Source organism: Microcebus murinus, chromosome 22 (genome assembly GCF_040939455.1).
Source record: "Microcebus murinus isolate Inina chromosome 22, M.murinus_Inina_mat1.0, whole genome shotgun sequence".
Lineage (NCBI taxonomy): Eukaryota > Metazoa > Chordata > Mammalia > Primates > Cheirogaleidae > Microcebus > Microcebus murinus.
In genome coordinates this window covers 8476468-8620646 of record NC_134125.1, presented here as the reverse complement: position 1 = coordinate 8620646, position 144179 = coordinate 8476468, and the positions used below count along the sequence as shown (strand labels likewise).

At 45.0% G+C, this 144179-nt stretch overlaps 1 protein-coding gene and 1 non-coding gene across 4 annotated transcripts; both read right to left on the bottom strand.

Moving 5' to 3' along the window:
* Positions 1-57201: 57201 nt before the first annotated feature.
* Positions 57202-143281, bottom strand: PTPN11 (protein tyrosine phosphatase non-receptor type 11). 3 transcript variants are annotated; one of them, XM_012778360.3, is made up of 16 exons: positions 143043-143281; positions 116767-116889; positions 113829-114023; positions 111885-112077; positions 110792-110908; positions 110075-110188; positions 90675-90771; positions 87691-87770; positions 87409-87567; positions 82464-82595; positions 77987-78141; positions 76963-77030; positions 75847-75998; positions 64327-64439; positions 61881-61982; positions 57820-61199 (listed from the first exon to the last, which is right to left on the bottom strand). In XM_012778360.3, exons 1-15 carry the CDS (start codon positions 143054-143056, stop codon positions 61913-61915), a joined length of 1782 nt encoding a protein of 593 aa, XP_012633814.1. In that variant the 5' UTR covers positions 143057-143281; the 3' UTR covers positions 57820-61199; positions 61881-61912. The 3 variants fall into 3 exon arrangements, with proteins under 3 accessions (XP_075852700.1, XP_012633814.1, XP_075852699.1); XM_075996584.1 differs by having other exon boundaries at positions 113829-114020; XM_075996585.1 differs by lacking the exons at positions 61881-61982; positions 64327-64439 and having other exon boundaries at positions 57202-58654; positions 75934-75998.
* On the bottom strand, positions 126934-127062 carry LOC142863808 (small nucleolar RNA SNORA11). Its single transcript, XR_012914446.1, has one exon. It is a non-coding gene; the product is annotated as a small nucleolar RNA SNORA11 (small nucleolar RNA).
* Positions 143282-144179: the final 898 nt, after the last annotated feature.

The window sequence follows — 144179 nt, the reverse complement described above, 5'->3', positions numbered from 1 at the left end:
TCTGCCAGGAAGCTGCAGCCCCCCCCAAATCTCAGCTATTGGATCGGCATTTGATCATTGGTTTTAGGGGATCTGACAGGTGATCACTCTGATCCCTCACTCTGGGTGGGTAATTAAGAGACTAGGTGAGAAAGGAAAGGAGAATGTTACATGAGGTCAATTCAAAAGCAGACCTGGGTTCAAATCCCAGCTTCACCACTTACCTGCTGTGTGGCCCTGAGCACACTGCTTAACTTCTCTGAGCTTCAGTGACCCCTCTGTTATTTTCAAATCCTCCCACTGTCTGGTGTCTGAAAACTTTTTCACTCCCAAGATTTTTGTCTTGGAATGAATGTGTTTTTGCTCCTGGGAATCCTCTTCTAAGATGCAAATACCTCTTGAAAAATCTCTAACTCAGCCTTGAACATTCAAGAATTGGGTCCATTTATCAGAGATAAACAAGCAGGGCCAGATGTTGCAAGATGTCATACGTTTTGATTGGGGGAAAGGAGTAGGAAGCCCAGGAAAGAAGTTGCTCCCATAGGAATAGCGAGTAGGGTTGATGCCACGGAGGGTGCCGAGGACAGGATCTGGGCCTCAGTTTCCCCATCTCAAACAACAGATAATATAGAGGAACGTGTATTGAGCACTTACTAGGTGCCAGGCATCATTATAAGGACTTCACAGAGTCTCCCTTCATATTTTCAAAACAAAAACAAAACACCCATTTTATAGATGATGAAAGCAAGGCGAGGAAGGTTAAGTAACTTATTCCGCAGGTCAAACCACCGGTACGTGAGAGAGCCAGCTTGAAATTCCAGAACCTTCCGTTGACAACAGTGGGCGGCTTATGGTTCTTGGGGGGCTCTGGGATCCTTGCACGGGGCTGTGGAGTGGAGGATGTGGCAAAAGCAGGAGGCCAGCTACAGACAGAAGTCCCCGGAAGACGAGCCCCAGCCCCTCTCCCATGGCCCCCGGACCCGCCACTCTCTGCAGCCACCATCTCTGTCAGAGACACAGGACCGGCAGCCTGGCTTGCGTGGGGGCCTGGCAGGGGCTGGCTGGCACGACGCCCTTCCTCCGCTTCACTCCAGCTCAATGTCCCCAACCTGTTGCCATGGAGACCACCTCTCTAGTGGTCAGAGCCGGGAGCTGGGGCCAAGTGCCAGGAGGCTGAGAGAAAGGGCTGGCACCCAGTGTGCGGCTGGGGCGCAGGGAGGTGGGGCCGGGCTGGCAGATGGCTGGGGGCAGGAGGCCAGCCCGTCGCCCCGGGACACGGTCTCCGCACGCCCCGGTCTGCAAGCCTCCCCTCAGAGCAACAAAGCCTCCACCAGAAAAGAAAAAGATGCACAGAAATGCAAACTTGCCGTCTTCAATCATGTCACACCTTAGGTACTTTTGCAGTCCCTACTATGTGCCGGATCCTATGCAGGGCGCTGGGATATAATTATGGAGAATGCACACATCAATATACAAGTCGCCCAATATAAAATAGGGTAAGGGGCAGGCACGGTGGCTCACGCCTGTAATCCTAGCACTCTGGGAGGATGAGGCAGGAAGATCGCTTGAGGTCAGGAGTTTGAGACCAGGCTGAGCAAGAGTGAGATCCCATCTCTACTAAAAAATAGAAAAAATTAGCCAGGCATGGTGGCTCATGCCTACAGTCCCAGCTACTGGGGAGGCTGAGGCAGGAGGATCACTTGAGCCCAGGAGTTTGAGGCTGCTGTGAACTAAGCTGACCCCGCCCACACTCCAGCCAGGGTGACAGAGTGAGACCCTATCTCAAAAAAAAAAAAAAAAATTAAATTAAATTAAAGGCCAACAGTGGTGGCTCATGCCTGTAATCCTAGCACCCTGAGAGGCCAAGGTGAGAGGATCACTCAAGGTCAGGAGTTCGAGACAAGCCTGAGCAAGACCGAGACCCCATCTCTACTAAAAAGTAGAAAGTAATTATCTGGACAACTAAAAATATATATATATATATATATATAGAAAAAATTAGCCGGGCATGGTGGCGCATGCCTGTAGTCCCAGCTTCTTGGGAGGCTGAGGCAGGATTGCTTGAGCCCAGAAGTTTGAGGTTGCTGTGAGGTAGGCTGATGCCACGGCACTCTAGCCCAGGCAACAGAGTGAGACTTTGGCTCAAAAAATAAAATAAAATAAAATTCTTTCCTAGGGCCCAGATACTCCTCAGGGCCCCCCAGGATGGACAAAAGAACCCCGATCACAGGTGAAAAGTTTAAGAGAACTAGTGTAAGGTGCTAACAGCTCCCTGGGAGGGAAAACAATGCCGAGCTTCCCGCCTGGCTTTCCTGGGCCTGCTGAAGGGGCGTGCGTTCTGGGGACCGGGACAACAGTAACCGTAGCTTCAACTACACCAACGGAGCCTTTCAAAAACCAGAGACGCGATGTGCAAAATCAAGCAAGCAGCACGAGGGTTTGTTTCAGCACGGAAAATGCACCAAAGCCTGTAATTAAAGGCCTCGTGGAGTATTTCCAAATGAATAGCCCACCGCCCTCCAAAAAAAAAATATTTTGACAGGCGGGGCGGAATTATTCAATAGACGTGGCTCCTTGTTCCAAGCAGAGCGTGGGTTGGCAAGAGGCTGTTTTGCTTCCACTCTACTTCTTCGCTGGAGTCTTGATAGTGTGAATGGCATTACGGTTCCAAGAACGCCACCGTGCAGGGCAGGGGAGGCGCGGGCGTGCCCTCCTCGGCTCTCTGGCGGATGCACCTGTATTTGACAAACGCTTCGGCCACCAGCCGTGAGCACATCCATTTAAATTAAGGAGTGGGAGGGACAGTTATCCCACCGCAGGCTGCTGCTTTCATTGAGGGGACTGCAATTATTTTCCCCTTCTGTTTTCCTTGCTGGAACAACGCTAGTTACACAAGAGTATTTCTATTGCCAGAACTAAGGAGTGAAGTCAAAAACAACAACGACCCAAGACACTCTGGGTAGGACGATAAGAGCGCGGGCAGGGCTGACACATTCCGTGATGGGTGAGTGACAGGGACGACTTTCCCAGGGCGGAATTCTTGCACCTCTCCTAGGGAGGAGACACGAACGCTCAGCTGTCTGCATCCGACCGTGGTGGTAGTTACATGACCGCATTCGTTTGTCTAAATTCCTAAAACTACAGGGCCACGAACCAGCTCTCTGCTATAAAAATGAAAAGATATAATTGCAATGGATCGAGAAAACTGGTTAACAAACCAAAAAGTAGGACAGAAAAAAATGCTTGAAGTCCGCCTGAAACTGGTTCGAGTCTTTTGCTTGCTATAAAGTTTAATTCTCCAACAGCTCATTCACTGAACAAGTATTTTACTGGGCATCTACCATGTGCAAGGTGCTGTTTTAGGCACCAGGGAAACAGCAAAGAATGAGAAGACAAAACCCTTGTCCTCAAAGAACTGGCATTCAAGTGGGAGAAATAAACTGCAACCAAGAAAGTGAATATGTAAAATAACTTCAGGTGAGTTACGAAGGTAATAAAATAAGATAAGGAATAGCAGAGGGACTCGGCGAGCCACTACTTTAGAAAGATCACAGGCGGATTCTCAAAGGAAGGGCCATTTGAACTGAGAACGGGGAGGAGGAGAGGGAAGGGCGAGAAGGAGCAGCAAGTGCAAAGGCCCTGAGGTAGAAACAGAGAGGTCAGTGTGGAGCGCTGGAGCCAGGCGAGCCGGAGGCTGGGACTGACGGAGAGGCTGAGAGAAAGGTGGGATGGGAGAGGTGGGCGGGCTGAGGTCATCCGGTTCTTTGGGAGCCGTCAGGAGAACCTGAGCTTTATTCCAAACGCCATGGGAAGCCACTGGTGGAATTCAAACAAGGGTGCAAACATGGAGCAATTATCCCAGTAGCTCAAGGGACACTTTGGGAGAGGTGTTAGCTGTTCTGTCACCACAGACCATTGGCCACTATGTGTCAGACCTGTTCTGGGCTTGACTTTGCAGAAAGTGGGCTGGGGTATGCTTCTGAACAACAGGACTCAGGTGGCGGGCGGGGGAGGGGGGGCCCGGGTCTTTAACTGAGTCAGTGTATCGAACCAGGCACTGGCTCTGAGCACTGGGGACAGCAGTGAACAAACAGTCCAGGTCGATCCTCGTACCAAGCTCTGTCACCACAGCCAGAAGGGGACAGGGGAGGGAAAGCGTGGAGACGTGGGAGCCCCAGGGAGGAGCCCCTAGGGCTTCTTGGTGGAGGCCAACTGCAGGCTCAGGAGGAGGTGGAGGGGAGAAGGAAACGGGATTCCAGAAAGACAGAATAGCATGTGCAAAGGCCCTGGGAGCACAGGGGAAATTCAAGGAACAGCAGCAAGACGCCACTGGAACAGAGAAGAGAGCGTGAGGTAGAGCAGTCGGCAAGGCCTGGGAGTCACATCGAGGAGCTTAGACTTTATCCCGGGGAGCCATGGGAAGGATTTCAGCCACAGGAGGAGGGGACGATCAGATCTGCATGCTGGAAAGAGCAGTCTGTGTGCAGGCGGGGAAGGGGGTTGGTTGGCCAGGAAGGCAGCACTGCAGAGGGAGAGAGGAGGGTAGACACGTGAGCCGTGGATTCCCATGGGATGTTGGGATGGGGAGAGGTCGGGTCAAGGATGACCCTTGAACTTGTAACTTACAGATCGATTGCACAGGGGGCCACGGGGCAAGAAACAGTCCACGAGGGTTTGGGGAAGATGGTGTTTATGAAACATTCGGATCTGGCATGGTCTGACGAGATAGCTACAAACCACACGTGGCCACTTATTAAGTGCTTGAAGTGTGGTTGGCGTAACTAAAGAAAGGAATTTTTTATTTTATGTAATTTTAATTTTTAACTCAAATATTTTTTCTAACAACTGAATCAAATCTAAATATGCTTAGGACTTGGTTATGTGAATCTACTTCGCCAGTTGTAAATATTATAAGATCCAAAACCAGATCACGAGACTTCATTAACGGATGTTGCATGGAGAAAATAAAGAAGTAAAAATTAATTAGAATTTTATAAAAATGCAATTTTTAAAATTAAAAAAAAAAGCCAGATCAAATGTTTCTGATGAAAATTTAGCTTCCGAATTGAAATGTGCTATACGTGTAAAAAAAATACACTCCAGAGTTCAAAGACTTAGCGCCCCCCCCCAAAAAAAATAAAAAGAATTGTGTTTCTTTCTGTGGAACCAGGCCACAAAAAAAAAAAAAAAAAAAAAAGAATTGTGTTTCTGATTCATCACCTTTTTTCAAAGCTTGCTGTGTGTGTAATATAGAGGCTCCAGCCCTCGGGATTTGACAACCGCTTGTTTTTCACAAGAAGGTTTGCATTTCCTAGATCTTAAGTCCCAGCATCCGAGAAGCCAGTTGCCCCAAATACCCTAATGTAGGGGTCGTCAAACTTTTTAAACAGGGGGCCAGTTCACTGTCCCTCAGACCGTTGGAGGGCCGTTGGAGAGTGGGGCGCACATTCCACACATGCGCACTGTGGGCCCGGGATGCGTCGGCTGCTAAGCAGGACAGGCAGCAGCGGCAAAAACACCCAGCGGGCCGGATAAACGTCCTCGGTGGGCCGCATGTGGCCCGCGGGCCGCAGTTTGAGGACGCCTGCCCTAATGAGTTAACATCTTGATTCAAAGCAGAAGTCCTTAATTAATGAAACAAATAATTATCCTTGAGAACAGAAGTGTTCCCCAAAGCACAATGCATGAATTTGCTAATTTAATTCAATAAATATTTACTGAGAATCGACCATGGGCTGGACACTACTTAACAACATTTGTTCAGTATCTATGGCTATGTAGCAAGCCATCCCAAATCTCAGTAGGGTCAGCCAAGGGTCATTCCACTTGTGCATGGGGAGATCAGCGATCAAAGTTAGGCTCGCTGAGCACCAATTCTCCACAAATCCCTCGTCCTCTTTCAACGGGTAGAATCATCACTTCTTCCCACTCTTTGTGCCAAAGCAAGACATACGGCTGAACCAAAGACAAAGGGTAGGGAAGTGCAGGGTGTCCCAAAAGTTTTAGTGCAGCTTCAAGCTTCCATAATCTTGGAAGTATAAGTGCTACAAACGCACAGCACACATCGTTTGAAAGTATACGTATTTAACTTTCTTTTATTCATACTGAGTGTTATAAATTTTGAATACGATACTTATCATTTGGGGCTTAAATCTGTCTCATTGAAGATGGAACATGTTGACCAAAACAAGTCACCGCAAAGTCACATGACCAAGCAAGCAAGGGCTCGGAAAGAACAAAGAATTCAGGTCAATGGTGAAATTTACCACAGGGTGATGCGCACAGAGTTAGAGCCCTGAACTGAAGGGGGCCATTTATGGTACAAAGAAACGCAAACAAACAGATACAAAACACATTATCATGGCATCCATTTCTGGAAATACACATGACCTGGGCAGTGTGTGCTGTTTTCTATGCATTGTTTCATTTACGCCCCACAACAATGCAATGAAGTGTAACAGACTATCATTATCCCCATTTTGCAGATGTTAAAAATGAAGCTCAATAGGGTATTGGGCAGGGGGGAGGGGGAGGGGGCGGGTATATACATATATAATGAGTGAGATGTGCACCATGTGGGGGATGGTCATGCTGGAGACTCAGACTTGTGGGGGGGGGAAGGGCATTTATTGAAACCTTAAAATCTGTACCCCCATAATATGCCGAAATAAAAAAAAAATGAAGCTCAGAAAGGGAAGAGGCCTCATTAATCTTAAGATCACACAGCAAGTGTTGGAGCTCAGATTCGGTCCGAGGTAGGTCTGTCTAAGGGTGCAGCCTGTGCTCTTAACCTGGTGGCTAGATGCAGAGTCCCTGAGATTAAATATACCAGGGATTCAGAGGCAAGAGGGGGAATGCAAAGTCTGCACAATAGAGAAAGGCTTTGTCTGAGGGTCTCGGAAGTTTGGGTTTGATGCTGATAGAAAAAGAGGAGGAGGCCGGGCGCGGTGGCTCATGCCTGTAATCCTAGCACTCTGGGAGGCCAAGGCGGGCGGATTGCTCGAGGTTGGGAGTTCGAAACCACCCTGAGCGAGATCCCGTTTCTACTAAAAATAGAAATAAATTAATTGACCAACTAAAAATATATATACAAAAAAAAAAAAAAATTAGCCGGGCATGGTGGTGGATGCCTGTAGTCCCAGCTACTCGGGAGGCTGAGGCAGGAGGATCACTTGAGCCCAGGAGTTTGAGGTTGCTGTGAGCTAGGCTGATGCCACGGCACTCATTCTAGCCAGGGCAACAAAAGTGAGACTCTGTCTCAAAAAAAAAAAAAAAGAAAGAAAGAAAGAAAAAGAGGCGGCGGCAGGAAAGGGATGAAAGACGGAGGAAACTGAATGAATGAGGCAAGTTTTAAGGTCTCGGGGCATATGTGGGGGTCAGCACATCACCCACTCTGGCGTCCCAAGAGGTAAGACCAGGCTGAGAAGTCTGTATTCGATGCCACGGGCAACAGGGAACCACTAACGGTTTTAGAGCAGGAGAGTGACTTCAAAGCAAACTGTCTTTCTGGTTATCTATAAAATCAACTACCTACTGAGCAAGGAACAGTGTGTTTAATAGACGAGAGACTAGGCTAAAATCTCAGCGAGGCATTTGGGGGAGACGAGAAATTGGAGAGAGAAGCTATGAAAAATCTGGTTCATTGGTGTCGGAGAATTTCACCAAGAGCCACACTCAGGAAATCCTTCATATTTATCAACTCTGTAGTGGAGACAGAACAAGTATTCCCTCCGGGGCTGCAGAACTTGCCACCAACCCTTCAGACACTCAAATTCAGGTTGGTGATTAAAAAGCACTTTTTACAACCGAGTGCTTCTCTTTCTTTTCAGCTATGCTATTTAGCGTGCCTTCAAATTAACATAAAACTGCATTAGCCAGTTCTCTAAGCCAACGGGAGGAGAAAGAACTCTCACTGCTCAATTTTTAATATGCCCTCTTAGATTGCAAGGGGGAAAAAAAGGGTAATTATGTACATAAGTATATTGCTCAATCCCTGCATTTAAAAAAAATTCTGAACAATTCCTCTGGCTTCTATTAATTCTGCACTGTTATCTAAAATTATTACAGCAGGCAAAAAGCAAGGAGGATGTAATGAATAGCTTTTTTTTAAATAAATAATATTTATTTAATATTATTGCTTATGTGCTGCATAAGCAATCCAAGGGTGGCGGATTGTCAGAGCTGGAAGGAACCTCAGAGATTAAGCAAGTGAACTCACCTGTTTTACAAATGAAAGTAGCCCCGAGAGGCCAAGCAACTTCCCCGAGTCACACAGCATCTTGGTACACAGGGAAGTGGCAGCTGTGTTTAGAAGCGTAAGGTGCCTTTGAGCATTGACTATCTGCCTCCTGCTGCACCATGCACGTTTTATGTGTTGTGTTGTCTTATCTGATCCTCTTCTAATGGTCCTATGAAGTAGGTACTGTTTGTATCCCCATTTTACAGATGAGGAAACCAAGGCCCAAAGGAGTGAAGTTGCTTGCCCTAATTGTAACCCTAAACTACAGCTAGTAAATGGCCAAGCTAGAATCTGAACCCAAGGCTAACACAAACCTATGCCCTTTTCACAAGAGTATATGCCAGTTAAAATAGTAACTGCAAAAGCACAAGCTCACGTGGGGCTGCCCGCTGTGGGACAGAGCGGGAAACAGGGAGCTTGCGGGACAGAAGGGGCCAGCACCAAGCAGGTACTAAGAGAAGGAAGATGGGCAGATAGGTGGCTGCTCAACACCTCCCTTATCTAGAACATTACGTCACTTGCCCCCACTTTTTTAACGGGGTTTTTATAAGACTCAAGTGATACGCCGCATATAAATGGCCTTGGAAAGTTACAAAGAGTTATGCAAAGGATAAATTAAACCAGCCTTTATCATTATTTCATCCAGAAGTTACTCGACAACCTCAGTGATCTGAGAGATCAGGAAGCATCAAAAAGAGAGGAAGGAAATTCTCAGGGCCTTCCAAACTGCTATAGAACCCACCTGCCAAAGCGGAACCCCCCAAATATTCGCTCAGAGCCTAATGACTCTTGGTTTACACACAATTTACACTAGGAGTTACCAGGTTTCCCGATTCTATAAGAGATTCAAAACTCCAACTTAGAGGAAGAAGAATGCTGCTTAGATCTCACGCATGAGAACTGGGCAGATATAGAAAAAGAGAGGGAAACTCTAAAAGCAAATAAAAAGGCTTGTAGCCTGGAGCTGTTTGGTACAAGGGCAAACAGCTCTCGGCTACATTTTGGGTTAATTTGTTACACAGTAACAGAAAACCAATACACTGAGGCAGTTTCTCCATCTGTAAAATGGGAATAACAACTGAGAGCAGGGAACATAAATAGGATATGTAAGCTGTCTAGCAAATGCCTGGCATGTGGTGGTTGGCGAGTACAAGTTAGTTTCCTTCCCTACCTTCCTCTCAGACACACCTGAGCTTATCTACTGTAACTGACTTTAAATTGTTTCTGTATCCTCTTTTAGAAAGCAAAACAATTTTTAAAAGGGGGAGTGGTTCTTGGAATGATTAATATCATAGCATGTCTTAGCATTTCATAGCGTGTCTTGGGTTAGCATTAATGTCACCCCCGGTAAAACAGAAACGTTTTCTCCACACACTAGCAAATCGTTACGAACACAAGTCCTCGACTTCACACAGCTCTAGGCTGCAAGCATCAGCTCTGGCTTGTGGCCGCTGTGTGCTCCTGTGAAAACCACCTCACCTCTCTGCACCTCACATTCTGCACATACATATCGATGGCCTCAGTGGGGTGTGTCTCGGTCGCCCGGAAAATGTCCTTATTTAGAACTTCACCTACCTTGGGGTTTGAGATGAAAGGGCCAGCTGTCGCAGGAAGAAAAGCAGCGCTGATTGCTGGATAAATGTGTCCCCTCCTGTCTTCTGCAACCAACACACACACTCAACCCAGGCAGCATGCTGGGGGGGGTGTTATATTATTAATACAACCCCTTTTCACTTCAAGAGTGCCCTGCTTCTGTTGGGCTCAGGACTCACTACTGCAAAAGACGGCACCTTGGCACTTGAGAAAACAGCAGAAAGGTCACTTTCCCTTCCCTGGTCCTTGTCCCCTGGAGCAATCATAAGGCCCTCGTTCAAGAGGTCCCGTCCTTATACCTAGAGGAAAGGGACATCCATCTCTCTGAAGACGCAGGGACCTGAGCAAACGGGCCTTGTTAAGTTCCCCCCGGTTCATTACCGTTTGGACCACACCACCTGTGTTCCCATCGCACCTGTCCGTGACTCTCCACGTCCTCATCGAAGCTAGCATGAAAAATACACCGAGCTCCCTGTTTCTGTGAGTCTTCATTTCCCAAAGGCTCCCATGTGACATAAAACTTAAATTGATTTATGTACATTTCTCTCCTGAATCTGGCTTTCATTACAGGGGCCTCAGACGTGAACCTAAGATGGAAAGAAAAGATACTACTTTTCTCCTGCACCACTCACTTTTAATGAAAGTGCGCGTTTATAAATATGCGGAGATTGGGGTAAGAGAGCCCCAATACACAGCCTGACTTGTGTCGGCCCCGCCCCTACTAAGGTTGGCCCCAAGTCTCTGGGGCCTCTTACCTGCTCCCCCAAAAAAGAATCATCGAGTGTCTGGGAGAGTTTGGAGGCTAGCCAGGGAGGTGACCCGCTGTGGAAACCCAGGTAGATAAACCAAGGGCTCCTCTAACATGCAAATTGAGAACGTGGCAGCCAGCAAGTTCCATTAGAGCCAGGTGGGCCGAGGGCTTTGCTAATGGGTACTGGGAAGGAATGGAGAGAAAGTGTGGGAAGATTCTGGAAGGTTAAAGGGCTTCATTAAAGAAGCCAACAAAACCCTCTCTCCAAGGCTGAGATGCAATTTTGAAAATGACTATTACTTACTTGAGACATATGTTGAAAGGCATAAAGGATCATAAATGCCCCCCAGGAGCAGATAAAGAAATAAACATCCCCCATATAGCTGAGATCATATCTTGTGGGCGCCTGAACCAGACCCCATCTGTTCTGAATTAGGGCTTATTCCAGTCTCATGCATGTCTTTCTACTTTTACTAATTTGTATAATGGCTATCCCTAGCTTTATATGTAATTGCTCTGCATATTTTTTAACCTCATAAACAATATTCTCTGTGCATTTTTGTGCAACTTGCTTTTATTTTCTTGGCGTGTTTTTGGAGGGATTCCGCCACGTCGATGCATAGAAGCCCAGCCCACTCATGTCCAGTGGCACGGATATAATGTACGTGTCTACTTTCCTGTTGACAGGGGCAATTTTACATCCCCACTCCCAAATGCACTGTGAAAAAAAAATTACAAAGGGAAGTAGAATTAAATATAGAAGGTTCCTGTCTTTCAGAGGTATGTCCTACAAAACGAGCCAAGCATTTTTCATATCTACCCCAAAGGGCTGCTGAAAGTATTAAAGAACATGAAGAAAGGCCGGGCGCGGTGGCTCACACCTGTAATCCTAGCACTCTGGGAGGCCGAGGCAGGAGGATTGCTCGAGGTCAGGAGTTCGAAACCACCCTGAGCGAGGCCCTGTCTCTACTAAAAATAGAAAGAAATTAATTGGCCAACTAAAAAAAATATATATATACAAAAAATGAACCGGGCATGGTGGTGCGTGCCTGTAGTCCCAGCTACTCGGGAGGCTGAGGCAGGAGGATTGCTTGAGCCCAGGAGTGTGAGGTTGCTGTGAGCTAGGTTGACGCCACGGCACTCACTCTAGCCTGGGCAACAAAGCGAGACTCTGTCTCAAAAAAAAAAAAAAAAAAGTCAACATTTATCAAGTGTTCGTAGTCTGCCAACTTCAGGCTAAGAGTTTTGCATTAATTGTGCATTTCAGCCCAACCTAACCTTAGTGAGGGCGCAGCTAATAGCATCCCATTTTACAGATGAGTAAACAGTAGCTCAGAGAGATGGGAAGTGACTTACCTGAAGACGCTGTTTGGAGGAGGCAAGAGCAGGACTGGAACTCAGATCTCTGTCTCAATATCCGGACTGCTTAACTCTAGACTCTGTGGTGGCCAAGGACTTGGGGCAGGGTCTGGCCCACAGGCAGTAAATGGCAGTGGCTGTTATCAGTAATAACGAACCACTCTTTAAGCCAGGCAGGATTATCAGAGCTGGCATTAATTATTCAACTCACCTGGGGAGACGACTTGTATACCATGGATTTAAATTAAGGAGAGGCAAACAGATGACTGAGTGGATCAACTTTATCCAAAATCTGATTCTAATTATACCCCCGGGGAGTGCCCTAAATCAGCAAACACTGGGAAATTGCACCACCGCGGTTCAGAAATACGCGTTATGCAATCTCTTGTCGCCAGGTTGACGGGTCAGAGATGACAGAGTGCCCTGATCGAGCACAGACGCTACGCCAAGCACGAGGCTGAGTCGTCGGTGCGTATTCACTCAGTTCTCGTCGCAACCCGGGAGGGGACACTGTTGCCATCTCATGGTGCACACCACCAGGCTGAGGCTCCAGGGTTGGAGCCGTTTATCTAAAGTCACTGGGATAGTTAGTGGCAGACAAAATGTGCCCGTTAACCACTACGCAGGGGGCAGGAGCGGGACAGCCATGTGCCAACTCTCCCCAACCCTTAGGAAAGGTTAGGAAACACTGCATTTAAATTTTTTAAAAAAGACCAGAAGGAGGGGGGGAGGGTGACGGGATGCCGCTAATATTAATATTTGTTTCATACACGGTTGCGTTTATTCTGTTCCAACAAGCATACATTTACTTTTGCAATTAAAATGTTTAAGTTCCAAAGACCATCCAAAAAAATCAGGTGAGCGAGTTAAAATGTAACCACATCAACTATATAGAGAACCCTAAGTGGAGCTGAGAGGCCATTGACCAGCTGATGCAATGTTACATTGTATAGGCATGAAATGAAACACGTGTTAATTTCGATTTTATGGGTTTTTTTTTTTTTTGCATATTTCAGAGCTTACAGCTTCTCTTTAGGGTACAAACATCCCCACAGGCCCACATAAGACTCCTGCATACCCAGCACTGGGCTTCCTGGTCCCCGATGGATAAACCAGCTGCCACCGTGGTCACCTGAGTAGACACTCAACTTGGTCTTGCCACGCAAACACTGTGACCCACTCTCATGTTCCCCCACGTTGGACCCGATCGTACGGCAGAGCCAATGCAGCAGGCTGCGTGGAAAGATGCCACCAGCGGCATGCCAAGAAGACGAATGATTAATGGCTGCACTCCGGAACAGAGAGGCTAATTACTGGCATCTAGACTATCTGAAGGGGAAGATGTTACACACCCATATTGCTAATTAACCTCACACCCAAAGAACCACAGTTGCTGCAATTAATAGAAAATGACTGTCGTCCTAATTACAAAGTCTATACAAGAGGCCAGCATTAGGCAAGCAGACTCTTTTTTTTTTTAACCTTTTCTTGGTCAGTTTCCTAATTTCAATGTTACACTGGGATTCTGTGCCCTCCTCAAAAATGTCCCCAGAAATAGTTGCTACTGCTTGCTGCTGCTGCTGCGTTATAGGTAACTCATATTGGGCGCTTATAATATGCCAGGTACTGTGCTGTGTCCTTCGTGTATATTGTCCCCTCCTCCTTCCCCCACTTCACTTACTCATGGCCTCTGCCTGGTGCAATTTTTCCCTTTTAAGTTTCCAAACTTGGTTCAGGCTTTTATAGTCTAAGAAATTCAATTTTGCCAAGTACTTCCCAAAAGGGGGCAGTCTCTTAGACTCACACTAGCCAAACTCATAAGAGTGCAATGTGTAAACCAGAGCACTGATTTATGGATTCCATTGAGAACCAGAAGCACTCAGGGTACAAAAACCTCCCTTCTTCACTAAACACATTTTCTCCCTGTTCTAAATCTATATAGGAAGTCAAAGCCCACAGAACTGATTCTCTCACCACTCCTTGCATGCTGAATTGACAACTTCTGTTTTCTGGCTACCAGAGCATGCAAAGCCCATGTGTAGAGCAGGCCAGAAGCGTCCATGAGATGGCACCCTTAGGAGCAGCCCTCGGCTGCTGACTGGTGTGAGCACAGAATAAATACTTCCTCATCCACGCACCACGCATGATGTCACAGTATGTTCGGCACAGCCTCCCCGGAGTCCCCGGCAGGGTTGAGTCCAGGTGCCCTCAGCGGAACCTGCTCCTTACTGCACCCCGTGTGGGCCCACAGCCTATCCCCCCCCCCCCCCGCCTCACTTCACTCCCCTGAGAGTGCTCCGTGGAATCACCTGCCAGACAAACCCGTGCGCTCAAACCCTCGCTGTGGGGTCTGCTTCCGGGAGAACCCGGCCTAAGTCAGACGTTATTGGTAGTCCTGGAGTTCCGGTCACTTATGCAATCCTAATACTGCCCCCTCCACTCTCGGGGACCTGCCTGGTGCACGGGCCGTCTCCTCTCGCGCGTAGGTCTAGGGGTTCTCTTTTCTGGAAAGTTCCGGACACACACGCCGACCAATCTGTCCTCCCTTGACTCGCTTCTATAGCATCTCAGCTAACACGGTCTCTCTTCAGAGGACAAGCCGATCGATCAGATTGTCATGGTTTTAATTACAGACCTGTTCCACGCGCCTTCCTGACGCAAGTGGGAATCTCTGAGTTCCCCAAACTCATCAATCACACACCTACTCCCAGTCGGGCTTTGGCATGGGTCAATCACGTTTTCTTTTCTCTTCATAGATTTTTAATTACACAAACAATACATTAAAATATTCCCCTTTGTATAAGAATTAACCCTTTGCACTCGCTTGCTTTTTTCTCATTATCCACTCAACATTATCCACATTTGACATCCGAGTGCAAAGGGTTAAAACATGACAGGTAAGGCTTAGGTCCCCCCTGAGAACCCCAGTTCCTCCCTTTGCCCCCTAAAAGTAACCACTGTGGTCAGTTTGGTGTGTACAGTTCTACACTTTTCCCTATGAAGTTACACAGATATATGAAATCATGGGAAAAGCTTGAGTTCCCATGAGTGTTCATCTTTCTGTTCATATGCTGCACTAGCAACAAACAATAGAGAAAGGAAATTTAAAATGCAATGTCATTTACCATAGAATCGAAAAATGTTTTAAACTTGGGAACAAATCTAACAAAAGTTGAGCAAGACTTCTTCACTGATAATGACAAACCTTGCAAAGAGAAGTTAAGAAATATTTACATAAATGGAGAAATGTCCCGTGACCGTGGATTAGAAGACTTAAGATTTTAATTCTCCCCCAAATGGTTTATGGATTCACTAGAATCCCAATCAAAATCTAGTGTCTAATTTTTCATTGAAATATATAAGCTGATTCTAAAATTTATATGGAAATGCAAACAACCTAACAAAAATCAGGCAATATAGAAGAAGGAGGAGGAGGTTGGAAAGCTTATACTACCAGATTTCAAGTCTTACTCAAAGCTATAGTTATTAAGACAGTGTGGTACTGACACAATGGTAGACAAAAAGACCAGTGGAACAAAATTAAGTCCTGAAGCAAAGCCACACATATACAGTCACCTGACTTACAACAAAGGCGTGACTACAGTTTGGTAACAGGGCAGGTGGGAAAGAATGAATGTTTGAATAAATGGTGCTGGATCCATTGGGTATCCATGTAGATAATAATACAAAACAAAACTTTGACTCCCTACCTCACACCATACACAAAACTTAATTCCAAAGAGATCATAAACATATCGGACACATTATCTATCTTGCTTTTCTCACTCAATGACATGTTTCAAAAACCTGCCCTCGTCCACACATACCAACCGACATCATTGTCCTACTGGTAGCTGCGTAGCGCACGCCAGGATGCCTCACGGTGTTTCCAGCCCTTCCTGTCGCACGCGTGTCCGTGTTCTCCCCAGGAGTGTCAGAGAAGTGGGATTGCTACGTTACAAGAGGCGGGGTCATTTTTTTTTTTCAGACCAATTAGTACCTCCATTTTTCCTCCAAATTTCACGCTCAGCGAACAGTGGTGTTGTGTGCTTGCCCCCACGAAGGGTGGAATCGACACCCCACCCCAAAGTGGTTTGGATGTTGAGAATGGCGGCACCACACGTGCACCGGGAGGGTGTGGAGAGACCCATCACGCACTCGACGCAGCGTTCCGGGAAGAGCAGGGCAGGCGCCCCAGCCGGGCTGGGATGGCTAGAGCAAAGAGAACAGCAATGGCTTTGGTTTCCCCTGCGGTTAGGGGATGTGTCTCTGTGCCAGTCCAGCGTGGGTGGCTGAGCTGCCCCACAAATGCCAGAGGAGGCGGCGTACAGGATTTCTTATTGGCTTGGGGCAAACGGAGAAGGGGGAGGGAGAGGGCTTGGGAGTTGTCGATGGTCAGACGTTAAAAAATGGAGTCAAACTCTTTATTATAATTGGCTATGTCAGTCACATGGCTGGGTGACCCCATGCCCTCCAGATCCGCAAATGGTCACTAACTGATCTGTCATAGACTTTGGCTTTAGCTCATCACGTCAGGTTAGGCTAGGTTATGCTCCTGAGTCAGTTTCCCCCTCTGAAAAACTGTTGAAGCTACCAGGGGAGAGATACAGCTAAGCTGATCGCTAATCTTTTTATTGAGCACTTACTATGTGCTGGGCACACTGTTCAGAGAGCTTTTGCATGAATTATTAACTCATTGCCATATGACAACTCTATGAATTCACAGTTATTACGATCCTTGTTTCACAAGGGAGAAAGGCCGAAGCACAGAGAGGCGAAGTGATCTGAGAGCATCACACAGCCAGTAAGCAGTGAACAAGGGACCCAGTACCCGCCCAGATCCATAGCCCAAGCCCATCATGACCTCCCTAGGCGCTGGACTCCTTCAGAACGAGGAATACCTGTTCCCACTGGGCTGGGCAAAACAGAACACAATGTGGGCGATGCCCTCTACAGGCGGGGAAAAAGTTGGCCCTTGCATGCATCTAACACAGTGCCTGGAATATAGTAAGTGCTCAATAAACACTGGTGAATGAATTAATCAATACGTTCACATATAGTAATAATAACAAAATGGCATCATATGATCCACGAGGATACAAAAACCAATAAAAATCGAATCAACCGAGGTGTTCCAGCTCACCCACTGGGCACTATTTCAACATCCCACATGTGTAGCAGCTAAAAAGGAGTTCCGCTCACAGCCCCTGGGCCGGGACTAGTCACAGAGCCCTGCTTAACTACAAGGGGGCTGGGCCGAGGTGCACAGGGCCCGTTTGATGAGCGTCACCGTCTCTGCCCCCAGGAGAGACGCACACGTGGGTCAGCACACCAGTAAGGACGTATTTTGTGTGTCTGTGTCAACGGCTTCCTTCCGTGTCCGTGGACTCAACCAACCGCAGATGGAAAATGTTCCTCCCCAAAAGCCAGACAAAACTAATACAAATTTTAAAACAATGCAACAACTGTTTACATAGCATTCATGTTGTATCAGGTATTATAAGTATCCAGAGGTGATTTAAAGTATAAGGGAGTTGGCCAGCACGGTGGCTCACGCCTGTAATCCTAGCACTCTGGGAGGCCCAGGCGGGAGGATTGCTCGAGGTCAGGAGTTCGAAACCAGCCTGAGCAAGAGCAAGACCCCGTCTCTACTATAAATAGAAAGAAATTAATTGGCCAACTAATATATACAGAAAAAATTAGCGGGGCATGGTGGCGCATGTCTGTAGTCCCAGCTACTAGGGAGGCTGAGGCAGGAGGATCGCTTGAGCCCAGGAGTTTGAGGTTGCTGTGAGCTAGGCTGACGCCACGGCACTCACTCTAGCCTGGGCAACAGAGTGAGACTCTGTCTCGTAAAATAAAATAAAGTAAAATAAAATAAAATAAAAATATAGGGGAGTATGTGCATAGTTGTATGCAAATATTATACCATTTCATATCAGGGACTTGAGAACACTCACATTCTGGCACCCGAGGGGTCCTAGAACCAACCCTTCCAAACCAGGTGAGCTACCTGCTCCGGCAGTCTGGCAGGATCCAAGCAATGATTTCATTTCTGAGCACAAATCACCGGGAACAATGCGAAGCACAGAAATCCAGCCACGCGATTCCCACGGCATCTGTAGAAAGAGCCCGGCGTGGCACAATGCCCAGGCTGTATTTACAGGGTGCCGTTCCGAGAGTGAAAAGTTCAGCCCATCACAGCCTGGGCCTAACTGCTACTGAGGCTCAGCTCAAATCCAATAAAACTCACCGGAGGTCTCAAACTGCAATGCCCACAGGAGCCACTAAATGGGAGAAGCGGCCTCATGGGACCAGGACGAGCAAGGAGGCACGTGCCCCTTTTAAGGGACTCCTCAACGCCACCTAAGTGGCTACCTGGGATTATTTTTATATTTCTAAGAGAAGTTGGATTTGGGGGTGAGACCTCTTGATTTTTAGATATGGGCATGAAAGAAAATTATTTAAAACACACTTTAGGTTGAACGAAACATATCTGCCGTCCGAATTCATGCATTCCTGCGGCCCACTCTGCAAGCTCTGAAACAAGGCGGCCCTGAGCCTGAGCCAGATCGGAGTTAACGACACCGAGCTCTGGTGTCCACCCGCCTGGGGGACACATGGAATGACGAGACGCTGCCCTAGCCTGGTGGGTTACAGAGACAAAATGGGCTTTTCGGTATCCTACAGCTTTATGGGACTCTCACACGCATTCGGGTCTTGGCTCAACAACCTGCAAGCCTCTTCTTCGCTGATTAGTTAACTTTGTTTATTGCCTGTCTCCCCCGCAGGCATAAAAGCCCCACAGGGGCTGGGGGGAATTGGGTTTATCTCGTTCATTACTTTGTCCCTAATGCCCTCCGCAGCTAATAAATAAACAGTAGCTGTTACGGCAGGCTCGGAGGACAGAGCCCTGAGTTCTCAGCTGATGATGTCGCCCAAAGCAGCTCAACTTTCATATAACACACCAGGTTTCACTGCGGAAGAATTTCATGGATTTTTTTTCTTTTTTTTTTTTTTTTTTTTTTTTGACATTTGAAAAGCAATACTATGGATCCGATTGCATCTTGGAGCACTTGTTAAAAATGCCAGTTCCCTGCTCCTCCAGCCCCCTGCCTTGGACCCACCGAATCTTTAGGGGCACCTAAGAATCTGCATATCAACAAACACCCTGGGCACAGCTGAAGTTTGAGTTCCACTTAACCCAGAGGATTACTGGGCTTTGTTGAATCCAAAGTCAGGATTCAAGGTGTGCTGATTCTGTAGAGCTATGGTCCCCAACCAGCAGGGCCAGGGATGGGTGGCCTGTTAGGAACCAAGCTGCACAGCAGGAGGAGGGCTTCATCTGCATTTGCAGCCGTGCCCAGTCGCTTGCATCACCGCCCGAGCCCCGCCTCCCCGCAGATCAGCACCGGCATCAGAGTCTCATAGGCCCAGGAACCCTGCTGCAAACTGCGCATGCAGTTGATTTTGACATATATTTCTAGTTATTTCATTCACTCTCTCTCTCACTCACTAATTCATTAGTCAAAACACATAGGTAAAAAGTCCCTGGGCCAGGGCTCTGCTGGCCTGCTTCAGTTGCTGACATTTCATAACTGGACCCTGTGAGCAGTTGAGTTTGCAACTCCCGGCTGGCAGAAAGTTGCTAGTTCAGACTAAAATGTGAGTGGCTGCTATGCTTGCATTTTTTGCAATAGGAGTTTATTGAACCCTTTAATCCCCAATGATGAAATTCATAGGAGAAGTAGTTCTGAGTCCCTCTCAGGGCATGTTTTCCTTACCCTCTTTCCCATTCAGGTTGAACTAGAAGGACAGAAATTTAGTTCCAGCCATTGTACTTCCCAAAGATGTCTAACCCTCTGTAGACCTTTCCAGATTTCTCTGCATTCTATTTTTTGTTTTGTCTTAGATTGGTTTTGAGAGGCTTTTTGGTTTTGTTTTGCTGCTTCTTTAAGACTCATTATTAGTTGCTGGAATTATACTTTTGCCTCTCTAAAGATTCTTGCCCCCTAACAAAATGGGAAGTCTACAGCACCCTTTGATGGTCTCCTACTCTTTGAAAGCTTCTGTTTTCCAACCTGCCTCTGAGCCAGCAATCTTAGACAGCCACTGTTGCTGGGGTCCTGCCGAGAGAAACTCTGTTACCTTTGCATAATAAAAAGCTCCACAGTTGGAACTTGTCTCATGCTGGGCCCACTTTCCTAGCTGCTTGGCACCTGCAAAGGGACAAAATGACTTTGAATGGAGGGGGGAGAGGCCAGTGAGGGAAACAAAGGTGTCCAACGTCAGAGTCTATGGTGTTCTTCATACTACAAGCTGGGCACAGCGACCTCCATTATAACTCAGAGGAGGAAAGACATTTCTTGCCCAAGGCAGTGTCTGAGAGACTGAATCTCTACTTTATTTGAGTTAATTACATTTGATTCAGTACTTCCTTGAGCATCATCGTGTGAAATGCAGCATCCTGGGATGCAAAACTGGGGAAGAACAGAGCCACAGCTCTCAACAAACCTAAAGTCTAGTGTAACAATCAGACAAAAATAAAAAAATAATAATAATATCCAACTACTTTAAGGGCCATCTTATCTTTCCTGCCAAGCACTTATTCCCACTTTTTTTTTTGTAAACACTGCCTTTCTCCCAATCTCAAGATACTTACTCCAGGTGAGCCAGTTTCTCCTGCCTCCTGATAGAGAAACCAAGTCCCAACAACACTGAGTCCCTGGATCCAGCCATGCCTGAACTCCTCCTCCTTAGTCTTTTCCAAGTCCCTTTTTTGCCTATGCTGGTGTAAGTTATCTCTTTTAACTGAAAGAGTCCTGACTAATAAAAATACATCATTCTGTGTGAATATCTTAATGAAAAAAAAAATAAATAAAAAAAAATACAAATACATCAAAAATGTTCTTAATTATATTGCCTCATGTTTATCTTCAAAGCAATCCTGTGAGATTTACAAGACAGACTAGCTCAGGGCCCTGCCAAAGGTAAGACCAGTGTGAACACTGTCAGTTTTATTGTGTAGGCATGCCTTCTTCAAGAAAATTCTGGGCTGGTTGTGGTGGCTCACAAAATCCCAGCACTCTGAGAGGCCAAAGTGAGGAGGATCACCTGAGCCCAGGAATTTGAGACCAGCCTGAGCAGCACAGCAAGACCCTGTCTCCACAAAAAAAATTTAAAAATTAGCCAGGCATGGTGGCTTGTGCCTGTAGTCCCAGCTACTCGGGAGGCTGAAGCAGGAGGATCGCTTAAACCCAGGAGTTGGAGGTTGCAGCCAGCTATGATGAAACACAGCAAAGCAAGACCCTGTCTCCAAAAGAAGATTTTTATTATACTAGTTTCTCTACTTTTCTGTCTGTTTGAAACTTTTCATTATAATAAGCGTTTTTAAGTTTCAATTAATTGTCAAAATCTAAAGGTGATGTCACTTAAAAGCCCCAACTGTGGCTTCTGAAGAAATGGAACATTCTGGCCGCACTGGGCCTACGGTTCTGCCCGTCTCCCTGGTGGGCCCCCAGGTGACCCCACCGCTTAGGAGCCGGGACTGGGGCCACCTGCCCCGGGTCCCATCCTGCCTGGGCATTCCTCCCCAGTGATTCCGAGCCGGTGGCTTTCACCTCGCCCGCCTCTTCCCCGCGCGTGGAGCGGAGCCGCGACAGGCCGCAGGCGCGGGTGGGGCGGGAGGGGAGGACTCGGTCACGAGCGTGTGCGAAGCCCTGCAGACGGCCTGGTGCACAGCGGGGCGGGGCGGGTTATTCCGCGACCGTCCCTGTGCGCACCCGCGTTTGCAGGCTCCGGGCGCGGGGGAGCGAAGAGGCTGCGGCCCGGAGCGCGAGCCGGGGAGGGCGCGCGGGGCGCGGTGACCACGTGGGCAGCGGCGCGCTGTCCTCTAGTGTCCGGATCTCGGCTCTTTCTGGCCTCCGCTCTGCCCGCCCCTCCAGAGACCCCTGAACAAAGCCCGGCGGGGGTCCGGCCGCTCGGGCCTCCCGGGCGCTGGAGAAGGCGCACGTGCGCCCGGGTCCCGTGTCAGCGCGGCCACCTGTTCCCTCTCCCGGAGCGGCGGGTCTGCGCGGCCCCCAAACCCGAGCGGCCCGCCGGGCTTGCGCCTCCCCGCCGCGGACTCCCCCGCCGCCCTGCCCGGCTTCTAGTGTGTCCTCCGGGAGGCGGCGCCCCGCGACACCCCCGCCCCGTGTGACCCCCGCGACGCCCCCCGCCCCCTATGACCCCCGCTACTCCCCACCGCGCCCGCAGACGCCCCCCCCCCCGCCCCATGTGAGCCCCGCCCCGTGTGACCCCCGCTACACCCCCCGCCCCACCCCCGCCCGCAGACGCGTCCCCGCACCTTACCCGCCCGGGCGCCCCGCGCAGCCCGTCCCTCCGCCGCCTCCCCTTGCGGCCTCTGCGACCGCCGCCGCGGCGAAGCCACCCGCGCGTGACCCGCCATCCCCCGGCCGGCTCTGCCCCCAGAGGTGGGAACAACGTCGGCCTCGCCGCCCCACCAGGGAAGCTCGTCCCCGGCTAAGGAGCCAGGACCGGGGGTTAGGAACACCCTCCCCTCCCCCGCCCACGCCCCCGCCCCGCCCCCACCTCCCCACTCCCCACCCCCCGCCGCGGGGGGCAAAGCTGTGAGCGCACCCCCTCCCCTGTGAGTGCGCCCCGCTCCCCTGTGAGTGCGCCCCCTCCCCTGTGAGTGCGCCCTCCTCCCCTGTGAGTGCGCCCCCTCCCCTGTGAGTGCGCCCTCCTCCCCTGTGAGTGCGCCCCCTCCCCTGTGAGCGCGCCCCCTCCCCTGTGAGCGCGCCCCCTCCCCTGTGAGCGCGCCCCCCTCCCCTGTGAGCGCGCCCCCCTCCCCTGTGAGCGCGCCCCCCTCCCCTGTGAGCGCGCCCCCCTCCCCTGTGAGCGCGCCCCCCTCCCCTGTGAGCGCGCCCCCTCCCCTGTGAGTGCGCCCCCCTCCCCTGTGAGTGCGCCCCCCTCCCCTGTGAGTGCGCCCCCCTCCCCTGTGAGTGCGCCCCCCTCCCCTGTGAGCGCGCCCCCCTCCCCTGTGAGCGCGCCCCCCTCCCCTGTGAGCGCGCCCCCCTCCCCTGTGAGCGCGCCCCCCTCCCCTGTGAGTGCCCCCCCTCCCCTGTGAGTGCCCCCGCTCCCCTGTGAGTGCGCCCCGCTCCCCTGTGAGTGCGCCCCCTCCCCTGTGAGTGCCCCCGCTCCCCTGTGAGTGCGCCCCCTCCCCTGTGAGTGCGCCCCGCTCCCCGGCTGGGGGCCCCTCGCTCTCCCCTCCGGCCTCCCGCGCCGCGTCCCTCCGCTCTCCCGTTCCCCAAATACAAGGGGGTGTTTGCCCCTGGGGCGTTTGCATTTGCCGTCCCTATACTTCGGGGCACGGTGTCTCCCTCCTAAGGGTGCCGGGGGAATGGAGGGTGGGGCTGGCCTCCGGAGCCCCCGACTGAGTCTCTCCCGCCCGTCGCTGGGGGAAAGGCTGGCCCCGTGCGGGGTCTGCGGTGAGCGGCGCGGACGGCGCCCGACCGGACGTTGGCTAGTTGGCGTATCCATCCCTTTGGTACCCAAACGACAAGCAGCCGCCGTCGGGAGTCGGCGGGTCCGTATGCGAGTGCGGCTGACGCTGGCCAGGGTCCTCGGCGTGCACCGCCAGGGTCGCCCCAGGGCTGCCATGGACAGAGCCCCTTGCAGAGCCCAGTCTGCTCCTTCTCTTCCTCTTTAAGGCAAGTGCTGTACACCGGAGGATTGTGGCCAAGTGCGGCCTGCGGAATATATTCTGTGCGGTTTGTTCAGTGTTTTAGGAAAATGTGAATTAATTGCCAAGCCTCAAAACCCCAGAGATCACATAAATATGGAGATTTTCAGCAACTCCAGTAAAAACAGAAAGTCTGGGCCAGGCTGAGCCCACCTTCCCGGAGGCGGAAATGAACAAACCACAGGCCCTAGAAAGAGGGCTTCCTCTAATTGGAGGGTTTCTGCCCAGTGTCACATTATCTTCCTGGCCCCGACCCCCCCACACACCCAGGCCTTTGAGGTTGGCCTAAGGCCTAACTAAGGCTGAGTGTTCTCCAGTTTCCAGAAGGAGCTATTATCCCCATTTTACAGGTAAGGAAACTGGGGCTCAGAAAAGTCTAGCAAACTGCCCGAGGTCACACAGCTAAAAACAGCAGAACTAAAATTTGAGCCCAGCCTTTATTCCCCAAGGGCCTTAGCATGGCAAAAGAAAGTATAAACGGGGGGGAAAGCGATTTATACCAAAGCATCTTTTTGAGAGGAACATTTTTATTAATAGCCCGCTTCGAATGCCAGTTTGTTGGGATTGCTTAACAAGAATTTAAATTTTTAGCCTCATCTAAATTGGCAGTGCCCTCTCCCACACTCACGCCACCTCCTTATTTTTTCTCATTTAAGCATTTTTGAAAAATTCTAAAGGTTTGACTGAAACTGAAAATGTTTCTTATTTCATCTGTCCCTAGTTACTGGCAACCGTAGGTGTTCCTTCCTTTCAGTTTCCTTTTTTTTTAAGCTCCTTTATTTATATTTTACTCTTTGTAGTTTGTAAATTCCCTCTTACCAGCTGCTTGCAAAAGCAAAATGCCTTTACTGCTAAATTTCCAATTTGGGTTTAATTGTCTTTTGGCTCCATAAACACACACATAAGAAGGTGTGTGCGTGCACGTACACACACCTCTGTACACACACTCCTAATAGGTTCTTGGTGTCTCTCCGGGTCTCGTTTCCCAAAATGTATTTATAGATCAAACACCAAAGTCACTGGCCATATTTAAGGAGCATAATTTAATGAGCATAGGTATATGGATGCCATGGAGTTCTACTCAGCCACAAAAACAGCAGTGATCTGGCACCTCTTGTATTTATCCTGGATAGATCTAGAGCCCATTCTACTAAGTGAAGTATCCACAAAAATGGAAAAACAAGCACCACATGTACTCACCATCAAGTTGGTGCTAATTGATCAACACTTAGGTGCACATATAGTAATGACATTCATCGGGTGTCGGGCAGGGGGAGGGGGAGGAGGGGATGGGTATAGTCACACCTAATGGGTTCAGGGCACACCACCTGGGGGATGGACACGCTTGAAGCTCTGACTCGGTGGTGCGAAGGCAACATATGTAACCTAAACATTTGTACCCCTGTACTATTCTGAAATAAAAAAATTATAATACTTTAATAAGCATAATTGCACCTTTCATAGGAAATTCTTAGAAAAGTTTGTTTGCAACTGCTAGCCATAACAATAATCCTATGTTAATTGTCAACTTTTACTTTTAATGTTATTCTGGTTATATTTTTTTAAATCATTCTTGCCTTATAAAGATATGAAATATTTACAGATGAAATAATATTATGTCTGAGATTTGACAATAATATGGCCTGATCATATCATAAGGATCTTATGGCAAATGCTTTACCTAAGAAGGCTTTGATCTGCTGTGTCGGTTAAGATCCTGTCAACTGAACGTGAACTAAACACAATAAACTTGAAACTGGGAAGAAAAAAAAAAAAGAATTTATTGGATCATATAATCAAAGAGTGCAGAGGTTGATCTGCGTTCAGGCACAGTGTGATCCAGGGCACAAATGACACTGTCAGGACCTGATTTCTCTTCATCTCCAGCTCAGCTCTGCCGTCTGGCACACTGTCACCTCATGGGGGCAAAATGGCTGCCAGCTCCCCTAGACCATATCCTCTCAGACCCAAGCCCAGCTTCAGAAGAGGAAGATCTCTTTCCTGGTAACTCCAACAACATTCCTGAGATTCGCTCCAATTGGCCAATTTTAATCTAATTCCCATTCCTGAACCAATCAGTGGGACTAGTGGGATTGGGAAGCACTGATTGGCTTAGCCTGGGACACATGGAGAAGAAGGGAAACTGATCCCATGGAAGGTGACCGCACGTGTCCCTGACATGTATCTCTGCCCCAAGACACCTGGGATTGGCAGCAAGCAAAAACTCATACGGCCTGAATCTGACATAGGGATTCTGCAGAAAGTTCCACTGCAAGGTTCATACGGGTGTCTGACGTAAAACAGGATAGACTGGATACACAGGCGATAATCTGTTAGGCACCTACAGGGTGGGGAGCTCAGATCAAGCTCTGGAGTCTAACCTGGGTTCAGATCCTACCTCTCCCGCTTGACCCTGGGAAAGCAGCTCTCTCGGAACCTCAGTTCAATACCAGCACCTGCTGCCCCATCTGGACAGTGGGGTTAGGAACAGCAGCCACCTGCTAGAGTTGTGCGGTTTCAGTAAGGTAATTCTTGGGAAGCACCTGGTATACAGTAAGCCCTCAATAAACAGCAGATATTGTTATATTATCAGGTTGTATTCGGGTATTATCACTATGACCCGAAACAGGGCCATCGTGTTAACAGAGTTGATCCTTGTGACAACGGTGATCATGAACAGCGAAGAACTTCACATGATTCTGGTTCTGAAAGCAAAAAATAAAAGTAAAAAAATAGGTTTGAGGCCGGGCGAGGTGGCTCACGCCTGTAATCCTAGCACTCTGGGAGGCTGAGGTGGGGGGATCGTTCAAGGTCAGGAGTTCAAGACCAGCCTGAGCAAGAGCGAGACCCCGTCTCTACTATAAATAGAAACAAATTAATTGGCCAACTAAAAATATATAGAAAAAAAAATTAGCCGGGCATGGTGGCGCATGCCTGTAGTCCCAGCTACTCGGGAGGCTGAGGCAGGAGGATCGCTTGAGCCCAGGAGTTTGAGGTTGCTGTGAGCTAGGCTGACGCCACGGCACTCGCTCTAGCCTGGGCAACAAAGCGAGATTCTGTCTCAAAAAAAAAAAGTTCAAGTTCAAGACAAGACCCAAGAGACAGGAAAACATATGCCTGTACAAAGACTTACACGCACCAACTTTATTCATAGTAGCCCAAAACCGTAAGTGACCCAAATGTCTACCAATAGGTGCATAGATAATCAAATTGTGGTCTATCCATACAACGGAATACTATTTAGCAATTAAAAAGGAATGAACTGCTAAAACACAAAAATATCATGAGTGAATCTCAGAAACACTGCGCTGAGCAAAAGGAGCCAGACACAAAAGATTGTATATTATATGAATCCATATATGAAACTCTAGGAATCTACAGTGGTAGCAGTTTCATGGTTGTCCGGGATTGAATGAGAGGTGGTAGGGTGACAGGGGAATGAGGAAAGTTTCTGGGGTGATGGAATGTTCTATATCAGGGGTCCTTAAATGGGGGGCCAGTTCACTGTCCCTCAGACCATTGGAGGGCCGGACTATGGTTTAAAAAACTGAACAAATTCCTATGCACACTGCACATACCTTATTTTGAAGTAAAAAAACAAACGGGCAAAAACACCCGCATGTGGCCAGCGGGCCGTAGTTTGAGGACGCCTGTTCTGTATCTTCATTGCAGTGGCAGTTACTTGGGTGTATAGGTCTGTCCAAACTCACCAAATCGTCAACTTAAAATGGGTGCATTGTTGCATATAAGTTACACCTCCATAAAGTTGATGATTTTCAGCACATGAATGACCCTCCAATAAGGGTGATTATTTTTAAGTGTCCATACTGGCCCAGCTGTGCCCAGGCCAGGGGAAAATCACTCAAACCAAAAGGAATGGAGGAACCTCCGGGTGGGCATCTCTCCCTCTCTCTGTCTCTGTCTCTCTGTCTCTGTCTCTCTGTCTCTCTCTCTGCCTCTGTCTGTCTCTCTGTCTCTCTCTGTCTCTCTATATATATCTCTGTCTCTGTCTGTCTGTCTCTCTGTCTGTCTCTGTCTCTGTCTCTCTGTCTCTTTATCTGTCTCTCTCTCTCCATCTCTGTCTCTCTCTGTCTTTCTCTCTGTCTTTCTCTCTGTCTCTCTGTGTCTCTGTCTCTCTGTATCTCTCTGTCTCTCTGTCTCTCTCTGTCTCTGTCTCTCTCTCTGTATCTCTGTCTCTCTCTCCATCTCTGTCTCTCTCTGTCTCTCTGTCTCTCTGTCTCTCTTTCTCTGTCTCTCTGTCTCTCTCTCTTTCTCTGTCTGTCTCTCTGTCTCTGTCTGTCTCTGTCTCTGTCTCTCTCTCTCTGTCTCTCTGTCTCTCTCTCTCCCCCTCGCCCTGAGCCTGCTCTCTCACAGTTGTTCTGGCTCGATGCGGAGGCAGTTCTGCAGCCCGGAGTTTCTCCCAGGTCAAGTAACTTGCAGCGCTCAGTATCGGGGAAGCGGTCCCGGCTCACTCTGGCCCTTGAACCGGCCAGCCTGGAGAGTCTGCGAGGAGCCGGGCGCAGGGCTCTCTGGGGAGTCTCCCCAGCCAAGCGCCAGCCCCTAATTGGAGCCAGGATTGTGGGGCCACGTTCTGTGGTCCCCGAGCCTCTTGGAGAGGAAAGCAAGCCCCATGCCTGTGACGGCAGTGGCATTCCCGCGGGTCAGATCGGTCCCTGGCCGCGGCGGCAGAGCTGTCATGTCACACACCTCTAGGGGGCGCCACTCGGGTGGGATCTGTGGGGATGGTGCCCTGGAACCGGGCCACGCGGCAGCCCCACACGGGGCACACGCCTCATGTACGGTGCACCAGCTGCAAAAGTCTTTGGCATCAGCTAAAATAATCTGTATGAAGCATCATTTTTCTGTTTACAGGCACTTTTTTTAGCTAAAATTTACATAGTATAAAATTAGTCGCTTTAAAGTGTTCAGTTCAGTGGCATTTAGCACATTCGTGTTGTCATGCCACCATTGCCACTATCCGGTTCCGAAACATTTTCGCCACTCCAAACGGAAAGCCGTCACCCACTAAGTAGTCTCTCCACTTCCCTCCCCTCTCAGCCCCTGGCAACCTTGAACGTGCTCTCTGGCTCCGTGGATTTGCGTGCACTGGACCTTTCCTATCAATAGAATCACACACTGTGTGACTATGTGACATTTTTGTGTCTGGCTTCTGTCACTGAGCATCATTTTTTCAAGTTTCATCCCTGCTGTAGCGTGAATCAATATTTCATTCCTTTTCATGGCTGAATACTATTCCATTATGTGGGTGTATATGTTGACCACATTTCTTTAATACACTCAGCAGCTGCTGGGTGTTTGGGTGTTTGCAGGCACTTTTTACGGCTAAGTCCCAGGGGTTGAGCAGGGCTGCGAGTGCGTTGGAAGCCAAGTCCAAGCCTTCTGAACTCTTCCCAGCCCCCTCCCTCTGACCCGAAGCCGCCTCTGCTCAGGCCTCCAGCCATTCCCAGGGGATCTGCTTTTTAATACTGAAGGAAAGAAGAATGGAGCGAAGGAAGGGAGGTCAGTCTTTGAACAGATAATAAAAATATCACAAGTTTGCTTATTATATATTCAACGAATATGCAGTGGGTACCACAATGCGGCAGACAGAGTCAATGCTAGAGGGCGACAGTGGACAAATTTTGCTACCATAATATTCCTTACTTTTTCTCTCCTTCAGCTTGGAAGTTTTTGATTTCAGAAACTCCTATCTTCCCTCACCCTCAAGTTGACCCAGTTTCTTCAATCCCATCTTAGACTTTGTTTCCACCCTATTCCGTGATTGAGCCACTTATCTTCCCAGCAAATCAGGTGTTTTTTTTTTAATAAAAGGACACTTCAGGCCAGGCACGGTGGCTCACGCCTGTAATCCTAGCACTCTGGGAGGCCGAGGTGGGCGGACTGCTCAAGGTCAGGAGTTCAAAACCAGCCTAAGCAAGAGCGAGACCCCTTCTCTACTAAAAATAGAAAGAAATTAATTGACCAACTAAAAATACATATAAATAATTAGCCGGGCATGGTGCCACATGCCTGTAGTCCCAGCTACTCAGGAGGCTGAGGCAGGAGGATTGCTTGACCCCAGGAGTTTGAGGTTGCTGTGAGCTAGGCTGATGCCATGGCACTCTAGCCGGGGCAACAGAGTGAGGCTGTGCCTCAAAAAAATAATAATAATAAAAAAAAAAGGACACTTTACAAAAGAAGATCTCTAAATGGCCAATAAACCATGCAAAGATATCCAACATCATTCATTGTTAAGGAAATGCAAATTAAAACCACAAAGAGAGACCACAACACTCCCACTGGAATGGTTTTAAATGAATAAGACTGACAACATCAAGTGTTGACAAGGACAGTGAAGCAACTGAAACCTTCATACGCTGCTGATGAGAATGCCAACGGTACCACTTTGGAAAACAGTTGGCAGTTCCTTATAAAGATACACTCACCATAGGACCTGACAATTCTATTCTTAGATGTTTACCCAGGAGTCAGTACCAGGTTCAAATTCAGACCCTTTTACTGTCCAGACGTGTGGCCTTGGCAAGTGATTTTGGCACTCTGGACCAGCCTACCCATCTGTGGAATGGGTATAATAACACCACCATATTCATTCGCTCCATGAACATTTGTCTAGCACCTCTGCAAAGTGGGCACCGGGGATACGATGGTGAACAAGATAGAGACGGTTATCCTCAAAGAGGGTCACAGTCTGGGGAGGACTGTAGGCGCTAAACAAATAAACAGACAAATAAATTCATCATTAAAAATGATGATACACACTAGGAAGGAAAAACACAGGGAGCTAGCACAGGGGATACCATGGTGCGAGTTTAGATTGAGGAATGAGAGGAGGCGTTTTGGGGGGAAAATGGCCCATAGTGGGAAACCACAGAGAAGAACAAAAAGAGCCTTCTGGGAAGACAGAGGAGGCCGTAGAAAGGCCCTGAGGCCACAGAATCTCAATGTGTCTGAGGAGGTGACAGCCCAGTGCACTGGAGTATTGAAGGAGGCAGCAGCCAGGAACTGTTATAGATCACATCCGCCCCGTAGACCGTGATGAGAAGTTTGGACATTATCCTAAATGCAATGGCGAGTGTCCGCATTGCAGTTCCCCTAGAAGCCGACCCTGAGTCAAAGACGCGAGTGCAAGTAGATTATTCGGGAGGTGACCTCAGGATGCACTAGCAAAGGAGACGGGAAGGGAAAGGAAGGAAGCAGATACAGGATGCGTCATTGAGCAGGTTACCACGGGGACAACAGGGACCCAAATCCAGTGGGGAGTCCAGGAAGACCATGTGGAGCAGTCAATGAAATCCCAACCAATGGGTGAGGGATCTGGGATATTTAGCCACCAACTCTGAGCAGTCATTGGTTGAGGAATGCTGGGGGTGGGGCTTGGGGATGGGGCGGCGTTCACTCCTGGCAGTTCTAGCTGCCCCTTTAAATGGCCAGATAAAGCCCTGGGCTAAAAGTCAAAGGTGCTGCTGTGGGAAGCATGGGGTCTGCATGCCCAGGGCATGTGAACTGGGCCCCCACCACATCGGCCACAGGGAGCCGCTGAAGGACGCTAAGCAGGGTAGCTTTCAAAGCTCACTCTGGTGTCTGGGTGAGAACAGACTGTGAGCAACAGGAGGGGGCAGGAGTCTAGCCTGGAGCCTGCTGGAACGGTTCGGGCTGGAGACGGCCATAGCTTGGCCCAGGATGGAGGCACTGGGGGCGCAGGGAAGTGGGTAAGTACCGCAGGGCCTGGCGATGGCTCGGTCGTGGGCATGAGGGAGAACGGGCTGTCACGGATAGCGCCGGCACTGCTGGCTTTAGCGACTAGGGAAACGAGGATGCCATTCCCTGCCGGTGGAAGGATTAGAGCAGAGGCTGCTGGCGCTATTGTGGAACTCAATTAAATTAAATGAGCTGTTGTAGGAGACTTCACCTAGCCCAGGGCCTGTCCCATGCCAGGTACTCAGTGTGATTGCTGTGTTTTTCCTTCTACGCCCACATTCTTTGAAGACAAGATCAAGGCCCGCCAGGGCCCTGTGACAAACGATGAGTTTGAAACATTTAATCTCTGGGAAAGAATGTCACAGCTCACCTTCGCAGCCTATACCGGCAACCCCACCTGCCATCCCAACCCAATCCCAGAGGCAAACGCCAGCAATTGCCTGTCCACCTGCTACGCCAAGGGCAGATCTTTCTCCCACCTTGGGAGAGTCTTTGGTCATTTTCCACTGGACATGTGCTTTTAACTGAGTATTTTGAAACTACTCGGAATTTTCCTTTTAAAGCTCTGCCCGAAATAAAAACGGGAGAGCAAATGTTTGGGATTTGTTCCAGAGAAAAAATTGAATCAGTCACTCATGAATTCAACAAACATTAGCATCCAGTGTGTTCAAGGCATCTGGTGAAAAGACAGGAGCTAATAATCTCAAGGAACTAATAATTCAGATGGGCAAAGAGGAAATAGTTCACACACAAGAGAGAAACTGAACTTAGGGGTCAGATAAGGGGTGGTTGTTTCCACCAGTGGCTTTACAGGGAATGCTGAGTCATAGAATGACGCGGCCAACTTAGAGATGCAGAGACATATGCAGAATTGGCTGAACAGGGAGTGAAAATCAGTACAAGTACTTGGGAAAACTATCCTCTCTACTGGAACTAAACCTATATACATACGCTATAATAACTCAGCAGTTCAGTTCCCAGGTACATTCCCAAGAGAAAGGCATCCATTTGCTCACTAGAAGATATGTGCTAGAATGTTCTAGGTAGCTGAGTCCTGACACAAATTGGCTACCTCAGTTTGAAGTTAGTGCATAACCTCTCCATACTTTAGTTTCTTACAAAATAAAAGAACTTCATTAAACCCTCAAAAAGAAAGAAAAAAGAAAAAAGAATGTTCTAGGTAGTATTCATAATAGCAGAACAAAACAAAACTAGAAACAACCAAAATGCTCATCAACAGTAGCCCGGATGAATAAACTGTGGCATATTTACAAAATGGAATACTACGCAGCAATGCAAATAGGTGTCTTACGACTACACGCAACGATGGGGGAATCCCACAGACACGGTGTTGAGCGAAAGAAGTCAGACACAAGAGTGCGTACTTTGTGACTCCCTCTACATAAAGGACAAGCATGGGCACAATTAACATGTGTTGTCAGGAGTCAAAGTTGAAGTTACGCTTGCTGAAGGACAGTGCCTGGAAGGGGACGTAGAGGGACTTGGTGGGGGTGGGGGACACGGGTGACATTCTGTCTCTTGGCCTGGATGCTGGTTACGTCGGTATGTTCCGTTTGTGACAATTCATCACACTTAATGATTTATGCATCTCTTTGTATGAATGTTTTACTTCAATAACAAGCTAAAATTGGCGGAAAAGTTTACCTGAGCACCTACTGTGTGCCAACCCCCCTTATTCCACCCCTCTAAGTCTCCCAGTGAGCAGAGTGCTCCAACTTCTGTCACCACAATCAAAGATCATCCTTGTATGCACCTCGTAGGGACAGGTGAGTGTGTCTTTAAGACACACAGCTGACCCTTGAGCAATGCAGGGGTTAGGGACACCAACCCTGTGAGCCACCAAAAATCCGCATATAACTTCTGACTCCCCAAAAAGTCACTACTAATAGCCTACTGTTGACTGCAAGCCTTACCAATAACATCAACAGTTGATTGACACATATTTTGTATATTATACATATTATGCACTGTAGTCTTACAATAAATATAGACAAGAAATGTAATTAAGAAAATCATAAGGAAGAGGCCGGGTGCGGTGGCTCACGCCTGTCATCCAAGCACTCTGAGAGGCCGAGGCGGGAGGATCACTTGAGGTCAGGAGTTAGAGACCAGCCTGAGCAAGAGTGAGACCCCGTCTCTACTATAAATAGAAAGAAACTAATTGGCCAACTAAAAATATATAGAAAAAATTAGCCAGGCATGGTGGCGCATGCCTGTAGTCCCAGCTACTCGGGAGGCTGAGGCAGGAGGATCGCTTGAGCCCAGGAGTGTGAGGTTGCTGTGAGCTAGGCTGACGCCACGGCACTCACTCTAGCCTGGGCAACAAAGTGAGACTCTGTCTGAAGGAAAAAAAGAAACTCATAAGGAAAGGATAAATATATTGACTATTGATTAAGTGAAGTGGATCATCACAAAGGTCTCTGTCCCCGTCCTCGTCATGCTGAGTGGGCTGGGACAGCAGGGAGGGAGGAGTTGGCCTCTGTCTCAGACGTGGCAGAGGTAGAAGAGGTGGAGGAGGTGGGAGGGGAGGCGGGAGAGGCAGTAGCATTTATCTAAACAATTGCACGTATAAATGGACCTGCACAGCTCAGACCTGTGTTGCTCCAGGTTCAACTGTACACCCATGTGTCAAATTGCCTCCGGTTAGTGGCAGAAATGAAGCTATCCTTAGGCTTTTTCATTCACTTCCCTTCCCAGCAGCTGATGAAGATGGTGAATTACATGTCAACCACCTTAAGGGATGTCCTTAGAAGAGTAATATTCAAACCCCAAAATCATGGCCAAACCCCTGAGCACCTATGCTGCTTTGGGGGCAGAATGAACTTCTTTGTCTTTGGGCTCCACTGTTTTGGCTAATTACATAGGGCAGCAGTGACCGTGAGCCACTTGCCAAGCCTAAGCCTTAAGAGGTCGTCACATGCATTTGCACTTGCTCTCTCAAATTTCTGATGTCACCACGAGAGGAACATGCACAGCTAACCTGCTGGTCTCCGGAGAAGGATGACAGACACGTGGAGCAGATGCTATAGCTGGGCCCACCCCAGATCAGCCGACCTCCAGCCAATGCCCAACAATGTGAGCAAGCCCAGTCGAGATCAACTGGCTGACCAACTAAGGCACATATATACCCACCAGCCAACCTGCAGACTGGTAGACTGAAGAAATCCTTATCCTCGTACTTTTGTGTGTGTGGTTGTTTGTTACGCAGCAATAGCTGACTAATACAGATGATGAAGGGCTTTTGAATAAATATATCACCTCTAGGAAGCAAAAAATAAAGAAAATCAGGATGCGTCCCTTGACTCTGATAATTCTGATATGTTACTGGATTCTCAATGAAAATGGCTATTTTGGTTATATCTTTAAAAAGTGAAATGAGATCCTAGCACTCTGGGAGGCTGAGGCAGGCGGATTGCTTGAGGTCAGGAGTTCAAAACCAGCCTGAGCAAGAGCAAGACCCTTTCTCTACCATAAATAGAAAGAAATTAATTGGCCAACTAATATGTATAGAAAAAATTAGCCAGGCATGTGGTGCATGCCTGTAGTCCCAGCTACTTGGGAGGCTGAGGCAGGAGGATTGCTTGAGTCCAGGAGTTTGAGGTTGCTGTGAGCTAGGCTGACGCCACGGCACTCATTCTAGCCTGGGCAACACAGCAAGACTCTGTCTCAAAAAAACAAAAAAAAAATGAAATGAGAACAGAATGTCAGAAATTGCTCAAGATGTTCCTTTACAATAGCTTAGGCATCAAACCATTGACTCTGGAGTCAGAAATCTGGGGCTGAGAGGTTATATTAGCTTCCTAAGGTTCAGTTTTCTTCACAGAGAAATGGAAATAACAGTGTCCACCCTGACCTCAAAAACTTATTGGAAAGCTTGAATGAGATCAAGCATGTGATATTCTCAATGCAATAATCTGAACAATAGTAAGTGCTCAAGAAATGTTCTCAAATTATTACTGCTGTTATTTTTATTGCTGTTATTATTACTAATTAGTAACATGCACCCACTAGTTGATGAACTTGGCCATGACAAACACGGGTGGCTCTTCACCCACAAAGTCGTAATTCTAGTAATGAGTCTATGTATTTGGACTGCTATTAAAGTAATTCTTTCCTCCTGGAAATATTTAGTAGTTACTATGAGAAAAGACACTGTTTTAGATCCTGGGGAGTATAGACAGTAAATAAAACCAACAAAAGCCCTTGCCCTCATGGAGTTTACAGTCTAGTGAAGGGAACAGACCGCAAACAAGTTATATGTCCAAGATCTCTGATCACGTTTTAGTTTGGGTTTCAGTTTTGTAATGGAATTAAATAACCAACTAAATGGACATTTAAACCTAGAGTCGATGGATCTTTTGGGTGAGGCGTAGTCCTTGAATGGGCACTGGGAAGCCGTGAATCCCCTAGAATTATATGCCAAATGTTGTATGTCTAGGCATTTTTCTGGGGAGACGGTCCAAGGCACTCTCAGATTCTCAAAAAGGTCATTGACCCAAAAGGAGCTCAGAATCTCCAAATTGTCCCCAATCTTGTGTGAGGTGCGTACGAGGATTTTCAGAGCAGGTGCCTATAGTCATTGGGATCACCTGTATTTTGCTCCATTTGCTTAACATTGTTTCTCCGAGCGAGTAAACGTACGGCCGTGTCCTGCTTGTCACTTGCCAGTGCTTCAAAGAGTGGCACCGAGTCCCACCCTGAGCTCTCTGCAGAACCAGTCCCCAACAGCAGGCATATAGGGAGGACTATTTCTTGTTGCTTACCATTCCACAAAGGGTGCTGTGAAGACCTTCCTACAGATTGTTTTTGCCTCCTAAAGGGTTTCCTTGGAGTGTTTTTAGAAACTGCGGGAAGTGGGTCAAATGGTGCCAACAGTTTCCCACGCCTGTACTGCCACCAGCCACACTTGCGGTGCGGCAAGAACGGCTATTAAAAATCACCTACGGGATGTGACAAAAGGGATCATTTTTGCTTTAATGCGTCATCAATCTTCCTCTTTCCCCCCTGTAATGATAGTCATCTATCCTTGATAAAATAGGAGAGTAAAACACACTGATTACGATAATGGAAAAATACCTATTTTCTGGCGAGATGTTTCATGCCTCTATGCCCTTGGAAGTCCCTCTCTAATTTTTTCCTATCATTCACCATAACCAATGTGTCAGTTTCAGGGTAAACAGGCAAGATGAGGGTGGGGGTGACGTGGGGGGGGGTGAAGGGTGGAATGTTGCCATGGCAACAAAGGATTTCAGTGATGAGTATCCATGGTGATTGTTGCTACACTCTGAGTGGTTTTAAATGCTTTATTTAAAATACATAACAACTGTGCAGCTGCTGAGGATGTTAGGAGGGGAAGAGAGAAAGGGCCATTTGCTCTTTTATGGATATGTGCGTGGTGTGGTTCAGAAGGAGGAAGGTAAGGCGGTTTAAGGACAGACATACTCCCTGTGTGACGCTATGTAGCAGTTAGCAAAGACTGTTCTCCCTCCAACACAGAATGCTGTCACACCCCTGGGCCCCATTTGCACCCCGATCGCCTACTCGACAGGGTAATACCTGTAAAAAACTCAGGCAGACACCAGCCCCCACCCTGCACCTTCCCTGGGCACCCTGCCCCCCACCACGGCCTTGGACTAGAAACACACAGGACTCTGAGCAGAACTGAGAGTTCCCCAGGGGAGAAACTCGTTGGATGCTTAAAGTAGCCAGGGATGCCAGGGATTGCAAAGCGGGTGCTGTTCATCTTTTTTCCCATCCTCAAATTTGCATGGAATATGAGTCAGAGAAACGGGGCTAGAACCCAGGTCTTCTAATTCCTAATCCAGGGTTCACGTCTCCTTTCATATTAGAATGAAGTTGGACTGTGAACAGTAGAGACCCCGCATAGCAGGAGCTTTAACAAGATGGAAGTTTCTCTTTGACCAAAAAATAAAATAAAATGCAGAGGCTCAGGGGACCAGGTTCCTTCTATCTTGTTGCTCTGCTGTATGTAGACTCAATTCTCATGATCGCCTCATAATTGAATGTGGCTGCCTAATTCCAGCCATCGCATCCAAATTCCAGGCAGCCGGAAAGAGGATGAGATGGAGAAATAGAAGCAAAGGGCCCAAACAGCTATCTCTTAAGGAAGGTTCTTGGAAGCTGCTTAACTTAGATATCACCTACTATGGGGCCTCACCTAGCTACAAAAATAGGCTGGAAAATATATTCTTTCTTTTGGGTGGCTAATTGCCAACTAAAATATTGGGGGGTTGATGTGTATGGGATGATGGGAGAGCAGTCTCAGCCACACCCTCTTAAGTGGGAGCTAGAACCAACCTAGCCACCTTCCCTATTTCTTCTCCTCCTTCTTCACCCCTCCTCTTCCTTCTTGCCCCCTCCACAAACCCCAACCCACAGGGCACCACACAACCATCCACGGAGAAGGTGGCTTGCTCTGTCCTCATGCTTTGAGTCATGGCAAGGACTCACCATCTCCACGTCCCCAAGTCACCCTCCTGGGTAAGTCTCCTGAACTGTCCGCCATGGAAGGTCAGGTCCTTTCCAATGGCAAGTCTAGAGTAGGCGTTCATTCTCACCGGGCTGTGAGCCCCTAGGCCGTGGGGACAGTGTCCTGTTGGGACTTATCGCCAGTGTCTTCCATTGGCGTGGGGAAGGAGGGAGGGAGGGAGGAGTGAAAGAAGCAGAGAGAGGCCGGGCGCGGTGGCTCACGCCTGTAATCCTAGCACTCTGGGAGGCCGAGGCTGGCAGATCGCTCAAGGTCAGGAGTTCGAAACCAGCCTGAGCAAGAGCGAGACCCCGTCTCTACTATAAATAGAAAGTAATTAATTGGCCAACTCATATATATATAGAAAAAATCAGCCAGGCATGGTGGCGCATGCCTGTAGTCCCAGCTACTCGGGAGGCTGAGGCAGGAGGATTGCTTGAGCCCAGGAGTTTGAGGTTGCTGTGAGCTGATGCCACGGCACTCACTCTAGCCTGGGCAACAAAGTGACACTCTGTCTCAAAAAAAAAAAAAAGAAGCAGAGAGAAGTTCTCACAGTCTGGATTCATCAAAAGCGAGGACTTGTGATGATTCTTGAGCTGCTACCCAACCACCTTGGGAAAAATCCATACTTTTTCCATTCTCTTCCAGTCCTGGTGAGAATGAGGAGGAGAAAGCCTCAGATTAGTGCTGCAGGGTTCTGAACACCTATCTCTTGTTTCCTTTTTTCTCCTTTTAACAAAGACAGAGCAGGTCTGGGTCCAGAGCTTTCAGCATCCCCAGATACCTGTCACTATTAACCCTTGAGTGCAGGGCAGGTGCCAATGTCTGTTTTACAAGAGTCGCTGTCTTATCATCAGATGTCTTTTCTTGCTAGAACCTACGAATGTTGTTTTGTTTGCCACGCGTTCATTTTCATTTCCTTTCTATTTCAGTGAGCCATAGGGTTTTCCATTTATATTTGTGGTGTGTTTTCCTTTTAAATAAATGTCTTTACATCTTAAAAAGTGAATTGATTTAAGGGAAACAAACATTAAGCAGACACTAGGACGGATGGCGCACGGATATGTTGAAAAATGTGACTGAAACAAGGGACACGCAGGTGTGATGGAAAAATACAATGCGTAAGGCTAGAAGAAGTCTGGGTTCTAATCCGAGTTCCTCCTCTGCCTTGCTTGCTGTGTGACCTTAGACAAGTCCCTTCACCTCTCTGGGCCTCTATTTCCTTACCTGTAAAATGAACGCTGGGCTCAGTGGGTGCTAAGATCCCTGCTGTAAATGGCAGGAATTCTGCGGGTCTACAGAGAACCCCCAAATAACCCCTGAGGATTTCATAAATCGCTTTCTAGCAGCACCAGCCTTGACTGGAGTTTGCCTTGGTGAACATTTGCAAGTGCATAAAGCGGCCAACACCTAGCTTAGCGATGGAGATTAATCTGTATTCAGAGCATTTACAAATAAATAAAGATTTCTAAGCCAGTGCATCTCCCAAACGTGCAAAATTAGACTTCATTATTTTTAAAACAATACATCTCTTAATTTGCAATTAGCAGAATAGAATGCTAAGTAAGGTCTCATTTGGGATGCCAACGTACAGTAGCTTTTCCAACTGGAGATTTTCATTCTCTCTCTTCACACTTCCCCCCCAAACGTTTATTAATAACTCTGCCTTTTCCTTGGTTTTAAATTAGCCCTAAATATTAAACCTGGTGGGCAGAGCAGATGCTAGCTTTTGTTTTACAGGAGTTGCTGGTCTTATTATAACCTAAAACGAAGACCCATTTACCATTTTCTCAAAAGATGCTGGGAGATGGCGTGCTGTGGAGCCCTGGACTTTCAGCCAGAGGGGACACTCGCCCAAGAAATGCATGTTACAACCACAACGAGATACCATTTTACACCAATAAATTGGTGAAAATGGAAACGCCTGAGGATCGCATGTGTTGGCAAGGGTGCAGAATTCTCATAGACGACACGCCGGTCCAAGAAGACAGCAGCACGTGCAGCGGGCGGGACAAGAGCGTTGGAGTCGTTCCTTCAAGAAGTGCCCGTTGAGCACCTGCTAGGCGCCAGGCGGTGACATTCTGGGTGTAGGGAGGGCCGGACAGACAGAACGCCCGGCCCCCGTGGTGATGTTCCAGTGGGGAAGGGTGCACCACCACGAACAAAACAAGCCCTACAGTATGTCAGACAATGAGAGGCGCCAGGGAGAAACAGAAAGAAGGAAGGAAGAATTGCAATTGTCAAAAGGGTTTTCAGAGACGGGTCAGTGAGATGACTTCTGAGCAAAGACTTAAAAGGAAACAAGCCTACGTGGATACTTGAGGAAGAGTGTTCTAGGCAGAGGGAACGGCTCGTGCAAAGGCCCTGTGGTAGGAGCCTGCCTGTTCTGACTAAGGAAGAATAAGTGCAAGGGGATGAATGGCAGGAGGACGGAGAGGGAACGTCGTGGACCTATAACCAGGGTGAAATTTTTGGCTTTTTACTTCGGGTGAGAGGGGAGCTAGAGAAGAGCTGTGAGTAGAGGAGGGACTCAGCCCGCAGGCTGCTGGGTGAGGAGCAGAGGAAGGTGGCGGGGAGGACACAGCCAGGAGGGGAGGGAGGAGACCACTGCAGTAGTCCAGAGGTGACGGTGGCCGGACCCGGTGGGAGCGGGGGGGGGCGGGGAAATGTGGACAGGTTCGGGGCATACTTTGAAAGTAGAGTCAACAGAATACGCTGACTCCAGGTAGAACTGAGTTCGAATCCCGGCTCGTCCACATCCTTGGGCCTTTCGCTTACACTCTGCGAGCCTCAGTTTCCTCATCTGTAAAATGGGGATAACTGTTCCCATCGGGGCTCTGGTGAGGAGTCAGTGAGCCGGTGCACAGTCAGTCGGAGCTCACAGTATCATTGTCACCTGCTCCCCGCCACTGTCCATCTCCTGCAGGCCACCCCACGGTGCCTCCGGGCGCCACCGGGGTCCCCAAGCCACGTTCTGGTATGGAAAGGGGAAAAGGGTCTGATGAGAGATGAACCTTAAGCGGTGTCACCAGCAGCAGGGAAACATGGCGCGCCACAGGGGTGGCACGGGAGGGGACGGGCCAGCAGTGTTTGCCTGGCCCCGCTCCAGCCTCAGCCGCGCTCGGCCTTCCATTAACTGCAGCCTCTTGTTCTTCATGCAGAAGGCGCAGGCTGCTTCTGACAGCCTTTCTGGACACTGAAGATGAGGGGAAAACGAAATAATTACGCCCTGCCTTTCCCGCGCCTTTCGCTCTTCCAACATTAACGAGGCCAGGGAGCCTCCCAGCAGCCGAGCAGGAGGGAGGTCACAGCCGGAGCCAGGGACAGGGCTGTCGGGGTCTCTCTTTCTTGCTGCCCTGAGAGCCCTCCAGGAGGACTGTGAGCTAATTCAGGGGAATGTCCATCCAGTTCCAAAAGGGCGAATGCATCTGCCCTTTGGGTCGCTTCTTTACAAGACAGTAAAATTCGACACAGACAAAGCAAGCCGGAAAAGCGTACAGTGTTTGCGGGAGGAACCTCACGCCACCCGCGCTGATTCCCGGCAATCAGCTTATCCACTTCTGCCGTGATCAAGCTGGAAATCGGCGTCACATCGTGCAGTCAATCAACAAACACTCAGCTGTCGTTTCTCATGTCCCTCACACATGCTGTTTCTGACGTCTGTATCTAAACTAGCGTCCTCCTGCACCCCTGCCACCGCTATCACCTCCATCATTCTTTGCTCCCTCGCCCTGCTTTGTCTTCTTGTACTTCTTATTATACCAAATTGTGATTATTTATGACCACTTCCTCCCCCCACCTGAAAATAACCCCCATGTCTGCCTCATCTGCTGCTCCTGACACATAGTAGGCCCTTGATAAATATTTGGTGCATGAATGAGTGGGGGAGTGAAGGCAGAAACCAATCTTTAAGGCAGGTGGGACTGATACAGCGTCACCATTTAACAGCGGAAGACCTGAGGCTCGCCCACACTGGAGCCAGCAGCCCAAGGAGGGGACAGAAAGGGACTGAGAAGGATGCCTGCCGGGTACCAGGGACCGTGCCAGGCAGATGGCACAGTTCTCGCGTCTGAGCCCCTGAACAACCCGAGAAGGAGGCAGCGTGATACCGCATTCTGCAGACGACCCACAAAGTCCAGAAACCGCCTTGTGGCAGGCACCAATACCCCCCAACCCCAACCCCAAAGATGTCCACATCCCAATCCTTGGAACCTGTGACCAGGTCACTGTACATGGCAAGGGGTCATGACAGTGGCAGACAGAAGGAAGTCTGTTAGCCTGAAAGAGATGATCTTGGAATGACCAGGGCAGGCTCACTGGGGTCACACAAGGGTCCTTTAAAGGTTGAAGGAGGAGGCAGGAGAGTCAGAGTGACCCAACGGCGGAGGAAGGGGCCATGAGCCAAGGAATGCAGGCAGCCTCTAAGAAGCGGGAACAGGCTTAGAACAGGCTAAGGATTTTCCCCTGGAGCCTTGGGAAAGGACCGGAGCCCTCTTTACACCTTGACTGTGGCCTATGGACTTCAGGTGAGCTTCTGACCTCCAGAACTGCAAGATAGTAAATTTGTGCCTTTCAAGCCACGAGGTCTGTGGTCATTTGTTATGGACACCGTAAGAGACACACACAAGCTTCATGATCATAGAGCGGCGAGCGGCTGTAATCTGACCCACAAACCATTCACGACTCTCCACGGGAACTTGCTCGGCTCTTGGAGGGACTGTCCCCATCCTGAGCTGAGTGGGCAGCAGGGACGTGAGTCTCCCAGCCATGCCTGGTTGGACCAGGAAGGGACGACCAAACCAAAATAGGTCAAATAGAGTCTCTCCTTCTCGGGAATTTGGAATTGAGATGAAAACTTGAAATTAATTTCTGTTTAGAGCAGCTTCAGGCCAGATCTGGTTTGTAAATGGGATTTATTGGGCACTTTTAACCCTTTTTTAAAAACTACTTGCCAGGGTGTTTTAATCTTGAAATTTTATAATTTTAAAAGCTTCTCTTCACTCTGGGAGGCTGAGGTGGGAGGATCACTCAAGGTCAGCAGTTCGAGACCAGCCTGAGCAAGAGCAAGACCCTGTCTCTACTAAAAATAGAAAGAAATTAATTGGCCAACTAAAAATATATAGAAAAAATTAGCCAGGCATGGTGGCGCATGCCTATAGTCCCAGGTACTCAGGAGGCTGAGGCAGGAAGATCGCTTGAGCCCAGGAGTTTGAGGTTGCTGTGAGCAAGGCTGACGCCATGGCACTCTAGCCTGGGCAACAGAGTGAGACTCTGTCTCAAAACAAATAAAAATAAAAAAATAAAAGCTTCTCTTCAAAAATCAGAGGCCCAGGCAATAGGAGCCCATACTCCTGCGTGACAATAACTGGCCAGAACTGAGTCATTAAAAGGGAGTTGCACATTCCTCTGTGTCCCATAACCACAACTCCTGTTTGCTTCCCAACATAAAGCCCAGGTGTCCATTTTGTTTGTTTGTTCTTTAATTTATAAGGAAAAGCTACAGGGACACTGAGAAAAAAAAGAAAAGAAAAAGAAAAAACAATTTATAAGGAAAAGAAGTTTATTTGGCTCACAGTTCTGGAGGCTGGGAAGTCCAAGAGCATGGCAGTGGCATCTGGTGAGAATCATTCCACGTCAAGGGTGGGACTGCAAGGTGCTCACACCACCCCAAGCCAAGAAGAGGGCATGGAACCCACACTGGGCCTATTATATGCTCCTTCCCTGCAATTCACATCCTAAAACCTTCTGGCTAACACCTTTACCTTAACTGAGCCTGAGCTGGTTTCTGTTGCTTACAACCAGACAACTCTAGCAGGTCTGCCCCGCCCAAGTCTATTGCTCTTTCCCTACGAAGAGGAGGCGAATCCACACCAGCTCTCTGCACCCATGAAAGATAAGAGGATGTGGAGAGGGAGGAAGAGGCAGGTGGGAGGGCACCCTCAGACCTACTGCTTTCTGATGCACCCCTCGCTCCCCTGAGACCTGACTCATAGTCCTCATCCTCTGTCCCCGCTTCCCCTGACCCCCACAGACCCAGGGCAACCTGTGCATTAAGATCCACTGGGCCCCATACAAAGGTTGTACATTCAGCACCAGCCTCCACCCTCAAATATATCAAACAAAGCAGAAAAAAAAAAAAAGATGTTTTTAAATTTGTGCTAGAAATCCTCAAAGCCTCCACACTTGATTCTCTGTCTTTTGTAAATATTTCTACCTCATCCCCTAAAAGTGATCTCGCTGAATGGATGAATAATAATCTGAAGAGAGAACTGAGGACTGATTTACATCATTGAAATGAGAGCCTCAATTATGCAAAATTATTCTTCAAATTATGCAAACCTCCTTCGCTCAGCTGGCTGCACTGGCTCCAGCTGGGCCAGGCCCTTCTCTGTGGGGCAGCGGGAGGGAGGAAGGGAGGCAGGAGGACGCTAAGAAGAGGGGACAGAAGGGACCGGACGCTGACAATGGGCCACGGGGGGGGGGGGGTGTCTTTGTGCGTTAGGTTTGCTTGTGCACCGAGTCCTCGCTTAAAATATGCAAAGATCTGAGTCATCCCCCTCAATTTGCAGGAAATGAAGCCCTCAGGATGTGGTGGCGGCTGTAGATCAAGAATACTTGTCGCAGCAGCCCCGGGTATTCCAAAAGCCTGGGGAGAATGGAACTCCTTCCCAGCAGGATGTCTTGAAGACAGGAGGCGACCTCAGAGAAAGTGAAGCTTTCAGGGCAATCGGGAAAGGACGCATGTTTTGTACGACAGAGACCAACATCCACTATTTTTATTGTGGGTGTTGACACTGCTAATAATAACCCGTTCACTTGCCAGAGTTCTGTTCTCTTTTTAAGGAAATTGGGGGGCGACCTTCAATCCACAGCTTCGCGCTCTACTCGAAACACAACCGAAGTCCTCACGCTGAGGCTCACTCCTCCCGGCACGACCTGGCTCTTTCTACATTTCCAGCATCTTTCCAGGCTGCTAGCCTCCTTCCTCGCCTCCTGCAGCTGCACTTTTAACTCCTAGAACATGCACAGCTACCCCAGGCCCTTTGCTTGTGCTGTTTTCTCTGCCAAGAAAGCTCTTCTCCCCGTTCTCCGGCTGGCTGCTTCCTTCCCATGCTTCGGGTTTCTTCCTAAATGTCCCCTCTCCAGAGAGGCTCTCTCTGACCTCCTAAAACAGGTGACTCAGACCCCCCCAGCCCCCTCAGTATTCTCTGTCACTCACTGACACACACACTCTCCTCCCCCTGCCCGCCCCCACTGCCGTTTTTCCCTTCACACAATGCAATTATACGCTCTTTTGCTCCTTTACTTGTCATCTGTCTCCTCCACGAAGTTTTTCTGTTTTTTTTTTTTTTGAGACAGAGTCTCGCTTTGTTGCCCAGGCTAGAGTGAGTGTCGTGGCGTCAGCCTAGCTCACAGCAACCTCAGACTCCTGGGCTCAAGCAATCCTCCTGCCTCAGCCTCCCGAGTAGCTGGGACTACAGGCATGCGCCACCATGCCCGGCTAATTTTTTCTATATATATTAGTTGGCCAATTAATTTCTTTCTATTTATAGTAGAGACGGGGTCTCGCTCTTGCTCAGGCTGGTTTCGAACTCCTGACCTCAAGCAATCCTCCCGCCTCTGCCTCCCAGAGTGCTAGGATTACAGGTGTGAGCCACTGCGCCCGGCCCTCCACGAAGTTTTAAACTTCAACAAAGTGGGGACCACATCTACCTTTGTCACAGCCAAATTTGCAGCACCTCACACACAGTGCCTAGTACAGAGTCGACAGGCAATTCATAATGAATTAACCAGTTCATTCTAACCAGTTCATTGGTAGAGGATTCCGTGGTTTCCAAAGCACTTGTACAGCAGTTCTCTTGAACCTGGAAACGAAGCTGTGAAATAGGCTGGAAACGAAGCTGTGAAATAGGCCAGGTAAATATCAATGATTCCCATTTTGCAGGTACACACCTGGGACCCGGATCTGTGCACGCGAATATGAGCAGAGAACTCAGACCTTGTGACCCACCCAGCAGCCAGGGCCTCTTCTGCACGCCGCGCTGCCTGCATCCCTGACCTCCTCGTTAATTCAAGTTCCGCTGAAATCGGATCAACCTTGCCTTCATTCAGAGTTCAGATGTTTGTGAATAAACTGGAAATGTTTTCAAGAACAGGGTATTGGCTGGGCGCAGTGGCTCACACCTGTAATCCTAGCACTCTGGGAGGCTGAGGTGGGAGGATTGCTCGAGGTCAGGAGTTTAAAACCAGCCTGAGCAAGAGTGAGACCCCATCTCTACTATAAAAAACAGAAAGAAATTAATTGGCCAACTAATATGTATAGAAAAAATTAGCCGGGCATGGTGGCGCATGCCTGTAGTCCCAGCTACTCGGGAGGCTGAGGCAGGAGGATCCCTTGAGCCCAGGAGTTTGAGGTTGCTGTGAGCTAGGCTGACGCCATGGCACTCACTCTAGCCTGGGCAACAAAGCGAGACTCTGTCTCAAAAAAAAAAGGAACGGGGTATTTTCAAAGGCCCTCGGGTATTTTCAAAGGCCCTCAGGCACTTAAGAACATTCATTTGTTCATTCACTCATTCATTCGGGATATGATTCTCCACTCTGCACCAGGCACCGTTTCCAAGAATTCGGATCCGAACAAGCTGCTTGAGTGACCCTACTGCACAGCCAAATGTGGGGACCACTGATTGAATCCCACCCCTCCATTCTACATACAGGGAAACTGAGGCCCAATGAGGAATAGTCGCTTGCTCAAAAGGAAGAAGGAGCCACTGTGTCCCAGGCCCTTCATAGACAGTATGTGACTACATGTGGCCCCACAGGCATGAAGACAGGCAGGCACCATCGTCCTCAGTTTACAGATGAGGGGTGAAGAGACTTGGCCAAGGTCGCAGTTATTCGGGACCAGGGTTCAGCTCAGGGTTGTCCGGCATGAGAAGAGGGCGGGATTTGCAGTTGGCCAGCCAGGTCTCCAGTCCCAGCTCTGCCCCCGGAAGCCATGTGATCTCGGGGGAGTCTGTGCTCTTTCCGAGCTCCTTGTCACTAAAAGAGGGCTATCGCCTCATGGAGTTGAAGGAAGGACTAAACACGGTAACAAGGGCTGTCACTTAACTGCTCAATAAAGCAAGCTTATTAGAGCAAGTTATATATAAATAATAAGTTACTATTTACCCTCAACATTACCCTTTTTATCTGTCCCTTTCATCCCATCTTTAATCAGAATGCCAGTTGTCCCATAGATAATCCATTCCATGGTAGCCTGGCTTAAAACTACACTTCCCAGCCTCCCTTGCAGCCAGATGCGGCCATGTGACTACATTCTGGCCAATGCGATAAAAGGAGGATGTTTACAGTTCCGTGTTGTTCCCATGGAAAGAAAGGAACAGGACTTCTACTTGCCCCTTGCCCCCTCCCTGTGACTGGAAAGATAATATTTGCTCCAGACAGACCTGGGGTTGACTGGGGGCTTTGACGTTGCAACTGGACTTCTCCCTCTGCCCAACCCTTCCTCTTCCTCCTTCCTCACATGGGTGTTGATCTCTAATAAATGTCGTGTGTCCCATATGTCACCTCCTTCAAGGAAACCCAACCTCAGATGGTTACTTTCTGCAATGAGATTTATCAGTAATGAAGCTAATAGTTTGACCTCCAGCTACCTGGCTCCTCTGTCTTACTTCTGAACCCGGATGTTGGGGAAAGAGGCGATTAATTATTACCCCTAAGATCCAAACAATTACAGCTCCTTGTGTTGCATAATTTACAGTGGTACATAGTCTTCCATTGTTTGGGTATCTATCATTTCACCATTATCTCTTTTTATTTATTGATTGATTGATTTTTTTATTTTATTTTATTTTTTTTTGAGACAGAGTCTCGCTTTGTTGCCCAGGCTAGAGTGAGTGCCATGGCGTCAGCCTAGCTCACAGCAACCTCAATCTCCTGGACTCAAGCGATCCTGCTGCGTCAGCCTCCTGAGTAGCTGGGACTACAGACATGCGCCACCATGCCCGGCTAATTTTTTCTATATATATCAGTTGGCCAATTAATTCCTTTCTATTTATAGTAGAGACGGGGTCTCGCTCTTGCTCAGGCTGGTTTCTAACTCCTGACCTCGAGCAATCCGCCTGCCTCAGCCTCCCAGAGAGCTAGGATTACAGGCGGGAGCCACCGCGCCCGGCCGATTATCTCTTTTTAAAATGCCACGTATTGTTTATCTGGGGAACAGGGGGCATGCCTGATAATAATGAGTTGTAATCATAACTACTTGGGTAGAGGAAGTAAACGAGAAAAGATTCAAAGATCTATCAGTCCAAGGTTTGAGAGCCTGGATATACGGGGTCATCCCCGATAAATGGGGAAGTTGGGACATGGAGTCAAAGCAAGGAGAGACGGTTGGTTCAGCTCTGGCCAAGCTGCCTTTAGCAGAGGTGGCTATAATGAAAATTTGTATTCAGCGAAAGATAATAGAATCATCCTTTTTTGATCTCTCTGAGCTGGCAGAGGGCCAGGAAGATAACCCAGCGCTTGTTTGGAGCACTGCATGATGGGAAGCACCATTAACACTTGGAAAAGATGAAATGCGGCCGGAGAGATTAAAGAAGAGCGCTGGCTGCACGTCCTCCCAGGGACGGTGAGGATGCGGGTTTGTCCCCAGGGAGAGGTAGCAACTGAAGACAGATTCACAGAGGATGACAAAGTGGAACAAGTCTACAATGAGTAAGCAGAAACCTGAGTTCCAGCCCCAGCTCTGCACTGACAAACATGCTGTGTGTCCTTGGGCAAGCCACTGGCCCTCTCTGAGTCTCTGTGCGAATGAGCTACAGTGAGCATAGAGAATGAGGTCTGCTCTCCAGAAGCCAGGTGGAATATAGAGTGAAATCAAAGAGATGCGTCTCCTAGTAATGTCTTAGGTTGTATTCTCTTGTCACCCGCACGCTTTACGCATTAAACCTTAACAAGAGCATCATTTCCACAGAGAAAAATGCTCATTCTTCATCTGCTTCAAACACACAGCGCTCTCAATCCACCTGCCCTTTGGAAAGGGCACTCCTTAAAAGAAATATCTCGCTTTCTTCCTTGCTCTACTGTGACAGCAGAAATGTGCCGCACGTGGCAACCAGTGACACCCAATCTCCGTGTCGGGGAGACAATAGGGGATGGTGAGGACTCTGGCAAGACAAACACCTGGGCCCCACGTCAAGGGGGTAGCTGCCATTTGTTGCCAGGGTGGAATGCAGACTTGGCAGTGCCGGACATCCCTGTTTTTCAAGAGGAAGCTGAAATCTGAGTTTAAATGAAAACTCTCCTTTTCCTCTCAATGTTTACTAATTTGCATATTTTAAAAATCCTATCTGGGAGGGGGAAATGGGAAGTGATCGCATAATAAATATGGGGTTTTCTTTTGGGGTGATGAAAATGTTTTGGAACTAAATGAGGCGATGGTTGCACAACAGTGTAAATGTACTAAATGCCATTGCCATTGAATCATACTCTTTAAAATTATTCATTTTATGTTATATGTGAGTTTCACCTCCATTTAGAACACAAAAACAAAAACAAAAAACCCTGTCTGGGATTCAATAAAATGCATCTGTGGGCCAGATATGAACTGAGAGTTGTTGAATGGGAACCCCTGGCCCAGGCCACCTGCCCGCCTCCCCTCCACTTCCACTTCCCCTCCTCATTCTCCAGCTGAGGGATCAGCAAGCCAAATCCGGCCCACTGCTTGTTTTTATAAATAAAGTTTTATTGGAACACAGCCATGCCCACCCATTTGCGGATCGTCTATGGCTACTTTTGACAGAGTTGAGTAGTTGTGACAGAGACCACAGGGCTCACAAAGCCAAAATATTTACTACCCAGCCCTAAAAGTGAGCGGACCCTGCTCTGCCCATTAGCCTGCTTTCATTTCATGGCATTTGTCACTGTTGGAAACTGCCCTGTCATTCACTAACTTGCTGTTTGCTCCCATGAGCAGGCTTCATGAAGGCGGGGATTTCAGTGTGTCTCGCTCACTTGCTGTTTCCCTGTGCCCAGAGCAGTGCCCGGCACACAGTAGGTGTGCTCATACCCTCTGTCCCCTCCGCTCCCCACGCAGAGCCACCCTCCGCCCTGTCTATGCCCCGGGTTGGGGGCTGACACCTGCATACTTCTGCACTCTGGCTTCCAGGTAGGCCCAACCAATAGTGAGGCCTTTACTGGCCAGGAAGGCAAGAGGAGGAAGAAGTGGGGGGTGCCCTTCCTGCCACCAGCACCCCCCCCATCTCCCTGCCAGCGCCTGCCAGCCGGCCTGCTCTAGAGCGCCACCTGTCTGTGGGCTCCCCCAACTCCCTGCCCTCCCTCTGCCCCAGCGGTCTACCCTTTCTCTCCCTTGATCCCACTCATCTCAATATAAATAGTCTTCTTATTAAACGTTCCTCAATTACCCAGCTAAACTGCGCCTCCTCTTCCCTGCTGGCCCCCAGAGAGAGCAAGTGCAGAACGAGTAACCGAATAAAGGAGTAGATGGGTGGGTGGATAGGAGGCGAAAGGGAGGGTTGGGGTAAGGGTTAGGGTTAGGGTTAAGGGAGAGCAGGATAAGGGTTGTGGTTACGGTAGAGGTTAGGACCAGGGGAAGGGTTAAGACGGTGGCAAAGCTTAGGGTGAGGGGACGGGGACGGGCAGGGTTAGGGCTAGGATATGGATTAGGGTAAGGGTGAAGGTTCAAATCAGGGTAAGTGTTGGGTCAGGGTCAGGTTTAGGACGAGAGTGAAGGTACGGATTAGAATTTGGCCCTGTTTACAAAGCAGAGGCGACCAGGTGAGCCGCCCACCGCTGTCTCCAAGGCAGCGCTAAGACTGTCCCATCTCTGTCCCCTGTGGAACGTGAGTGACCGTCCTGTGCAAACGCCCGTTAATTACTTCTGCTGAAGGTCAGCCCCACCCACACTCACGCCGCAGACGGTCACTGAAACCACCTGCCAAGTGACAGCCCTTCACGAGACATGGGCACCCCGCCCAAACGACCTCAGACCTCAGCCTTGAGCAAGGTCAAATGCAAGGAGCCCAGCACCGCCAAAGGCAGACATTGGTCCCTGTAGATAAGCAACTGTCTGAGCTTCCTGCATTTGTCGTCAACAGAACTGCACATTTCTGGAGTGTCCAGTGTTCCCCACGTCCCAGTTATCCAAAACCACGGTCACCATTTTGTCATTGCCCTGTCGTACACCCTTTGTTATTTACTTAAGGTTTTTCTTTAAATGGGCTCTCAGCCAGCCTCCCTCCCCTCTTTTCTGTAAATACATTTTAAAAGGAAACATGATATCACACATCGGCCAAGTAGTAACAGAATGGTCTCCCAGGAATTCCTGAGTTCAAACCCCAGCTCCGGTACTTACTAGCTGTGTGACCTTGGGCAGGCGCTGTAACCTCTCTGTGACTGGGTTGTCTCCTCCACAAAGCGGGAACGATGACAGTGTCTTACCCCTTCCGAGGACTAAATGAGTTACACGTGGGGACCCTTTAGGCAGGCACCGCAGCTAGCAGGTGCTACGGTTGCTGCTGCTATAGATGGAAAGCCAGTTACCGCTGGCTACGCAGAGACAAGGGGAAGGGAAAACGTAAACACAAAATTAAAAATACTGTCATTCAATCTTCTTGGTTAGAAAGAGACGAGCAAATGCCAGGCATGGAAGCGGTCGTCTCAGTCAGCTTGGGCTGCTCGAACGACGGTGACACCACAGACTGAGTGGTTTATGTCTCACAGCGTGGGGGGCCGGGAAGTCCAAGATCAGGGTGCTGGCGGGGTGGGGTTCCGGTGAGGACTCCCTTCCTGGCTTTGCAGACAGCCGCCTTCCTGCTGTGTCCTCAGTGGCAGGACTTGAAGCTCTGGCGCCCCCTTCAGTTACCAATGGTCCTGATCCCCTGGTGACCTCAGCTAACCATGATCACCTGCCAAAGGCCCCACCTCCTGATACCACGCCATGGGGATTAGGGCTTCGGCACAGGAATTGGAAGGTGCCGCAAACATTCACCCCATGGCTATGAGCCATGTTAGCACAAAGCTGGACTTTTCTTCGTAAGATAATCAGAAAGACTGGCAGAGAACTGAAAAAGGGAAGAATTGTCTAGCTACAGCATTCAAGGAGATTTAAAGCCCCATCTTTGCATCATCTTTGATGCCATACCTTGTCTTCCACGGTGGCCTCCCCCTGTGGTGACAAACAGAGACCCAGAAGACGGAGAAGGCCTTGCCCAAGGGCCCAGCTGATACAGCAGTCTCAGCCGGGCTGCAGATTCCGTGAGCATAAGGGCTCCCAGAATCTATCCTAGCTCTCTGTTAAGTGGGTTCATAACTTTAGGCAGCAAACATGAAAAGCCCCGAAATGCAATGGAAGTCTTTTATGAAATTCTGTAAAAACTTGAGAAGCAGTGAGTGGCTGTTAAACAAAATGATTTGCTGAAGCCTCAAATATTTTCTTCTCTAAAATGCCTTAAAAAAAAAAAAAATCCATGGACCAGGTGTGGTGGCTCACGCCTGTAATCCCAGCACTCTGGGAGGCCGAGGTGGGCAGATCTGCTGTTAATCGCGGGTCCTCTTCAATTAGGGCACAAAGGAGATTAAATTTTCCTCGAAAACTGATGTGAATCAGCCGGGCATGGTGGTGCATGCCTGTAGTCCCAGCTACTTGGGAGGTTGAGGCAGGAGGATCACCCAAGCCCAGGAGTTTGAGGTTGTTGTGAGCTAAGCTGATGCCATAGCACTCTAGCCTGGGCAGCAAAGTGAGACTCTGTCAAAAAAAAAAAAAAGAAAGGAAGGGAGGGAAAACTGATGTGTATGGTCTGCCACTGTGGGCTTCATCTTCCATGTCGCCTAGTCCCTTCTCAAAATGAGTGATCCATGTGTAAACTGCTGATTTTTGGAGGGGGGCAGGACATTGTCCCCATAATCTTTTCATAAAGCATCAGTGATTTCACCATTCTTCCACCTAAGAGTCACCCATAAATTTGATGCTTGTTCTTGCTTTAATGTTAGCAGAACTCATGCTGCTCTGATAGGGGCCTTTTTCGAACTGATGTCACCTTCTCCTTCTTAGTGCCTCAAACTAGATCCTGTTCAAACAAGTTAGTACGAGTTTATTTTGGTGCAAAAAAAAAATTGAAATCCATGCACAGTTTTTGCATAATACACATTTTCCATGACCTTTTTGAAGACCCCCCTCCTAGTAATCACTCAATAAACAGTGATTACTGGCTCTTCTACAAGCTGACTTCAGCAGTCTGCTTTCTATTTACTTCCATTCTGTCACATTTATTACCCCAGTTAATCTCTTTAGTGTTTCATCCTGAAATATGTCAAATGTTCAAAAGAATATATGAAACTTATAATAAGATGTGAAAATTAATGGCATGAAAAAAAGTTTGCTTAAACGAACGTTTCTGAAGCCACCGGAATGCCACGTGCCCCTCTCTGATCTCATCCGTCCTCCCTTCCCCAGGCCAGGGCAACAACTACCCAGAAAGTGGAGTTTATCTTTCCATACTCTCCTTTATAATTTCACTACAAATGAAATTTTCTCCAAACCTTGTAGCATTTGTTTATGCATGTTGTAGAACAGGCAAAATAGATGGTCTCGTTCTGTCCGTATGCTTCTACAACTGGTCTCTGTCCCTCTCAACTCTGTGTGTGATTCAACCGTGGTGACACGATCCACTCTTTTCCATGGCTCCATAGAACTGAGGTGTATGGAAAATACCACCATTGACTCCATATCCATGTTTCTGTAGAGGGACATTGGAGGGGCAAAGTCTCCCCTTGTTGGCTCCTACAAACAAGCAATCGTTCTTGCGTGTGGACAGTGCTCGGATAATACGTCAGGATTGTCAGCCCCGCTCTTCAGTGAGGAACCTGAGGCTCCGAAAGCTTAGGTTACTCACCAAAGGCACACAGACTCATAACCAGGTCTTCACTCCCAGTCTTCCCCGCCTCTCAGCTCTTTAAAATCGCCCTCTTCCAAAATTGAGATATTCCCCCACCTTATGCAAGGCAGGGGTAATGACCAACCTATCTCTGTCCCCAGGATTAAAAGCCATTAGGCCGGGCGCGGTGGCTCACACCTGTAATCCTAGCACTCTGGGAGGCCGAGGTGGACGGATTGCTCAAGGTCATGAGTTCAAAACCAGCCTGAGCAAGAGTGAGACCCCGTCTCTACTGTAAATAAAAAGAAATTAATTGGCCAACTAATATATATAGAAAAAGTGAGCCGGGCATGGTGGCACATGCCTGTAGTCCCAGCTACTCGGGAGGCTGAGGCAGGAGGATCGCTTGAGCCCAGGAGATTGAGGTTGCTGTGAGCTAGGCTGACACCACGGCACTCACTCTAGCCTGGGCAACAAAGCAAGACTCTGTCTCAAAAAAAAATCCATTAGCAAATAAAAATATGTTTGCACTTCCTGAGTGTGGTTTTTGTTTTTTTTGTTTTTTTGTTTTTTTTTTTGAAGAAAAGCAGCAGGTATGTTTTTGGGGTTTTTTTGAGACAGAGTCTCACTTTGTCGCCCTGCCTCAGCCTCCCAAGGGACGAGAGGCACATGCCACCATGTCTGGCTAATTTTCGATTTTTAGTACAGACGGGGGTCTCCCTCTTGCTCAGGCTGGTCTTGAACTCCTGAGCTCAAGCAATTCTCCCTCCTTGGCCTGAGTGTGTTTGAATTAAGTTTTCATTCCATACCAGGGAGAAAGGCTAATGGAGGATTTCCAACACTCACAGACTGTGATGAAAGTAAAAGGTTTTTGCTCAACAATTACCTGTTAGAAGGGCTGTCTAAGCTCCAATGCAATCCATGAATTTTGTTCACTGATTCTCCCTGCTATGTGCCACCAACTGGTAAATTCACATAACCCAGGAACAGGCTACTCCCAAGGCCTGCAAGAACATTCCCAAGTCCAATAGAAAGAGTGCAGCTACTTACTAAGCACCTACTATGCGCTAGGCCATTCGTTACCATTAAACTTCCCAACAACCCTTCACCAGGCACCGCTATCTCCATTTTTCTAAAGAGGATGGGAGGATCCAGGCCCTAACTGGTCCAAGGTCCCATAGCTAGTAAATGGCAAAACCAGGAAAGAAAGAAGCCCAAGCCTGGAGCTCCCAAACTCTGATCTTCCTACTAAATCAACACGCCTGGAACAGAATGGTCCACCTCCACCTGGTGCCTAAAACTCAAAGGTATTTAATGTCTTAAACTAAAAGGCCTATTTTAACTTGCCCTAAGCAGAAACCTGATGGTTTATTCTTAAATCTAAAGATAGGAATTACATGGTCCCAAACAAAGATTTTAGTCCATTTGCCTATGTGGAAAAAGTATTAAATACAATAATTCAATGCACAATAGGGCACCACTAGAGGATAATTTGCGTAGCTGAGGTGCAAGTGTGTTTTTCCTATCCATAACTCAAACCTTTGTTAGACATTTTCTAAAGCCTCCATACAAAGTAACACTTGGGGGAATCAACCCTTTAGAGAGAAGGAAATTGATTTTTTTCGAATAAGAAAAAATGCTAATGTACAAAGCAACAAACATGGATGAATGAAGATGAAAAAAGAAAACTACTTTTTACAAGTCTAGAAATCCATCAAGACCCAGACATCTGTCACCTCCTGAACAGACTTTAATTTTAGAGCTTGCTTCCTTTAAATTATTTTTTTCCTTCTCTTCTCATGGTTGGATGAGTTTAACATATGCTTGGGATTTCGCAAACTCGGTTTTGGTAGGTGTGATGTCTAAGAATATCAGAAGCTATTTTATTTTTTTTATGAGACAGAGTCTCACTGTGTTGCCCAGGCTAGAGTGAGTGCCGGGATGTCAGCCTAGCTCACAGCAACCTCAGCCTCCAGGGCTCAAGCGATCCTCCTGCCTCAGCCTCCCGAGTAGCTGGGACTACAGGCATGCGCCACCATGCCTGGCTAATTTTTTCTATATATTTTTAGTTGGCCAATTAATTTCTTTCTATTTTTAGTAGAGACAGGGTCTTGCTCTTGCTCAGGCTGGTCTCGAACTCCTGAGCTCAAACGATCCGCCTGTCTCGGCCTCCCAGAGTGCTAGGATTACAGGCGTGAGCCATCGTGCCTGGCCTCATCACTACCCTTTAACACGCAATCCAGAACCTCAGGAAGGGTCACGTGGAACGAGGAGGCGTCTCCAGGCTGGCGGTGTGGACAGCACCTCTTCTGAACCCGGAGGGTAAACACCAAACAGCACGATGGTTGAAAGCCCCACAGAGATCCTCCTGCGATCCACACCCTGAGCCCTTCTTCGTGACTCTCAACCCCATGTGGAATCAGTTGTCGAATTTCTGTCTTTTGTCTTGGTCTTGGGCAGCTTTGGGAGCTGCCTTCTGACTTTTGGGCAAGGCCTCGCCCCCCTGGCAGATGCCACCGTGTCAGCTTGTTCTGGCCACTGCTCCTCCTTCCTCCACCTCCATTTCGGAGGTACTGTGTAATTTTGAAAGGACAGGTGATGGCCAGCCAACTAAACCAGCTGGATACTAATCTACTGTATGCATTAAACAGCTCCGTTGAGACTGAGAGGCAGGCCATGGTATTCTACAGTGTAAGTAAGTAATCCAAATTGTCCCATATATTTATAGTAGGAAACTAAGAACTACCTGTTTGGTTACTTATAAAATGATTTCTTTATACCTGTGCCAATGCTTCCTATTGTCAGAGGAAAGTGGCCTTGTTTATATGTGGCCTACCTACTCTAAAGGAAGAACTGATGTCCTATAGCACATAATTTTCTCCTCCTGCAAGCCTCCCTTACCAAACCTTCACTTCATATCCCCACCCAGTGCTATTTACATTCAGTTCTGTGTGTTACCTAATCACTTCTTGTATATTCATATATTTGTGTATGTGTGTGTGTTGTGTGTGTGTGAGAGAGAGAGAGAGAGAAGGATGGGGTCTTGCTGTGTTGCCCAGGCTGATCTTGAACTCCTGGGCTCAAGCAATCCTCCCATCTCAGCCTCCTGAGTAGCTGGGATGCTGGGACTATAGGTATACACCAACATGCCCAGCGTTTCCTGTGTATTTTACACATACTTTCACTCTTCATTTGCTCACAAGTTCTTTCAAATAGAATTTCTTATCTCCGAAAGCTATTCATAGAATAGGCACCCAGTGAATGCTTGAGGAAGTGATTCATTTATTCTACATTCCAAGTCACCTTCTAGATACTAGAGCTGCTAAATGTCAGCATTCTGCCAGTGTGAGAGGTCGAGTGATCTATAATCCCATTTTTTCCTGGACTTTTCTGATGAAGCAAATGACAAATGCCATAATATAAGAAAATGGTTTTATTCCTAATTTTTAGTTCCCATACAGTTTACAAATACACTTTTCTTCTGATAATACGGCTTTGCAACTAGCAAAGCAGTTGAACTAACACACCCATAAATACAGGTGGGGAGACAATTAACATCCACTAATGTTTCTCTACATAAACTATTCTTTTAATGTCATTTTTTTTTAAAAAACAATTGCAAAGAGACTACATAATATATGTGGGCAAAGAGGCAATTACGTGAATCTCTTGAAACACTAAATGTATAATAAACAGCATATTATCAACATTTACATGATTCACATCAAAATGATGACATCCTAAAACGTATTCCTTTTAAAGGATAGATTTATCAATAAAATATTACATATCTTTTAATACTCTGGTACAATACTTCTTCATATACTGCAGGAAAATTAATTGTAGGTCTAGTCATCTGCTTAATAAAGAATCCTTTTCCATTAGCTTTTATTAATAAAAGAATCACAATTAGGTCATAAATAAACAGGCAAATTATTAATTACATGATTGGAGGTTTAGGATAAAAACTGGTAAAAATTAGTTTGAGATACAGCAAAGTTATACAATACACTAAAACCAACTGTTTTAATATGCTTGCCTTGTGTGAACTGCCCATAGTGAAAAAAGGAATAAACTTTTTAGTGATGGAAGATACAACAAACTATATTTTGGAACTTATTCTTCAAGAGGAAGAAGGAAAGAGATTTCAACAAAATTAAGGGCTAATACAGACTCTAAGAAAGGCGTCTTGCAATTGGGGAGGCCGTGTGCTTGCTATATAGAAAACTTTATTCTCCCAACAACATACAGAAAATAAAAACTGCACTGGGCTTATATTTATGTCTACAGTCTAAGTTTCCCTTATAGATACTAATCTACAACAAAACACTTCACAATTGCATACCTTTTCACATTCCCCTGAAATAGAAATAACCCAAGATGTCATATTAAGTTCTTAAAACCCCCAGTAAAAGAATCCCCTAAAAATAATCTTGACCATTTTCTTGGCTGTTCCAAAGCAACTGGGCCCCATAAAGAACGCAGACACCAAGAAAGTCCTACCTACGTTTCCTCATCCCCACTTAGCCGCATTTGAAAAGTCACTGATTTCCATGGAGAGAGGACCGTAAGTGTCAGAAGGGCCACACGCTGGACACGAGGTGCCTTTTTATTTATTCATTTTTTTAAAAAAAGCTATTAAGACTCTGAAATTTGGCTTTTATTTTTTTAACCCCAATAACTGCATGCCAGATAATTCCTGCACCCCAAATATAAAACCCTATGCTTATAATTTAAAAATACTCAGCCAGCTATATGGAACATTGTGCATATTTAATGTCTACCAGCAACCTAAAAGTAGACTGCATATGTGTACCTTCGCACCTATTTTCCAGGTAACCTGATTCACCCAGTACTGACTGCTCTGGCCCTGGGCCCCTTGACTTCCTCAGACACCACCTCTTTGGAACTTTCCTTTCCACTATTTTTTTTAAACCTCAAGCTCCCCCCCACACCATCCCAGCCCTTCTGCCTGATTCCATTCCAAGTAAAGTAACCTCATCTGAGAACCTGCAATCACCTTTTACCAAACACACGACAAACCTTAGCAACCAAGGGACTGTCATATGAATCTTGTCCTGGGCATTAAGTTTATATGACAGCATGACAGCTTGCTGACCTCATGGAGGGAAATCTAAATGAAATCAATGTCCTAGAACAAAGCTGACCACGATCAGGTACTTCCATCCCACGTGCAAAAACAACTGATTTTCAGCTACAGGCAGAGACGTTAATGCAGCGGATATATCTGTACAACCAAACCCCTTGTATGCTGGTGAAAGACTTTGTCCCCAAAGTGAAGTCAAGACATTATCACAAAATTGAAGCAAAATGGAGAACGGTTCAATGTGATAATGCAATAAAAAGAACAGGATTCAAGATCCTTTTTGCAAATACTGAACTGGAATCTGTTTCTTGACAGCCCTGCCAGGAAAACAGCAGTCATGGCACTCCCCTAAGAAGGTACTCTCCGGGCCACACCTGTGTTCTGAAGTAACTGTAAGTCCAATGGGTCTTGGGGCAGGCGTGGAGGCATCAGCGGACATTCTATCTGTGAGCATGGCAGCCACTGAGCTCCCAAACGACCTCAGGGTTTCAAGACACTGAAAGACCTCAGAAAGGAATTACTGCCAGGGCTGGATCTAGGCCTTCTTTTGAGGAGCCAGAAGAATCTGAGGAGATCCCAACGTCATGGCAAAGTGGCTGTAGCACTTTATCGTCATTACAAAAGTCAACCCAGGATATTTTCATTGAAATATACTCACTGAGTGGTGATTCAACACATGAGGCAAAGAGGGGTGTCTTTGGAGAAGGCACTTAAGGTAGAACATTAGCAAATCTTACTGCTTGGCTAAAACAAAAATGAGCTAATTCAATCTGGCTGGAAGCCAGTCACGACTGCTCCTTCTCACTGTGGTCTGACTAGAAACCAGTGGCATCAAGAAAGCGTCACATTCCCCACAGTCTGGGGGTGCCCCAATGATGGGGTGGTTCCGCTCTCAAAACCCTAAACACGTCTATCCTTACAAGACCAGTTTTCCCAAGTGCTGGTTCAGAAAATATGCTCAGAGCTGGCAGAATTGGTTCATGAAGCTTCTAGAAGGCCCTCTCTTTATTCCTCAGTCTGACTTTCAGCTTATACCAGCTAGTGTAAGCAGCTTCAGCTTCCCAAGGTCACTAGCAGTTTCTACTTTTGCTAATATAGTTGGTTTTCCATAGCCCTGGCTGTCACAGTCTGTCAGACTGGCGGCCCCCCAGTGAACTGCACCTCTACTGCATGCCCTCTTCTTGAATCTGGGCTGGGCTCCTGACTCGTTTCATCACTAGGGGGCAGTAGAAGGGATGCTGCGACAGTTCTGGACTTAAGTCTTAAGGAGGCCTGGCTGCTTCTGCTTTCAAGCTCTTGGCAGCTCTGAGCTGCACATAGGGGGTCTAGGGACCCTGCTAGTGAGACCACACAGAGGAGGAGAGACCCTGAGGGCTGCACACGGAGAAAGAAGCCCAGCCATCCCAGAGTTTCTGCCAACCTGCTGACCACATGAGTGACCGCCGGCAAGGTCAGCAGAAGAACAGCTCAGCTGAGCCCAGCTCAGAAAGAACAGATGGGGTTTGGGAGGGGTCATTTAAAAATTTGGGGGTGATTTGTCAGCAACATTTGACAACCAAAAACACTAGTCATCCACAGATGCCTTTTTTCTAAATACAAGACAATTACTCAAATGCAAAGAAAATATGGCAAACATTTTCCCACCGCAACCTTCTCACTCAACAGCGAATGGTAATTGGTCAACTGCTAAGAAGAAAACACACCTCTTTATGCTAATTCATAAAAATTTTATGATTTTTTTTCCCCCCATGATTCTTTAATGGTAATGCAAAGGTAGACAGCATCTGACAGTCTCAGGCCCTGGCTTAATTATCATTTAGCCAAAAAAAGAAGCTGTCAAAATGGATTATCCACTACTGGATAAGTGATACTAAATGAAACTGTTCTCACTTCTCTGGGATGTTGTTACTTAATTTTCCCAAATCATTTTTTCTTACAAGTGTCCTATCATCCCCCACAAAGAGAAAACAAATTAAATGGGTTAAGGTTATAAAAAGAAAAACTGCCCATACCTAGAATTTGAATCCATAATTGGCAAAACATAGAGCACAATTTAACTGTTTCCTCAATTTAAAACAAAATTCTATAAAATCTATAACACTGTCTACATTGTAGAGATGATTTCTTATCTGAGGAAATGAGTAATTGGAAATCAGGTACTGTTGAGTGAAAATACAGGTCTTTACATGGTTTCAAATTTTGCTTATTAACACACAATGCAAGCCTTCCAAATCCAAATTCGTTCTTCACATAAACTTTATCTTGCATCCATTCTTGATCTTTTTAGGGAGAGGGTGAAAGTCCACATCTGGGGAAAAAATAAATTAGAGTTTTTAAGGAGCATACATCTAAAGGCTTGACAAAGCATTAAACAACTCTAAAGCAGATTCGAAGCTTTTAAATATACTACCCTTTGAAGTGGGAATTTCAACGTGAAATACTGACATTTTGAGTTTCTAACTTATTAAAACATACATCACACACTTGGGTCACAATCTGAAAAGGTAATTGACAGGGAAGAGACACACAAGATATATAAATTCCCAGCAGAGCTGGAAGGGGCGTCAAAGGCCAGGGGGTCTAGCACCCTGTGTCACACAGCAGGTCAGAAGTCAGGTGAAACAGGAACTCGGGCTTGCTAACTCTCAACCACCCGGGGCTATGTCCCGAAGCTTCCAGATCCCTACAGATCATCCCCAGCACAGCTTGGGTTAACCACCTCTAGTAAGGATTGTAGGAGCAGTGATACCTGCTCTTCACCACCAATATCAGCCATTCCTCTGGAGTAACTAGTACCCCTGCCCCTTGCAGAATTAATTCTGTTTGGTTTCAATACTTAATGAACTCTAGACTAAGTCCACCTTGGAAAAAGAAGTGCAGGGAGAGGAAAAAGGAGGCTGGTTTGTAAAACTCGATTATGGTACACTCTGCTTAAGAATGCTACAAATTATATAAACAATGAACCAATGGAGCACTTGCACTGAAATACCTATTTCTGTGCTGAAGTTTTGGCAGGTCTTCTCATCTGAAACTTTTCTGCTGCTGCATCAGGCCCACGTTTTCATAGACTCTAGCATTATCTTCTCTCATTCTGCAGAGAAAAGGAAATGCAAGACATTTACAAAAATGTAGACCATGCTGTTTAAACTTACTCGGTATTTATAAAGCACACACTGCATTCTCTGGGAACCGGATATGGTGCAGACACAGTTCCTGTGCTCAGGAGCTGCCATTTTCGACAGGGAGGGGAGACATACACATACAGCAATACAATTGCGAAGTTCAAAGTCAACTAAGAGCCTTGAGTCCCTGTGCTCTCTGGGTTTGTTTTAAGGAGGCCTGTAGGATGAGGCATATGAGTGACACCAGGAAGGGGGGTGGGACACACACATTACAGAAAGAAATGATGTTAGCTTCCAGAAGAGGAATCTGAACAGGCAAAAGCCCCAAGCAGTCAGGCAGTGATTAGAGGTCCACTCAGCCCCAGCTCAGGTTAAGGGAAGGGAAACAGCTGGTTTAGGGCCCCAGGAAAGAGCCGCAGCATCGAAGCACCCAGACTCCTTTCTACTGAGCAGGAAGGGGTGATCAGACCCGTCTAGGAGGGCAGGAACCCAGCAGCTGTGGGTGCCAGCCGGAGAGGGGCTCCAGTACAGTACGAGGGTGTCCTGCGTCTGTACCCTCCAGAGCAGACACGGGAATGAGAGGCCAAGAGCCCATTAGCCACAGGCATGCCACTGGTACTAAGGGAACCAGGACAGCTGGCTGTGTTCTGCCAGCATGAAGGGAAAGCTTTCTGGAAAGGACTCAGAGTCCACTGCAAATTACTGCAGAGAGCAATTTAAAATATCAACTTCCCCAGTCAGTCCACCGGGAAGGAAAAAAGCAGGCAGAGAGAAGAGGCAACTTAGAGGAGAGAATACTTCTGCTATATACATTCTTTCCAGGGTTAAATAGAAAGCAAATGTTAATACAAGCCTCATGTATGCTACCTAAAACATTTATATAGAATATTAAAGTCAGCAGGGGTTTAAAAACCTACATCAGAAGCAAACAGAGATAAGATTCTTAGGGGAAAATAAAAAGTAAATGTTATACTAGAGAGTGACTTTAGAATATATAGGAAAATAATAATTTACAATTGCTATTCATATCATCAACTTAAGAAATGTCCTCCTACCATGTTTTAGTGTAAACAAGGAGTCAGCAAAGTTTTTCTGGGAAGGACTAGAAAGTATTTTAGGCTCTGCACACCATACATGGTCTCTGTCATATGTTATTCTTTGGGTTTTGTTTTGTTGTTGAGTTTTGTTTTTGTTTTACAACCTTTTAAGAACCATTCATGGACTATATACAATAACAGGCCATCCCAGCCTGGGCAACATAGCGAGACCCCATCTCTATAAAAAAATTTTAAAAATTAGCTGGACACAGTGGCACAGGCCTGTAGTCCCAGCTACTCGGGAGGCTGAGGCAGGAAGATCGCTTGAGCCCAGGCCCAAGCGAGTTTGAGGGTGCAATGAGCTCTGATGACATCAATGCACTGTAGCCCAGGCAACAGAGCAAGACCTTATACTAAAAAACAAAAAATAAAAATCAGGCCCAAGGCCGGGCGCTGTGGCTCACGCCTGTAATCCTAGCTCTTGGGAGGCCGAGGCGGGCGGATTGCTCAAGGTCAGGAGTTCAAAACCAGCCTGAGCAAGAGCGAGACCCCGTCTCTACTATAAATAGAAAGAAATTAATTGGCCAACTGATATATATATAAAAAATTAGCCGGGCATGGTGGCGCATGCCTGTAGTCCCAGCTACTCGGGAGGCTGAGACAGAAGGATCGCTCGAGCCCAGGAGTTTGAGGTTGCTGTGAGCTAGGCTGACGCCATGGCACTCACTCTAGCCTGGGCAACAAAGCGAGACTCTGTCTCAAAAAAAAAAAAAAAAAAAAAAAAAAAAAAATCAGGCCCTGGCCCAGATTTGGCCTGTGGGCTGTAGTTTGCTGATCCCTGGTTTAAACACCAAAAGCAGACTTCTGTTGACTGGTGGAAAATTAGCAGATCGTAGCTATTTTGACACATTAATGGTCAACTTATTTACTTTTTTTAGCAAAGAGTCTTAACACATCATAAGAGATAGGACCTCTTGCAGTAATCTCCATCCCATCAAAAGAAACATTAGATTCTTCTTGGAGAACCACCGCTTGACATACACATCATCCTATATAATCCTAGCTAGCACAGCAATCAGTTTAGGAAAATTAAATCTTAGTTTAGACACCGTCAATACAATCCATAGAAATTGCCAAAAACTGAGACATGAATCGCTGGGCAACAGTAATGTGCTCCAGTGAAAGGCACGGGCTGCAAAGACTTGTTTTTTTGTTTTGAAAGCCTTTTTTATAGCACTACGTTCAGGTAGAAAGAATTTCCTTCATCACTACTTACTCTGCACAGGGTGGCGTTGGGGTACAAGGCGGGAGGGGACTCTGATCGCCACTGGTCTGGTCCGCTAGAGAATACTTAATATTTGTATACTCGTGCCCTTTCCTCTTGCTTTTCTGAAAGTTGGAAGAGTGCACAAGTGAGGGACTATGATATTTTTAAAGGAATAAAGAAACAAAAAAGGTATTTCACCAAGAGAAAGAGAAATAGACAGGTTACACCTCTGAGAATACTGATCGGTTGACCACATTGTTAAGGAATTCATCCCCTCAGTGTAAATACACCAGATGGGTGAAAAGTACTTTGGAACCATATAATTCAAAAGCACAGAAAGTCATGCGTTTATCAGCTGACTGTATTGAATCTAATGTACCTGTTTCTGAGCTAAAAGAAAACTCACACCATCTTTGCCACGTTAGCATCTAATCATTGATAGTTCATGTGCAACACACATAATGATTTTCAGGTGAACGGCTAGGAAAAGAACTCCAGAAATAAATTCAGTCTAAGTAGAAATGGCACACAGGAACGAAGGACAATAGTGCTCTTATCAGAAACAATAACACACTTTGTCATATCTCCCCTAACCCCTGGAGAAGACCCTAGAACCTTTCAAACTTTGTTGTTGGATCTAATGATGTCCTATGGGGGGAGGGGGCTGCTGCAGAGGCAAAGAAAATGAGCAGGAATGTAACCCCATCTCAGATGTGAAGCGAACTGTATTTGGGGAGACTTCTAGTTAGCTGGTTTATCACCCTCTCCCACTCCTCTATGGGCCTGGAAACAGCCAACTGGCTCCATTTTAGCATTACTCAGGAAAGGCAAACAGCAGAAAGGGTGGCCTTATCCAATAGTCATGTACACGTGGGAACTTTCATGCTCTGCTGGTGAGAGGGTAGGTTGGCACCATCCCTTTAGGACACAATTAGTGGCAGTAGTATTAACTAGTTAGTACCTAGTGAAAAATAAAAAGGCAACCCTGAACACCTACTCCTTAAGAAATCCTTGCACATAAGCCTAAGAGCTGTACAAGGATGGGCTCTGACATGCTATTTTTGATAATGTCCTGGCCGGGTGCAGTGGCTCATGCCTGTAATCCCAGCACTCTGGGAGGCCAAGGCGGGAGGACTGCTTGAGCTCAGGAGTTGGAGTCCAGCTTGAGCAAGAGCGAGAACCAATCTCTACTAAAAACAGAAAAATTAGCCAGGCCGTGGTGGCGTACACCTGTAGTCCCAGCTACTCAGGAGACTGAGACAGGAGATCCTCTTGAGTCCGGGAGTTTGAGACTGCAGTGAGCTATGATCATGCCACTGCACTCTACCCTGGGCAAAAGAGCAAGAACCTGTCTCCCAAAAAAAATCCCAAAACAAACAAATTTTTTAAACAACATAAAAATGACAGAGAAGGCAGATAAGAGATTTGATATACACAGAATTCCTAAAGAAGAAAACAAATAGAAAAGAACATTTCTAAAACAGGAATGTAAGAAAATGTTACTGAAACTTAAAAACAAAAACAAAAAAACCTAAATCTGCATTTAAAAAGGCACACAACATAGGAAAAAGTACACAATCGATCTCTGAAAAATAATCATATGGATCTCCGGGCAGAAAAAGCAAGTCACATCAAGGAGGGATAATCAAACTGATTTTATACTTCAAATTCTGAAAATCCTGTGGGAAAAAGAGATAACCCGAGAATTTTATACCCTACTAAATTATCCTTTCACAGATAAAACTTCTTTAGGCATTTTCATGGATGCAAATACTTGGAATACAATACTGTCTTTAAAACCTACTAATAATGCAACCTAACTAATAGGTTGCATTATCTAATAGGTTGCATTATCAAAATAATCAAACAAAATAAAGAATTCAGAGAAATAGAAACCATGATAAAAGGACTAGAGCATTGATTTAAATACAGTGCCACACTAAACAACTGTGGAAATTATATAAATAAATGTCATGAACTGTGTCAAAAATCAGGAAGTAAAAGAAAAATGTGCTAGTTCTATTTCATAGGAAAAAATATATAAATTAGATCATGAAAACAGTTAACATTTGTGAGCATTTACTTCGTGCAAGGCACTATTTGAACATATCATCTCATTTTAATCCTCAAAACAACCTTTTGAAATGGATACTCTTATTAACCCTATTTCACAGATGAGAAAGGATGCAATTTCTAGGTCATGTAGAGGTTGCATGACCTTAGAGCAGAGGTTGGCAAAATAATGGCATGTGTGACAAATCTAGCCAGGGGCTGTTTTGTAAGCCCTGTGAGATAAGAATAGTGTTTACATTTTTAATAGGTTGTAAATAAATAAAAAAGAATATCCTCTTCTGTGCAATAAGGCAACATTGCCCGCAAAAAAAGAAAAAGAAAAAAATAAAGATATAATAATAAAAAAGAATATCCAACAGAGAGCACATATGGCCTGCAAAGCCTGTATGTTTTACTATCTGACTCTTATACATTAACAGGCAGCTGCTTACCCTCTACTTCCTTGTGCTACTGCAGCCAAGGGGGAAAAGGAACATCCTAGAGGACATGTGCCTGGGTCCCCGGATGACCCTGTGGAACAGAGCTGCCTTCCACCCCCTCACTCCTAAATTGTTGGACTTCTCTGTAGGAGAGAAATAAGCTTCTATTTTGTTTAAGCCACTATTATTTAGCCTCTGTTACAGCAGCCAAACCAAATTATAAATTGATAGAGCAGTCATTACAGAACTTATAATCTAAGGAAGAAGCTGCAAAACAGAAATCCAAGGCAAAAATGTTCCGGTTACACAGTATTTTAATTTTTGGAAAAGCCAATTTCTAAAAAGTAAAGGCCTTGTGAATAATCACCTCTGAGTAGTAGCCACATATATTTTCGGCACTGAAATCTTTTTTTTTTCTTTAATTATTTTAATTTCTTTTTTTTGTTTTTTTAATTTCTTTCTTGAACAGCATTCTAGCAGGCATTGAAATCTTGACTTACATAAGAAACAATCTTTAGAGAGATACAATATAATCTAAAATTAAATATTAAATGCTCTACCTATAGATGCCAAGAAAAAAAAAGACAAGAAAAAAATATTTAAGTATATTTTTAAATAAAAAAAGAGAAAAAAATATTAAATGCAAGAAATGACAGAGAACATTATTTTAAAATATTCTGAAGTTTAAAAATCTTCAGTCACTTAAAATAAAAATTAAAAATACACAATAGGCCAGGTGCGGTGGCTCACGCCTATAATCCTAGCACTCTGGGAGGCCAAGGCGGGAGGATCGCTCAAGGTCAGGAGTTAGAAACCAGCCTGAGCAAGAGCTAGACCCCATCTCTACTAAAAATAGAAAGAAATTAATTGGCCAACTAAAAATATATAGAAAAAATTAGCCGGGCATGGTGGCACATGCCTGTAGTCCCAGCTACTCAGGAGGCTGAGGCAGAAGGATTGCTTGAGCCCAGGAGTTTGAGGTTGCTGTGAGCTAGGCTGACGCCATGGCACTCTAGCCTGGGCAACAGAGTGAGACTCTGTCTCAAAAAAAAAAATAAAAAAAAAATATATACAATAAATAAAAATTGAAGAGTAAACTTGCTTTTTTATTCGATACTTAAAAAAAATTGTGGGTGAAAAAAAATGACATAAGACCTACCATCTCAACAAATTTCTAAATGTACTCTACACACACTGTTATATAGAAGATTGCTATAATTTTTTCATCTTGCATTACTGAAACTCTTTACTTACTGAACATCAACTCCCCATTTTCCCCTCCCTACTCAAATACTTCCTTGAAAATCAAAATCAATATTTCTACATGAACTATTTACAAAAGAATTTTCTAATGAGGAATAATACAAATAGAACAGAAATTATTTCAATGAATCAAAGTAACCCAAGGAAAAGCATAAAATCTTGAAGCTTTTTGGCTTAGGTAGGAAGAGCAAGAAATAAAACTGATTCACAAATCAGATGAGCTTGTATCTTAGTACGGTGGCAGCCCAGGCAGTCTTACAGAGGAAGAAGAATTCTTAGCAGATAGGGGTAGTTTTTTTTTTTTTTTTTTCTTTGTTGACAGTGTCAAAAAAAATAGGGGTTGTTTTGATTTGTTGCTGTGGTTGGAGGGGAGATGGAGGGTAATGTGTTTCTAAGGCCTTGAAAATAATCTGAAATTGATCTGTCTCCACCTCGATTCAGATTCAATGACACAGCATGGTCACCAAGCCTTGTGCAATGTTTATAACAAATCTGACGCCCTGCCAACTGACACACAGCCAAGGTTCAGAGGACGGACCAACCACGAGGCTCCAAAACCACCTGGCACTAAGTATCTTTCCCCATGAAGTAACTCCGATTACATTTTTAAAACTCAAATTACAAAAAATCCAAAAGCCAAGAGCAGGAAGAGAGGGTAAAATGGAAACACTCCTGTCCAGGTTACAGAACAACAAGACTACTTATCCAGTACACTCTGGGTTCAAATTTGAAGACTGCAAACACCTCGATTCCTTCCACATCTAATCATGAAATCTGCTGGTCCTGCTCTGTCCCCTGCTCGGTCAGCCCCACCCACCCTGTCCAAAGCGTGACCACCTGTCACCTCCACTGCTGCGGCGGCTCCTCACTGGGCCCCTGCAGCCACTCAAGGCTGCTGCCCACCCATTCTTCACCCTCAAGCCAGGGTCCGCTTTTAAAGTGAGGATCTTTTTATGTCACTCTCCTGCTTCAAACTCCTCAGTGACTTCCACGTCCCTCTGAATAAAGTCTAAAATTCTTAATACGGCCTACAAGCGTCACCTCCCCCTCCCAACTACAAATCTGGTCTCGGTTTACTTTTCCAATCCCACCCGCCACACCCCACACTCCTCTAACTCCCTCTACTCCAACCATATTGGTTTCATTTCTGTTTTAGGGACGTGACTACTTACATTCCCAGTCTCTGGCACAGTGCCTGGCACATAGTACAACGTCCTTTAATTAACGCAGGAATGAATGAACAAATATGAAAAGGCCTTTTCATTGGACCAAGGAGAAAAGTCTAGGGAAACAGTCAGGGGACATGGGAGCACGGTCTTGTGTCAACTCAAATTTTACAACTGGTAATTTTTTCTATTTTTAGAAGAGAAAGGGTCTCGCTCTTACTCAGGCTGGTCTTGAACTCCAGACCTCAAGCAAGCAATCATCCCACCTCGGCCTCCCAGAGTGCTAGGATTATAGGCGTGAGCCACCGCGCCCAGCCTGATTTCACTCCTTTTGGCTGTGTTATATATCCACTAGTGGGACTGTTAGATCACAGGGTAGCTCTATTTTTAATTTTTTTTTTTTTTTTTTTGAGATAGAGTCTCACTCTGTTGCCCAGGCTAGAGTGAGTGCCATGGCGTCAGCCTAGCTCACAGCAACCTCAAACTCCTGGGCTCAAGCAATCCTCCTGCCTCAGCCTCTCGAGTAGCTGAGACTACAGGCATGCGCCACCATGCCCGGCTAATTTTTTTCTATATGTATTACTTGGCCAATTAATTTCTTCCTATTTATAGTAGAGACGGGGTCTCGCTCTTGCTCAGGCTGGTTTCGAACTCCTGACCTCGAGCAATCCGCCCGCCTCGGCCTCCCAGAGTGCTAGGATTACAGGCGTGAGCCACCGCGCCCGGCCTCTATTTTTAATTTTTCAACGAACCTCCCTACTCTTTCCCCTAATGGCTTTATTAATATACATTCCCACCAAGAATGTATAAAGATTCCTTTTTTCCACACCCTCGATGACACTTGTCATTTTTTGACATTTTAATAACCATCCTAACAGGTGTAAGGTGATGACTTACTGTGGCTTTGATTGTGTTTCTCAGATGACTAGCAATGCTGAGTGCCTTTTCATACACCTGCTGGCCATTTCTATGTCTTCTTTGGAAAAATGCCTATTCAGGTCCTTTGCCCATTTTTTAATTGGATTATTTAAAAATTGGGGGTGAAGGCTGTTGAGTTGTAGGGGTTCCTTATATATTTAGGATATTAACTCCTTATTGGATATATGGTTTGCAAATATTTTCTCCCATGTCATGGGCTGCCTTTTCATTCTGTTGATTGCTTCCTTTGCTCTGGAGAAACTTTTAAGTTTTATGTAGTCCTACTTGTTTATTTTTCCTTTTGTTGTCTGTGCTTTTGGTGTCAAATCCAAAACACCACTGCCAAGAGCAATGCCGTGGCACTTTCCCCATGTGCTTTCTTCTAGGAGTTTTGCAGTTTTAGGTTCATTGTTTCCTGTTCATTTATAAGAAAGACCTTTCCTTTCTCCCTTCATGTATATCAGAATGGGTACATTACTATGACTTTTGTTGTTTTTGCTTAAATTGTCCCAAATTTGACTAGTGGTTAACTTTTCAAGTTGGTTCTTGTGTCCTTTGGACTGGTTCCCATTTTTGAGCACTTCTTAGACTTTAGACACCATAAGATGGTCCAAGTTCATTTTCTCCTTTCCCAGCCATTTTTCAAAGCAACTCTGATTTCTTTTGGTGAAGAGTGGTATTTTGAAACCAAGATCTGGGCACTGAGTGTGCTTGTTTATACTGAGATAAATACTGTTCTTTGACTTGCTAATTTGCTACTTAATTACTGCTCCATTTGTGTTCTCGCTCTGTGAAACCTCACATATGTGTTTTGTGTGTCTGTGTGTGTGTGTGTACAGATGGCCCCCAACTAACGATGGTTCAACTTAGGATTTTTGACTTTATGATGGTTTGAGAGCAATACAACCATTCTGTTTTCCACTTTCAGAATAGTACTCAATATAGTACATGAGATATTTGACGCTTTATTATAAAATAAGCATTCTTGATGATTTTGCCCAACTTAGGCTAATGTAAGTATTATGAGCATGTGTAAGGCAGGCTAGGCTAAGCTAGGATGTTCAGTAGATTAGGTGTGTTATATGTCTTTTTGACTTATAATATTTTCAACCTATGATGGACCTATCAGGACGTAGCCCCATTGTAAGTCAAGGAGCTTTACGGATCTTAAGTATTCTCACCACACACAAAAAAATAACTATGTGAGATGATGGATGTGTTATTTAATTTCATTGTGGAATCATTTTCGATATATATGTATATCAAAATATCATGTTGAAGGCCGGGCGCTGTGGCTCACGCCTGTAATCCTAGCTCTCTGGGAGGCCGAGGCGGGCGGATTGCTCAACGTCAGGAGTTCAAAACCAGCCTGAGCTAGAGCGAGACCCCGTCTCTACTATAAATAGAAAGAAATTAATTGGCCAACTGATATATATATATCAAAAAATTAGCTGGGCATGGTGGCGCATGCCTGTAGTCCCAGCTACTCGGGAGGCTGAGGCAGAAGGATCACTCGAGCCCAGGAGTTTGAGGTTGCTGTGAGCTAGGCTGACGCCACGGCACTCACTCTAGCCTGGGCAACAAAGCGAGACTCTGTCTCAAAAAAAAAAAAAAAAAAAAAAAAAAAAAAAAAAAAAAAAAAAAAAAAAAAAAAAAAAAAAAAAAAAAAAAAAAAGCCGGGCGCGGTGGCTCACGCCTGTAATCCTAGCACTCTGGGAGGCTGAGGCGGGCGGATTGCTCGAGGTCAGGAGTTCGAAACCAGCCTGAGCAAGAGCGAGACCCCGTCTCTACTATAAATAGAAAGAAATTAATTGGCCAACTAATATATATATAAAATTAGCCGGGCATGGTGGCGCATGCCTGTAGTCCCAGCTACTTGGGAGGCTGAGGCAGCAGGATTGCTTGAGCCAGGAGTTTGAGGTTGCTGTGAGCTAGGCTGACGCCACGGCACTCACTCTAGCCTGGGCAACAAGCGAGACTCTGTCTCAAAAAAAAAAAAAAAAAAAAAAAAAAAAAATATCATGTTGAACATTTTGGATATGTACAATTTTTACTTGTCAAATATATTTAATAAAGCTGGAAGGGAAAGGCAGTGAAGAAAACAGAAAGGTATTATGGGAAACAGGTTATTAACACAATCTGTATTATCTACCTACAAGATATTATTATAACGTACAAGGGAAAAATAGTAACTTACAGTAGAAAACTGACAGACATCGCCTCATTCAAGTGATCAAAGTTACCACCACCAGTAATGAATCAAATTATCATTGTGCTGATGGCATGTACTAAGAACATAACATTACTTCCGTGACAGTCCTGTCAAAAATACATGACCTGAATCTAATCAAGAGAAAACATCAGACAAGTCCAAACTGAGAGGCATTCTACTAAATAATTGGCCTGAACCCTTCAAAAAGGTCCAGTTCATGAGACAGAAAGGATGACTGAGAAACTGTCCCAGATCAGAGACTAAAGATACATGACAACTAAATGAACTGTGTGACCCTAGGCCACACGAAGGATATTGGTAGGACAAACTGGCAAAATCTGAAGTTTGAACTTAGTCTGAAGGTTAGATGATAGTATTATATCAGTGTTAATTTCCTGATTTTGATCATTGTACTATTGGTTATGTAAGAGAATGTCCTTATTTTTAGAAAGTACACATTTTCCAAACATTTAGAGGCAGAGGGGCATAAATGTTTGCAACTAACATTTCGTTTGAAAAATTTACAGAAATATGGCTGGGCATAGTGGCTCATGCCTGTATTCCTGGCACTCTGGGAGGCAGGAGGCACTTTCTGAGGCAAGAGGATTGCTTAAGTTTAGGAGTTCCAGACCAGCTTGAGAAAGAGCGAGACCCCATCTCTACTAAAAACAGAAAAAATTAGGCAGGCATGGTGGCATGCACCTGTAATCCCAGCTACTCGGGAGGCTGAGGCAGGAGGATCACTTGAGCCCAGGAGTTTGAGGTCGCAGTGAGCTAGGCTGACGTCACTGCACTCTAGCCCTGGCGACAGAGTGAGATTCCATCTCAAAAAAGAAAAAGTACACACACACACAAACACACACACACACACATACATGTAATTATTTTAAACAGAGAGAATAAACGGATAAGTTAGGTGTGTTAAAATGTTAACAGTCAGGAAAGCTGGGTAAAGGAAATCCCATGCACTGCTTCTGCAAATAAAAATTGGTTTTTTTACTACTGTAAATGGAAGTTAACAGAAAAGTCTACCTCCAAGTAGCCGGCAGAGTGTGAGAACTGTTTATAACACTTGAGAATTTTCTCGATCTTGCTTTGTCTGCACTTTATCCTGCATTCCCACATCTGATTCTGTATTTCTCTTCTTCCTTTCCCACGGCTCTTCACCCCTGTCATTTATTTATTTTTTGCTGATCTGTCTTTAGCAAATTCTTTTACTCCCAAACGTCCTCAGTGCTTCATAATTTTGGACATGACTATATTACAAAATGATCAATTATCCCAAATGAATTTTGTCCTTTGGCCTAATTTACAAATCAGGTGGGTTTCAGGTTTTTTGTTTTATGTGGAGATTAATGCTTAATATTTTTAAGTCTGCCACCTAAACCTTCTACTAAATGAAAGTGCTTCTTACTTTCCTGACTGATTCAAACCATACGATGCAGAAAACTAGACGTTACAGGATATCATTTTTGCAAATAAATAATCTAAGCCTGCACGATTTTAAAACTTCAAAAGTCTATACCCCAAACAGCAGCCAATATGCTCCCTAGCACCTATCAGCACCAAAAGTACTGGCTGAATGAATGAATGAATGCAAACATTCTTGGGGTTGGATTTCAGGACATTCATTTTTCTATATTCTGTAACATTTAAATTATTAAGGAGCATAGTTTGCTTTCATCCCCTGCTTCTCCCCACCCCAAAAAGGCAGCAATAAAGATTTTTTTTGAAGTGGTTCCTAAATCCAAGCTACAACCTCAGAGTTAACGTCAGAGAGACCCTACAGCAATGAGAAAATGTAAAGTGCTATAAAAGCTGTGGAAGGAGGGTCCCTAAATTCTCTAAAATAAGGATAAAAACTAGCTGGGCATGGTGGCTCACGCCTGTAATCCTAGCACTCTGGGAGGCCGAGGCGGGTGGATCATTTGAGCTAAGGAGTTCGAGACCAACCTGAGTAAGAGTGAGATGCCATCTCTACTGAAAACATAGAAAGAAATTAGCTGGACAACTAAAAAAGATATCTATAAAAAAAAATTAGCCGGGCATGATGGCACATGCCTGTAGTCCCAGCTACTCGGGAGGCTGAGGCAGGAGGATTGCTTGAGCCCAGGAGTTTGAGGTTGCTGTGAGCTAGGCTGATGCCACAGCACTCTAGCCCAGGCAACAGAGTGAGACACTGTCTCAAAAAAAAAAAAAAAAAGGTAGGAAAAAGTAGGATAAAATTTCTAAATGAAATAAAGAGAGCTTTTTTTCCCCTAGCTGTTGCAAGCAGGGCTACATCATGTGTTTTAAAATATCCCTGAACATTTTCCAACTTGTAGCAACTGTGCTATGTTCACTTTGTATTTATTAGGCGTCCTTCCCTTTGGGCAACTGTTTGCTACATTATCCCCGGCCCAAACTGAGTCTAATGGCAGATATGCATACAAAATAACCTATAGTAACCATCTAAATATTTCATAGCACCTAAAATAATACAAATTCAGATTTAAAGCACTAACATTCAAAACTGGTATCTTGTTAATTATTTGACCTTGCATTTCTATACATATACTGTTTCTGAAGATGTTTTTGCACAATGAAACAAAAGCATTGTGTGAGCTGAGATCCTCCTGAACTCATTAGCAGGCACCTTGCTTTAGCTAACCGAACTTTGATAATGTGCTGCTATTCTGCTAGGCTAAAAATCTTTCAAATAGGTGGCAGGTCCCATTTTGAAAAGAGCTTAGTTCCCACTTTGAGAAGCTGAGTTCTCTGGAAGGGAAGGAACAAGGCAGGCAAACGTCACCCATGTTTAGACACGAACACACACACACACACACACACACACACACCCTGCCTGTAGTACAGCTATAGGGTTGGGGGGGAGAGACACGCACAGCCCCCAAAAGAGCAGCTCCCCCTCATTTCCCTCATCTCAGCATATTCCTAATTAACCCAGCTTTGTGTCCGTTATGAATAGCTTCAGATGGAAAGGCTCCGATTCCACATTCTTCTTCATTATGCACAGCTTATTAAAACTGAAATTTCTCTGTTTCCAACTCAACCAAATTAGGGGTTCAAACTGCCATGTGCTATTAAGAGCGAGGCATTCATTTTAAGAAAGGGAAGCAGGATAAACATGGCCCGGATCAAAGCTGGACCAGGCTGGAAACTTCAAGGCCTTGAGTTCTAAGCTTGCTCTGGGAGCCTGGGAACGTCATAACCTTTCTGCGTGGCAGTCCCTCGACCTGGCAGGCCAGGACGATGGCATGGTGCCCCACCCTAAGCTCCTCCGGACTGAAAATTCATAGCTATGAAGAAGGGAATAACGACCAGTTTCCAGAGGGGCTCCTTTAGTTGGGAACTCGTTTCCCATTCCCAAATAAAAACGGCTGTATATCAGAGCCCGTCCTCCTGCTCAAAAGGAGGGCATATATCCAAGAGGCCTAGAAAGAAAATGAAAATCCAAGTGTCCGCCCCCCCAGGCTGATACCTGCTCTTCTTCGATCCTGCGCTGTAGTGTTTCAATATAATGCTGGACGGCCATATAGATGAATCGGTACTGTGCTTCTGTCTGGACCATCCCTGACCTCTGAGACCGCACCATCTGGATGGTTTTGGGAACGTCGATGTCGCAGTCAACACCTACAGAGCAAACACCACAAAGAATCAGGAGAAACTGCACGGCCAAGAGGAAGTTATTTAAAATTACATTGTTTTAGGCCAGGCGCGGTGGCTCACACCTGTAATCCTAGCTCTCTGGGAGGCCGAGGTGGGCGGATTGCTCAAGCTCAGGAGTTCGAAACCAGCCTGAGCAAGAGCGAGACCCCGGCTCTACTATAAATAGAAAGAAATTAATTGGCCAACTAATATATATACAAAAAATTAGCCGGGCATGGTGGCGAATGCCTGTAGTCCCAGCTACTTGGGAGGCTGAGGCAGGAGGATTGCTTGAGCCAGGAGTTTGAGGTTGCTGTGAGCTAGGCTGACACCACGGCACTCACTATAGCCTGGGCAACAAAGCAAGACTCTGTCTCAAAAAAAAAAAAAAAAAATTAAAAAAAATTACATTGTTTTGCTTTAGAAGCAGGGTCTCTCTACGTTGTCCAGGCTGGACTTGAACTTCTGGGCTCCAGGGATCCTCCCGCCTCAGCCTCCCAAGTAGATGAGACTACAGGCATGTGCTACTACGCCTGGTGAAATGCACAATTTTTAGTAGACTTGGAGATAAAGCTGGTTTAGTCTTTGCTGTTTTAACTGAACGTGTCCCAACAGCTACAGCACTGAACTTCCGACCAATACCAGTGATCCCAGATCACGTGATAAAGTGTGGGAGGTGGGGATCCCCACTTTCTAGCAGCACGAGGCTAAGAGGCTAGGTAGAGATCGCTACTACCTGTGACACAAAAGGCCAGAGCCGTGGGGTCCACACCTCCTAGACTTCATTTTGTACCAAAAGCTCAAACTGCATCACTTCTGTTCCCAGGCAGACATATTAAAGTCTTCAGCCCAGATTTTTATTCTTCTCTTCCCTCAGCTCTGTCAGTAGCTCTTTCCTTCCAGAAACTCAAAACAGGAACTGCAGCTTCTTGCCCTTCAAATGACCTACCTTTCTCTCTGATGATGTCAATAAGGATATCAATCACAATGAATGTCCCTGTCCGGCCAATTCCAGCACTGTAGGAAGAGGGACAAAAAAAAAAACACAGACAACAGAGTCATTCATGGGGGGTTTCCTACTCAAAACCACGCTATTAATATTAATAGAAACAATGTCTGCTTATTTGTAAGATCGTCTATTTATGTCTGAAAATATGTTGGCAAAGGGCATAGGGCTTTGGAGTCAGCCCAGCCTGCTCTCGGAGCCCAGCTTCCCCACTACAATGTGCCTGATGCGAGTCCCTTAACCTCTCGGACCCTCAGTTTCCTCATCTGTGAAATGGGGGCAGCAGCACATACCTCATAGAAAGTATTGTGAGGATCAAATGTGAATGATGTATGAAAAACACTTTGCTCAGAGGCTGGCACAAAGCTAGTGCTCAGAAAATGGTGTTTTTTTTTTTAAACTGGGACAAATAAGAAGTTTCACCTATATCCTCTTGCCCAACAAAAGAATGAGATTTAGGGAACCACACTTTCCCCGGTGTGATCATGAAGCCCAAACTTGAGCATCAACAGTCCACACACTCTGGTGTAGAGTCCACAGCTTCCATCCAAGGCTTTGGTGGGAAGCAGGCAGACCCTTGGGAAGCAAACAAGTGTAGTGGCAGGAGAAAAAATAGATCTTAATTACACGGTAGAAGAGAAGAGAATCACAGCCAAAGAGATGAATCCTAGATTACTATATTAAAAAAGAAAACCAAGCAAAAAACGACTAGGCTAAGGGATCTTTGAGAATAAGGTATGTGTCCACCCCACCCCACCCCCACCACCCTGACACCTGGCAGCCCTGCAGGGCCTATGAGAAATATACTTTGGGGCCAAAATGTCCCTTAATGTAGTTTGCCCATACCTCGAATAGATACTAAGTTTTCCCTACAGTTAAAGGGCTGGGGGTGGGTAGGTGAAAGCAAGCCGTGGGTGCTAGGAGACGGGGACAGGCTGTGGCCTGGAGAGGCGGCAGGGGCTGTCACCTGCAGTGCACTACGACTGGCCCCGCATCCATGATGCCCTCCTGCTTGTGGTGGACCTCCTCCAAGAAGTCCAGCACGCCCCCGGGGTCACTGGGCACTCCGTGGTCCGGCCAGGTCCGAAAGTGGTACTGCCAGACGGTTCTCTCCGTATTCCCCTGGAGTAGAGCCAAGAAAAACCAGAAAAGAATTAAATAAATCAAGGGGTTGAGGGATGACCCGGTTCCAAGTTCACCTACACCCTGCGAGAGCCAATGGAGCTGGGAGGCAGGGCCTCCGTCATGAGAAGCGAGATGCCTAGTACGACAGTTCGTCCCGGGCCAACTCTCTGAATCACCAACAGCAGGGAATGCCACGGTCCCTCCTCATCTATGTGCCATTCAGCTCTGCAAGCAACTGAGGACTGAGGGACTCGGGTCTCTCCTCCCAGCAGAGAAGGAAACAGACATTTGTTCCTGTTTATCATCCTTTTATATCCAACCCTCCCCACCAAACACACACACACACTTTTATTAGAGTATCATCGTATTTTTAACTTCTGTTGAATGCAAAGTAGAGAAGACAGGCTTTGCCATCAGATGGCTGGATGCAGGCTTAATTCCCAGGCATTCACACTGTGGCCCCTGGACATCTCTAAGCCTCAATTTCTTCATTTCCAAGTGGGAACAATGACCTCCGTCTCACAATACCATTGCAAGGATGCAGTGAGCTCACTGAAACACACACAGCCACGGCCCAGCACACACTCAGAGACTCAGCGCATGGTGGCTATTGTGAAGAGGATGATCATAAAGATCAACAATGGCACCAAGACCACAGAAGACCCAAAAGCATCATGTTTCTGGATCTCTCCAGATTAGGTAATTATAGCAGCACTATTCAATGCTACATCTTCTTCCCTATATCTGGAGACAATCCAAGCTAAGTGACATTTTTAAAAGGGATTTAAAAAGACATTTTAGGCCGGGCGCTGTGGCTCACGCCTATAATCCTAGCTCTTGGGAGGCCGAGGCGGGCGGATTGCTCAAGGTCAGGAGTTCAAAACCAGCCTGAGCAAGAGCGAGACCCCGTCTCTACTATAAAAATAAAAAGAAATTAATTGGCCAACTGATATATATATAAAAAATTAGCCGGGCATGGTGGCACATGCCTGTAGTCCCAGCTACTCGGGAGGCTGAGGCAGGAGGATCGCTTGAGCCCAGGAGTTTGAGGTTGCTGTGAGCTAGGCTGACGCCACGGCACTCACTCTAGCCTGGACAACAAAGCGAGACTCTGTCTCAAAAAAAAAAAAAAAAAAAAAAAAAAGACATTTTAAAGCAAGAGAGAGAGAGGGTAACTATACCAGCGTCCACCACCTTGAATTGAATGCATTTAATTTGCCAATGTCATGAAAAAAATTGCCTTGATGTTACCGAGTGACCTAAAAATCAGGCGGCTACATGGGTCACAGGAAGGACAGTCAGGGAACGAGAGACCCACCCCAGTCTTAGGGCACATCCGTGCCTCTCCTCCTCGGCAATGGCCAATGGGACCCCTGCCCCGGCTTCTCCCGGGGAGGTCAGGAGGCTTAAGTGAGATCATGTGACAGCACTTTAGAAATGATGTGATGCTAAGCAAAAAGGAGGTCATATTTTATTAGCAATTCAGGAGAAATGATGAGTCCGCTGCCACACCCGTGTCAGGGTCTGAAACACAAAGCCATACACAAAGCCGATGTCGCCCATACCTGCTACTCAACATATCTGGTAGTGAGACAGACAATTTATCACTTAATCTGAAGAAAAATCTAACCGCTACTCAGAAGCCCCTGATAATGAGAAGACGGGCACTTTATCACCAAGCTGAAGACAGGCCTATCTGAGTCTTTGCCCAGTGTCCTCTAAATCTCGCTCTATTTCTACACGACAGCCACCTTGTTCCAGCTGCTCTCACCGTCTCTGCGACAGGCTCAGCCTCCCCCACCCCACCCCGCCCCGCCGACATCAGAAACCTAAACAGCCACCCTGGGCCACCGCCGGTCACTCCGGTCCCCTGACCACCTCGTGGAGCCCCTCAGACACTGGGCGCTCACCCCAATTTCCACCTGCCTCCTCTGCTCCCTGCTCCCTCTCATCCAGCCAGAGGGCCACGTCCTGTGGTGACAACTGCTACTGCTCTCCACCACACGCCGCCACTGCGACCTTCCCCCCCGTCCACTGTACCAGCGGGCACAGCCCCGGGCCTAGACAAACCGCCTACTTTCTGTCATGTGCCCAAGGAGCAGAGTGTCCTTGGAGAACAATCAGATGATTGATGTCACTAAATGTTCACGTTCACCACTCACCTGGGTGCTCAGCACTGCCCAGAAACGTCTGGATTTCTCGCCCTCCTACACTATTACTATTTCACACTTCTCCTTCCTCAAAGAGTCTGTCTTCTTATGTCCTTCAACTGCCAACTGAAGGCCGTGCCTCACGCCTCCGAGAAGATGGAGAAATCCATCCTATCAGCCCACCTACCAGCATCTGCGGCCACCTTCTCCTCTCGCCCTCCTGTTGCCTCAGAAGAAATGTCCCTCCATTTTCTAAAATCGATCTGTCCACGACCTTACGTTCCATCTCCCCTCCTCGTCCGACCTCCACCCCTGCCTCCCTGACTTCTCTACTTTGCTGAGCCATCTCAGGCTTTATGTGTTCACAGGAAGATTCCTGGTCCTCCCTCCATCCTCAAATCCACCACCGTCCACCCCACTTCTCAAGCTAGAACGCCACTGGTCATCCTGAACGCCACCCTTGCCCTGTGTGCATTCCATCGTCAAACCTGTGCACGCTCGCCTCCACGGTGACCTCCACAGTGACCTCCATGGTGACCTCCGTGTGGGCCTCTTCTTTCCAGCACCCCTGCCAGTGACTTAGTTCAAGCCCTCTCATCTTTAGTGACGTCCCCTAAACCAGTCCTCATCCCTGGACCCCCTCTCCAATCTCTACAGCCAACTGTGGCTGCCTGCTGCATTTAGGGTCAACCCCAACCTCCTGTCCTGACTCAGACACTTTGTTCCTTATGCCTTAAAAACCTCCCTCCCCCTCTGGCTTAGCCCCAAGAGCCAAACTGTCCCCACGCCCTGCAGACTCTGCCTCCAGGCGCCCCTCACCTCCACTACTTCTCTTCCTATTCGCTCTGACGCTTTACTCAGAATATTCCCTTCCCAAGGAAGGAATAAGAAGTACAGCAAACAAGGACGACTGCTGAAGTCTCTGGATACGTGGAGAGGAGGCATCAACCTGGACCCCGGGTTCCATGCAGATTGACAGATAAAGTTCAGATTCCTTAACCTGATAGTTGAGACCTCCCTTCACTCTTTGAAGGATGATCTTTAAAAAAAAAAGACAGATTCTTCCCACTTGGCCCCAATCTCTCTCTACCCATTTATTCCCTCAATTCCCCACTTAACCTCTGTTCCCCGAAATCCTATTTTCCTACGGTTTGAACTTCGGTACCAGAGCTCAACCAGCATCTGCACCCGGGAAGCCCTCTCCCCGCCGTCTCCTTCCATAGAAACCTGACCCCTAGAGGCCCAGTTTCCAAGAAGGCCTCCCGGGTGCCCCAGCCAGAAGGGAGCCCCACCCTTTGCTGTACCAGGCACTTTAGGCACGTGCTGCAGCCTGAATCTGCTCCGGAGCATAACTATTTGCATACATGGCTTCTTGCGGCTATGTGATTGTAATTCCATGAGGGCAGAGGCAGTTTCCTTCATCTTTGTCTTCCCAAAAGAATTTGAATAAGTAAGCCCCTCTAAACATGAAATTAAAATTAATCTAGGCCAGGCACAGTGGCTCACGCCTGTAATCCTAGCACTCTGGGAGGCCGAGGCGGGAGGATCACTTGAGGTCAGGAGTTTGAGCTATGAGGATGCCACTGCATTCTAACCAGGGTGACAAAGTGAGACATGGAAAAAAAAAAAAAAAAAATCCACATCTAATCCTATTTTGTATTGTAAAGTTAGTCACTCCAGAACCAATCTTGAACTATGTGCAGTTAAGCCGATCTAATGCATGGAATTTGATCACAAATAGGCCTCAGGACCTTTGCACTTACTGCAATACTCTTCTCTCAACCTGGATGTCCTCCACCTTCAGGTCTCAGCTCAGGTGTCACCCCCTCAGAGACCCTCCCTATTTACTCCATCTCGAGTACCTAGTCACGCTCAAACACACTACCCTGTGGCCTTTATAGACCAAGCACAATCAGAAAGCTGTGTTGGTTATTTACTTTGAAATCTTTCACCTCCCTAGGCTTGGTGAGGGCAGAGACTGCACCTGCCTTGTTCACATCTAGTGCCTGAACCGTACCTGGCGCGTAGAAGGCAACCAAGAAATACGGCTACTGAAGCAATGAGTGAACAAATGCATGAATACTCATAACCATGAGTGACTGCACGACTCTGAATGACTGCATACCATAAACAGTTACCAACGTCTCTAAAATACGACAATATACTTACTTGTCCAACCTTGGAAAGTTTAAGTTCTCTTAACGTATAGTCATGGGCGGCACTTTCTTTGACGTTCCTAACGCGCATGACCCCATATTCTTTCAGGGAATACTCATCTGGCCAGTATTTGACACATTTACTCTGGAAGGGATTAGAGAAAAGACAGTTAGTCTCTGTGGATTCTGAAATAAAACCTAAACCAGCAGCAAACAAATGTTCAAGTCTCGCTTCATGACCGCTAACGTGGAAAACGGCCTGCCGAGCATCTTAGCATCTGTTAGGTTTTCAAAGAAAAGGAGAGAAGAGTTCTCAAAATAAGAAAAGCAGGTGCTCGGAAGAAGTGGGATGAGAAAGGCAGCTTGTGTGGAGTTGTCTGACCCAACCACCTGGCAAAACAGTCAGTGTTTGTTTATTTAACTCTAAAGAATCAAAGATGCAAAGGGATGGGAAGAGACCCATTTGGGAGTGCAGTCTAGCAACCGCTGAGTTTTGAACTCTAGAGCTCTGCCAGTCACCCTATAGCAAAGGCAAGCCCAGGCTCTGGAGGGGGACGGGCTGCCCGCTGAGCCAGACTGTCTGCTTTCCTTCCCGGCAGCGTGGGAGGGCTCTGTGCCTTATCTAACCTAAGTGTGAATAACTCTATGGCAGAGAGGCAGCCCATGGCGTTTGAAACCAGCTGCTTTTTCTATATCCAGCCCCATCTGATACCTACTCTACACGTCACTTTCCCTTAACTGGATGCCTGGGGACGCCAAGCCTGCAATAGCTGCTGACTTCAAGAGCAGGCGGATTGAAAAATAAGGCACCGAGAAAATCATTCCTGCTGCCAAAAAGGAAGCTATTTCGCTCAATAAGAGATGAGTCTGCATCTATGCGGTGATGTGTCCTGGGCAGAGAAGGCTTTTGTGTTTGCTTGTTTTCTAGACGCAGTCACCCACACCACTCCCTTTCTTGGTTTTCACCAAAACACAAATATCAACAAGAGAAACTTATCTTGTATGTTAAGAGGACAGAGAAATTTACAGTTATAAAATTGGAAATACGAGAGCAGTCGTACACATCACCATAGTCATGAGTCACTGAAAGAAAGAAAAAAGCATGGTAGGAGGAAAGTTCAGAAGGATGTGGCCTTCATTTCTTATTATTCTGAATTCAGCTTTCCCTCTAGTATCTTGTACATCCAAACACCTCTCTGACAGATCTGATACAATTTTTAGTTTCCCCAAAAAACACTTCTAATAGAGGCTGCACCCAATGCTGTCACTGGCCAATCAATGCTGCGGAGTGTTCCGACTCACTACAGAGAACTCACCAGAGAACACAAAATTAAATCATGACTCCAAAAAGGACATTTTTGCTGACTTTAAACATCTGCAAACTGCTGCGGCCTCCCCCCCACCCCGCCCCAGTTTTCCAAACTCTCAGGTGAACCTTGGCAAACAAACTCTAAAATGTGAGAATTAAGGCCGGGCGCTGTGGCTCACGCCTGTAATCCTAGCTCTTGGGAGGCCGAGGCGGGCGGATTGCTCAAGGTCAGGAGTTCAAAACCAGCCTGAGCAAGAGCGAGACCCCGTCTCTACTATAAATAGAAAGAAATTAATTGGCCAACTGATATATATATAAAAAAATTAGCCGGGCATGGTGGCGCATGCCTGTAGTCCCAGCTACTCGGGAGGCTGAGGCAGGAGGATCGCTTGAGCCCAGGAGTTTGAGGTTGCTGTGAGCTAGGCTGACGCCACGGCACTCACTCTAGCCTGGACAACAAAGTGAGACTCTGTCTCAAAAAAAAAAAAATAAAAAAAATAAAATAAAATAAAATGTGAGAATTAATATGTTATCTTTTAAAATAAAGCCCGGGAGTCCAGGTGGAGTCCACAGTCTGTTTTTTCTTCTGTGCACTGGACAACCAAGAGTAGGTTGTCAGGCCTATGGAGAGAGTAAAAGCCCATAATGTCATCCCCAAGCGAAGAGGAAGAATGGGGAAGCAGGCAGGGACTGGGATGAGGCAGTAAGAGGTGGAATAAGCGATTCGGCCCAACGCCTATCTGCCCTAGGAGCTTCCGGCAGCTCTTCTGAAAGGGACTGTCACTGATTCCTCTGAAGCAACACAGGACACCTCACTTCACAGTCCCCAAGTCCTCTGAGAACAGGTGACCTTCTACAGTCACAATCAGGCACTAAGCTGAATGAAGGGCTTCAGTCTTCCTATCCACGTTTGGGCACGTAACACTAGCCTGAAGCAGAAACTACAAAGACGTTTTAATTGGTTCATTAATTCAAGAACACCTAATGTTACTGCAGGCAGCTGCTAAAGGAAACCTTTGTTTCACAATGACCAGATCTGGCCTCAAAGGTATTTGAAAGCGTACCACCTAGGAGTACAACAATGAAAGTCTTACAAAAATCATACTGCCCTTTGCAACAGATATGAAAATTACATTAGGAGGGCTAAAATCCAAAATTCCCCATCTGTCTGAGGTTTAATTTATAGGTAGGACTGCTACATTCCATGCAATTCTTATATAAACCAATTAAAGAATGTCTAAAAAAAGAATTTTGACTAGAACGCAAATAAAAACACAGAACTTTTCCGTATTAAAAAAACCTGCCACGGTGGACTCACTTTGGGATAACACAGACGGCTGTCACTCAATAAGATTTGTCTGCTCTTCTATAGATGTAGGATGTTAAAATTTAAAAAAAAACTCGAGGTCAGGAGTTCGAAACCAACCTGAGCAAGAGCGAGACCCCGTCTCTACTATAAATAGAAAGAAACTAATTGGCCAACTAATATATATAGAAAAAATTAGCCGGGCATGGTGGCATATGCCTGTAGTCCCAGCTACTTGGGAGGCTGAGACAGAAGGATCGCTTGAGCCCAGGAGTTTGAGGTTGCTGTGAGCTAGGCTGACGCCACGGCACTCACTCTAGCCTGGGCAACAAAGCGAGACTCTGTCTCAAAAAAAAAAAAAAAAAAAAAAAAAAAAGTGTCATGAAATGTGGAGAGATGGGCACTAGGCAGCTGCTGCTGGTGGAGGTGAATGTTGGGACAACTAGTCTGGCAGACAGGTAGGCAGAGTTAATTAAAATGGACAGCATGCACATCCAGTGACCTAGCAATTCTTCCTGACATCTATCTAACCCAGAGAAACACTTGCCACGTGCAAATGAAGGCGAGAACAAGATTATTCACTTTAGCACTGCTTGTAAGAGCAAAAACTGGGACACTTAAGGGCCCATCGACAGCATAGTGGTTAAATAAATTATGGTACATCCACAACACAGAATACTACACAATTGCAATAGGCCAACGCATAGTCACAGAGGAAGTCAGAATATATATTTACTGGAGAAAAAAACAACCAAGATGCAAAATAAAGTTACTGTATGAAAGCACTTTTTCAGTCGGGAAATAGCACTATATATTTCTATAAGTATATATACAGATATAAATGCCAAGAAAACACACTCTAGCCTGGGCAACGCAGTGAGACTCCATCTCTATTAAAAAAAAAAAGTTCAATGTCTCTATTACTTATATCTTACACTTGTTTGCTAACCTCTGCTCTCTGTAGTTAGTTGAGTCATCACTGACTATGGTTTACTTTGATTACAGCAACACTAATCTGTACTTTGATATAATCAGACATACATCTGGTCCTTGCACAGAAACATACAGACTCTATCATGCTTGATGTTGTCTACAGACCACTTTAATTGGATACTAAAGTTTGTGTTTAAAGAGATGATTCATATAAACAAATGACATTTTTTAAAATAATAGAATGGTTATTTTATTAAAACTCAAGTTTACTTAAAAAAAAAAAAAATACAGCTGAATTCAAAGGAAAAAAAAAAAAAAAAAAAAAAAAAATAAAAAATAAAAAAAAAAAAAAAAGAGCCAAGAAAACAGTGTAGAAGAATACACATCAAACTGAGAATAGGGTTTTTATGCTGGAGGAGAGAACTAAAATGTGTGCATGGGGGATGGGAACCAAGGCAACATAGAGCTAAGGTTAAATTAGAGTTTAGGCAAATTAGAGTTAAGGTTAAATTCTAATGTGTTTGAATATTTACATGAATATGTTGTTTGGATAATTCAAATTAATTTTTTAAATGCTTGGAAGTCATGCTAAGAATAGTTTACATGACCAGTGAAATCAGTGTTCATTAATTAGTACTCGAATCCCCTAAAGGTTTTGACTCCCTTTTCCACTTCTGCTTCTGGATACAATGTAGTAACAAGGATCAGAGTTAGCCTCCCATATAAATTAACTAAAAAACTGGAAAAACAAAATGGCGCATATAGCAGAATTAGTGGACAAGAACATTAAACTAGTTATTATACATATACCCCATATGTTCGAAGAGTACAGAAAATGTTCCACATGTCAAAAGGGGAGATACAGAAGATATTAAAAAGACCCAAATAAGACTTCTAGAGATAAAAAAAAAAAAAATACAATGTTTGCTATGAACAATAGACTTCATAGAACTAAGAGCAGATTATACACTCCAGAAAAAAAGACGAACTTAAAGACATAGAAAAAGAAGCTACCCAAAATGAAACTCAGAAGGGAAAAAAGAGAACTAGATGAAACAAATGACACATCCATGGGTTATGGGACAACTTCAACTTGCCATTAATACATATGTAACTGGTGTCCTGGGACAGGGTCGGGCAGGGTACATATTGAAGAAACATAGGGGAACATTATCCAAATTTGAAGAAAATTACAAATCCACAGATCTAAGAAGCTCAACAAACCCCAAGCAGAAGAAACATAAAGAAAACTACACCAAGGCACACCATAATCAAATTTCTCCTACTCCCTTTTTTCCAGAGGATCAGTTAAATTAAGCTTAACGTATCTACTCAATTCTTAACATGGCCAACCTGACATATCCAATACTTTAAAAATAGATTATCAGAAAAGAAGATTATGGAATATACCTTTCCTCTCTCCACTTCTTTGGTTGTCATGACAATCACGCGGGAGTTCTCTTGGAAGACCATCCGCCAAAAGTCATTCACCGTGTTTTGCAGGCAGCCTTGTGTGGCAATATAGCTCTTTTTGGGCTTTGAATTGTTGCACTTGGTTTCAAATTCGGGCTAGAAATTTAGGAGGAAAATCCTTCAAACAGCTGAAATTGCTTTCAGGACACAAGGAAGGATTTAAAATACAAAAGCAGGCTAGCAATGTACGGTCGGAAAACTGTGAAAAGCAAAGTTTACCATGATGATATTTGCGTTGATGTAATCCGAAACAGGCTCGTTGGGATCACCGTCATGGAGGACAACCCTGGTATGATCAACTGGAAGAAACAGAGACCACGATCACCTAAGTACTCAGATTGCTTCAGGACAAATCAGTTCAAATCAGTTAATTCTCAACCTAGGCCAGGTTTTGTTCATTTAATAAAACCACATAAAAAATTAAACCCCAAATAGCACACCACCACATGAGGCCTCACTTTCTTTACAATTTCCTGGCTTTGAAAATGTACCGTGGGGTATATAGGATGTTATCACTGGAGGAAGCTGGGCGAAGGTACATAGGAACCCTCTATACTATTTTTGTAAATTCTTATGAGTCTAGAATTATTTCAAACCAAAAAATTTTGGTGTTTAAAAAAAAAGATTAAAGTATAGATATATCACATGATATCTGAGATGCACTTTAAAATAATTTGGGAGGGGAAGCTGGATGCGGTGGCTCACACCTATATTCCCAGCACTCTGGGAGGCTGAGGCAGGAGGATTGTTTGAAGCAAGAGTTTGAGACCAGCCTGGGCAACACAGCTAGACCCTGTCTCTACAAAAAATAGAAAAACTAGCTAGGTATGGTGGCATGGGCTTATAGTCCCAGCTACTCAAGAGGCTGAGACAGAAGGATCGCTTGAGCCCAGGAGTTTGAGGTTACTATGAGCTATGTTGACACCCCTGCATTCTAGCCCAGGTGACAGAGCAAGACCCTGTCTCAAAAAAATAAAATAAAATAATTAGGGGAGAGCAGAGAAGTAGATCAAAGTAGAGATGAAACAAGATTGGGGATGGGTGATAACTGTTGAAGCTGGGTGATGGGTACATGTGGGTTCTGTCTACTCTTGAATATATTTGAAAATTTCCATCATAAAGAGGCTTCTTTTCTTTTTCTTTTTTTTTTTTTTTTTTTTTGGAGACAGAGTCTCGCTCTGTTGCCCAGGCTAGAGTACCGTCAGGTCAGCCTAGCTCACAGCAACCTCAAATTCCTGGGCTCAAGTGATCCTTCTGCCTCAGCCTCCCGAGTAGCTGGGACTACAGGCCTGCACCACCATGCCCGGCTAATTCTTTCTATATATTTTTATTTGGCCAATTAATTTCTTTCTATTTTTAGTAGAAGAGACGGGGTCTCGCTCTTGCTCAGGCTGGTCTCGAACTCCTGAGCTCAAACGATCCACCCACCTCAGCCTCCCAGAGTGCTAGGATTACAGGCGTGAGCCACCGCGCCTGGCCAAAAGGTTTCTTTTTAATGAAGCATAATGAAGTACAATATCTAGAAGACAAGGTTCTGATAATATCAACTGTCCAAATTCTGAACAAAAGTATCTCATTGGTATAAAAATCTGAGTGCTCTACCTAAGCAACATTTTGACAGTAGAAACCAGTAATACAGTTGCATGTCTTAATAGAACAATGTTCTTTTGCCTTCCCTTCTTTAAAGAAATGAGGTATTAGAGAGGATATCTAATTGAGATCTTTAAGGGAGAAAAAGGTGACATGCTGTTGTCCCCTGCCTCTTTTCCTACGACATAAAAAGGATGAGGCTTCTTCAAGATCATTGGAACCATGCTGTGGCTCAAACTGCTTCTCTGCAAATTCCTCCTTGCCTTTTCTCAGTATTATAAATGCCTCCACTTTCTCCCATCCTCACCTACGTACATCACAAATATCCATATGAATGTGATATACATATACACCATGCACATGTCCATATCTATGCAGAGAGAGAAAGGCTATGCTTCCCACATACAAATACACACAGGATGAGTTTCCAATATCTGATGAAGTGGCTCTGACCCAAGACATACAGCAATGCTCTCCAAATTTGATCCTGGATCCCAATAACAAAAACTTTTTGAATGCTGAAATATATATGCAATACATATACAAATAAGCCTCGTTTTAAGTTGGATACATACATTATGCATGCACTGCCATCAATCAGACTTACATTTTTCTTTTTCTTTCTTTTTTTTTTTAGATAAAGGCTATAAATAAGGAGAAGTTCTAAATGTTTCTTCCCTTCCTTCCAGAGCACTGTCTTGCAAGGCCTGCCATCCAGACCCCTGCATTCGAGTGTGGTGCTAAGAGCTGTGACTTTAGGGGCTCTAGTGCTGGTTTTCCCACACAACCCACTACACCCAACTTGCGACCCTGCTAAAATGGTCTGTGAAACCCAGATGCTAAGAATGTCCGCTTCGTGTGCACGCGGTATGCACTGAGATAAAGACACAGAGTTGGCAAAGAGTTAGCTCCTTGGAAGAGTGAGTTTCGACTTGTTTAGAACCATTTCTGAGATCCTCATTCAAGGCCTACATTCTTCCAGGCCTTTCATGGTTCAACTTGGGCTCCGCCTGGTGGCATCTGGGTGTTAAAGAAGGTAGAGCTTTCTGAATATTTGCAAGGTCCTCTTCTGAGCAAAGCATAGGTGTGTACCCTTATTTCCAGTAACTTGAGCCCAGAGATCAGCGAGCGGAACAGTGAGAAGAGCCTTCAGGAGGAGCTTGTCTATTTCTCACAGGAGGGAAACTAAGTCCCACAAAGTGGTTGTGCCTTACCCAAGACTCACATGTCTAGTATGGAGAGGCAAAGACACAAACGTGGGACCCCTGGGGCCTGACACTGGGAAATCACAAGCCTTGAGATGATCACTCTTGGACAGATAGGAAATTAACTAGGAAGGAAATTCCTAGGACAGATAGGAAATTAACAGAAGGAAACAGCCACAGAAAAGGTTCCTAGTGGCAACTTTACTCAATAATCAGCATAGCAAGAACTCAGTGAATGAGGCCACCAAGCCCTACTGCAGTTGATTATTTTGGAAACTGCTTGCAATTAAAGAGGTTAAGGCCCCAGATCTGCTAACGAGAGCACAGGGCCCCCAGGAAAAGGTACAGAGGGCCTGGGAACCAAACTCTCCAAGAGCAACTATTACTAAGCAGAATGTTGATACTTACAGGGCAGGATGTTTTTATATCTATTTTTGTTTTTATTTTCTTGCCTTTGACCTTCTTTTCGGCTGTAGAGAAGTTTACACTCCTGTTGTTGTAGTGTCTGAAAAGAAAGAAAAGTAATATTAACATGTGTCAAAAGAGAAAAAAAGAAAGAAAAAAAGAAGGCCTGGTTCAGCATTCCTGCATTAAGGAATTCATTCTAGGAAACGTACAGAGTTGTATTCAATAGCTACAAGAATGTTCATCTTACAACAACAACAGTGGCAAAGCATTGGAAACAACATGAATGTCCAACAGGAAAGGGCCGCCTAAATAAAACTATCATTCATTCATTCATACAAAAGAATGGCCGGGCACAGTGGCTCACACCCGTGATCCCAGCACTTTGGGAGGTCAAGGCAGGAGGATTGCTTGAGCCCAGGAGTTCAAGACCAGCCTGGGCAACATAGTGAGACCCCATCTCTACAAAAAATTTTTTTTAATTTGCCAGGTGTGGTAGCGCATGCCCATAGTCCTAGCTACACAGGAAACTGAGGCGGGAGGATCGCTTAAGCCCAGGAGTTGGAGGTTGCAGTGAGCCATGATCATGCCACTGCACTCAAGTCTGGGCAACAGAGCAGGATCCTGTCTCTCAAAAATTAAAAAATTAAAAATTAATTTTAAAAAAAAGAATACTCTATGACCATTTAAAAAGATGTACTAGAATAGTTAATGCCTTGGAAAGATGATCAGAGTTAAGTAAAAAGAAAGCCAAACTTCTAAAACAGTATGTGATATAAGCCATGTGTTTACATTTACCTAAGTATAGAAGAAAAGGCAGAAGGAGCCAAGCGCAGAGACGCACCTGTAGTCCCAGCTACTTGAGAGGCTGAGGCAGGAGGATTACTTGAGCCCAGGCATTTGAGACCATCCTGGGCAACATGGCAAGACCCCGTCTCAAAAAAAGAGTAAAGAAAAGAAATGGCAAAAGGAAATATAGCAAAACAGTAACAGTGATATTTTTATCAGGGTAGAGTGACTACAAAGTCCTTTTCTTCTTTTTGTTACTGTTTTTCCCCTAAATTTTCTACAGTGAATAAATAGAATATTGATAAGAAGAAAAACCATTTAAAATAACAATTATTAAGAATGAGAGCCAACGAGAATTAGTGTAGAGTACACAGATAATCGATGCGACCCACGTTCTTGAGTTTACGATCTGCCTACTTGTATCACTGACTAATTCCGGTCAAGCCACACGTCGATGCTTGAATATGTATTTCAGAGAACAACAGCAGTGGTTTTGGTGCCACTGGATGGTGGGCATGCAAACGTTCTTAGCAAAGTTCCGGAATCCTCCTATGCCAGAAACCCAAGTTAGTGCTGCAGGCAGCAAGCCTGCGCCTACACAGACACCCTCTCCCCGGTCCTCTCCCTGGAAAAACCTGGCAAGATCCAACAAATCCAAGGAGGACAGAGCCAGAGGGAAGATGAGAATGCTCGGCGTCCTCGAGCACGTGGTCAGGAAGGACACCTTCGCAAGAAAAGGAGGTGAGGAGTGTGACAAGGAAAGACAGACTAAACCAGGCAGCCGCCGAGCAGCGGAAGGGGGACTTGGGCAAGTACAGGGAAGGACCAGCTACAGAATCAGCCAGGAAGGTGGCCACCCAAGTGGAGGCACATTCAAGGGGTAGGTTTCATTTTCTTTTTCTGTTTTTAAGAGACAGGTTTTCATTTTGTTGCTCAAGTTAGAGTGCAGTGTGGCTTGATCACAGCTCACTGCAGCTTCAAACTCCTGGGCTCAAGCAATCCTCCCACCTCAGCCTCCCAAAGTGCTGGGATTACAGGTGTGAGCCAACGTGCTAGCCCTAAGATTTCATTTTCAAAATTACAAAACATGCCCCTTCAACAGATCATTAGTTTCCAATGAGCCTAGTTTTCAATGGGAAATCACAAATGGGCAAATCAAGAAAGTAAAAGGCAGACTAAGGGGGAAAAAAAATCATATATAAAATGCCAAAACGGCTACCCCTAAAGAATTCTACAAAGAGGGACAGAGTCAATATTTCACAACCCAGCAGCCCTGTTTTATTTTTGTTTCATTTATCTGAATTTCACAGACAGGTATAAAAGTCAGGATTTTAAATTGGTATTTGACTCTCGGATTCAAAATGCAATATTGAGCCTTGACACACAGCTCAGAGCAGAAGGGTTTAGCTAGCTGCAACCTGGACATAAATAAAATACAATGAATGCAGAAATAAAATACAACATATGTGACAATGAAACGGTCATTCCAATTTTTTTAATGAGCTCAGATTAAGTAATTAAAGCCATTTGCCGTCTCTGAGCAGGACTTTCCTTGAACCGTGAGCCAGTCTTACTGAGCAATATTGCTGTGTTAGGAAGAAGGTTCAATCTTGATTTGTAAGCAGGTCATTAAGGTTCAAAAAGAAGTTCAAACACTGAACTGAATCAATCACTTAAAAATCAACCAAGTGAAGTGAAACAACATCAACAAAAAGCTACAATGGGAAGAAGGGGATTGAGACTAATTAGCAGTTTGATTTAAAGCAAACTTGGCAGGAAAGCATTCGGGACTTCACTTAGGGACCAAACTTCACGTGACACTTCACTGCAGGGAGGGGGAGTGACATGGCCAGAGCAGCTGCTAGAAAAGGTGAATTTCCTCCAGTTCGTCTCTGTTTAATCAGCCTTCAACTTCTCCCTCTGCCTTCAAGATCAAGTCCAAGCTTTTCAGCATGGCACAGGACGCCTTCCCGTCTCGAGCTAGTTGAGGCCTGCCTCCAACTCAGCCCCTTCTGCTTCACCAAGTTACTTTGCCTATCTGTGCCTCAGTTTCCTTGAGTATGAAATGGGGACAATCCTAACTACCCACCCTACAGGGCTGGGGTGAGGGTTAAATGAGATGCATGTATGTCGCCACACGGTGCCTGAAATACAGCGCAGCATGTACACTGGTGGCCACGCTGGTGATTGCCATTATTAATGGAGTATTACTGCTGCATGAACATGAACTTCACACTGGCTACTCCACGTGTGGTCTATGGGCCAGCAGAATCAGCATAACCTGAGAGCTGGGTAGAAACACAGACAGGGGGAAGTTGGGAGGGCGTGAGGGATGCAAAATTACCTACTGGGTACAAGGTACACCATTTCGGTGATGGGGACACTAAAAGCCCAGACTTCACCATTATACAACAAATACATGCAACAGAATTCAACTTGTATGCCCTAAATCTGTTGAAATAAAAAGAAGGAAAGACAGGCCGGGCAAGGTGGCTCACGCCTGTAATCCTAGCACTCTGGGAGGCCAAGGCAGGCAGATTGCTCGAGGTCAGGAGTTCAAAACCAGCCTGAGCAAGAGTGAGACCCCGTCTCTACTATAAATAGAAAGAAATTAATTGGCCAACTAATATACATAGAAAAAATGAGCCAAGCATGGTGGCGCATGCCTGCAGTCCTAGCTACTCAGGAGGCTGAGGCAGTAGGATCACTTGAGCCCAGGAGTCTGAGGTTGCTGTGAGCTAGGCTGACGCCATGGCACTCACTCTAGCCTGGGCAACAAAGTGAAACTCTGTCTCAAAAAAAAAAAGAAAGAAAGAAAGACAGGCCCAGGTCCCGCCCCAGATCTACTCAATCAAAATCTGCATTTTAACAAGATTTCCACGGGGTTCAAATGCACATTTAAGTTTGAGAAGCACTGTCTATCCCCAGCCATGCTAAAATCTACATAATGGTCTTAGACTGCCCCGCTTTCTTCCGGCCTTCACATCCTTGCATGCGCTAGTCCCTCTCCCTAGAATTCCCTCTCCCTTTCTTCTGCGCTCATCAATAGTTCAGTTTTACTTCTCCTTTAAGACCCACCTCAAATATTTCCTCCTCTGGGAAGTGCTCTCTGACCCACTCCTCCCTGTGCCAGGCAGTACTGAGTATACAATCGGCAGCACCTCCCTCTGCAAGTACACTTGTCACACCAAATCCCAGTCAGGCTTTGACAAGTCTGGCTGCCGTACTAGAGAGCAGGGACCACCTGCACAGCGCCTAGCACATAGAAGGCACTCACATGTCTGTGCTGAATGAACAAATGAAGACAGGGAGAGAGGAGACAGACAAACCACAGATTGTCACTGGCAACAATCCAAGCGCTGCAGGCACCGAACTTAAAACCCCATTCTGACACTGTGAACCTAGACTTCAACACAGAGGAAAATCATTGTGGGCAAAATCCCAGAGTAGCACTTTCCAATCTTTAGTTATTCAAACATCACCTTCGAGACGCTCTGCCATCTCTGCATACCACTTCTTATGTCACCTGTTTCCTTAAATGGACGTTTTTTTCCCCTTCCCAAAATGTATTTAAAAAAAAAACTGCGTATCACTTGCAAACATGAAAACCAGTATCACTTGCTATATAGAGAGGGCAACCACGAAAGGGAATATAATAAAAATGAAAAACTATCAAATTCTACCTAGACACTAGGGGTGTGCCTAAGGCTTTGTAAGGGACACCAGGAAGTGTTAGAGGTAGGCATTAAAGACGTATTAGTGCCATACGGAGAGCTTCTCCTAGGCCTCATCAAAAGACTGGGCAAGGATTAAAAAGAGCAAACCTTTCTCACTTGCTCATTCAACCTTACCTATTGTGATGGGGTAACACCGAGAATCACTGCACAACACGCTCAGCCAGACTAAATTCAGAGTTCCAGGCCAGGGATACTCTCATCAGTGCCCATGGCATTTTGGCTGGGCCATCCATCAGGTCTGCCAGAGGCGTCCCTAATTCTGCAGACAGACTCGGGGCTTGCACTGTCCACAGTCACCTCCAGCGACTGGGACACGGAGGCCCAACGCCTGCACCCCAGGCACAGCTGGGTGCTGACTGCCTGTAACGATTGATAATGGCTGGCTCGGGCAAGACTCCCTCCCTTTCCCCATACCCATTAGCCCACCCGCATCTGTCCCTGGGCTCAAGCGCCTAAACATGTTTCGTTCCCACAGTGGAAGGCTGCCATCCATCTAGAGTGACACTGAAAACACAAACAAGGCAGAACTTGTGATTTTCCCCACTCTGCCCCCAGACGCTCCCCAAGCAGCACCTGCTAGGGGGCACTTCCCCCCCTGCACCTCCGGCTCCAAGCATCAGGAGAGCATCCAAGGAGCCCTGCCCTGAAGGACAATACAATCGTCAGGGTTTATCTTCCACAACCTCCTCTCACCAGCAGTCCCTGGGGCACAGAAAGCTGCTAATGACCTGTCAAGATGAATGTCACAGTGTCTCCATCCTCACTCTCCACTGGGCCTGGGCAGGGACGCTAAGGGTAAGGTGGGGGACAGGCAGCAAAAAGGACAATGTAAAGCTGGGACACAGGCTGCAAGACACCCCACTGTCTCAAATAATATGGACCAGAGGGTTTGCACCAAACTATGAACCCTCAAAAATGACCAAAGGCTAATTACAGTCACCTGTTTGCATGAGTCAGAACAAATGCATAGCCAAGGAAACTGCATGAAACTATCAAGCCTTAAAAAGCATCGAGAGGGCTGGGCAAGGTGGCTCACGCCTGTAATCCTAACACTCTGGAGGCCAAGGCTGGAGGATCGTTCAAGGTCAGGAGTTCGAAACCAGCCTGAGCAAGAGTGAGACCCCCGTCTCTACTAAAAATAGAAAGAAATTAGCCAAACAACTAAAAGTAGAAAAAATTAGCCAGGCATGGTGGCGCGTGCCTGTATTCCCAGCTACTCGGGAGGCTGAGGCAGAAGAAGGATCACTTGAGCCCAGGAGTTTGAGGTTGCTGTGAGCTAGGCTGATGCCACAGCACTCTAGCCCAGGCAACAGAGTGAGACTCTGTCTCCAAAAAAAAAAAAAAAAAGCATCAAGAGGAAGTCAACGCCCTCACCTGCGTTGTGTTCAGGAGCGCCCAGCGGCACCGCCAACTGCGGAGGGGACAAGCTATCACCATGCAGAATCATCCCTTACATGTACGGCCATTGAACATCCGCTCCCCACCCCCAGACCCTGCCAACCTAAGTGCCAGGGGCAGCAGCCCCGGTCACTGTGATGACCAAAACAGACCCCCACAGGCCTCCGAAGCCCTCTGACTGAAAACCACTGGGCCTGGCTCTTCATTAGAATTTCATGACTGAGAGTGGAGGAATAGTACCCAGGAGAGAGCCAGGCGTCCCCACGCACCATGACAATGCCCCAACGACCATTCTGCCTACACTGCTCTGAGCGACAGGACCAAATTGCTCGGGGGAACAAAGAATAGTGACATTGACCATTAAGGCCAGACCAAGCTGTATGGCTGCTCTTCTGTAAAGAAGAAAGCTACAGGGTGTGTATATTGGAAGGGGCAGGGAGGGGATGGGGAGAGAGGAAGATTAACAAAATGCAGGTACGTGTTAAAGCTGGGCATTGGGGCAAAGGGAGTTTATTGCACCATTTTCTCTATTTCGGGGTCTGTTTGAAAGTTTCAATGACAGGTTTTTATAAACAAATTAATAATAAATAAAAATGTAAAAGCTCCTTCTAACTCTCCCCCTACCCCTCATGGCTGTGGCCTCCTACTGCAAAGGAAAGCGACTGAGAAAGGCTGTCAGACAGATGGACTCTCCGGTTTTGATGCCATGAATAATTATTAAGACAGCAGTAACCACCTGGGCAGGCTCCCAAACCGGGCCTTCTACCCGGGCTGAAGGAACTTCTGTTTTCCTTTGGCATCTGTCCTCTCTGCAGAAAAACACTGCAATGTCTCATTCCGTCTTCTTCCCTGAGAGCTCTGCAGCGTCACCTGGTGTCAACGGCGGGTGGAAGCTCCCCGCTTTCTGACACCGCGCTGCAAGGCCTGTCCCCATGTCCCCGTGGAGGGTTTGGGGCAGCTCTTCCTGCAGGAGTCCACAGCACCAGCCAGCAGTGGAGGGCGCTTGGAGACTCCCAGCACCAGAGAAGGTCCCAAAGCCCTGTGATGGATCAAACCAACCCAAGACTTGGTTCCCTCCCAGGTGCTCGTTGTAAGCCACCTGCCTCCAACAAGGTGCAGCATAAGTAGAAAACGAATTAAAAAGGCATGGTCCTCGGAGAAGAACAGGTTCTGACATACAAAATGTCAACAAATAGTACAAGACAAAAATCTATAATTAATTAAGCGTGCAATGAATTACATGGTGTGGAATTTAAGGAGATCCAGGAAAACTAATTGAAGAACGTTTCTGAGGCTGGAAACAGGTGAAAGACTTACTTGGTACAGGTAGGAAAGGAAGGTGGCCTGGTAAATTGGGGGGCAAACACAAAGGGAACCAAGTGACCAGAGAGTGTGTGGCAGGAGAAAGGAGCTGGGAAGTGGTGGAAAATGGGGAGACATGGAAAGAGTGAGAAGAAGGGTGGGGGGCTTTAGAACAGGGCAGAAGAATCTCAGTGGCTGGCCAGGCGAGGTGGCTCACGCCTGTAATCCTAGCTCTCTGGGAGGCCTAGGAGGGCGGATCGTTTGAGCTCAGGAGTTCAAAACCAACCTGAGCAAGAGCGAGACCCCGTCTCTACTATAAAATTAGAAAGAAATTAATTGGCCAACTAATATATATAGAGAAAAAATTAGCCAGGCATGGTGGCGCATGCCAGTAGTCCCAGCTACTCGGGAGGCTGAGGCAGGAGGATTGCTTGAGCCCAGGAGTTTGAGGTTGCTGTGAGTTAGGCTGATGCCATTGCACTCACTCTAGCCTGGGCAACAGAGTGAGACTCTGTCTCCAAAAAAAAAAAAAAAAAAAAGAATCTCAGTGGCTGAGCAAGAGGAAGCATGGCCTGGTAGACTTGGAGTCAGAAATTCCCAAACTTCAGCCAACCACTTGCCGGGCATGTCCCTGGGGACGACCTTCTCACTTCTGGGAGTCGCTTTAAAATGAAAATGCCATGCCTCTAGTAGAAAGCAGGGAGCCACTGAGGTTTCTGAGCAGAAGAGAGACGTGAGAAGAGCTCAGAGCAGAGCAGCGTGCAGGACGAAAGGAGGGTCCGAGGCCCATGAGGCTAGCGCCGGAGAGCAGCTCGTGCTGTCACAGATGAGGACAGCCCGAACCTCCGGCATCAGGCTAGACTCCCGTCTCGGCCGCTGCTCACCTGGGCAGGTGCCCTGATCTCTCAGAGTGCCCGAGGATGACTCTACCTACCTCTCAAGATCTGGGGATGCAATAAGCTGCCTTCCCTGGCCCAAAATGCAGCACAACGGATACAATAAATGCTAGTTTCCTTCCTTCCTCTAAGACCAGAAACACATTAGAAAAGAAAAACCAACAGGACTTGGCAAATGGCAAGGTATGAGGCAAAGAGGAGAAAAGTGAGTTAAGGGACACCGTGAGGATCCCAGCCTACAGGGCCAGAGACTAAATGCACGACCAGCAGGGACAGGAAAGGAAAAGGGGACTTTTGACTTGAAGGAGAAAATAACAAGTCCTGTTTGGCATGCTTGAGTTTGAAGAGATATATCAGTCAAGAAGAAATGTGAAATACACAATCCAAAAGACTAAACCAGAGCTCAAAACCAACATCAACTTACAGGTAGTAAGAAGGGGATGAAAATGGATGCACTCCCCAAGAAAGAGTAAGTATAAAGCTAGATAAGGCCAGGTTCAGTAGTTCATGCCTATAATCCCAGCACTTTGAGAGGCCAAGGTGGAAGGATCACTTGAGGCCAGGAGTTCAAGACCAGCCTGGGCAACACAGTAAGACCTGGTCTCTACAAAAATTTTTTAAAAATTAACAAACTAGCCAGGTGTGGTAGTTTGCACTTGTAGTCCCAGCTACTCAGGAGGCTGAGGCGGGAGGATCACTTGATCCCAGGAGTTCAAGGTTACAGTGAGCTATGATCACACCACTGCACTCCAGCCTAGGAAACAGAGACTCCGTCTCTAAAAAATAAAAAATAAATTTTGTTTTTAAAAAAATGAAAAAAGAAAAAAAAAAACACCTTTAAGAGAAAAAGATGCTGGGCAGGGGGAGCGTTTGATGGAGGTTACAAGGAAACAAAAGAGAAAGAAATATTCCAAAGGAAACAAAGGAATTTCTCCAAAGTGGAGCATTCAGCTTGTGGAATAGACCTCTAACCACTGACATGTTCTGCCCAGAGGAAGGCAGGAGCTCTTCTATTTAATATTAAGCAACAGGGAGCCAGACGTAGATAGAAAGTCCTGTTTACGGCACAAGCCTGCCATCCTGGAGCATTTTTAAGCGTGAGATTGGGGGCTGTTGTTCACCGTGGTGTTGCTTAGTCACCAAGGGGAAGATTTCCACTAGAGATCACCGGTAGGAATTATTATTCTAGACACGGCTCTGGGGTGCAGTTAAAGTCTTGTTTCCATAAAAGCAAACCATCTCCAAGTCGAATTTATAGCTCCCCTAAGCAGGATGTAATCACTTAAAAAAAAAAATCTAACAGGACTGTGGGTTTGAGGACACACTAGCTTCTCCTGGAGACACAGCCGTGAGCAGCGCTGCAGGTGGAAGCTGGACCGTCTATGCAGCTAGTGCAACCTGCAAACAGCGTCAGACCATGACAGAGGGGAGAGGCTGGCAGGACAGAAAGAGGCTGGGCTTAAAAAAAAAAAAAAAAGGAAAAAAATTACTAAGGAAAACAAGTTTGAAAGCACTAAGAAAAAAATAACCCCAGGTTTAATAAAGTGTTATATGGGGTTTTTGTTGTTTGTTTGTTTGGGGTTTTAGGGTTTTTTGGGTTGTTATTTTTTTTTTTGGGTATTGCAGTATTTCTTAAATCAGAAACAGAAGGTTCAAACACTAAAATCTTTCTGAAATTGAGCACTGCAAATCTGAATTAGATCTTCTCGGGCATGTGAGTACAAGGATCTCAAAGCGTAAAAATGTGCTTCCTACATCTATCTGCCCAGCTACAGCTAGCTCAGTCAGCAGAGCATGAGACTTTCTGTGCATCAGCAAGCCCTGAACAGGGGAACATCACGAAAAGCCCAGAACATTCCTCCATACTTCTTAAGCATCAGAAAGCTGTTCGTTGACTATACACAGATCTCTTAATACTGAAAACAGATTCAATATATAACAAATACTTATTTTGTGCCTACTGTGTGCCAAGCTCTCTGCTGGATTCTGGAACTACAATGAACAGAATAGGGCCACCTGTCTCTGTTGGGTCCATGGGCTGATCTAGGTTATTTTCCTACATAATATGCACATAGCAGACAAAATGTGGATCTTTATCCACACAGCAGGATCAAAATGTGCCTCTTTTATCTGTTCCCTCTCGGTTTCATCTGAGCAAAACCTCGCTTTATTCCAACAGACCTTCTTGTGTTCTCTGCTTCTATGGATTCACAGGACATTAAAGCAATAGCCACACAAATGACTGATGAATTTCAAAGACAGAGTGGTATAAAGGAAAGGATTCACTGCTATGCACACATACAAGAGGAAGAACCAATCCAGGCATGGATACAGGGATCAAGGAAGGTTTCTCTTGAAAATGGCTGTAAGGCTGGGGACTGAAGGCTGAAGAAATGTTAGCCAGGTGAAGAAGGAAGGAAGAACATTCTAGCACAATCCCAATTGTATCGCCATTGAATAGACTGAAGATTCATCTTCCAAGTGGATATCTCCCGGGCAGCTGAACTTCAGCAAACTTCGCCTCCCCTAAAAGCTGTTCCTTCCAATCTTCCCCACCCAAGTAAATGCCATCCTACCACTCAGGCCACGTGCATTCATCTTACCCTGACTCTGTTCCGTCATACCACACGATCTGTCAACTCTACCTTCAAATACTGGCAATTCTACCTCCAAAACAGCTCTAGAACCCAACCATCTCCACTGCTGCTGCCCTGTGCCAACCATCACCATGCCTTTGCTCTGATGATTATGACAGCCTCCTTCCTGGTCCCCCTGCCTCCACCTACCCATTGTGGGCTGCCCTCCACACAGCAGCCAGAGTGATCACCTCTCTCTTGTGCTCAAAACTCTCCCCAGATGGCCGGGCGCGGTGGCTCACGCCTGTAATCCTAGCTCTTGGGAGGCCGAGGCGGGCGGATTGCTCAAGGTCAGGAGTTCAAAACCAGCCTGAGCAAGAGCGAGACCCCGTCTCTAGCATAAATAGAAAGAAATTAATTGGCCAACTGATATATATATAAAAAATTAGCCGGGCATGGTGGCGCATGCCTGTAGTCCCAGCTACTCGGGAGGCTGAGGCAGAAGGATCGCTCGAGCCCAGGAGATTGAGGTTGCTGTGAGCTAGGCTGACGCCACGGCACTCACTCTAGCCTGGACAACAAACCGAGACTCTGTCTCAAAAAAAAAAAAAAAAAAAAAACTCTCCCCAGATGTTCTATCATCCTCCAAGTAAAAGCCAAAGGCCTTCCAGTGACCCACAATGCCGTTCATGATGAGACCCGTCCACCACTGCCCCACCTTCACTTCCCTCTTGCACCTTTCCACTTCCACCGTGCTGGTGCCCACAGACAGCAACACGTTAAGCACACCCCAACTTCAGGGCCTTTGCACTTGCTGTTCCCCTTGCCTGGGATGCTCTTCCGGAGGTTATATGCATGGCTTGCTCCCTTCTTTCCCTCGGGGCTTTGCTCAAATGCCACCTTCTCAGAGAGAGCTATGTAACGCCCTACGAACACTCCCTTTTTATCCTGCACCTCTTTATCTTCTCCATAGCACGGATCACCATCTCATCTACTGAATATTTAACTGTTTCTTCGTTTATTTCCTGTCTCCCAATAAGCTCCATAAGAATAAAGACTGAGCCGGGCGTGGTGGCTCACGCCTGTAATCCTAGCACTTTGGGAGGCTGAGGCGGGCGGATTGCTCAAGGTCAGGAGTTCGAAACCAGCCTGAGCGAGACCCCGTCTCTACCAAAAATAGAAATAAATTAATTGACCAACTAAAAATATATATACACAAAAAATTAGCCGGGCATGGTGGCGCATGCCTGTAGTCCCAGCTACTCGGGAGGCTGAGGCAGTAGGATCGCTGAGCCCCGGAGACTGAGGTTGCTGTGAGCCAGGCTGACGCCACGGCACTCACTCTAGCCTGGGCAACAAAGTGAGACTCTGTCTCAAAAAAAAAAAAAGAATAAAGACTGACTGTTCACTGCTACATCCCCGGAACCTAGAATAGAACCAGGCATAGAGTCGAGGCTCAATAAATATTTGCCAAATGAATGAATGAATAAGTCACTGCCACCACCAGTGTCTATAGTTTTTGGTAGATATTTTTGGAACATCTGCCCAACTAACTACAACTCTCATTTCTGAGAACGATTTATCCCCAAACAGGGTGGTCTGGTGGCAGACTCATTTGTTCTATGGCATCACGTCCTTGACACTCCTCTTTGGACCAGACATGGACAGCATCTGAGCCAATGAGGATTTCTGAGACTTTGGTACAAAGACTGAAAGTTGGCCAGGCGAGGTGGCTCATGCCTGGAATCCTAGCACTCTGGGAGACCGAGGCGGGTGGATCGCTCAAGGTGAGGAGTTAGAAACCAGCCTGAGCAAAAGCAAGACCCCTTCTCCACTAAAAATAGAAAGAAATTAATTGGCCAACTAAAAATATATAGAAAATAGGCCGGGCGCTGTGGCTCACGCCTGTAATCCTAGCTCTTGGGAGGCCGAGGCGGGCGGATTGCTCAGGGTCAGGAGTTCAAAACCAGCCTAAGCAAGAGTGAGACCCCGTCTCTACTATAAATCGAAAGAAATTAATTGGCCAACGATATATATATTAAAAAAAAAATTAGCCGGGCATAGTGGCGCATGCCTGTAGTCCCAGCTACTCGGGAGGCTGAGGCAGAAGGATCACTCGAGCCCAGGAGTTTGAGGTTGCTGTGAGCTAGGCTGACGCCACGGCACTCACTCTGGCCTGGTCAACAAAGCGAGACTCTGTCTCAAAAAAAAAAAAAAAAAAAAAAAAAAAAAAAATATATAGAAAATATTAGCTGGGCATGGTGGCGCATGCCTGTAGTCCCAGCTACTCAGGAGGCTGAGGCAGAAGGATTGCTTGAGCCCAGGAGTTTGAGGTTGCTATGAGCTAGGCTGACACCACAGCACTCTAGCCTGGGCAACAGAGTAAGACTCTGTCTCAAAAAAAAAAAAAAAAAGACTGAAAGTTGCTAGTTTCCGTATATGAAAGGGGCTAGCACTAAGGTTTGTAAGTCAAGAAGCAGAAAAATCTGCTGAAGGAAAAGAATGAAGCAGGTATGTGGAGGTCAAGTATACTGGATACAGAGAGGACAGGGAGTTGGAGGAGGAGGACAGAGGGAAAGAGGAAGGCCCAATGGACTGTCCATTGCAAATTGGGTCCTGCAGTACCCTGCAATCAGCTACAATGTCCAGGCTCAACTCATGGTGGCCCCTGGCAGGTCAGGCCAAGAGGACTCAAAAGAGAAGCACAGGCACAGGGAAGGGGCAGATAACCTTGTAAAAGTGGCCATGCAACGTGCACCTTGCCATGCTGGTGCATGAGGTTGATTCAAGTTTCAAGTAATGTGCACATTGCAGGCACAAAATTATAGAATTATAACCTGCCTTGTCATGTAGTGTCAATCTCATGTGAGCAGAACTTTACTTCAATAAATCCAAAAATGTTATCCACCTCTTTACATTCATAAGCAGAGATATGCAGGAGATATGAGATGTTTACACAGATCAGAAAGGGGCGATCTGAGCCGGGCACAGTGGCACATGCCTAGAGTTCCAGCTATTTGAGAGGATCACTTGAGCCCAGAAGTTAGAGACTTCATGGTGCTATGATTGTGCCTGTGAACTGCACTCCAACCTGGGCACTCCAACATAGCAAGACCCCATCTCAAAAGAAATTTTTTTTGAAATAAATAAAAATTAAAATAAAGAAACATTCAATCTGTAGGAAAAATCAGAGACTTGGATTTGCAATGTCTTGATTATACAACATGTCCTAGAAGAAAATCATCAACCTGAATTTATTTTAGCAGCCAAGGAGAAAAGAACCAAAGAGTTGTTCACAAGAGAGTTTATATTTTAAGATATATCCAAAGCAAAATAATTTATAAGCATCTTCTGAGTAAACATACCTGAAATGACAATGTGGAGTTTTATAGAACATCGGGAACAAGGCATACAAACAAAACACAGTTGTCAGAGTTAAATTACCAATGGCGTTGCAATTTACAGCTCTAGTTTGTTTTAAAGACCGTCAGAGCACACTTTCGGAAGGAAGTGATTACAAATTTATCACCTGAGAAATAACCAAGATACAATCACTAAAATAATAATCCCTTGCTGTTGTGGATCAAACTTCAGCCTCAAAGGATTATGATTATAATGAGTATCAGCTTCCAAGTATCTATTAATAACTTTTTCTATAATGGCTTCCTCTGTTCTCAGCTTTATTTCCCTGATTCCAACCTTAAAGGGCAATTTTTTAAAACTGACTGAATTTGAGAAGCTGGTATGTGAGGATCTAGGAAGCAGGCCATCAGCTGTTTAGATATCACTTCAGTTTCAATGAAACATTAATGCCCCTGATTTAATGCACCACAATTTTACAACCTCAGTCTGACCTCTACGGAGAACTTATAGAGTATAGATGTGATCTCATTATTTTCCATTTCCCCCTGAAGCCAACTCAATTTTTCCCCTTTTTGTTGTTAATAATATATAAAAGATGACTAGAATGTGAGATGTCAGAGTGTGAAATCATCAGTTCAGCATTTAGAATCTACCATCTTTTTCCATGGCCAGAAGAGTCAGGCTAGGACTTCCTTCTAAACTCATATCTTGACCTGCCAATGGGATAATTAAAAAAAAAAAAAAAAAAAAAAAGCCACTGCCATAAGCTCTTTAGAAGGTTTGATTTTGTTTCCCTAAGTGTTGTTCTAAGTGAAGCTACTGTTAAAGAATCCACCATGATAACCAAACATTGTCATTTTTTGTTTTAAAAAAATTAATTTTTAATTTTAAAAAATGCTATACTTTTTAAATATCACCTCATTGTTATAATTTTTCAAGTTCATATTCACTTTAAAGGAAAAATCCTTTATGCAAATGATCACCCCAACTATTATTTTTATTTTATTTTATTTTATCATATTAGAGACAGGGTCTTGCTCAGCTATCGTTTTTAAATGAAGAGTAAGGTTATTATGGGTCTAGATTATGATATAGCTCACTATTTTTGATATTTAACCAAAATTTTAATTAAAAAGTATTTTGCAGATATTAAGTATACTATCCAAAATCATGTATAATATATAATAAAAGTTAAGGATAAGTAACCATCATTTTTCTTAACATGGAATATAAAAAATATAAATATTAACAGTAGCTGGCAGCCGGGCAAGGTGGCTCAAGCCTGTAATCCTAGCACCCTGGGAGGCCGAGGAGGGCGGATTGCTCGAAGTCAGGAGTTCAAAACCAGCCTGAGCAAGAGCGAGACCCCATCTCTATTATAAATAGAAATAAATTAATTGGCCAACTAAAAATATATAGAAAAAATTAGCCGGGCATGGTGGCACATGCCTGTAGTCCCAGCTACTCGGGAGGCTGAGGCAGCAGGATTGCCTGAGCCCAGGAGTTTGAGGTTGCTGTGAGCTAGGCTGACACCACGGCACTCACTCTAGCCTGGGCAACAAAGTGAGATGCTGTCTCAAAAAAAAAAAAAAAAAAACAGTAGCTGGCAAAAATAAAAAATGATGTATACACAAGGCTATTCATTGTAATCCTCTTTGTAACACATTTGGAAACTACCCAAATGCCCATCAATAGGTTGAATAAACTATGGTACAACCACACAATGGAGTACTATGTAAAAAAATGAATGAGGACAATCTCTAGATACTACTATGGAGTAATATCCAGGATGTTGAAAAAAGCAAGGTTAGAAAAAAGTATGTAAAGTTATGCTACTGGTTATCTAAGGAAAAGTGGGATTATGGAAATATTTGCTTATATTTTTTAAATGTAATGATAAACTGTAACGTTTTATACTATGGCTAAAATAGATGAAAGAACAGGTATAGAAGGTCGACTTCTTTGGACTTTGTTGTTTTAGATTTGACTATCAAAGGCAATATTTTATATAATTATAAATGAAACTTAACAGAGGGCCAGGCGTGGTAGCTCACACCTTTAATCCTAGCACTTTGAGAGGCCAAGGCAAGAAGATTATTTGAGGCCAGGAGTTTGAGACCAGCTTAAGCAACACAGCAAGATTCCATCTCTACCAAAAAATTTTTAAAAATTAGCCCAGCATAGTGACAAATGCCTGTAGTCCCAGCTACTTGGGAGGCTGAGGCAGGAGGATCACTTGAGCCCAGGGGTTTGAGGTTGCTGTGAGCTAGGCTGACACCATGGCACTCTAGCCCGGGCAACAGACTCTGTCTCAAAAATAATACTACTAATAAAAAAAAAATAAAACCAAAAAGAGAAATACTACAAGACAGATCAACCAACTATAGTATGTGGTCCTTATTTGAAAAATGATCACACACGGCCAGGCGTGGTGGCTCACGCCTGTAATCCTAGCTCTCTGGGAGCCCGAGGCGTGCGGATCACTCAAGGTCAGGAGTTCAAAACCAGCCTGAGCAAGAGTGAGAGCCCGCCTCTACTATAAATAGAAAGAAATTAATTGGCCAACTAATATATATAGAAAAAATTATCTGGGCATGGTGGCTTGTGCCTGTAGTCCCAGCTACTCGAGAGGCTGAGGCAGGAGGATAGCTTGAGCCCAGGAGTTTGAGGTTGCTGTGAGCTAGGCTGACGCCACGGCACTCACTCTAGCCTGGACAACAAAGCAAGACTCTGTCTCAAAAAAAAAAAAAAAAAATGATCACACAAAGATTTTTTTAAATTATAAAACAAATGATATAATATGAACAATGACTTGATGAACTGTTCTTTTTTTTTTTTTTACATATGATAAGTAGTATTTTGGTTAATATTTTAAGAATTCCAAAATATTGAAATGTTTATAAATAAAATAGTATAGTGAAGCTGATAATGGCACCAGGGAGTTGTTTGTGTGTGTGTGCAAGTGCACGTGTGAATGGCAATTGGCCATCAGGAAAATGTGAACAGTGACTGATCTGGGTTAACATTAAGGAATTACTGTTAATAGTTTTAGATATGATAATGGTATTCTGGTTATAACTTTCTGAACAAACACAGTCACAGATGAAATGATGTATGAGATTTACTTCAAGATAAGTCAGGGCTAGGGGAGGGAGCGGGGTATAGCTGAAAACGACTGCCCATAATGGTGACAATTGTGAATGCTGAGTGGCAGGTACACTGCTGTAACTATCCTGTTCTCTCTGCTTTTATATATAATTGAAATTCTCCATAATAAAAAGTTTTGGAAAAATCGATTTTTTTGTTCCGATTTGGTGAGAGATTTCTAAAACTTCTGTATCTACGTGTCTTATCTCATGAGGCTTTATGAAGATGAAATGAATGAGCATAATGAAATGAATGATTGCTGAAATGCTGTCTTTTATTATCAAGGCAGGCAGAGCAGAAAGAAGAGAGCAGGGAGCTTGAGATTTGAAATTCTGATTCATTATGTTTACCATCACTTTTGTATTGATGCTTTTCATCACCACTGCTTTCCCTCTCTCAACTAGAAGCTTCCTTTCAAGGTAGTAAGCCTGCCTGCCTTGTTCACCATAGTGTCCTCCCAGCCTAATGTCTCATACAAGTGAACAAACCTGAATTCAAGTCCCTGTTCAGCGATGCTGAACAAGGACTGAGAATGTTCTATTCTGTACACATCTCCAGTGCTGGAATTCAATCATTATCTGTGATTCGAAGGTCAGACAATTTATTTAACCTCCCTGAGCCTCAGGCATCTCATCTATAAAATGGAAATATCTATCTCAGGAAGTCTCACGTGGCTAAAAGGACTTTATGTGCCCATTTATTCATTTATTCATTCATCCGTTCCACAAATAGTTATAAATTCTAGCCCTACAAAAATTATGGAAAATCATTCCCATAAAAACAGAAGAGTAATAATAAAATGATGTAAACGTTAGGGCAAGCGCTCAAGCCTGTAACCCCAGTGCTTTGAGAGGTTGAGACAGGAGGATTACTTGAAGCCAGGAGTTCAAGACCAGGCTGGGCAACATAGCAAGACACCCCTCTCTACAAAAAAATTTTTAAATTAGCTGGGCATGGTGGCTCATGCGTATAGTCCTAACTACTCAGGAGGCTGAGGCAGGGGGATCACTTGAGCCAGGGAGTTTGAGGTTACAGTGAACTATGATTGCATCACTCAGAGCAAGACCCTGTCTCTTAAAAGAGAGAGATAGAGAGATAGAGAGAGAGAGAGAGAGAGAGAGAGAGAGAGAGAGAGAGAGAGAGAGAGAGAGAGAAACATGAACTAAACACTCATTCAACAAACATTTATAGGCCGGGCGCGGTGGCTCACGCCTGTAATCCTAGCTCTCTGGGAGGCCGAGGCGGGCGGATTGCTCGAGGTCAGAAGTTCGAAACCAGCCTGAGCAAGAGCGAGACCCCGTCTCTACTATAAATAGAAAGAAATTAATTGGCCAAATAATATATATAGAAAAAATTAGCCGGGCATGGTGGCGCATGCCTGTAGTCCCAGCCACTTGGGAGGCTGAGGCAGAAGGATTGCTTGAGCCCAGGAGTTTGAGGTTGCTGTGAGCTAGGTTGATGCCACGGCACTCACTCTAGCCTAGGCAACAAAGCGAGACTCTGTCTCAAAAAAAAAAAAAAAACAAACATTTATGGAGATTCTGCTGTGTACTAGGCACCGTGCTGCTACGTGCTAGAGATAACTATATATGTAAATATGCCTGAATCCTTGTTTTTCAAGACGTTTTATGTAAAATGGATGAGGACAGAAAGAAAGAGATTACAGTCCCAATGGCTAAGTGACGTATAAGAGTGCAACAGGAACGCAGCACCTTCCCACCAGGGCCATTTCCTACCCAAGTTGGTTTCAGGAAAGAAATCAGTTCACTTAACTTCCCAGAGTTATCAATTTGAATTCTCAAATTCAGCAGCCACCATGAAATGTTTCTATTTTACTTACCCATGGCACTAAGGCTATCGATTCTAAAGACCCCAGTGCAAGCTGGAAATCTTCCAAAGGAATTAGATCCTTTTGTTTTTCTGAGATTTTGTCAGAAGTCCAAACCTACACAGCCAAATGGAGCTGCTGGCTCGCCCAGTGAATACTAACTGCCAGCTCCCTTCTCTCAGAACACAATGCTCTTCTATTTCAAAGAAGCCCCCTTGGCTACTCGTTCCACGTCAATCAATGGCCGAATTAAGAAAGGACGTCAGACTCAAGTCTTTCGGATTCATTTCCAAACACAAGACCAACTTCTCCTCCGTTAAAAATAGGATTTAATGACTCAGGTAAAAACAATCTTTTAATAACTTACCTCAAATTCTTCCCAAAAGCCTTGTTTGACTTTATCTGTGGTCTCAGCTAATTTGCTTAGTTCTCGAACTCTGCTTTCTATTTCAGCAGCATTAATACGAGTTGTGTTGAGGGGCTAATCAAGTTCAGCAGTTGATATAAAGAAAATATTAAAGAAAAAGGTGTTAATGCAAAAAAAAGACTTCTATGTCGATATTCATAAAGGCAAGAACCCAGTATTTCACAATAAAAATTTTTACAACAGTTTCACTTTTCTGTTCTTCCTGCAATCCCCACATATACTTTACTCTGTTGATATAAATTCACACCTATTTTTTTTTTTATAAATAGACCACAACATTATTTAGAGAGATGATACCATCTGTTACTATCATAAGGGTGAACTCTGAAATAACAACAACTCCAAAGTAAGCATAGTCACCTAAAGGTAACCAAAGGTGGATCTACAGTGAAAACTTCCTTTAAAAATTCTATAAGGCCTTTTACAGATACATACGGGAATAATATAACATCTGGCTTTGTTTCCAAACACTATAAGAAGTGGCCCATGAGTGGAGTAATATATAAATAAAGATTTGATGAGTTGATCATAACTGAAGCTAGGTGACGGGTATGTGCAGGCTGATGATATTAATCTGTCTACTTCATGTTTGCAAAATTCTATATTAGGATTTTTTAAACTCTATAAAGAGGAGCTTTAGCCTTCCAGTATATTCACCTGTTTGAGTTGCAGTACTGTGCCCAACGTTTCTACCATAGGGTTCTTCTTGTAATGTTCCACGAGGTCTGTCAAAGAATCAAACCGTTCTCCTCCACCAACATCGTATTTCAGTTCCTTTCAAGACAAAAGGATGATGTTTAGGCCAGGCATGGTGGCTCATGTCTGTAATCCTAGCACTCTGGTAGGCCAAAGCGGGAGGATCGCTCAAGGTCAGGAGTTCGAGACCAGCCTGAGCAAGGGCGAGACCCCATCTCTACTAAAAATAGAAATAAATTAATTGGCTAACTAAAAATATATAGAAAAACTTAGCTGGGCATGGTGGCACATGCCTGTAGTCCCAGCTACTAGGGAGGCTAAGGCAGAAGGATCACTTGAGCCCAGGAGTTTCAGGTTGCTGTGAGCTAGGCTGACACCACAGCACTCTAGCCTGGGCAAAAAGTGAGACTCTGTCTCAAAAAAAAAAAAAGATGATGTTTATTATTTAGTACTTTTATGTTAAATTACTGTTTATCCCTCATTCCCACATTCACTGCAGCATTATTCACAATAACCAGTATATGGAGACACCCTAAGTGTCCATCAACAAATGAATAATACAAATGTGTTGGGTGGGGATGTATAAACATACTAAAAGCATAGAAGACCTTGACTACATGAGCAAAGAAAATCTAACTTTGGATGTAACGTGTCTATCTGCTTCCAGCAGAAAGATCACCCAAAGATGACATTTCGGCCGGGCGTGGTGGCTCACGCCTGTAATCCTAGCACTTTGGGAGGCCGAGGCGGGCGGATCGCTCAAGGTCAGGAGTTCGAAACCAGCCTGAGCGAGACCCCGTCTCTACCAAAAATAGAAAGAAACTAATTGACCAACTAAAAATATATATACAAAAAATTAGCTGGGCATGGTGGCGCATGCCTGTAGTCCCAGCTACTCGGGAGGCTGAGGCAGTAGGATCGCTGAGCCCAGGAGATTGAGGTTGCTGTGAGCCAGGCTGACGCCACGGCACTCACTCTAGCCTGGGCAACAAAGTGAGACTCTGTCTCAAAAAAAAAAAAAAAAAAAAAAGATGACATTTCACTAGAGCTTTACCTGACAGCGAATCATGACATGGGTCACTTTAGACTTGCCGTCATTGCTCTCCCCTTTGTCGTCACCGGTGCGCACAGAGAGAACGAAATCTCCAGGGTGGCTCTGGCTCTCTCGGACAAGAAAGCTACCGTGCTTTCCTTTTTCAGTTAGTAATTTCTCCGCTTCTTTCCCAGAAAGGTGTCCATGGAACCACCTGTGTTTTTTGAAAAATGAAAATGAATTGAGTTCTCCCATGGGTTCACAAAACTACTATATATGTAATCAGCTCTCCTAAACACAATTAAAAAACAGGCATATTCCTCTGAGGGACTGATCAATCTCATATATGATAGAATTTGCAGCCTAAGCAGGCAGGAAAAATGACAAAGATTATTAAGAATGACTGCTAACTTTTTTTTTTTTTTTTTGCTAACTTTTTTAAATGAGCTCACAGACATTTGGAGACGAATATCCTCAATCTTCCTTGTTTTCTTTTAAATGTCCCATCTTTTCAAAATGCAACTTGCCACTTTTACATTGCCCAGTCGTAAAGGGACCAACTATTTAATCACAGCCATTTAAAGAAGTTAGAATAAAAAATTGTGATAAGACAGAAAATCATTTTGAATGCTCGTCATTGCTTTGGCATATAAACCCTATATTAAAAAGTATCTTCATTACAGTTAATTCATGCATTCCCAGTTTTTCCATATTTATAACCTATACTTCTATATCCTCCAATGTCTTTGAACTAAATACTGGGTTATCATCTCAACGTTAATGCACATAAGACTTGGAGTAGGGGTGGAGGTGTTTGCCAAAAATATGAATTCTCCACACACCCCACAACCAGAGATACCAATATGCTTAAGTCTGAATGAGGCCTGGGACTCTGCATTTTAACCAGGACACCAGACAGTCCCGATGTAGGCAGTCCAAGGCCATCCGAGGACAGACTTTGAGACAATACTCCTCTAAGTTACTATGGAAAACACCTTAACATTCATAATGTGGCTTTTTCCCTCAGGATCTTGGTAAGAAAGTAAGCACTATCATGGCAGGTAATGCTAATGATTCATCACCAAAAGAATATATTTTTGAGTTACTTTTTATCCATATTCAACTGAAAAAGAGTAAAGTGTAGAAATAAACTGCTCAGAATTAATTGGCTGACAGCTTTTCCTTTTGCTTGAAGCTACAGAGGTCGCTGGAGAAAAAAATTATCAGCACATAATAGCACTGACATAAAGGAGTAAGCTGAAAAAACATACCTGCAGATAGAAAATGTACAAACTAATTAAGAGACCCTGAATTCATACCAAGTCAGAGAGGAGGCTTGGAATGTAGGAAACCAATGTAATAAATACAAATAAGTCAAGCCCACGCTTTCATCAGCTGAATTCCAACACAAAGGGAAAGATCTCTAAAACAGTACAATTCCCTCTAAGCAAGGTCATTCTCACATAATTGTGGATCCAACAGAAAAAGAACTGATGAGAAAGCTGACCCTCTGAGCTCTCTGCTTTTCCACTGTTGAGCTTAAACTGACATCTGTTGGTGGCACTGCTGAATAACTGGTCCAGAGCCACCAGAGAGAACTGCTGCTCTTTTGGTGTCTCCATTATCATTTGTTTTCCTTTAATAACTCACTAAGATTATCAGCGGAAGTTCAGCAAGTCTTACAATTAACACATGGACCGAGTACATACAAGAATAGTATAGAGATCCCTGTAGGATGAGTGTAAGTTACCCTGATTGAAGCTTTTGCAAGAAAAGGATCCTCTGAGAATAATTTGATGCTATTATTCTTACTTTAATCTTATAATACGTTAAAGATTACAGGTTGAAAGACAGATATAGGCCGTTGGAGTCATACAGTCATAGACAGACCTCCATAATGCATAATGTATAGCACATATGGCACAAGAGATACGCAGACTTTGTGGCCACTAAAATGTCACTGACCTTTCAGAGGTAGGGTCTGCACAGTTCAGAGGATATTTAAGCTCAATAACATCTCCATTCTTCTCTTTTAATTGCCCATGGTGTTCCATGTAATACTGGACCAACTCAGCCAAGGTGGCAAACTTCTCCCCTCCGTACAGGTCATAATAATCACCAGTGTTCTGTATCTTGATGTGGGTGACAGCTCCATTTCTTCTAAAATAGTCCATTGGAAGGGGGGTGGGGGGACAAATAAAGAGTTATACTAGTAAAAATGGATCTCATGTTCCATATCAGATTTCACCTGAATGTTCAAACAAACCCAAGGAATGAATTTGCCCCTTCCCTGTAACAAAAAAAATGAGTGAAACAACCACACAGTGAACGAATTCAACACAAAGGGCTTTGTTTATTAGTTTCTTTACCTTGTCCATCTTCTTTGAATGACTGACCTGCCAAATTGCATATATTAAGTGACAATAATTGTTCCCATCATTAACTGATCAAGGTCACATATAATTAAAGTCAAAATTAAACATACACTTGCCTTATAATCCAATAAATCCACCCTAAGTATTTTGTCCAAAAGAAATGAAATTGAATAGCCACCAAAATATTTGTACAAGAATATTCATTGCATGTGTAAGATGAGATATAGTGGAAAAGAAAGAAAGAAAAAAAAGAAAAATTAAAAAAAATATATTCATTGCAGCAATATTCATAATAAAAAATGTTTCTATTGTTTAATCACAAAAAGGTATAAACAAATAGTTGCATACTTGTACAATGAAATACCATGCAGCAAAAATTTTAAAAAAAATTGATACATCCAACAAAATGGATGAATCTCAAAAACATTATATTGAGAGAAAGCAGCCAGACACAAAAGAATATAAACTTTATGACTTCATTTACGTAAAATTGTATAAGCAAAACTAGTCTATAGGGATAGAAATGAGAGGAGTAGTTGCCTCTTAGAGTGAGGAAGACTGGAAAGAAAGGGGCACAGTGGAATTCTCTGGGGTGATGGAAGTGTTCTATATTTTGATTGGGTTGTTAGTGACATCAATAAATACATGTGTCAAAAGTGATCTCACTAGCCAGGCACAGTGACATGCACCTCTCATTCCAGCTACTGGGAAGGCTGAGATGGAAGATCACTTAAGCATAGGAGTTCGAGGTCAGCCTGGGCAACACAGCAAGATCTCATCTCAAAAAAAAATGTAAAAATTGCAAAAAGAGGCCGGGCATGGTGGCTCACGCCTGTAATCCTAACACTCTGGGAGGCCGAGGTGGGTGAGTGGCTCGAGGTCAGGAGTTTGAGACCAGCCTGAGCAAGAGCGAGACCCCCATCTCTACTAAAAATAGAAAGAAATTAATTGGCTAACTAAAAATATATAGAAAAAATTAGCCAGGCATGGTGGTGCATGCCTGTAGTTCCAGCTACTCAGGAGGCCGAGGCAGGAGGATCACTTAAGCCCAGGAGTTTGAGGTTGCTGTTTGAGGTAGGCTGACACCCTGGCACTCTAGCCTGGGCAACAGAGTGAGACTAGGTCTCAAAAAATAATAATAATAATAATAATATGTGCTCAGCACAATAGCCTGGCATATGATAAGGCCTTGCTAATATTTGCTATCACTATCATCACCATCATCATCATCATCACATCATCTCCATCCAAACTCTTACAGCTCAAATGTCACCAGACGTTAGGTTAGAAGTCTGTAGTGAGACAAGCCCAGAAGACTTATGCAGGCCCCCACCCGCTCCTTCTAGTGAAACAAAGTAAAGGCCAGTGACAGGGACTTCTCAAGAAACTGACCTATAGCAAAGAGGAACTTCTCAAGTCTCGAAAAGATCCTCAATAAGTCCTCAGGAACATGTTTTACTTATCTCTTTATTTAAAAATAGTAAATTTACAGGTTCTAAAGAGTAAGACAAAAATCAAAACTAAATAAATAAACAAAAGTAGTAGTCATAAAAGCAAATTCATAAAGCAGTTCAGTTCTAGCTCCTAGAATGGGCTAGTGTAAGGAGAATAAAAGAAAGTCAATTTCTAGAAAAACTCTCCCACAGCTGCCCAAAGAGACATATAACAGGATGCTCACTATACTGTCCATAAAAATTTAGTACATACTGAAAACAACCCAACACCCATCACTAAGAGACTGGGTAAATTAATATGCTCATACTATTTTATAGCCATTAAAATTAATAATTAGATCTCCATGGACCAGCATAGAACAGACTTTTTAAAAAGAAAGTTGCAAAATGATGCCAACATTCTAAATCCATTTATGTGAATTTAAAAACACACAAACATGAAAATGTATAGACTGTTGTGACAACTAAAAAAAGAAAAAAGAATTAAAAAAATAAATGAGTAAAGAAAAACACACAAACCGACTTTATCTTGTTCACATGCAGTGTAAGTATCAAAACACATTCAGGAAGAATACATGTCAAGAATAACGGTGGCTTCCTCTGGGGAGTGGGACTGGCCAGGGAGACAGAGGGGACCACAACTTCCTCAGTCATGTTTTATTTCTTGACAAAAGAAAGTGATCCGAAGGAATCCTTGGAAAGTACTTTTCCAGTTAAGAAAGCAACAGAAGGGAAAAGAAAAATGCAGAGACCAGGTTCAAGAGGCGTGGAAGCAGGACTGAGCCCAGCACTGCAGGGCTTAGGAACTCTTAAGGCCTGCCCCAACTCACCCTCAGCAGGGTCCCTCAGGGAAAAGAAATGTCCCCTCCTGCTGAATGTCTGAGCCCCTGAATGTCACTCAGAGGAGGCCACTCCCTGACTCCCTAAGCAGGCCAGTGCTCCAGCAGGCCCTCACGCCAGGGCAGCAGGCAGGCCTTCAAACTCTCCACGAGGGGAGCGAATTGTGCAAGTGTGGCTTTACCATTTCCTACCTGGAAAACACGCCCAGGATTCTCTCTCTTAATCCCAACTTACCTAACAGAAAGCGTGAAGTCTCCAGGGTTACTTTTACTGGGCCTTGCCAAGAAACTGCCATCAACTCCTCTTGTCAACAGTAGGTTTTCTGCCTCCACGCCAGTGATATTTGGGTGAAACCATCTTAGAAAAGAGAGAGAGAAAGAATAATAATAAACAAAGGACTCTATCCACACTACTTTCCAGATCAACACAGCTAAGATGCCTTATGAGTAGAGTCGCTACTAAAAATACAAATGAAGACCTTCCCTGTCCCTGTAACCTTTTCTCCTTGGTCACTGCCCCCTCCCTGCTCTCTGTTGGTAGGGCCTGGGATCTGCTGGCACAGTAGTGGGGGCTGGGGACCTGGTCAGAGGTGGGGGTATTAAAACAGGGCACTGATGGGACCAGGCCCCAAAAAACAAACCATGTGGCCAGAACGCTGAGCATATGGAATGAGACTGAGCAAAGTAAATAAATAAATTAATAAGCTACCTAATAAATAAGTAAACATACTGAGGATAACAAGCCAGGTTTTTCACCATTGGAGAGGAAGACACAAATCTGGGAAGGGAGAAAGCCAGATATACCCTGTGGTGTTAGACTGGAATTGGAAGTAGCAGTGCAGGCTCTAATTTTTAATATACCTATAGAGGCAGATATATAGATATAGAAATGGAAATGTATGCTTCTGTGTGTATGTGTGTGTGTGTGTGTGTTTATGAATACATACATTTCCTGGCTCTCTAATCTGAAGGGATTTGGAAGCAGCGACACTCCAGGCAAAATCAGCACATCTAAAACCCTTATCTTGGTTTCTAAATACCATTCTCCAATAAAACGAACTGGGCCCCTTGGAGAAGTGGCTGATTCCAGAGCTGGGGCAGTGAAAGTAAGAAGGTGAGCTTGGAACATCCTATTGTGTAAGATAAGAAACAGTTCCAAGAAGGACATGTCAAAAAGATACAGGAGCCAACTGGAAGAATCCACCACTGGCCAAAGTAGGGGCAATTTGCACCTCAAAATAAACAATGATGTTAACAGATTAGAACCCATTGAATAAAATAGGAAACCAAGAGTCTGTACAGATACTAATTTTTTAAAAACTAATTAAGGTTCCTCATAAAATTAAACATGGAATTACCATATGATCCAGAAAATTTCACTTCCAGTTAAATACCCAAAATAATTAAAAATAGGGATTCAAATAGATATTTTTCCACTACCCATGTTCATAGCAGCATTATTCACAAAAGCCAAAAGGTAGAAGAAAACCAAGTGCCCATCGATGGATGAACAGATAAACAACATGTATGAACCTTGAAAACATGCTAAGTGAAATAAATAAGCCAGTCACAAACAGACAATGCTGTGGTTTGAATGTCTGTCCCCTCTAAAACTAACATTAAAACTTAATCCCCAATGTAACAGTATTAAGAACTGGGGCCTTGGCCGGGCACAGTGGCTCATGCCTGTAATCCTAGCACTCTGGGAGGCCGAGGAGGGAGGATCACTCAAGGTCAGGAGTTCAAAACCAGCCTGAGCAAGAGTGAGACCCCATTTCTACTAAAAATAGAAAGAAATTAATTGCTCAACTAATATATATAAAAAAAATCAGCCGGACATGGTGGTGCATGCCTGTAGTCCCAGCTTCTGGGGAGGCTGAGGCAGGAGGATTGCTTGAGCCCAGGAGTTTGAGGTTGCTGTGAGCTAGGCTGACGCCACGGCACTCACTCTAGCCTGGGCAACAAAGTAAAACTCTGTCTCAAAAAAATAAAAAAGAAAAAAAAGGAAAAGCCAGTTGGGCCATCTCTCATGAGCCCCCTTGCCACATGATGCCCTGTACCACCTTGGGACTTTGCAGAGTCTCCACCAGCAAGAAGGCAATAGAATCACAAATAATAAATGTAAAAAAAAAATGATGGAATTAGAAAATCACCATTTGACACTAATCATATTAATAGTTCAGGCAAGAATCATCAATGGATGCTAAAACTAGTAGTTCAGGAGGGACAGGATATTTACAGCAATTAACTTAAAGTACCTCCCACAAAATGCTTATTAATTACTTGTTAATTAATAAGTAAAAAAAAAAAACCCACTAATGAACTTCACAGTGGAGAAATCTAACAAATACTTTCAGACAAACCCCAAATAAGTGGCATTCCACAAACTAACTGTCATGCAGGGGGCGGGGGTGTTGGCAAAGAACTATCCAGATTAAAGGCCAATCACAAGACCTAACAAGTAATACAGTGCATGACCTGGATAATATCATGGACCTAAAAGAAAGGAATGAAAGGAAAGAAGAGTTTTTGTTGTGTTTGTCTTTTGCTATAAAGGACATTACTGAAATAATATGAAAAGGATCTAAGGATTTGATGGTAGGATTGTTCAGTGGTCCCCAACCTTTTTGACACGAGGGATGGGTTTCATGGAAGACAATCTTTCCATTGATGGGGAGGGGTGGAGGGGGTTGTATGTACTGCAGACCTGTTATAATGTAAATTCCAATGATATATTGTGGTTCCGTGACCAAGTGTCCTTGTTTTTAGGAAATATACACTGAAGTATTTTGGAGCTCCGAGACATCATGTCTGCAACTTACTTTCAAATGTTGCCAAAAAAATTATATATACTATACATACATATGTGTGCATATATGTATATGTGTGTATGGGGGGGGTGTGTATACATGTGTGTATAAATACAGAGAGAGAAAGGCAAACATGGTACAGGTTGAGTACCCTAAATCTAAAATGCTCCAAAATCCAAAACTTTTTGAGCATCAACATGACACTCAAAGGAAATGCTCATTGAAGCATTTCAGATTTCAGGTCTTCAGATTAGAGATCCTTCAGTATATAACACGTACAAATAGAGCCCAGGCTCGGTGGCTCAAGCCTATAATCCCAGCACTCTGGGAGGCCAAAGTGGGAGGACAGCTTTATGGCCAGGAATTTGAGACCAGGCTGGTCAACAGAGCAAGATCCTCATCTCTACAAAAAATAAATTTAGCTTGAGGCCAGGAGTTCAAGACCAGTCTAAGCAAGAGCGAGAGCCCATCTCTATGAAAAATAGAAATATTAGCACCTGTAATCCCAGCTACTTAGGAGGGTGAGGCAGGAGGATCACTCCAGCCCAAGAGTTTGAGGTTGCTGTGAGCTATGATGATGCCACTGCACTCTAGCCCCGGCGACAGAGTAAGACCCTGTCTCAAAAATACATAAATAAATAAATAAATTTTAAAAATTAGCTGGGTATGGTAGTGTAGGCCTATAATCCCAGCTACTTGGGAGGCTGAGGCACGAGGATCACCTGAACCCAGGAGGTGGAAGCTTCAGTGAGCTATGATCGTACCACTGCATTCCTGCCTGGGTGATACAGACTTTATCTCAAAAAAAAAAAAAAGATGAATATTCTAAATTTGAAAACATCTGAAATCCAAAACACTTCTGGTCCCAAGTATTTTGGATAAGGAATACACAACCTGTACAATGTTAACTAGTAAATTTGAAATCATTTAAAATAAATTTAAAAAAAATTTTTTTTAGAGACAGGGTCTCACTATCACCCAGGCTGGAGTGCAGTAGTGTAATCCTAGCTCACTGCAGCCTCCAATTCCTGTGCTCAAGCAATCCTCCCACCTCAGCCTCCCAAGTAGCTGAGACTGCAGGTACGTGCTACCACATCTGGCTAATTTTTTTTTTTGTTAGAGACAGAGTCTCCACGTGTTGGCCAGGCTTAAAATGTGTTAAATTTAAAATACACACAGATGACAAAGTCCATGATGGATGTCATCTGCTTCATAAGAGTCCTCTCTGGTTCCCAGCAAGACTTCCTCCATGGAATCCAACATAAGACATCCAGATTTGTGGTAAGAGAATAATTTCTAAAGACTAATTATCCTGGATCTTTATAGGCCAATCCAATGCTTTTAAATGCTCCCAGGAACATAAGTCAATATTAAATGTAGCGTCCCAATACTGACAATCAAGTGAACTTTTAACAGACTTCTCAACAAATATTGACCCAATTCAAGTGTTTGGCAAGAGTGAAGGAGGAAGGGTGAAGAGCTATCATAAATCATGCATCACGGACCAGGAGAGCCACACCACACTAAGGTTAGGAGTTCCTGATCAGATAGGACGGGCATGCCTGGGCGCTCTTCCGCTTACTAGCTCTGTGACCTGGGCAAGTTATTTAATCTCTCTCCACCTCACACTCCTCATCTGCAAAATGGAGATGATAGTTCTTAGGTTCATGTTAAAAACAAACTGAGAGGCCGGGCGTGGTGGCTCACGCCTGTAATCCTAGCACTCTGGGAGGCCGAGGCGGGCGGATTGCTCGAGGTCAGGAGTTCGAAACCACCCTGAGCGAGACCCCATCTCTACTAAAAATAGAAAGAAATTAATTGACCAACTAAAAATATATATATATATATACAAAAAATTAGCCGGGCATGGTGGTGCATGCCTGTAGTCCCAGCTACTTGGGAGGCTGAGGCAGGAGGATTGCTTGAGCCCAGGAGATTGAGGTTGCTGTGAGCTAGGCTGACGCCATGGCACTCACTCTAGCCTGGGCAACAAAGTGAGACTCTGTCTCAAAAAAAAAATAAAAATAAATAAAAAAATTAAAAAAAGAACAAACTGAGAATCCATACAATGAACTATTATTCAGCCATGAAAAGAAATGAAATACAGTACTGATACATGCTACAATGATGATGAATCTTTTTTTCTGTTGTTGTCGAGACAGTCTCTCACTCTGTTGCCTGGGCTAGAGTGCCATGGCGTCAGCCTAGCTCACAGCAACCTCAAACTCCTGGGCTCAAGTGATCCTCCTGCCTCAGCCTCCCAAGTAGCTGGGACTACAGGCATGTGTCACCATGCCCAGCTAATTTTTTTCTATATATTTTTAGTTGGCCAATTAATTTCTTTCTATTTTTAGTAGAGACAGGGGTCTCATTCTTGCTCAGGCTGGTTTCGACCTCCTGACCTCAAGCATTCCGCCCGCCTTGGCCTCCCAAGTACTAGAATTACAGGCGTGAGCCACCACGCCCAGCGGGTAGGGCTTTCTTTTAGAGGCGATGATTTCTTTTCAAGACGATGAAAATGTGCTATAATTGTTATCATTGCAATGCATGAATATATTAAAAACAACTGAATTGTACACTTTAAATGGGTGTATTGCATGGTATGTCAATTATATCTTAATAAAGCTCTTCAAGGGCTGGGCGCACTGGCTCATGCCTGCAATCCTAGCACTTTGGGAGGCCGAGATGGGAGGACTGCTCAAGGTCAGGAGTTCGAAACCAGCCTGAGCAAGAGTGAGACCCAGTCTCTACTAAAAAATACAAAGAAATTAATTGGTCAACTAAAATATATATAGAAAAAAAATTAGCTGGGCATCATGGCACATGCCTGTAGTTCCAGCTACTTGGGAGGCTGAGGCAGAAGGATTGCTCAAGCCCAGGAGTCTGAGGTTGCTGTGAGCTAGGTTGCCATGGCACTCTAGTCCAGGGAGCAGAGTGAGATTCTGTCTAAAAAAAATAAAATAAAATAGAGCTCTTTAAGAACAGAATAAACTGGCCAGTGCGGTGGCTCACACCTGTAATCCTAGCACTCTGGGAGGCTGAGGTGGGTGGATCGCTCAAGGTCAGGAGTTTGAAACCAGCCTGAGCAAGAGCAAAACCCTGTCTCTACCAAAAAAAAAAAATAGAAAGAAATTAGCTGGATAACTAAAAATACATAGAAAAAAAATTAGCTGGCATGGTGGTGCATGCCTGTAATCCCAGCTACTCGGGAGGCTGAGGCAGGAGGATCGCTTGAGCCCAGGAGTTTGAGGTTGCTGTGAGCTAGGCTAACATCACAGTACTCTAGCCCAGGCAACACAGTGAGACTCTGTCTCAAAAAAAAAAAAGAACAGAATAAACTGAGATGATAAAAGAGAAGGGCTTACAAAATTCATGCATTCCACAAATACTTACTGAGCACCTATCACAGCCAAGGCAGGCACTGAGGACATAGTTAACAAAAGTCCCTGCCCTCATAAAGCTTTCTTGACAATGGGAGGAAATAGAAAATAAAGAAATGGCAGGTAAGTAAATAAAATGTCAGATGATAATAAGTGCTCCAAAGAGGAATACAGGCAGGGTGAGGGGCCGGGCACAGGGGCTCATGCCTGGAATCCCAGCATTCTGGGAGGCCAATGTGGGAGAGTCTCTTGAGGCCAGGAGTTTGAGACCAGCCTGGCAACATAGTGAGACAATGTCTCTACAAAAAAATTTAAAAACTTGCAGGGTGTGGTTGCTTGAGCCCAGGAGTTCAAGGCTACAGCGAGCTGTAATCTTGCCACTGCACTCCAGCATGGGCAACAGAGCAAGACCTTGTCTCAAAAAAAAAAATAGGCCGGGCGCGGTGGCTCACGCCTGTAATCCTAGCTCTTGGAGGCCGAGGCGGGCGGATTGCTCAAGGTCAGGAGTTCAAAACCAGCCTGAGCAAGAGCGAGACCCTGTCTCTACTATAAATAGAAAGAAATTAATTGGCCAACTGATATATATATAAAAAAAAAAATTAGCCGGGCATGGTGGCTCATGCCTGTAGTCCCAGCTACTCGGGAGGCTGAGGCAGAAGGATCGCTCGAGCCCAGGAGTTTGAGGTTGCTGTGAGCTAGGCTGACGCCACGGCACTCACTCTAGCCTGGACAACAAAGCGAGACTCTGTCTCAAAAATAAATAAATAAATAAATAAATAAATAAATAAATAAATAAATAAATAAATAAATAAATAAATAAATAGTAAAAAATTTAAGAAAGCCACCACAAGAAGCCAGGCAAGAAATGATGATGCCAAGGACCAAGGCAGCAGCAAGAGGAGTAGTGATAAGTAACAGCGATAGTAGTAGACCAGGAAGAGTGTAAGGGCAGCCAACAGGATTTGCTAATGGATTACATACAGAATGGGAAAGAAAGAAGGGAATAAGAGTCACTCCTAGATTTGGGGCAACTAGAAGGTTGAAGGTACCATGTACAAGATGCAGAAAAAGTGGGCAGAGGAAAATCAAATGTTAGGCTTCGTACGTGTCAGATCTCAGGTACCCAAGTATCCGGTACACACTAAGCACTAAATGTCAGATATTATTATTGGCAACCATAGAATAAATATAAGATTGTTTTGACAATAAATAATCAGAAAATGTAAGAATCCACATGCAGTCTGACCTCAACATTCCTGTTGTTTACATTCACTGAAATTTATTTTCAATTATTCCTATCATATTATTAGTGCTTTGGGGGAAATCTAAACATCACTCTGATTAACTGATTTTCTTAAAGAAAAATCACAAGGCTTGGATAGAAAGAATAAAATATTAGTTTGCTTTTTACTCCCTCTGAGAGCTTGTCAGATGATCAAGACAGGATTTCACCCAGGAAAACATCAACCTCAATTTATTTGATACCCATTACTCTAGAATCCAATACTTTTGCATTCAGTATGGTTACTTAAACTATCCAATTTAAAAAAAGAAAACCCTTGTCTGCAGTTTCTTTGATCTGTGGTTCTCACCTAGATGCCCAAAGCTCTAGGGAATCAAAATGTAGTGACAAAGGGCTTCCAGCTATTTATAATCTTTCAAAAAGTATACTGTAACTCCAACATTAACCCTCACTTTGTCTACCTACATAAGCTAATTAAATTGTCAAGTCTCTTTTGCTTTTGGCTGCAGAACAATTACGTAAATTGGGTGTGTTAGTCTGAAGCTGAGTGGTACATGTGCTTTCTACCAAAAGGAAAAAAATGAAAAAACTATTATATAATACAGATTTGGAGACCAAATCTTCCAGAATACTGAGTTTATTTATTTTTTTAAAAAAGGACACACACACACACATCCCTCCCACCATTGACATGCTGGGGGTCACTGCAGCGAGGTGGCAAAGCCTTATGAGAAGGTACATAAAACTGGTTCCAGATTGGTTTGGTTCGAATCCCAGCTCCGTGTGATTCTGGGCTAGTTATTTAACCTGTCTGTAAAGTCACCTATAAAAGAGGGTAGTAACAGTACCTGTGTCTTACGGCTGCTGAGAGGATGAAAGGAGTTAATATTTATAAAGTGTCTAGAACAGTGTGTGGACTTCTAGGCAGCCAAAGACAATGGTGACCACCTAAATCCACATCTCCCCACATAGCCTTCAAAACAATGCAGAGTTAAAAAACAAAACAATATTCAGACATACCAAACTAGAAGAATGAAAAAGGTTTAAAAAAATTTTTAAATGGAAAAAATAAATAATAAAACTGCACAAAAACCATACCCTCAACATAAGAGAATGCCCAACCTTCCAAATCAGCTGTAAATAACAAAAGAAAATATACCAGAAGTCAGTGGGTGATCTCTTACCTTCCTACTGCAAGCCTTGTGCCCAGCAAGGGCATTCTGAGAAAAACGGCAAGGCAGGGAGAACAGAGCAGTAGCAGGCCTAAAACTGCTCTAAAACCACCTCCAGAAACACAAAATCCACATATATCAGAGCCCTCTTTATGGTATGATTCCAGGAAGACAGACTAAAAAATTGTGCAAATTAGAAAACCTAGATAAAAATGGATCATTTTCTAAGAAAATGAAGACTACCAAAACTGATTCCATTAGAGTGAGAAAACTCATGCAGAACAATTTCTATTTAAAAAAAAAAAAGAGGCCGGGCGCTGTGGCTCACGCCTGTAATCCTAGCTCTTGGGAGGCCGAGGCGGGCGGATTGCTCAAGGTCAGGAGTTCAAAACCAGCCTGAGCAAGAGCGAGACCCCGTCTCTACTATAAATAGAAAGAAATTAATTGGCCAACTGATATATATATATAAAAAATTAGCCGGGCATGGTGGCGCATGCCTGTAGTCCCAGCTACCCGGGAGGCTGAGGCAGAAGGATCACTCGAGCTCAGGAGTTTGAGGTTGCTGTGAGCTAGGCTGACGCCACGGCACTCACTCTAGCCTGGGCAACAAAGTGAGACTCTGTCTCAAAAAAAAAAAAAAAAAAAAAAAAAAAAAAAAAAAGAAAAGAAAAAACTAGTTAGGAAACTACCCCACAAAAAAGCACCAGGCTCAGATGATTTCACAATGGAATTCTACCAACCTTTCCAAGACCAGATAGTCCCTATGCTCTAAAATTATTCCAGAGTATTGAAACCAAAGGAAAACTTCCTACTTCCTTTTATGAAGCAAATAGAATACTGATACCTATAGCTGATAAAGACAGTACAAAGAAAAAAAAAAATAGAGACCAATGGCATTCATGAATATTGATAAAGAAATTCTAAACAAAATATTAGAAACAGAATCCAACACCACATCAAGAAAATAATATACCATAACCAAGTGGTTAGATTCATATTTCAAACCATATGTAAGAATAAATTCTATATAAATTAAAAATCTAAATGTAAAAGCTGAAACTATACAACACTAGAAAAAAAGTGGGTGAATCTTTTGTTAACCTTAAAGGAGGGGTCCCCAACCTATGGTGAGTTGCATAATTATTTCATTATATATTACAAAGTAATAATAATAGAAATAAAGCACACAATAAATGTAATATGCTTAAATCATCCCGAAACCATCCTCTTCCTCCCCAGTCCCTGGAAAAACTGTCTGCCATGAAAATGGTCCCTGGTGCCGGGGCGCGGTGGCTCACGCCTGTAATCCTAGCACTCTGGGAGGCCGAGGTGGGCGGATTGCTCGAGGTCAGGAGTTCAAAACCAGCCTGAGCAAGAGCGAGACCCTGTCTCTACTATAAATAGAAAGAAATTAATTGGCCAACTAATATATATATATATAATTAGCCGGGCATGGTGGTGCATGCCTGTAGTCCCAGCTACTCGGGAGGCTGAGGCAGAAGGATCTCTTGAGCCCAGGAGTTTGAGGTTGCTGTGAGCTAGGCTGACGCCAAGGCACTCACTCTAGCCTGGGCAACAAGCGAGACTCTGTCTCAAAAAAAAAAAAAAAAAAATGGTCCCTGGTGCCAAAAAGGTTGGGGATTGATGCTAAGGAAATTGTCTTTATTTATTTATTTATTTATTTAATTTTCTAATACTTTATTAGGCAATTTTTCAAACATACAGCATAGTTGAAAGAATTATACAGTGATCACCCATACACCAACCACCTAGATTCTATAACTTTTTTTCTTCTTCACATGTAGGGCATTTGTTCATAGGGAGGCCACAAGTTTTGTGTCCCTCATGACAGTGTCCCGAGATTCCTGTTGGGTGTGTTGTAAACAGAAGAGCCATTCTTCAGGCCCCCTGCTCTGAGCACACCCCAGGAAATTGTCTTTAAGAAGTCACTAAGGCCGGCGCGGTGGGTGCAGTGGTTCAGTGGCTCCCTCCTATGATCCTAGCACTCTAGGAGGCCGAGGCGGGAGGATTGCTTAAGGTCAGGAGTTCGAAACCAGCCTGAGCAAGAGCAAGACCCCATCTCTTCTAAAAAGAGAAAGAAATTAACTGGCCAACTAAAAATATATAGAAAAAAAAAAAATTAGCCAGGCATGGTGGCGCATGCCTGTAGTCCCAGCTACTCGGGAGGCTGAGGCAGGAGGATCGCTTGAGCCCAGGAGTTTGAGGTTGCTGTGAGCTAGGCTGACGCTACAGCACTCTGGCCAGGGCAACAGAGTGAGACTGTGTCTCAAAAAAAAAAAAAAAAGGTCACTAAATGGTAAAACCTCACAGGCTAAAGTCAGTTCTAATCTCCAATTTGAGGATCTTTCAACAAACCCAACATTCTCTGGGAAACAAGAAACTCAAGTTCAACTCCATTCAGAGGTGGACAATTTACAGTCCACAGTTCCTCCTCGAGTTCAGTGCTAGTCTCAGCCTGAAAAAAAAAAAAACATTCATTTATAAAAGCAGTGAAATTCTGAGGCTCAGAAAAAGTCATATTATTAAATCTGGATGCATATTCTGCTCTTCTAGCATTTACTCGTGTCTTTAAATCTGCAAGACTAAAACCCATCTAAGAAGAGAAATATCAGGAAAATGCTTCTGAAAAACACATTTTAAAAACCTGATTTGGAGCTGGGCGCGGTGGCTCACGCCTGTAATCCTAGCACTCTGGGAGGCCAAGGCAGGCAGATTGCTCGAGGTCAGGAGTTCGAAACCAACCTGAGCAAGAGCAAGACCCCGTCTCTACTATAAATAGGAAGAAATTAATTGGCCAACTAATATATATATATATATAAAATTAGCCGGGCATGGTGGCGCATGCCTGTAGTCCCAGCTACTCGGGAGGCTGAGGCAGGAGGATTGCTTGAGCCCAGGAGTTTGAGGTTGCTGTGAGCTAGGCTGACGCCAAGGCACTCACTCTAGCCTGGGCAACAAGCGAGACTCTGTCTCAAAAAAAAAAAAAAAAAAAAAAAACCTGATTTGAAGCATCTCTTGGTTACTGAAACAGCCTACAGAGCAAAACCACTTTTTCAAAATGCCAGAATGCCGCATCTGTTAGACAAGCTAATTAATCAATCTCTGCCTTCATTTCTCTATATGTAAAATATGGATAATAATAGTGCCTATCTCAGAGGAAGTGAGAATTAATGAGTTAATGCATGCAAAAGAGCCTTAGGGTCGGGCGTGGTGGCTCACGCCTGAAATCCTAGCACTCTGGAAGGCAGAGTTAGGAGGATTGCTCAAGGTCAGGAGTTCGAAACCAGGCTGAGCAAGAGTGAGACCCCGTCTCTACTAAAAATAGAAAGAAATTATTTGGCCAACTAAAAATATATAGAAAAAAAAATTAGCTGGGCATGGTGGCACATGCCTGTAGTCCCAGCTACTTAAGAGGCTAAGGCAGAAGGATTACTTGAGCCCAGGAGTTTGAGGTTGCTGTGAGCTAGGCTGTGAGGTAGGCCACGGCCCTCTAGCACCGGCAACAAAGTGAGACTCTGTCTCAAAAAAAAAAAAAAAAAAAAAAGCAGCCTTAGAACTATTATAGCTTGTTTGCTTGTTGTTACTTTATTCAATACATAAAGATTCTTGACAATAGTATACCATGGAGAGATTGTACCTTTCATCTATATAAAATTACTCTAGTATTAAATAAATCAGTATTTAATACTGTTTATCTTGAATGCTACTTAGCCTGATATTATTGGTACTGCCTGAATCCTTTGTGCTCGTGTTTATTTGATTTATCTTTTGTTATTCTGTGCCAATATATCTTTTTTAAGCAGAACACAATTGAATTTTTCTTTAATTCCATCTGACACAGACATTCATTAGGGGACTTAATCCATGATCACGGACATCTTATGTTTGGTCTCATATCTGCAGATTGTTTTCAACTTTCAACATTTTTGTTTTCTCTTTGTCTTTTTCCGTTTGGCTACTTCAGTGCTTTGAGTGTAGATACCCTGTTTCTAATTCTAACAGGATTCTAATTATTTTTAAATTATACTGATTGCTATATTGTAGTATTTCAAGAGTATTCTTAAGCCTATAATTATCAGGTTATTGGAGGTAAAATAACTTTTGTCTCCCCTCTATGGAAAGTGAAGAATTTTCTGCTGTTGTTCTCTTCCTACTGCAGGTTCAGCAGTTGCATCTTTTTGATACAGAGTCTTGTTTTGTCGCCCTGGGTAGAGTGCAGTGGCATCATCGTAGCTCACTGCAACCTCAAAGTCCTGGGCTCAAGCGATCCTCCTGCCTCAGTCTCCTGAGTAGTTGGGATTACAGGCATGCGCCACCATGCCTGGCTAATTTTTTCTATATATTTTTAGTTGTCCAGCTAATTTCTTTCTAATGTTAGTAGAAACGGGGGTCTCACTCTTGCTCAGGCTGGTCTCGAACTCATGGGTTCAAGAGATTCTTCTCCCTTGGCCTCCCATAGTGCTAGGATTACAGGCGTGAGCCACCGTGCCTGGCCAGTTGCTTCATTTTAAACACAGGTTATCCAGCCTGGGTGTCCACAATCCACCTGCTGATCTGTTCCCTGACTGTCATCACAAGCATCTCTTCTTTTTTAAAAATAGGTTCTAAAAGAATTTCTCAAGTTTGTCCTGGAACTCATTACCATGATGGCAGCAGCCTCACATGTACTATTAACTGCTTTCATTAAGATCTTTGTACATTATTTGGCTATCCTGTTTTCTATTCCTATTTAATCTTTATTTATCTCAGCCTGCTATTTCAGGCTGCTCTAATTTTTTAGGGTCAATTTGGTTTTGGATCTCTTTGAGAATACAAACATAAACTTCCTGAAATCTTTTAAATTAATTTATTTTAAAAATACAGGCCAAGTACAGAGCTGCACACCTGTAGCCCCAGCTACTCAGAAGGCTGAGGCAGGAGGATCACTTGAGCCCAGGACTTTGAGGTTGCAGTGAGCTATGATGACGCCATTGCACTCTAGCCCGGGTGACAGACCGAGACCCTGTCTCAAAACAAAAAAACAAAAAAAAGATAAAAACTGGTATGCCTATATAGGGCAGCTCCATTATACTTTTATGGGACCACTGTTGTATACATAGTCCATCATCACCCAAACCATCATTATGCAGCACATGACTATAGATAATTTTTTTTTATTTTGACAAATATTACCAAATATTACCAACTGCCCTCAAAAAAAGTACCAGTTTATATGGCCATAATTAAGTGTGAAATCCCCTGTTCTCCCCAACTTTTGTCAATACTACATATATTACCAAACTTTTTCATCTTTGTCTGCCTGATTAATGGAAAATGGTACCATTTTAGTCTGCATTTCTTTGTGAGATTGAGTATTTTTTTTGTATTTTCAAACCACTTGTTTTTCCCCTTCTATGAGTTGTCAGTTTGTCATTGCTTATTTCCTATTGGATTTTTTCTCTTATTGATTTATAGGAGCTCTTGATATAGCCAGAAAATTTTCTTTTATTACATGTGTGGTAAATATCTGTCTTAGCTTTTTTTTTGCCTATGTAGTCTGCGGTTTCATTTTTTTCCTACGGAAGTTTATCTTGGCATGGTTAAATTTATTAGATTTTTCCATTAAGATTTCTGAGTCTCTTGCCATGCTTAGAAACTAATTTAAGTCATAACGCTGTGGTGTCGTGGAAATTAATTAATACGTGTAAAATGCTTAGCACAGAAGCAGCCCTCAGAGTTTCACTAGTAGAACTAGAAATTTAATTGTCAGCCAGAAGAAAGCACAGTAGAGTCACAGATTTTAACAGAGCCCTGCAAGGTATGGCCCTAGTTGACTCTGGTTCTCTGATGACCGCTCCAAATTCCCAAATGTGCCACATGTGACCTTTGCATGTGCTTTTCCCTCTGGAGGGGTCCCCTAACCTACCTTCTCAATACACCCCATACTTCCCCGGGTGATACTCAACACAGTGTCCAATCACATATTTCTACGACAGTCAGATTAAAGGCTAGACTGTCAGTTCCATGAGGACAAAGGACATGTCTTCTTTCTTTTTTTTTTTTTTTTTTTTTAAGAAACAGAGTCTCACTCTGTCACCCATGCTGGAATGCAGTAGTCAAATCATAGTTCACTGCAGCCTCAAATTCCTGGGCTCAAGCGATCCTCCTGCGTCAGCCTCAAAAGTAGGAACATGTCCATTTCTTCGTCACCATACTCCCAGCCCCTAGCAAAGGGTTAACACAGAGTAGTTCCTAAATAAATATTTATGGTGACAGAAGGAAGAACAGCCTGGGGGTGAGCCCCATCCTCTCCTATACCCACACAGTTCCACCTCTCTGGCTTGGGTGGTGTCACCAAGAGGCTGTCAAAGATGACTCCCACTTCCATGTATGCAAGAGGAAGAGGCAGCTGGCAAAGGCCCTCTTCCAACTGGCCCCACTAGCTCCATATTTGACAAAAAAAAAAAAAAAGATGGTTATTGTTTTTAGTACACAGTGTCTTCTTATCCTATTTGTGGTGCTGAAGAGGATATTTTCCCCTATCTGTATGCTACTGTAGTAATTTTCATAAGCATTTGGAAAGTGAATACCTAGGGCACCTGTGCATAAGCCAAAAAGCTGCCGGAAGCCTCCCTATGCCTTGGAAACACCAAATTTTGATATTTTAAACTATGTTAACACTAGTGGGGAGAAGAACTCTTTGGGTATTTCTCTTCACCTCCATTGCCAGGCTGGAACCCTGACAGCACTTCACCCAGTCTGTTCTGCGCTCATCACTTGTAAGCCTGCATGGTTGGTAACCATGGTGACAAAAACAGGTTTTTTTTAAGGGAGGAGTGAGGAGGAGGGCTTCAATTTCCTTTTTTTTTTTTTGCATCTCACTCTGTCACCCTGTGTAGAATGCAGTGACATCATCATAGCTCACTGAGGCCTCAAACTCCTGCCTCCCAAGTAGCTGGGACTACAGATATATGCCAGAATGCCCGACGAATGTTTTTTTTGCAGCATATTACAGGGGCACAAATGTTTAGGTTACGCATATTGCCTTTGTCCCACCCGAGTCAGGGCTTCAAGCATGTCCAGCCCCCAGACAGTGTGCACCAAACCTATTAGGTATGAATCTACTGCAGGGAGCGGTGGCTCACACCTGTAATCCTAGCTCTCTGGGAGGCCAAGAGGGAGGATCGCTCAAGGTCAGGAGCAAAAACCAGCCTGAGTAAGAGCAAGACCCCGTCTCTACTAAAAATAGAAAGAAATTAATTGGCCAACTAAAAGTATATAGAAAAAATTAGCTGGGCATGGTGGCACATGCCTGTAGTCCCAGCTACTCGGGAGGCTGAGGCAGGAGGATCGCTTGAGCCCGGGAATTTGAGGTTGCTGTGAGCTAGGCTGACGCTCAGGCAACAAAGTAAGACTCTGTCTAAAAAAAAAAAAAAGTGTGAATATACCCATTCCTTCCTTCCCCCTCCCATCTGCCCAATACCCAATGGATGTTACTACTATATGTGCACATAAGTGTTGATCAGTTAATGCCAATTTGATGGCGAGTACATGTGGTGCTTGCTTTTCCATTCTTGTGATCTGGCTAATTTTCTCTCTCTCTCTCTCTCTTTTTTTTTTTTTGTTTTTTTGAGACAGAGTCTCACTTTGTTGCTCAGGCTAGAGTGAGTGCCGTGGCATCAGCCTAGCTCATAGCAACCTCAAACTCCTGGGCTCAAGCGATCCTCCTGCCTCAGCCTCCCGAGTAGCTGGGACTACAGGCATGCGCCACCATGCCCGGCTAATTTTTTGTATATATATTTTTAGTTGGTCAATTTATTTCTTTCTATTTTTAGTAGAGACGGGGTCTTACTCAGGCTGGTTTCGAACTCTTGACCTTGAGTGATCCTCCAGCCTCGGACTCCCAGAATGCTAGGATTACAGGTGTGAGCCACCACGCCCGGCCTTAATTTTTTCTATTTTTAGTAGAGACAGGATCTTACTTTTGCCCATGCTGGTCTCCAACTCCTGAACTCAAGCAATCCTCTCTCCTCGGCCTCCCAGAGCCCTAGGGTTACATGATTACAGATGACAGCCACCTCGCCCAGCCTATTTTTAAAATTTCAAGAGTGGGACTCTGAATTCAGATGATCTCCTATTGTAACCATGTGTTCTCACCTTTGCATGCTTTATAGAAATAACACTTAGAATATCCTGCTAATGCTGAGGGTGTGGAAAACTATAAAAGTAGGTTCCATGGCGAAGGTGAGACTATGTAAACACCAACCAGATCAGCGAGACGGAAGATAAGGCAGGTGGTCGTCTCTTTACCCTTTTATTAAAGAAACTGTATTATTTCATTTACAGCTTATAATTATGCTATCCTGTTATTAAGAGCAAACAGATTACAATGATATTTTCAGGGGAAACTTAGTAACCAGCATTTAGCGCAGAGGCTGGGCAAAGTAAGGTCTTAATGAACATTAGTTTTCACTGTTATTATCATTATTATTACTGGTGGACATTATGCAAGATAGATCCTTCTCAAGCATAATTATGTTAGTTTCACATAAGCCATTTTTTGACATGTATGGCATTTCAGTCATACTGCCTTTTCTTTTCTTTCTTTTTTTTTTTTTTTTTTTTTTTTGAGACAGTCTCACTCTCTTGCCTGGGCTAGAGTGCCGTGGTGTCAGCCTAGCTCACAGCAACCTCAAACTCCTGGGCTCAAGCGATCCTCCTGCCTCAGCCTCCCGGGTACCTGGGACTACAGGCATGAGCCACTGTGCCCAGCTAATTTTTTCTATTTTTAGTTGTTTGGCTAATTTCTTTCTATTTATAGTAGAGACGGGGTCTCACTCTTGCTCAGGCTGGTCTCAAACTCCTGAGCTCAAATGATCCTCCCACCTTGGCCTCCCAGAGTGCTAGGATTATAGGCGTGAGCCACCGCACCCAGCCATACTGCTTTTTCATACATTAACTTCTTCAAGGCTCTGGAGCTGTCTCTGCATTATTTCTTTTTTTTTTCTTTTTTTTTTCTTTTTTTTTCTTTCTTTTTGCTAACTACAGTGAAAATGAATCTGCATTATTTCTAACAACATATAGTTAGAAATTGAAATTTCAATTCCATGATCCATCTACTTGAGGTTTGATATATTTAAATGCTCCCTCCCTAGCTATTTTTTTCAAAAAACATTTGTAATTACCAAAAGTTTTTTCCCAATTATATGTTTAATATTTGTATTCAATCACTGACAATTTGGGGAGGTACAACACACTGATCACTAGTAAGAAACAGCAAGAGTTAATTCAGCCCCTGAGATCTTAGTAAGAGAAGGTAAAGAGGAACAGTGGGATTAAAGGAAAATGTTATCTATGGGGCTGGCCTCAAGGAGTTACCGAGGCAAAAAAAAAAAAAAAAAGACACCATGCATCTCGAACCCAGTCCCATCTCCTACCTACCGTCAATTTGACACAATAAGGGGAGAGTCTACAAACCAAAAAAAAGTGTAATATGATTATATCTACATTCCCCAAAAGGAGGGGAAAAGGAAAATCAGTTTGACTCAATTTGAGCTAACAAGACAACTAATACAGTGGTTCCAGCCAGGTGTGGTGGCTCACGCCTATAATCCCAGCACTTTAGGAGGCCGACGCAGGAGGATCACTTGAGCCCAGCAGTCTAAGACCAGCCTGGGCAACATAGCAAGACTCTGTCTCTACAAAAATAAAAAATAAAAAAATGTAGGTGGGCGGGTATATACATACATAATGAGTGAGATATGCACCATCTGGGGGATGGTCATGATGGAGACTCAGACTTGTGGGGGGAGGGGGGGAAATGGGCATTTATTGAAACCTTAAAATCTGTACCCCCATAATATGCCGAAATAAAAAAAAAAAATGTAAAAATTAGCCGGGCATAGTGGCACACACCTGTAGTCCCAGCTACTCAGGAGGCTGAGGCAGGAGGATTGGTTAAGCCCAGGAGTTTAAGGTTGCCATGAGCTATGATGATGTCACTGCACTCTAGCCAGGGTAATAGAGCAAGACTCTGTCTTAAAAAAAAAAAAAAAAGATACTGAGGGAAAACAGGTAGAGAATCACATGGAGAGGAAAGTAGTGAACATCCTCCTCTGGCTTATTCTAACACCTGCAAAACCTGTCAGCCCCTGACAATCCCTTGTAACCAGCCACCTTCTGGCATTATCTATATTTATTAAGGATTTCAGCTGGGCGCGGTGGCTCACGCCTGTAATCCTAGCACTCTGGAGGCCAAGGCGGGCGAATCATTTGAGCTCAGGAGTCCGAAACCAGCCTGAGCAAGAGCGAGACCCCGTCTCTACTATAAATAGAAAGAAATTAATTGGCCAACTAATATATATAGAAAAAATTAGCCGGGCATGGCGGTGCATGCCTGTAATCCCAGCTACTCAGGAGGCTGAGGCAGGAGGATTGCTTGAGCCCAGGAGTTTGAGGTTGCTGTGAGCTAGGCTGACGCCACGGCACTCACTCTAGCCTGGGCAACAAAGTGAGACTCTGTCTCAAAAAAAAAAGAAAAAAAAAGGATCTCAGGTAGTAAGGGAGCCCAGGTGGGTACAGAAAGACTTACACACATACACAAGCACTCATGAAAAAGAGCCTCCAATCCATGTCTAAAACAGGCTTCAGGACCTACTACACATGAACCCTGTGTTGAGCAACTTTGAAAAGATAAAAGGCATAATTAATTCCTGCTTGCAAGATTTTACAAACCCAAACTATTTGACAGGAAATCACACCCGAAATCTAAATCCCTCATTAGTGAATGCAGATTCTGCAAAAGCTTTTTTGCTCTTTGAGGCTAGGAACTCACTTACGTCAATTAATTGAGTTTTTTAAAAAATGCTGATGAAACAAAAAGAAAATACAATGATGCTGAATATTTGGTTTTATCTATGCATCCCCCTCCCTCAGTGACACGGGGAAACAGGCCAATAATTTCAGGAACTTAATCTCAAGGCTGCTGTACTAAGAAGGCAGTTTAAAGTAGGTTTAAAGTCTAATTTCAGTTTAAAGTCTAATTTCAGTTTCTTGTGTACATATAAAGTGATACTGGGTATATCTTTCTTACCTGCTGCTCCAGAAAAATTATTATATTTGTCCTTGGGGAGAAAGTTTATAGTTTGGCACTTTCTGCAGATTATACTATTTCTCTTTTCTAATTAAATTTTAATATTCTATAGGAAAAGAGTTAAATCATGAAGATAGGCAGTCAAAAGGGACAAGCATTCTAAGAGGCTATAAGACAGTTATTAAATTCCTGCAAAGTGTTCTAATATATGCTACACCATGTCATTTAAGTAGTCCTCCTATCAATGGACATTCGGGCTGTTTCCAATATTTTGCCATCTCAAATAATACTACGATAAACATACTTGTAAATGTAAAAAAAAAAAAAGTTGCTAAAGCAGCCTTTTAATCGTAGTGGAAAGCTATGTCTTTATAAATCACCGTCTTCTCGTGGAGTTTCATTGGTCAGCATCTCTGCTCCGACGAAAATGCAGTAAGTAAAAACTGCCTCCAAAAAAGCCTTTCCACAAATTGCTTCTACCCTAGTTCAAAGCCTCTCTTGTCACTTGTCTGATCTCCCAGAATCCACTCTTGCCTCCTACAATCCATCCTTCGCAGCAGCCAGAGGGATATTTTTAAATAGATCAGCTCATGCCACTCCCCTCCTCCTATCCTTCTACGGTTCTGCATTGCTCTTAAAATACAGTCCGCATTCCTCTCAGTGGTCCACGTGATACTCATGACATTAAGAATCCCCCTGTGGTCTGATCGCTACCCACCTCTCATCTCCTCAGTCTCACAGCTCCTGCTGTTCAATCACTCTGAGAACTCCCCACGCCAACACTTGCCCTCGTGCTCTGCCCAAACCGGCAACACCCAATGCCTAGCACAGTACCTGGCACAGAGTAATCCCCCCGTAAATAGTTCTTCAATGAATAGACAGGTGTGTCATTAGAGCGGGCCAATGGGATGACAAAGACTTGGATCTACAGTCCATTATCTCTATTTTTTTTTATTTTTATTTCAAAATATGAATTAAAGGAGTACAAGTGTTTTTGTTACATGGATATCTTGTATAATGCTTAAGTCAGGGCTTTTGGTGTGCCCCTCACCAGAATAGTGTTCCCTGTACACCATAGGTAAAGTTTTTGTCCCATGCCAGCCTCCCACCCTCCGCTCTTCTTGGTTTCTCATGTCCTTTATATCGCTTTAGCCCGTGTGTACCCATCTATGGGCTCCCACGTATTAGCAAGAACATATGGTGTTTGCTTTTCCATGCCTGAGATACCTTACTTATGATAATGGTCTCCAGTTCCAACATTATCTTTAAAATAGACATTGCTGTATGTGTGTATATGTATGTATAGACAGATACATACATTATGTATATAGGAACACACATAGTGTGTATGTGTGTAATATGAGTACACAAGCATATATATACATTCCCTCTCTAAATTCAATGCTTCTTGCAAACATGGACAGCATTTTTCACGTTTCAATGTTGCCAAGGACCACAGCATATACATCTCTGCCAAAGCACATAACCCTCCAAAATTCATACGACTGAACTGGGCTGCATTTTAGGGCATCTGAATCCATTCCAGCGGTCTCAAATCCTTGGTTGCAGTCCACATCTCCCACAGAACCTGCCAACCTCAGTATTTGTCTTTCTTTTCCTTAAAAACATCAGCATTATAAGCTCAGTGTCCCTATTGTTCTGTAGCTGCCTAACAAAAGCACACCACGGCCTGCTAGGAACAATTGCAAACATGAGTTGGCTCTGCTTTTCCAGGGTCACGTGCCATTCCTAACAGTCTCCACATTGACCATGCACAAGAAGGGTGAGCAAATCTTAGCAGCAGCCCCTGCACTTGAGCAACTCCAGCCAAAACTTGGCCTTGCATCAGGACCTAACGTCAATAAAGACATCCCAGTTTCAACTGGAAAGACACAGAACTGTTATTTTTCAGCAAGGCAAGTTTATTTACTCCCACAGGAGATAAACAAACATGGCCACCAGGGAGAGCCTGGGACAAAATGTACTTGACCTGCCATAGATAAACCAAAAGCCTCCAGTCTAAGAACAAGCTCAATTTTCTGCCCCTGTCAGCTCAAGTCATCATGTATGTCTTTCAGGGGAACAAAAGCGAATGTAAAGGATGGACCACATGCTGAAGAAAGACTTGGGAAACACAGGCAGCTTTGACAGCTGCGCTAGGGCAGAGTAGGTCAGATAAGACACCTCAAAATCTAAATTCAGGGCTGGGTGGGGTGGCTCATGCCTGTAATCCTAGCACTCTGGGAGGCCGAGGCAGGAGGATCGCTTGAGGTCAGGAGTTCGAGACCAACCTCAGCAAGAGCGAGACCCCATATCTCCAAAAAATAGAAAATTAGTTGAGTGTGGTGGTGTGGATCTACAGTGCTGGCTAGTCGGGAAACTGACGTGGGAGAATTGCTCAAGCCCAGGAGTTTGAGGTTGCAGTAAGCTATGATGATGCCACTGCACTCTAGCCCAGGTGACAGAGCAAGACCTTGTCTCAAAAAATCATCATCATCATCTAGAACACTGGCATAATGTTAGACAAATAGACCAATGGAACAGAACAGAGTCCAGAAATAGATCCCCACATAAATGGCAACTCATTTTCAAAGGTACAAATTCAATGGAGACAGTCTTTTCAACAAATGGTGCCAGAACAATGGACATTCATGTGCAAGAAAGAGAACACATATGCATACGTTATATGATATATAAAAATTAATTCAAACTGGATCATAAACCTAAAACTATTAAACTTGTAGAACAGTAGTCCCCAACATTTTTGGCTCCAGGGACCAATTTCATGGAAGACAATTTCTATGGACTGGGGGGGAGGAATGGTTTCAGGATGATTCCAGCACATTACATTTATTGTGTTGTCAAACCCCTCTCTGCTGATGATAATCTGTATTTGCAGCCACTCCCCAGCTCAGATCATCAGGCATTAGATTCTCATAAGGAGCGTGCAACCTAGACCTCACATGCGCAGTTTGCAGTAGGGTTTGTGCTCTTATAAGCATCTAATGCTACAGTTGATCTGACAGGAGGCGGAACTGATGCAGTGATGGGAGTGATGGGGTGCAGCTGTAAATACAGATGAAGCTTTGCTCCCACCTGCTGCTCACCTCCTGCTGTGTGGCATGGTTCCTAACAGGCCACTGACCCTTACTCGTCCGTGGCCCAGGGCTGGGAACCCCAGCGTAGAAGACAAAAGAGAAATATTTGAGGCCTTGGGGTAAGCAAAGAATTTCTCAGAAATTACACTGAAAGCATGATCCATTAAAAAATATTGATAAATTGGACTTCATCAAAATTTAAAACCTCTGCTCTTCAAAAAATACTGTTAAAAAAACGAAGAAACAAGCCACAGACTAGAAAAATATTTGCAATTCAGATAATGTAATACAAAGAACTCTCAGATCTCAATAAGAAAACAAACTAAACTTAAAAATAGGCAAAAGATTTGAACAAACAGATACGTCACCAAAGAAGATACATAGATGGCAAATGAAAAAAGAAAAGATGGAGGGGGGTGGGGAAGGAAAAAATTAAAATTAAAAAAAGAGAAAAAAAGGACGGGCGAGGTGGCTCACGCCTGTAATCCTAGCACTCTGGGAGGCCGAGGCGGGCGGATTGCTCAAGGTCAGGAGTTCAAAACCAGCCTGAGCGAGACCCCGTCTCTACCATAAAAATAGAAAGAAATTAATTGGCCAACTAATATATATATATATAAAAAAAAAAAATCAGCCGGGCATGGTGGCTTGTGCCTGTAGTCCCAGCTACTCGGGAGGCTGAGGCAGGAGGATCGCTTGAGCCCAGGAGTTTGAGGTTGCTGTGAGCTAGGCTGACGCCACGGCACTCACTCTAGCCTAGGCAAGAAAGCGAGACTCTGTCTCAAAAAAAAAAAAAAAGAGAAAAAAAAATTAAAAAAAGAAAAAGAAAAGATGATTAACATTATTAGTCACCAGGAAAAAATACAGGTCAGCCTCAGTGGCTCATGCCTGTAATCCCAGCACTTTGGGAGACTGAGGCAGGAGGATCGCCTGAGGCCAGGAGTTCAAGACCAGCCTGGGCGACACAGCAAGACCCAGTCTTTACAAAAAATTATTAATAATTAGCCTGTCGTGGTGGTGCACCCATATAGTCCCAGATACTCAGGAGGATTACTTGAGCCCAGGACTTCAAGGTTACAGTGAGCTATGATCTGGCCACTGTACTCCAGCCTGGGTGACAAAGCAAAGCAAGATCCTATCAGAAAGAAAGGAAAGAAAGGAAAAGAAAGGAAAGGAAGAAAGTAAGTTAGTTCAAACCAAAATGTGATGCCATGACACACCCACTAAAATGACTAAAATTAAAAAGACTAACCATACCAAGTGCTGGCAGGGATGTGGAGGAACTCAAACTCTCACCTACTGCTGATAGGAATGTAAATGGTATAACTACTTTGGAAAACAGTTTGACAGTTTCTGAAAAAGTGAAATATATACTTTGTATATGATCCAGCCATTTCACTTGCAGATCTTTACTGAAAAGAAATGAAAGTATATGTCCATACTAACACTGTACACGAGCATTCAGAGCATCTCTATTAGTGATAACCAAACTCTGGAAACAATTAAATGTCCATCAACAACAAGTGAATGGATAAGCAAACTGCAGTATATCCATACGATCGCATACTACTAAGCAGTAAAAAGTAATGAACTATATGACACACACTAAAACATGAATGAATCTCAACATAAGAAGCCAGACACTCCCCCAAAAAAACTATATACTGTATAATTCCATTTATATAAAATTCTAAGAAATGCAAACTAATACATGGTGACAAAAAGCAGAATAGTGGTTGCCTAAGAACAAAGGAGGGATTATAAAGAACTCAAGGAAACAGGAGGAATAAGAGATATGTTCACTATCTTGACTGTGGTGATGGTTTCCCAAGTCTATACTTATGTCAAAACTTATCAAATGGTACATTTAAATATATGCAATCTATCACATGTCATTTATACTTCAATAAAGCTGGTTAAAAATAAAACAGACTTGCAACCTAATAACAAATAATTCCCAGTTATGTGTGTTATGTTCATAACCTGACTTTTTAGGTAGCACAAAATACCAGTGCTGAAGGGGAGAAGGAATTACTCCATTTCAAACTGTCCTCTGGACCACTTGCTGCCGTGGCTATGCCCACACTCCTCTGCTTCTAACCTAACGAGCTGGACAATGTAGGCTCTATTACAACCCAGACCCTTCCCCAACCCCCAGCCCCTTGCTTGTCTTTTTGTCTCCTAAGCAGCAGATCCTTATTGTCTGGAAGAGCAGACACGAGGAACAAAAGGCTCAATGACTATTTGACAGATTAAAGAATAGACAACTGTTTTATTTAAAAGCTCCCTAAAGAATTAGAACATGGGAGGCCATACCGTGTTCTGCTGAAATACAGTTACATATTATTCAGAGCTGTAAGCACTTGCCAACAGACCTGTCCAAGTCACTCACTTCATAAGAGTCTTCAGTTTTCTTTTTTCTCCCATTTTTTGTACCAGATCCATGAATGAATAACATGCAGGTGTGTTTTGAGAAGACACTCCTAATATTTTGAAGAGTCTTTCATACAAATAGCCCCAACAGCTTGAACCATTTTTTCAAATGTTTAAGACACTCAAGGAAAATAATAGACAATGGGTCTTATGTGTGAGTGGTATATAAAGAGCGATGATACAAAATAACAGGATCATTTTCTGGAAACAATAGGTCACGCTGCTGTTTCACAACAAAATGAAGGCTTACAAATAATCAGCAATAGTTATAAAATAATAATAGCAAAATGGTGATTAATGGAAGCTATTCTTGGCTCCACCACCCCATTAGCTGTGACGTTAGGCAAACTGCTTAACTTCTGAAACTCAGTTTACTCATCTTCAGAAAGGGGACAAAGTAGCGACCTGATAGGGTTGTTGTGAGGATTAGTAACGCGTTTGGCTTAGAGTAAGAACTAAGCAAAAGTTAGCTATCAGTCGTAGTATTATCCTGAGCTTTCAAAGGATCTCACTAACTCACTAATCCTCCTTCCGACCCATAGTTTCAAACGCTGTCATTTACTAGCACGTTATTTCTGAGCCTCAGTTTCCACATCCGTAAAACGGGTGCCATTAAAGTTACCTGACTTTTAAGGTTGTAGCGAAGGATTAAATAAGTAGATGCAGCTCCCTTCCCTCCCATCTCCCAATGCGAGGATCGCAGAGGAAGGAAATACTTCTAGTGGCTGCAGATACAGTCAGTTTTTCCATTGCTGGTACGTGAGGGGTGGGAGGAAAAGAAGACGCAAAGGGGCACATGGAAGGGTCAGAGGTCCCGAGTGCGGTCCCCGAAGGCGCACGAGTGGCAGAGTGACCCCGAGCGGCTAGACCCCTGGGGGCCTGGCCCGCGCAACTCCCCTGCCGCGTCCCCAGGAGCGTCCCCAAGTCAGCCGGGTTATTTCGGAAGCACCATGAGGCAATTCTCATGAGGCAATGGGTCAGGAATGCGGCGCCGCGCCGGGCCGCTGGCGTCCGCGGCTCCCCGGCGGCTCTACCTGCCGGTCCTCACGGGCATCCCGGGGTGGCGGCGGCCGGAACTCGGGGAGGCAGGAAATGAATGGGGACCCGGAGGGTGGGGGCGCGGCGGGGCCGGCCCCGGGCCCGGGAGGGCGAGGGGACGCGGAGGGGCCGGCCGCCCAGGCCGGGCGGGAGTGCGAGGCCCGGGGCGGCGCCCCCTCCCGGACGGGCCGGCGGGCGGCGGCGGGGGCCGGGCCGAGGCCCGCGCCGGGCCCCTCGGGGCGCCTCACCTCCGCGATGTCATGTTCCTCCCGCCCTCCGGCTCCGCGACGGACCCGCTCCTTGCTCAGGCTCCGCTGGGCTCGGTCACATCGGGCTGGCCCGAGGGAGGCCCGCTCGGGACCGGACGCGGGGCAGAGCCAGCCGGCCGCGCGCAGACCCCCCTCCAGGCCTGGGGATCCCGGAGACTGTGCAGCCGCCCCCCGGCCCGGCTCGTTCCTGCTCCTCCCCCGCCCTCCGCCGCCGTCGCCACCGTGACATCACCCCTCGCGACGCGCGCCGCCACTTCCTGCTTCCCGTGGGCCGGGCGGCGCTCGGCGGCTGGTGATGGCTGGCCGGCCACCCGGCCGGGGACCCAGCCGAGGCGCCACCGCGCAGTCCCCGGAGCACCTCGCTGCCTCCTCGACACCTCGACCGCAGGGTGCCAGCTGCGCGTCGGCGCGGCCCGCGCTCCCCCGGACGGTCGCATCCGCCCCCGCCGCGAGCGTTCGCGTCCCCGCGCTGGCCGCCAAGTCGAGTTTCATTCATTTCCTTCCACAGATCGCCGCCCCACTCACTAGCTGTGCAACCCTGGGAAAGTTACTGGAGGTCTCTGAGCCTCAGTGTCCTCCATTCTTTTATTTCTATAAAATATTCCTATTACTATCGTACTTTCTTCATAGGGTTATGGTGACGATTAAATATGTAAAATGCTTAGACGCGGGCCTGGTCTATATAGTTAGTGCATTACAATTGTTAGGTATTATTATAAGTAAGCATCTCTTGAGGGTTTTCTACCTGCTTGACTCTGTTGTAGAATACGGGAACAAAATACAAAAATTTCATTGTTCTCATGGAAGGAGCTGCAATAATTCATGTAAACTTTTTTTTTTTTTAACAGTCTTGCTCTGTCCCAGTGCTAGAGTGAATGCAATGGCATCATCATAGCTCACTGTAACCTCAAACTCCTGCACTCAAGCGATCCTCCTGCTTCAAGCCTCCTGAGTAGCAGGGACTACAGGAGCGCTCTGCCACGCCTAGCTATTTTTTTCTTTTTTTTTCTTTTTTTCTTTTTTTTGAGACAGTCTCACTTTATTGCCCAGGCTACAGTGAGTGCCCTGGCATCAACCTAGCTCACAGCAACCTCAAACTCCTGGGCTCAAGCAATC

Coding starts and splice junctions, on each gene's coding strand:
- PTPN11 (XM_012778360.3), bottom strand. Junction 90,772..110,074: donor GCTTTTGGGAAGAATTTGAG/GTAAGTTATTAA, acceptor CTTTCTTTTCAG/ACACTACAACAACAGGAGTG. Junction 64,440..75,846: donor GCAGGATCGAAGAAGAGCAG/GTATCAGCCTGG, acceptor TCCAACTTTCAG/AAAAGCAAGAGGAAAGGGCA.